The 144,179-nt window shown below is 47.2% G+C and overlaps 1 protein-coding gene and 1 non-coding gene across 2 annotated transcripts; both read left to right on the top strand.

The window, feature by feature from the left end:
* The first annotated feature begins 32,331 nt into the window (after positions 1-32,331).
* On the top strand, positions 32,332-32,484 carry LOC144771150 (5.8S ribosomal RNA). The gene has a single exon (XR_013599151.1). It is a non-coding gene; the product is annotated as a 5.8S ribosomal RNA (ribosomal RNA).
* A 6,972-nt stretch (positions 32,485-39,456) lies between these two features.
* Positions 39,457-131,208, top strand: LOC144769994 (E3 ubiquitin-protein ligase TRIM39-like). Its single transcript, XM_078654190.1, has 5 exons — positions 39,457-39,481; positions 40,216-40,311; positions 42,168-42,299; positions 43,479-43,622; positions 130,730-131,208. Exons 1-5 carry the CDS (start codon positions 39,457-39,459, stop codon positions 131,206-131,208), a joined length of 876 nt encoding a protein of 291 aa, XP_078510316.1.
* Positions 131,209-144,179: the final 12,971 nt, after the last annotated feature.

Below are 144,179 nucleotides of genomic sequence, written 5' to 3'. Positions count from 1 at the left end.
AAGATGGAAACTGTTATGAGGCAAGCTCTTTTTCTGATATAAGACTAACTAAAGGTCTGTTTGAAATTAAATTACAGAATTTCAGAGACAAAGGTCTGCTTACCTGGGAAGAATATCAATTTCTGAAATGTGACCATCCCAGAACTCCTATTCTATATCTACTCCCGAAAGTGCATAAAAATGCCACTGATCCACCAGGGAGACCTATAGTGTCGTCGATAGGTTCACTTCTTGAAAAAACCTCTCAATATATTGACCATTACTTACGACCTTTTGTAGTGGCTTTACCTACGTATCTAAAAGATACTACACATTTTCTGAAAAGTATAGAAGGTATTGTTTGGGAACCAACTTACATCTTGGTTACCCTTGATGTAAATAGCTTGTATACGTGCATCAAACACAGTCTAGGCCTACAAGCAGTGGGGCATTTTTTGAAATCTAGATCCAATGCGTTTTTGGAGCACTCAAAAATGTTGCTAGAGCTAATTGAATTTTGCCTACAGCACAATTTCTTCATTTTTGATGAGTTGGTATACCGGCAGTCACAGGGCACTGCAATGGGCACCTGCTTCGCCCCCACTTATGCCAACCTCTTCATGGGTTGGTGGGAGGAGCAGGTGTCCAGTGAGATCGCCGAATTTAACAACAAAGTTGTCCTGTGGCTGAGGTATATCGACGATATCTTTCTGATCTGGAACGGCAGAGAAGAATCAGTGAGAAGATTCGTGTGCCAGTTAAACACCAATGAAATGAATCTTAGATTCACTGAACATATACACAGATCAAAAATTGAGTTTCTAGACATAAATGTTGAAATTATAGGGACAGTGATGACGACTAGTCTCTATAGGAAAACCACAGCCGGCAACAGCCTATTAAATGCAAGGAGTGCACATCCCAGAAACCTTATTGACAGTATCCCCTATGGGGAACTGTTACGTGCCAAACGTAACTGCAGCACTAAGGAAGCATTTGAGACCGAACAAGAAATAATGATCAAATGCTTCAAAGAACGAGGGTACAACAATAAAACCATACATTGAGCTGTAAAAGAGAGTAAACACAAAAGAGAGGAAAGAACTTCTAGACATCAACAGAGTTAACAACACTGAATCCAACATTAGATTCATTACTACATTCTCAGGTCAAGCCATGGCACTGAAGAAGATTCTCAACAGACATTGGCACGTGTTACTAACGGACCAACATCTGAAACCACATCTAAACCACAACCCACAGGTTACGTTTAGAAAGAGTAAGTCTTTAAGAGACGAACTCAGCCCCAATTCCGTGACCAGCACAAACATACCCAATGATACACCGGGCTTCAGGTACAGTAGATAATGCAAAGCCCGCCGAAACAGTATTAACTGTAAAGAGGTGACGGTACCAGGTACGGGGAGAGTGTTCACTATACAAAAAACTGTAACATGCAACACCATGTACTGTGTATACTTGCTTATTTGCCCATGTAACAAATGGTATATAGGAAGTACCACTCTAAAAGCCAAAGCGAGAGTGTTACAACACCTTAGAGCTATTAAGAACCACAATGCTCAATATCCAGTGGCCAGACACTTTTTCAAGTATTATTTTCAAGATGGAAACCTTTTAAGAATGGTGGTACTTGACAAAGTGGACCTGGGGATACGTGGGGGAGACAGAACAACATACCTTCGAAAAATGGAATCTAAGTACATTATCGATTTCGAAACTACATTCCCTCAGGGTTTGAATAACCATGAGGAGCTTTCTGTTCATTTGGAGAGGTAAAAATGGGGAAGAAAATGGAGAAAATTTAATCAGCTTGTATATTGAACATTGTTGAATAATTGTAAAAAGAAGTAGTTGTTTAGCTTAGAGTCATCTTTTTAAACCTTTGCATATGTCTTTTAATTTCACAGAACTTAATTCGAGAATGTTGGACATTGGAACAATTATACACTGAAACGCCAGTTCAAGAAAATTCTGTGTGGCACAGAAGAGACTTTAATGATTTAATTCAAACATAATATGACAATAAACCAACCGTATGATGTAAGCAGCCAAGAACAAGGTATAGGTTATTACAGTTGAAACTTAAAAGTACAGGATATATATGTGGTTATCAAATCTAATTGTAACGTGATGCATATAAGGAATATGCCCACTTGGGCTCAATGCAAATTCAATGTCATTATGTATCATGTCATGCATATTGGTTAAGGGTTATCATGCTGCCCATTTTTACGCCCACTTGGGCAAAATTGTGGGCTTATATTTTTGACTTAACCACATGAAAGTTTTAGGATAACCAACTTACAACAACATGGACAGATATGATCTTAATAATGTCCTTGGCTGTAAAAATATCTTTGGTTAAACACAAACTATTTTAGTTAAAACTATCATAGCGGATTGTCAAATAGTAAACATGTAAAAGGTTGTGAACTGTGGCCACTATACAGTTTTACAAAAATCTTAATTTACAATCATAACTGGCATGACATGATTATTTTCCGTTCCAAGATGTCCGCTATACTTTCACTTATGGGTGTGCACAAAAAGTTCTATTTTTATGACCATTATTTGAGAATGTAAAAGGACTATGGTTTGGAGTTCACAACAAACGTGAACAAGCCGTGAGGTGAAACGCGTTGTTTGTTTTGCTGCCAAATAAATTTTCGAGCACAGCAACTCCTGGTGTGTCGTTTACGTGTTTTCCTGATGGGAGAATGTTTGGATAATTATATTGGGTTTCCGGGACCCTGAAAGCGACCCACTCGCGAGCAGGTACTGGCTTTCACCGGGAATCCGTGTTGTGCTGTTTACCTTGCTGGTCCGCTCCCCTGCTTCACTTCAAAGCCTAGAATACGTCTTTCATAAGCGGTAGTGAGAAATGATGAAACCGCGCTCTGCCACTGAGTAAAAAGAACCGGCAATTTTTCAACACTGAACAAAGACGGCAAAAGGCTTAAAAGAATTCTGGTCCTGTTAGTTCCGAACTGCCAAAAGACCCGACGCAGAAATACGGACAACGGTAGCGGTCTGCTAACACGTGAGTGTGCCGGTGGCATGCAAGTGAGCTGGATCGAGGTCCCGTAAACTCGCATTGCCCCTGGCTTCCAGGGCGTGGAGTGGTACTGCGACGGTGTTCCGAATAGTACGTGAGGGTACTGAAGGCGATCTGGCACAGGACACGACGAGCAGGGTAGAGACTGACTATTAAAAGGAGGAGGAGTCCTCCGAAGTCGGCAGGAGTTTTCTACAAATTTACGAGTGCGTTATAACAAAGAATGGCAGCAATGGACTCAAGACGCAAAGCGGCAGCGGACAAGCTGTTTTTCATGCAGAGTGGAAGGTCTAGCGATCCAAAAACCCAAGCAGCCAACATAAGTAAAGAAGTACAAATACAAACGCTTCTTTCAAAATTGGAAAAGCTAAATAGAAAAGAACTTGGCAAATGGTGGGAAGCAGAATCCCTGCAGAAATACATTGATGCAGGACGAGTGCCGCGAGGCCTGAGAAATTTTACTGTCCCCACATTTGAGGATCCAGACCCTGAAATGTTGGAAGAATGGTCCAATAACTCAGTGGCATGCTCAACAACAATGATGCGCATATTGGTTAAATATGCATTGAAAGATCGGAAGAAACTACTGGAACAAATTGAAGCATTAATTGCGGAAATAATTCCATTAATTGGGAAGGATGCCTTTGATGAGTTTGCTAAAAATTTGGAAATAAAAATGCATAAACTGGAGGAAGAAATAACAGCAAAAAAACAGCGAAAATTCCTGCGGGATTATAATGATTACCAGGCGGGCCGTACCCTAACCTTCCACCGAAAATATGACCATTTGTATGATAAATCAACCCTGGGAGTGAATAAATGTGCTTTGACAGTGGCACAAACAGAACCACAAGAGAGTGATATCTCAGATGGGAGCTTGCAAGATCTTACCACCACAGGATTCCACTAACGAATCACTACACAAAACTACCTAGCACATACAGGACAGGAGTGTCTATTATCTACATATGTGTCAGTATTGATAATATCAATAACCTTTTTTAGAAACTTCACCTTTCCATCATTGCTGATGCCCGGACATCATAATTAATATAGACCAAATATATGAAGTGTCCAACCCGCAATTATGGGAGTGTACATTAGTAACACGCAGGAGTCACGGGTTTTTATGAAAACATCTTGATTTATTTCTATTCTTTTTGTAGATGTAAATATAAATTCAGACCAGCCAACGCGTTTCGTCCTCAACGAACTTCCCAAGTGCTGAAAAGATTAAAACACATACAAAAAAACTTAACCTGGTTCTTGACCTTTTTCTGTCTCAGATCAACCTCCAAAATCCTGTGTTTCTTTCTCTTTGTTTCTGTGCTTCCAAAACAACTTGTGCTCCCATTCCTGGGGCTGCTTTAGTGATCCAGCTGCATGGTTCTGCACCTCGGTCTGCACCTCCAGCTTGTCGGGAATCCCTAGGATACAAATGTTAAATCACTGTACCTGGTTTTCTAGGCTCTCACAATGGTTGCGTCTTATTTTTGAAGTCTTACTTCTGTTTGACCTCTTTCAGTCTCGACCTCAAATGTTTGTGCCCAGCGCTTAGTTTGTAAAATCATAAGTGCCAGGGCTCTCATCAATGGCCTACTGCAGCTTGACCCACCCAGAGTCCCTGCCAGTTCAGAATCAACCCTTAAGTGTGTCTGTCTATGTGACTGTTGTTGGTATTTGTGTTGCCTCTAATGACGTTTGATACTATTTGTGACTGTACTCAACCCCCTTCTGCCCCATGTAGCTCCCATGCTACTCAAGAACCCTCGAAGTTCTTCCCTCTTCCAGTATGGCGTGGGTTGTTACTCATCTCTGTTACCTGGACCAACGCAAAGCATGGGTCCACTTATCTTCTCACTTCACCATCAAAGGAATAGCAGAAATAAACCCCGATTTCACATCAGTTCTACCTTCCCTGCTCATGACATCTCATTCATGACTTCACAGCTCGTGCAGGACCCCTGTCTTCTGGTCATATTCAAATCCCTCACCCTGACCTGTGCCCAGCTCGAGTGACACTAACATCTACTCCAGGCATAACGGACTAGTGTAGAGAACTGGTTTTAGGATGTGCTGATTTGGTTAAACTTTACAAGATCTTGCTACAAAAGTCACCCCGAACATCTCACTTGTACAAGGAGGCGGAAGACACTTTCATTTCATTAGAGACAATCTGTCTTCTCTCCAGTATTGCGACTGAAAGACTACCTCATATTTCTCACCCTCTTTTTTACACACAAAAAAATGGGGATGTCTTTAAGTAAACTATGACATGAAAAATGGGAGTGTGGTTCAAACACACGATGACAAGAAAAGCCCACTGCCTCTCATGATCTGCCCTGGGTCCCACAGCAGTGGCGCATGCACCGAGGGGTACCCACTGCACGGGAAACATCCTTTACGACGCATCTTTCACAACGCAGTGCCTTTACAACGCAGGTTTTACAACGAAAGTCATTACAACGAATTGAGCTGGGGGGCGCTGCAGGATAGGGAATAGTTTAATTTATTATCACAAAACCTTACCTACTATCCACGGGGACTGGAGTTGGAATAGTAAATTAAACTATTCCACTATCCAGCGCCCCCCAAAAGTTGTAACAACTTGCGTTGTAAAACCTGCGTTGTAAAGGCATGCGTAGTAAAAGCATGCGTTATGATGACATACATCCCACTGCACAAACGCCTGTTTGCTACTGCTGCTGCTGTGAGCGTCTGTGAGCGTCTTGCAGGACCTAGCTTGCCTCGTCCAGCTCTCTGATTCCGCCGCCACTCCCGTCTCAAGCCCAGAAAAACCCGCTGAAGCCTGCGTAGCCTGAATTCGCTGAGCTTCCTGGGGGCCGAGCAGCCCGGAGCTGCCGTGCAGCGTCCGGCAGCGTCCCAACCCAGTCCGGACGGATCTGACCTGACTGGACCGGACCTCCGCTTCTGGTTGGCCGGCTGACTGGCTGCTCCCCCCGCTCCCGCTCCCATCACAGAGCGGTGGCGGCCCGGCGCTACTAGTGCCGGCTGGTGTTCACCCGCCCCACCTGCTACTGCTTCTCATCATCTCATCACCCTTCATCGCTTCTCACCGCTTACAGTGCTTGACCCAGCTCCTGCCTCCACTCTCACCGTTCTCTCCGTTCTGTAGAGTGGAACTGAACATTTACCTAAGAGCATCCATTGCGAGCTTAGGAACAACGGAGCAAAGGCCTTGCGGGAGACCACCGGGCTGAGGCTGCAGCGAGGATACGGAGCAGGTGAGAGCACCGAGCAGTGGGGGCAGGTGAGAGCACCGAGCAGAGGGGGGCAGGTGAGAGCACCGAGCAGTGGGGGGCAGGTGAGAGCACCGAGCAGTGGGGGACAGGTGAGAGCACCGAGCAGTGGGGGGCAGGTGAGAGCACCGAGCAGTGGGGGGCAGGTGAGAGCACCGAGCAGTGGGGGGCAGGTGAGAGAACCGAGCAGTGGGGGGCAGGTGAGAGCACCGAGCAGTGGGGGGCAGGTGAGAGCACCGAGCAGTGGGGGGCAGGTGAGAGAACCGAGCAGTGGGGGGCAGGTGAGAGCACCGAGCAGTGGGGGGCTGGTGAGAGCACCGAGCAGTGGGGGGCTGGTGAGAGCACCGAGCAGTGGGGGGCAGGTGAGAGCACCTAGCAGTGGGGGGCAGGTGAGAGCACGAGCAGTGGGGGGGCAGGTGAGAGCACCGAGCAGTGGGGGGCAGGTGAGAGCACCGAGCAGTGGGGGGGCATGTGACACAGAGCTAGGTGCACTTGGCAGCTTCGACAGCTTTGACAGCAGGGGGTCGTGGGGGCTTGCCGTGATTTACCAAACTAACATCAACATCAGGCACCAGATCAAGACCGAGGCGAGCCCCTTCCCTGCGTAGCCCCGGGAGTCCTCCTGACAAGAATATTTGGATCCAAGCTTTGACCAAGGAGACTCAAGATGGGCTCAGCTTTCTCCCTGCCTCATCCCTGCTGCCTACAGAAGGCTTGTATCAAATGTGTTATTAAAATGATCAATCTAACTCGACATCAACAAGACTGAACCAAGTATCATCATAACAACGATGTAAAAGAGACCGAAAAGACACGTCGGGCAGATACCAAGGTCATTGGGGGATAACACCAGTAATCAACACCAGTAAAATAAACTAGTATAATGACGGGGCAAAAATGAGGTCTGGCAGAGTAAGAAAGACTCCCACTACCCTTAAGCCAAAGCAAAAAACTACAAAATCAATAAAGAGGAAAAAGTGTTTGACAATGGGAGCAAGGACGACGACCCCCCCTGGCTCTGAATCAGACTCCTAAAAAGTCAATGTGGGAAGCTTGAGGACAATAGCGATATATCATTGCTTGAAGAGATCTGCAGCCCCTCAATAACCCCCCCAACTGACAGTTTAGTACACAGCAGCCCTGACAGAACCCCCTACGATGCCTTTTTAAACCAGACCAGGACATCACCAAAGGATACACCTAAAGATACTAAGTTAAACCCAGCGGCCAACTTAACGCCGGGCCCGGGAACAAAAAATGTAATCACAATAGAGGGCTCCTTCCAACGGAAGACTCCACATTACTTCCAGCCCAAGATGTACACCAAATTTGCGTTTCTGAAAGATCCAGGCACCATAATATTCTCAAAACCTAGCGGTATTAAAGGATTGCAAACTCCTCTGAAACCAAGCAACTTCAATTTACTCCTCCAGTCCGACACAAAATTAAACTCAAAACAAACGGTAGTAAAAATCCATACAACGGACCCACAACAACAAGAAGAATCAAACGGAACAAGCAACAGTAACTTAATCAACAACAGACCTACTCAAGACCAAGAACCAAAGGACATACTTGAAGGGACAAGAGGCCTAGAAAATGTAGCGGAACCTGGCACCATTAATCATAAAGCAGCACTAGGGGATTCCGCTAAATATACTGATAATGTACAAATACAAAATTAAATACATTTATTCCCACAGGCGGGTGCAGGGCCCACCAGGCCCCCCTCCAATAAATCTGCTCAACTCTCCCTGATAACGGCTAGAAGGGACCCTGAGATAGTCACGCTAAAATCATGCCAGCAAGAATGGCCAGAAAAAGGCACAATTACTAAACGTAAACAGCACCTCTTAAAGACAGAGGAATCTTACCCTCTGGTTAACACTCAAAATTCGAATCAACAAGGACCGATTACCACGGCTGACTCAAGTGTCTACCAGGCGAGTCTAAATAACACAGCACACAGAGTAGAACAAAAATCCAAGGCACCCAGTGTGCAGATTACCAGGCCTCCCTTTAACACCGGCCAATTGCTCTGGAGAACGAAGCAATAATAATTGAAGAAAACACCCCGCGGGGGCATAATCAGGCGACCCCCACAAACACCCATCATAACTCCAACTGCAACATGTCCTTTCTAGCATCTCAAGAGTGGGAGGAACTAGTGGCTTCATATAGCAATGACTCAAAAAACACAACAAACAGAGTAAAGATAAAGATCCTAGTGACAAAAGCAAATCGATCAAAGACACATTTTGGGAAACAGTATTAAGCACGATGCGATACTCAACTGCAACACTACAATATCAATCCCATAGAATGGATTTACAACTGACAGTGCTTCAAACCTTAGCAGATTTCACTTCTGCAATTGATAGGAAGCTGGCGGACTTAAATGGATTGATAAAGAGAGGGCAAGGAACAGCCTTCAACAACAAATTATTTCAGCAAGAATGTACCTGCGGCCCAATTATAGACAAACTATCCTTGTTACCAACACTACTGGGCGATTTACTATCTATCGCAGGGATCACTGAAAGAATATCGACGGACAGAATATCGACAATCAAAAATATCGTTGAGAAAATATCGACAGTCAAAATATCGAGTTTCTATCTACAAACAGGTACGTACAAAAATATCGAGTTAAAAATATCGTTTACAAAAATATAGTTGTAAAAAATATCGTATTTACTAAAAACAGTGTTAAATTAAATTAATATTAATAATTAATTACTAAAATATACTTAAAATTACTTAAATTAACTTATAATAATTAAATAATTAATGAAAGTTAAATACATATTTTTTTATTTCATATTTATTAAACATATATATATAGTAATAAAATATAATAAAATAATACCCCAAAACTGAAAACTGACCCTGAACCCTAAAAATACCCCTTTACCCAAAAACTGAAAACTGACCCTGAACCCTAAAAATACCCCTTTACCCAAAAACTGAAAACTGACCCTGAACCCTAAAAATACCCCTTTACCCAAAAACTGAAAACTGACCCTGAACCCTAAAAATACCCCTTTGCCTAAAAACTGAAAACTGACCCTGAACCCTAAAAATACCCCTTTGCCCAAAAACTGAAAACTGACCCTAAACCCTAAAAATACCCCTTTGCCCAAAAACTGAAAACTGACCCTGAACCCTAAAAATACCCCTTTGTTCCTCAGTTTCATTACTAGAAGAAGGCACAAAAGACGAATCTACACAATTGCAAAAAACACTGCGAGGGGACTCACACTCCTTATCAAAAACCAAACAAATAGAGGCCAGTGATCCAGTAACGGAAATAAACGAACTCAGCAAACAACCAGAAATAATCCCAAAATCCACCAGTAAAACTCAGGAGCGTACATACTTCACAAAACCCCAAGGCAAGTCACCCCATGTCCGCAACCTACTATCGGAAGACGAGAGACTAATAATATCAGAGTCCACAAGCAGAGAGTTACATTACCCACTAACGAAAAACCCAAAGCTAAGCTAGAGACACTCAAGAAAAAACCTGGGCTCCCCAAGGCCAATTATCAACCATTGATGATACCATTGACAGTAAAACAAACGTCCCTGACATCTTTAGTTTACATCAGTTTACAACCGTTACTAGTCACTACCCTGAGCCCTCGACCCAGGAATCCACCCAAGAGGAGGAGTTTGACATGATCATCTTTGCCCCCTAATACAAGTCTCGAGGCTGTGCAGACATCTTAAACAGAGGGAACATGCTACGGCTTCTGCAAGCTATCCCAAAGTTAGCCAATATTCATACTTCCGATCTATTGTTTGTTGAGTTTCTAGCAAACAATGACCTGCCAAACTCCGAAGCCTCCAAAACTAGTTGGAAAACATCAGAGATAGCTCGTAGAATTATTCAAGAAGGCAAAACATTTCAAAGCTGGGGGATCACCCTAAAATCAATGTCTAAACCACTATACCCGGCTCCATTTCTAATCATAGACAGTCAAATCAGACTGTCGACTTCAGTCCTAAGGGGAGCAAGGGTCCGCTCCCCAACAGACGTCCAAAACCTTCCAAAGGAATCCTTGTCAACGAACAGAAGGCAAGGGCTACAACGTATAATTCTCTTAGCACAATCAAATGGACATAGGTCGCCCCCTCAATCAAACCTTCATTGGGGCCCCAATGAAGTTAAAATATGTACCTGGAACGTCAACGGCTTAAAATCCAACCTAAGCGACTATGACTTTTTGAATTACCTTAAAACTTTTGACCTCATTTTACTCCAGGAGACCTGGGAAGACAAACCCTTTGACTTACAAGGCTACAATTCCAGCTTCACTCTGGCCACTAAGGGATCCATTTTCGGACGCCGCTCTGGGGGTCTACTCCTCCTCCCTTCCATGGCAAAAATTGGAGAAATGCACCCCAAAAAAATGTACATCACCCCTCCAAATTGTATTCAGGCTTCAATAGTGAAGTTGATTCTTAACCAGACAACACAGAAAGTAATACTGATAAGCATCTACCTACACCCTAAGCACAAACTAAAAACCTCCAAGGGACTGATCAAGGAAGTCACAAGAGTAATGGAAGAAGAGGATACAGATAACGTTATCTTGGCTGGAGATTTTAATATGCACCTTTTAGGGAATAGCCAGGAAGACGACCTCACAAAAGACCTGACTGGTGCATGGAGAATTCCGAGTCACGGCCCCTCGGAGGAATCCAGATCAGCGAAGAGTTCAAACTACCTCCACTCAGAATTCGAGCATCTGAACTTGATGGCAGTAAACAGCCATTTTAAGGGGGACAATCCTCCAGTACATACATAACATTCAGCCAAAACATCTTCCTACCTTGATTTTACATTCACTACGTTATCCATGTTTGACAGGATAGCCTCATTCCAAATAGGCAACAACATACTTAGCGATCACATGCCACAAGAAATGAAACTTCCAGTGACCTCAACATTATCCTTGGAGGCCGACAAATTCATAATTTCGGTAGGAATAATAATAATAATAATAATAATCCACATTTGTAAAGCGCACAATCACCCGTAAGGGTCTCTAGGCGCTGGGGGCCGTCGGGAAGATTAAGCGAGCTATTGCCCAGAGTCAGATGGTGCTGGGCTAACCTGCCGCCGGAGCCGGGGATCGAACCCTGATCCCCAGATTCCAGCGTCAGTCGCCCTGGCCGCGGCGCCACACCTCTCCTGAGGAACAACAGACCTCAAATGTATGAGGTGCAAGTAAACAAATATAAAAACAGTAGCAGCTACAGCTAAAGAAGTTCTTAAGCAAGTATAGGATAACCTAAGTCAACCGTTGGAAAGTTGGGAATACTTAATCAGTTCCCTTGACGATAAATTTGCTACCAAAACAAGCCCAAAACGAAAGAACGGAAACGACCCACCGATGATGATAGTAAAGAGCCCAGACTGTAAGAAACTGAAACTAACAATAAATCAATTATTACGACAACTCAGGAGAACACTGGGAAATCAGAGCTTGCAGCAGTCTCTTCGTGATTCCAAGGCCCTTTTTAAGCGAAGAAGACGGATCAGGAAAATTACCACGAATAACACATTTTTGGCTAAACTTCTCTTTGACGCAAAACAGAAAAACAGTGCCAAATTTTGTCAATCCGTAAATAAATTACATCGGCCAAATCACCTTGGAATTAACTCTTACATCACTGAAGAGGCCTGGGTAGACTTCCTTTCTAACCATTCTAATGACACAGAACAAATAGCTAAACAACCTAAAGATCTGGGATCTGAGAGTTCCAGCAGGATTGCAAAGGAGCTAATACAACATTGCCCACCTTCATTTGAGGATAGAGAACGAACAGTGCCATCCAAATAACAACGGTTAACAACTCCAACTTCTGCACAAAATGATACACGGAGATTAGAGGAGGTGCACACACGCCAACTAACCCAACAGATAAAGAAACAAATAGCAAGGGGACGACTGGCTGGAGCCCCTGGCCCAATGGCATTCCACCAACACAGTTAAAAAAAGACCCAGACAACTGGAGCAACGCACTTGAACCTGTCTTTAAGTATGCAGATAGAAACTCCACAATTCCTGAGTCATGGAGAGGCTCAATTATAAACCCACTTTATAAACAAGGTGCGAGGTCGGAGCCGCAAAACTATCGCCTGATAACCCTGATTGACATCGAGGCTACATACTTTGCAGGGCTCCTCTTAAATGACCTAGCCACTTGGGCAGAAGAGAATCACATAATACCGCCAACACAAACAGGATTTCAGAAAGGGCAAGGTACAATAACCAGCATAATGACCCTGACCTTGCTCATGGACGCAGCTAAACAGGGAAAATACCCGCTTTTTCTTTGTTTCATAGACTTTGTTGCAGCATTCGATCACATCGACCGAACAAAACTTTGGCAAAAACTGGACGGCTGGGGGATCCCTTCAACTCTCTCTCACCAACTAAGGAACCTCCACACTAATACATTGGCCAGGATAAAGCTTGGTGAAGTCTGCATATATAGGTCTACATATATCAAAAAAATATCCTACAACTAAAGAGCTTAAACAAGGGGGCGTTCTAGCCCCTCTGCTGTTTAATCTTTTCCTAGCAGACCTTTCGGGGGAGCTGAACAGCTGTGCAGCCATGCACCAAAACTAGGGTATTCCACTCGGTCAAACCTGTTATACGCGGACGACGTAGTCCTGATAACTAGGACTCCAATTGAACTCCAGCATTTACTGAATGTAACCTATAGACTTTTGCAAAAAAACGCACAAAAAATAAACTTCAACAAAACAAAAATTATGGCAGTCAATTATCGCAAGAAGAAACACCTTAATTGGTTCCTCGACCCACATCCTTTGGCACAAGCAGTAAGCTACAAATACATAGGGGTAACTGGATCAAAATAATTAATCGAAACCGCAAGTAGAATCCTTGCGGAGAAAGGGGGTAATGACTTACCTTGCCATGAATCCCCTAAAGAAGCTTTTACTGGATCTGACGTTTGACCCTGTGCTAAGTGTTCTGCAAGCTAAACTCCAGCCAACAATAACCTATGGGAGCGAAGCACTGAAGGGAAAAGATGCAACAACCCTTGATAATATAATATCCAACTCATACCGAGCGATCTCTCAACTCCCCAGAATGGTCTCCCCAGCACAAATCCGACTGGAATTTGAGCTACAAAAACAATCTTTGGAACGCATTGGGTGCATATGTGAAATGTTGGCATAAGATCAAAGGCGACGAAAAAAGAACCCTGAACGACCATCTTTGGATGGAACTTTCTCACCCAGGAAAATCACCAATAAGTCTATACCTCCAGGAATCTATTATACACTTAGATCTAACAGACTTGTGGAACGTCCCGATGAACCATTTCATTAAAAAAAAGTAACAAAGGTATCCCGTTTATTATCTGCAATAGAGGATACAACACATGCAAAACACTTAAACCCCAGTTCTACTTGAAAATGGGAAAAAAAAATAATATCAAGGAAAAATTCCTAAAACTCAGGCTGGGTGTCGGGCCCTTTAATCAATTCATGCCACCTTGGGAGAGAAAGAGAGGAGTCCAGTCTTGTCGTTTATGCGGCAGCGGTGTTGAGGACGCAATTCACGTCATATACACCTGTAACATACTAAAAGATGTAAGGATCACCCTGTTAAAGCCAGCGTTCAAACAGTACGGAGTTAGATCGTGCAGACAAGCGGTAATGCTGTGTTTCATCCCTGAGTTGGTCCAGCTAAATTGCCGTCTAATTAAATACCTTGACATAGCTGCAAAAAGATTGAAACACTGGACCGAGTCGCCCAATGACTACTTACTACAAGAACTGACATAATCAGTACATGAACGGACACACTCAAAACAATGCACGTGCAGAATATTTTAATAATTTGTGCACTTTCTTTAACGTCTCGTAAAATTTTATTAAACATTATTGTTGCTGATAAAAAGTTGGGATTTTTTTTCAATAGTTTTATCAAAAATGTTAAGATTTTTTTTGTATGCAATGGTTTTACTAAATCAAGCATAATAAATAAACTTCCAAAACTTCACTGCACAAAATGCATCCTCACATCCATTTTTAGATGCAAGAGTGCATTTTGCGCTAAGAAAATTGCGCCAAATGCCCACTCTCCCCCTTAGTGGATTTCCGTGAAATTAAACTCCACCAATTCTGCCGACCCCTGATAAATGGTCTTCTCAAAGATTAGATCACAAAACACTTGAGATGCTGCTACGCCTTTATGTACTGAATCCGGCACAGTGGTAATGGTCCACAAACCACTATGAATGCACACGTGGCGGTCGCCGGACAGATCCTGGACCTTATATTGTCATGGACAGACCTAGGCCTTGGCAGACATGCCTGACACCAGGACAACATAAAATCCAGACCACAAGATACACAGAAAGGTGGGCACTGAGGCTGTGTGAAGCTCATGTCAGCCTCTTGTTGGCCTCATGTCAGCTGCCCTGGAGCCCGTGGGAGGCTCATGTCAGCCTCTTGTTGGCCTCATGTCAGCTGCCCTGGAGGCCATGTGAGGCTCATGTCAACCTCTGAGCCTCATGTCAGCCGCCCTGGAGCCCGTATGAGGCTCATGTCAGCCCCCATGGAGCCCGTATGAGGCTCATGTCAGCCTCTTGCTGGCCTCATGGCAGCCCCCGTGGAGCCCGTATGAGGCTCATGTCAGCCTCTGGGCCTCATGTCAGCCCCTCTGGAGCCCGTCGGAGGCTCATGTCAGTCTCATGTTGGCTACGTGCTGTTGTGAGCAGGGCTTCTCCATAACTAAAGCCACAGTCACAGATCCCCCTCGGTGAGATGTGCTGAAGCTGCTGGATGTTTCCAGTCTGATTGTCATCAGGAGATCTGTGGTGTTGATTCCTTTTCTGCTGAGCGGTCGCATATGCAGAAATAACATTGTGGCTCTTTATTGTTGTAGAAAACTATCTTTTTCATTCCATTAAGTGCAAACCCACCTCGCTAATTAGCACCTTGTATGCATGCATCTATGTATGCACGCATTTATAAATGTATGCAGGTGTGTATATATATATATATATATATTCACTGAAAAAACCTTAGGTTTCACACACGTTATAGTTAGGAATAAGCATTTAAAAAACCTTAGAAATTCACTGAAAAAACCATAAGTTTCACCCACGTTATAGTTAGCTGGACATTTCTCTCATACAAAACCATTGAAATTCCCCCGTTATAGATAGTTCAGCTAACTATAACTCGCGCACCCGCAATGCACTGCTGATGACATCACATATTACATCACTCACGACATGGTCAGTGACATCACTGATGACATCACTGATGACATCTCAAATGACATCACTGATGACATCACTGATGTCATCATCCAGTGAATGTGTGTCTTTCTGAAAAATAGATGTTTTTAATATATGTATATCTAAAGGTCGATGGAAGAATAAATGGGTAAATAAGTGTCTGGATGGATGTTTTTTTGTAAAAATGATTGCATAACTGACTTATTAAGTGTATCTTAGTGAATACATTGGTTAGTGAGTAATGTTTAAGTATGTAAATATCTGTATCAGTGTATCACTTTGTCTATAAGTGGCTGCATGGGTTGGTGACTAGCTTTATGAGTGTGTATATGGGTTATTAGTTTGTTTTTTGAGTATCAGTATGAGTGTCTGTATGGTTCGGTGAGAGATATTACTTAGCGTATAGATGCATCAATGAGTGACTCACTGTTTGTATGTGTTTTGAAAACAGCATGTGTGCAGCACTGTATGGGTGGATGAGTGTGTATATGGGTGTGTTAGTGAGTGAATGACTGTCTCAATAGTATCTTAATGAGTAACTACATATGTTTTAATCTAGTATATGTCAGTATTGATGTATATAAGTGATTATAAATGACAGTGACAGATTGGAAGAGTTCCTGTATAAATAAGTATGTGTTTCTATACCTGATTGTTTAAGAGAGTAAGTATGTGTACGTTTCTGTAGAAATAAGTGTAGTGGTGTGTGTAGACCTGTATATGCAAGTAAATGGATGTTTGATAGTTTATTTCCATGTGTGAGTATGTGTGTGAGTAACTCTATATACAAGTGTAGGTGTGTAATAGGATGTATACGTGTATGAGTACATATGATGAGTGAGTACATGTATGAGTGACTATAAACAACTACTGCTGAATGAGTGAATGTCTATGTAGATGCTGGAATTACTAAATAAGTTGTTATAACTGGTATTGGTATCTCCATTTTTTGAAAATGTTAGTTCCTATGTTTGAATGTGTGTATCAAAGGTAATATTAGGGTGAGAGGAGGTCTGCCACTCTTTCACAAGGATCATGTCATCAGTGATGTCATCAGTGATGTCATTTAAGATGTCATCAGTGATGTCATGAGTGATGTCACTGACCATGTCATGAGTGATGTAATATGTGATGTCATCAGCAGTGCATTGCGGGTGCGCGAGTTATAGTTAGCTGAACTAACTATAACGGGGGAATTTCAATGGTTTTGTATGAGAGAAATGTCCAGCTAACTATAACATGGGTGAAGCCAGATTTTTCCAGTGAATTTCTAAGGTATTTTAAATGCTTATTCCTAACTATAACGTGTGTGAAACCTATGGTTTTTTCAGTGAATTTCTAAGGTTTTTTAAATGCTTATTCCTAACTATAACGTGGTTGAAACCTATGTTTTTTTCAGTGAATTTCTAAGGTTTTTTAAATGCTTATTCCTAACTATAGCTTGCCTGAAACCTATGGTTTTTCAGTGTATATGTATATGCACTGCAAAACTAAACACCGACTTCCTTTACAAAGAAATGGAAAGTTTGCATCTCTACAACCTCTCTAATTTTTCACCTTAGTCATCTTCCACACAATCAACACAACAACCACAAATACACACACCTACTTGCTACCATTCTTGCCTGAGCTTATCAATTATTCTTCTTTAATTCAAATTCAAAGTGCAGGCCCTTTATTCAGCCTTCTTGGTAACTACTACCCTGAATAGCAGTGGGTAATTTGCACACTTCCGTCCTTTCCTGCGTCTTTTGTACCACACACTGCGGCACGTTTACAAACCCCTTGTGCCCCTTTTGCATCATTTTTCCCACGACCTTGTAAATCTGCCCAACTGTGTGTACTTTATGCACTAGCCTTCTTCCTTAGATATGGTACTAGTTTCTCTTGCTCCCACTGTGGAATCCAACACCCTATCTGTGTAATGACCTGGAAATCGAAAGATCCACTTCACTGACAATGCAGTGGGTAGTTACGTCTCTCCAGCCTTTCTTATTTTTCAAGTTTTTCATCTTCCACTCAATCTACACATCATCCACACATACACACATCTAATTGCTGCATTCCTTAGCTGTGATTATCAACTATTCTTCTATTTTATATTCAAATGAAAAGTGCAAGCCCTTTATCGAGCCTTTTTTGTTGTAACTACTGTTCCAGGAATTCTGCTCATACACAGAACTGTGCATAAAGACTTAGGACCTCAGTGAATTACGGTGTACCAAAGCCCACCTTACTACACAAACCCCCTACCAGACTAGCAATCAGTGACTCATTGGTTCTTTGCCTTAGAGCAGTGTTTCCCAAACTGTGGTCCGCGGACCCCCATGAGTCCCTGACACATTCCCAGGGGGTCCGCAGGCAGCAGTTTTAAAAGCACTGCAAAGTATCTTGTTTAATTAGCAGTTTTCAAAGAACAATAAAAGTGTCGAGATAACAACAGTGATTAATTTCCCTGCTGGAGAGACATGAGAGTTTTGTCCAGTGGCAGCTGTGACTGAACTAAAGTAACACAGAGGGTTAATATGCCTACTGCAAAGAACCATACATTTTAAAAAACAGTATTTGATATATATCGGTCAGTGGGTTAAAGCTTTTGGCCTATCCCTGCTGATGAGGGGTAATACCCCGAAACAAGTGTCCAGGGATGGCGAAGACAGCGAAGATAGCAGAAGATCGAAAGATGATGCATCGCGAACACTTTACTACATTGACCAGAGTCCTTAGGGGCGACACCGCCGGTGTGTGAGTAGTGTGCGACCCCACCCCCATTTGTAACTTTAAAGCTCCCTTGAGCAGCGGGCTGACGAGCCTGGGATCCCGCACCTACGTGCCTGAGTGGTACTATACATGGCAGATATTGGCAGCCATCGGCAACCCCAGTACACGGCCTATCCCTGCTGATGAGGGGTAATACCCCAAAACACGTGTCCAGGGATGGCGAAGACAGCGAAGATAGCAGAAGATCGAAAGATGATGCATCGCGAACACTTTACTACATTGACCAGAGTCCTTAGGGGCGACATTGCCGATGTGTGAGTAGTGTGCGACCCCAGCCCCATTTGTAACTTTAAAGCTCCCTTGAGCAGCGGGCTGACGAGCCTGGGATCCCGCACCTACGCGCCTGAGTGGTACTATACCTGGCAGATATTGGCAGCCATCGGAAACCCCAGTACATGGCCTATCCCTGCTGATGAGGGGTAATACCCCGAAACACGTGTCCAGGGATGGCGAAGACAGCGAAGATAGCAGAAGATCGAAAGATGATGCATCGCGAACACTTTACTACATTGACCAGAGTCCTTAGGGGCGACACCGCCGATGTGTGAGTAGTGTGCGAGCCCACCCCCATTTGTCACTTCTGTGCGGGTGTTTGCTACATGAAGGACAAATGTTTCTCTAGCAGATGTAAGAGCGACCTCTTTTTAAAATAATAGCACTCTTATACGGCTCATTTCACTGACTCTTCTTTCAAGGTCGGAATCGACAGCCAGATCGAAACATCCAGCTTCCCATGCAGAGGAGTAAACACACATTTTTTATAGCAAACCACACGCTCATTTACCGTAATCATGTAAGCATTGCCTGCTAACATTGCACAATAAGCCACACAGCTGAATCGGATCTCCAATAAGTGACCACTTCTAACTATTCTCATAGCTCGCCCTGTGCTCTCATTTGACAGTGAGAGAGTGATCGCACCATAGTTTCTACTGCTAATCATTCTCAGCATACGCTACGAATACGATAAAACTGCGATAATTTTAACACCGATCTTTGATAATATGCGAATTTCTCTGGCTTTGTATGGGTCAAATGTCCAACTAACTATAACGTTTGAGGCTCTAAGAAGTATCAGTAGCCACGGGCAGAGTGTACATCCTAGATCACATGTGATAAACAGTAAACAGCAATGTGTAGATTTATTTTGCTGTACGCTCTGTTGTCAGGCTTTACCAATATAGTAGTGTGTTATATGTGAGACTTTCAGATTCACATTTGACATGCATTGCTTGACTGTAATGAGTGTTATCACTGTGTATGACGTAGTCTCACTGCTGATCCTCCCTCCATCTGAGCACATTCATATGTGTACACTTTACGATAGCAACACTTTCAATAATACCGCACACCATTGACATGCATGTCTGCGCATATCCACAACATTGACAACGACATGTAATGTTCACCATTCAATCTTTTCAAACACCATCTCATTAACAATAGTTTCCGCCCTCCAGACACATGCTATACTAATCTAAATTGCACACTCTGCGAGGTCAAAACTACAACAAAAAAAACATAAATTAACTTCCTGGCCAAACAGGAACTGAACAAAGCCCAGGTCCCCGAAATAGTAATTCACAACCCTATGCTGGCCTGGCCTGGCATACGCAAGCCCAGCCCACTTTGCGTACGTATAAATAGGATAACGATGATGTCACATTTCCCAGTTCTTCTACACTACCTCAGGTGATACAGCCACATATCACAATGTGCAATAAAAAAATGGATCTATGAGGTGTACACCATCCCGGCAATCAACACGGGCTCTAAATTGTGAGCCCTACATCCCTTTCATCCATGAAAGGGATTCGTGAGGTGTACACTATCCTGAAATTAACACTCCATCTGAATTGTGAGCACTGCTGCCCGTAGTGCTTGCTAACGCAACAATGACAGCAGGTAAGCAGAGCGGCCTGGATGCACAAGGCCTCCAATTGAATGCTGTACGGCGGGACGGGTGGGGTGCATCACCCTGGCTGCGCAGGCGCGAACAAACAATGTTGCTGTGTGTAATGATGTGATCTCTGACCTCATTCCGTCTCATCTCTGTCTCATCTTAAATACCTGCTGGACCATTCTGTAGGCCTGAGCCAGCGGGCAGCGCTGCCCTACAGATACCTCTTGAGCGCTATGCTTCGGGAGGAGTGGGGTGCATCACCCTGAGTGTGCATGTGCGAATAAGCGATGTTGCCGTGCGTAATGATGTGATCTCTGACCTCACTCAGTCACATCTCTGTCTCATTTTAAAGACCTGCTGTTTCATACTGTAGTACTGAGCTTATGGGCAGCGCTGCCCTACAGACACCTGTTGAGCGCGATGCTGCGGGAGGGGTGGGGTGCATCACCCTGAGTGCGCACATGCGAAAAAGCGATGCTGCCGTGCGTAATGATGTGATCTCTGACCTCATTCAGTCACATCTGTCTTATTTGAAGGACCTGCCGGACCATACTGTAGGTCTGAGCCAGCGGGCAGAGCTACCCTACAAACATGTCCACGGAAAGAGAACCTGGATTCCCACTCTTAGTTTTTTCAATATACCACACTATATTCTTTTTGTGGTTGGGTTATTTTATTCAACCTCTTATTTTTCTCAATATTTATTCTGAATAGGAAATTTCTTCTATTCTCAGAAGTACATATGATTTACACCACAACTACACATTGAATACAACATATATACATAACTTTGGACTATATCAATTAAACCAAATGGACATACTTATATAAACAAAATTGCTCCAAAATTGCAACATACAATACAACGCACTGCATTTCATTTATGCGTGTATAGCCACGTTTCTTTTTCGATTCAAAGAAAATGCTGCTCAATACAATTCATCAACAAAGCAACAAAGCAGATAATTGCCTATTTATAAAATCAATTCATTCAATTAAGAATATGCCTTCAATTAAGAATATGCCAACGCGTTTCCAGCCACAATTAAATTCTTCGCGGGCTTTCATCAGGGCTTCTTATTATGGGCATAATGGGGCAATCTATAAAGTAAATAAATAAACACTAGTCAGCAATGGTGTCTCCACCAGCCTTCATCAGTTCCTAATGGCTACATGTCGTACCTTTTGGGCAATTTTTAAATGGAGAACGCGTAGTGACTTCAAAAACAAGGGAGGCGACCAAAGCGTAGTTAATCTGAAAGAAATATATATCTGCTTGAGTACTCGTCTCCTCTGCACCCAATTATATAGATCTATTGGCGAGCGTTTTATTAGAGCGTACCTTGCAGTAATTTGAATCAGGTTCTTCCACATGTGTGGTCTTACGGGGGACCGGTGACTGGGGGCAACTCTGTAGGAGAAAGAGTATGTATAATTGGAAGGATATTCCCTTCAACAGCCTATTTCTTCTCTCACATTGCATGGACTTATTTTGTAGCGGCATACTTGTATCTAATTATGAAGACACTTCGGACACGGCTTCACTCCTCTTCCGCCGTTCCTATTCTGTAAATGCCAACAGTCTTATTAGTGCCCAATCTATGTCCTGCACTATGAAAGATTTGTATTTATGCCAATTACGCGGTGTCTTCTCACCTCTTTACTTCTGAGTGCCCCAGGAGCCCGTCCCCGTGTTGTCTCAAGTAATTGAGGACCCGGCCGGATTCCTCTTCCGCCGTTCCAATCTCTTCACTGCGCTCTGTAAACACCGGAGATCAGTTTAGTCCCGGGTGCCCTGCCTTACATGCGAAAAAGAAATGTGGTTATACACGCATAAATGAAATACAGTGCGTTGTATTGTATGTTGCAATTTTGGAGCAATTTTGTTTGTTTATATAAGTATGTCCATTTCGTTTAATTGATTTAGTCCAAAGTTATGTATATATGTTGTATTCAATGTGTAGTTGTGGTGTAAATCATATGTACTTCTGAGAATAGAAGAGATTTCCTATTCAGAATAAATATTGAGAAAAATAAGAGGTTGAATAAAATAACCCAACCACAAAAAGAATATAGTGTGGTATATTGAAAAAACTGAGAGTTGAAATCCAGGTTCTCTTTCCGTGTATGTTGTATTATTGGCCCTACCTGGTTCCCGTCATTTTGCTTAACCCCTGGTTGATTAACCCTACAAACATATGGCGTCTGCTTTTAGGACACTGTAGTGAGCTGGTTACTAAGTGTACATGCACACAGGCTTCCACCACTGCATTACACGCGTACATTATGCCTCTAGCATGCGCTCTGTTCCTTTCTATATAAACATTTGTATAATGTATAATTATTTAACATTGTGAATTCTTGAGCACTCCATCTCCTCTTTGAACCACGATTACCACTAACAGTTGGTAGATCGTACTTCAAAAAAGAAGGATGCACTCAACTCTTATTTTCTATCAAGCTTAAAATAACCCTTCATTTTCCTCCAGACGTTTCCACCATTAAATTATTTCTCCCTTTTCAGACATTCCATTGATTGCCTCAAGAAGGGCGGAGCGGGAGCTGACCCCTCAATGATGCCCTGGGCATTCTGACACCTTCCATCGTGGTATCAAGACAATGTACCCCGGACTCGGAGCTTGCACCAACTCGTCGTGGGACACAGCGGTGGTGACAGGTGAGCAGTGAAGCCTCGGCGTGCAAGAACTACAATTGAGCACAGTACTGGGGAAGGGGCTGGGGTGCAGCACCCTGGGTGCACAGGTGCATGCAAGCGATTTTTCGTAGCTAATAATGTAGGACTATATTATCAAAGAACGGCGTGAACATTATCACCACTTTAGCGGCAGGAAACTACTGCTAAATAGGCTATAATGGGCTTGATAATATGCCCTTGTAAATTCTCATAGAAGCCCAGGTTCACACCAGAACCTGGGATTCTCTGGGAATTCACATGGGCATATTATCAACCCCTTATTGCTGCTTTAACAGCAGTTTCCTGCCGCTAAAGTGGCGATAATGTTATCGCCGTTCCTTGATAATATGGCCCATAATCTCTGGCCTCGTGTGTTTCATTTTAAGGACTTGCTGAACCACACTCTTTCTCGCGATTCCAGCATCCTAGACAAACAGGTGACGGGAGGGTAAACACTAAGGGCGGGGTGCAGTAGGCCGACGCTCTGTCTCCTCCTCCCTCTCTTTTTCTTACTCTCCCTCCCCTTCTCCCTTCCACCGACTACCCCTCTCTTCCATTCTCACTATTGTCCTTTCATTCAGACTTCCATTCTTTACCTCTTCCACATAACACACATACTTATGTTTCATTTTTGTCTTGCAGGTTTCCTACACTGCTTCCACTGGAGTCCAACCCACGCTCATTTTATTATACTGTTTCTTCTATTCAAGTTACATTTTTATTTATTTGTGTTTTAATAAAGGTTACTTTGTTTTCAAATAAATAACTGAGTGTGTAGGTCTTCTTTTTCTGACAACACTTGTCTAATATTTATTGTGAAAATCATTTGTTTATAAGAGATTTTAAGGAAGTTATCTAATATTAGAGTGCACCTACCAAACATAATCTAACTGACTATTAGACAAATGAAGCCTGGGTAATTGTACAACTGCAAGAGTTCTATGAGTGTATCACTTTATAACACCAGCAGTACTGCCCGTGTGATCAAATAAGGCACTGCCCAGGACCACCGAGGCTTCAGGGACTGCCGAGGCCCACCCTGCATATGTAAATAAAGCCCCGGAGTGTGGTGATCCCTGGACTTCAGTTGGCCTCGAACCCCCTGAACAATTAGTAAACAATACCCAGTGAGGTGGCGGTCCCCTAGGCTGCAAAACATCTGTGTGCCTTCTGCGCCTAATTTACATGTGACATTAAGATCCCCAGTCCTACAGAGACCCTGCAATATAATAATGGATTGGCCATGGAACATTACCCACCAGGGGACTCATTTAGAAGAACGGTGGGGACCCCGCTTTTTTTTGGTGCTTTTTTTCTCTCCATGTTTACCATCCGCATCCCCTCTATTAAAGCGATAAGAGGTTTTACTCTTCTCGCTTCAAGTAGTCAAACAAGTATTTGATATCACAGGGTGGAAGCCATGCACCAGCCCTCTAATAGCAAACACAAATGTTCCACAAATGCACACCCCAGGACAATGTATGACCTGCGCCTGACATGCCGCCCTCCCTCGGTCCATGATCCACTTGTTAGTATAAACGCATACTAACAATACTTACACACGTGTAGTACAGCGACCAGAATGTACAGAAGAAGCAGAGGAAGAGCAAAATATAAATCTTACCAGGAGTCGGATGACAGTTCAATGAGCCGATGACCCTGGCATGAGTAGAAACAGCAACACGATTAAAACAGGTCTTCAGCACAACCCAAGCAATTTTGAAATATTGCTGAGTGGTGCTTTCTTTTTAACTTCTCCGCTCGTCGCCAATTTTACGTAGTGAAGAGGCAGACAGCAGTGGATCCAGTAAGTAGATTTATTACAAGAAAACAAGACACCTGAAAAAAACACCAACAGGAGCAGACAGCAAGGCAACCGTCTTCTCCAGCACCGTGTACAATCTCTGCAAGGTTCCCCTCATGACAGCCCTACATTCTAACATTAAATACTTAGATTCTAGTAGAATTACATACTGACATTCTTCTATGACTTACATTGGAATGCTACACAGAGCACATGACATTACAGCAATGAACTCATGGCTTTATCCACGAGTCTTGAGACCGGTAGGGGTACGTTTTTTGCTTCTCACTCCCTATTTTGTATAAACGTAAACTAAAACTTCTTCCATAGGTATGCTACAGCGCCCAGAGCACATCACTTTAAAGCAATGAGCTCACAGTGTGGGCTCACGGTTTAATCCCTGAGTCTTCACACCAGTAGGGGTGAGTAGTTTGCTTCCCACTCCCTATAAATTATAATCGCATACTAACACTACTTACACACTTATACTACAGCGGCTAGTATCCTACAATGCCCAGAGCACATCACTTTACAGCAATCAGTTTGGTTTGATTCCCAAGTCTTCACACCGGTAGGCGTAAATACTTCGTTACCCGCTTCCGCTATACTATAAACACACAGTAGCGGTCAGTGGTTCTCTTCAACACTCCTTGTATGGTATAAACGCCTACTAACACTACTTGCACATGTATGCTGCAAACACCAGACCACATCACTTTGCAGCAATGACCTCACCGTTTAGAATCTCAGTTTCATACCCGAGTGTAGCACCATATCATATCATCATCATGTCACTGTGAGCAACACCGCACTTTCAGACCGGTAAGAGTGACTACTTCGCTTTGCACTCCCCCACAAAGCTTAAAGTGCTCCTACCCTCCATTCCTACTTTTTTCACCCTTTTTCCCCTTACTCGCCTCAAAGGAATCCCAAAATGGCGGCCAACACTTCCTAGTTGCAACACCATCACAGCCAATAAGCAGCAAGCTCGTGCTCGTAACGCCTCAGCCAATCAGATGGCAGAATTCCCAAATATCGATATCTGTAAATTTCGATATTTCTCAAAAACTACTGAATGAATTTACACCAAATAAACAAAAGCATGCTTTCTAGACCAAGACCCTTCTCCCTGCCAAATTTGGGGTAATTCCGTTCACCCGTTCGACCTGTAGCCTTGTCTAACGTTTCCTACGGAAATTAACACGGAGAAAACACGTTTTGGGACCCCCCTTTTTTCTTGGCCCCCTCTTGACGAATCACCCCCAAACTTTAAACATAGGAGCTGATATCAACGAAGAATTAGTTTTCAAATTTTCGCGAAGATTCTTTAACCGGCGCCAAAGTTATTGGGAATAGAATGTTGCCATTTTCCTATGGTAACCATGTTCTAACTATAACTACCTACTGACGACCGCCAGTAGGTAATATATATATATATATATATATATATTCACTGAAAAAACCATAGGTTTCAGGGGTGTTATAGTTATCTGGGCATTTCACTCATACAAAACCATTGAAATTCCTCCGTTATAGTTAGTTCTGCTAACTATTACTCGAGCACACGCAATCCACTGCTGATGATGTCACATATTACATCATTCATGACATGGTCAGTGACATCACTGATGACATCACTGATGACATCTCAATTGACATCACTGAGGACATCATCCAGTGAATGTGGTTTGGGTCAATATTTAAATATGTATTATATATATAGCAATGTGCATTGAAGAATGAGTGGAAGTATGGATCTCTAGATGGAGGATTTACTAGCAGTGTGATTGACTGTTTAAGTAACTAATTTAAAGTGTCTTACTAAATATGTGGGATAGTGATTAAACTGTGTGAATATCTGTATCACTCTGTCTCTTGTTGTGTAACCTACTGCATAGGTTGGTTAGTAGCTATGTGAAAGTCTATATTAGTTATTGATTAGTTAAGAGAGTATTTGTATGGGAGAGTGAATGTATGTGTGGTTGGGTGGGAGGTGTGTGACTGTCCAAAGATGTGTAAATAGTTGATTTAGTAGGTATATTAGGTTAAGACTGTATGTAGAAACAGTTCTTTGGGTGAGTGAATGTCTTTATGGGTGTAGTGATGAGTAAATATATTGCACAATGATACATGTCCAACAAAGTAGAAATTTAAAAGGCAGTGTATGTGACAGTTTTTGTATATAAATAAGTATACATAAGACTCAGTGATTGTACAAGTGACTGTATGGATAAGCATATACTTGTAATAGTGATTTTATAATACACTAAGTATGAATAAATGAAGTGGTGTTGGTATAAGTGTGTAGCTGAGTAAATGTAAGTATGATCAATGGTTTGCATAAGTGAGTAGGATGAATACGTTGGTGCATAATGTTGATGTAGGTGTATAAGTATATTTGATAGTGTTCTATTGATCTTTGTCAGCATGTATAAGTGAATCTATAGGTAAGTGTTTAGATGTCTGTGTAGATCTAGGAATCCCTGAATGGGTTTTTAGAAACTTGTATTGGTGTGTCAATGGTTTCAAATATGGTACTCCATATTTTATAATGAGTGTTGAAAGGTTATACTAGTGTATGATGAGGTGTATCAGATTTTCACATGGATGATGTCATCAGTGATGTCATTTGAGATGTCATCAATGATGTCCTCAGTGATGTCACTGACCATGTCATGAATGATGTAATATGTGACATCAGCAGCAGTGGATTGCAGGCGCACGAGTTACAGTTGGTAGACCTAACTATAACTGAGGAATTTCAATGGTTTTGTACGAGTGAAATGTCCAGCATAACTATGACACCCCTGAAACCTATGGTTGTGAATTTCCAAGGTTTTTTATTTTTTTATTTTTTTTAAATGTATTTTTATTAAAGTCCATGAGTACAAATACATTCATAAATTTAACAAATTAGATAACATAATTTCTTTCAAAGAACAAATAATTCACAGCGAAGACAGAAAGAAAAAACAATACAACATATCAAAATTACAAATCAACCCGACTGTCCATTGCCTATAATTACAAAAACTAATCGCAACTAATCTTGTTATAACTGCTTCTATCTGGAAAACAGAAATACAATCATTCTAACTAAGAGAGGGAGATATAATGAAAGCACAAGGTACTACTTTTATTCCTCCATGTAATTCATAACTGCCCCCCAAATCTGGCAATCTAGTTTCCTTTTTCGTCTGCCTTTCACGGCAGAAAGACTATATTCCAAATTAAAAGTTGACAGAAACCTTGCCCTCCATAACTCAAAGGACGGGTGGTCCTTTTGTAGCCACATTGATGCGATGCAGAGCCTTGCAAAGGCCATAACAAGAAAAATCAAATATACAGAATGTATGGGTAAAGTATCAGCTGTCGATCCCCTTTCAACCCCCAACAGAACCTGAGTGGCGGATAATTGTATTGGTACCCCCAAAATCTCAGCCAGAAATTTCTCTATATGTCCTGTAAACATGGCTAATGCGCAATACATGAATAAAATACATGCACAATATCAGCAGCTTCGGTCCCACAGCGAAAACACTTAGCCCCATTTACACAACCCCACGCAGACAATGTGGCTGGCGTGTAATATAAATAGGACGCTGTTTTAAAATGTTGGGCGTGCAAATTTGCTGACATGAATAATCGTCCAGCCAGCTCTAAGGAAGTCTCCAGTTGGATACCCTGACCGCCCAATCGGTTGTCCCATTTATGATTTTGAGCTTCCAAATCGTTATCTAATATATCCAACATTAAGGTATACAGTGTGCCAATCTGTGAGCCTTTCCTGACAGCCTCAACAAGAGGATTAGCTTCAATTCTCCATCAGGTTTTTGAAAAATAATCACGAATTTGTAAATATTTAAAGAAGTCAGCCCGCGGTAAACGGAATTGATCACTTAATTGGTCGAAAGATTTCATGTCATTCACCAGAAATAAATCACTAACTGTACATACCCCTTTGTCCCGCCATTTACACATCAACCGGTCCCAAAATACTGATAGAAAAAGGATAGTTGTTGTTAAAGGCGTATACCAAGATATCGTCTCCACCCCATACTTTTTTTAACCACTGTCCATACTTTGTAAGCAGCGATAATAACCTTGAACCGAGTGCGCTTGTAGTAACTCCTATCCACGTTAATAAACAATCGATTTTTGGCATCACAGCCTAGCCACATTTGATAAATGGAGGGGGATTCCACCCTGGTTGCTGATTCAGCACCAGTCAAAAGTATATTCATATGCTGCATCATACATGCGTAATAATACAACGTAAAATCTGGAACAGCCCAACCCCCCTGTTCCCTAGGTAGGACCATATACTGCATTGCTCTACGTGCTTTGCCCTTGGCCCATATAAATCTGGCACATATCGATTGCAACAAAGCAAGACTACTTCGCAGAGTCTCCAAAGGCACTGCCCTAAAAAAATATAATATTCTGGGCAAGATCAACATTTTAAGAACATTGCATCTTCCCACCATAGTCAGATGGAGGCACTCACAGCGATCCAGTTGTTTACGCGTCTCTGATACCAATCGCCCCCAATTGGGGGCGGTTGGTATCAGAGACGTGTCTAAGGTTTTTTAATGCTAGTTCATAACTATAACATGTCTGAAACCTATGTTTTTTTCAGTGAATTTCAAAGGTTTTTTAAATGCTAATTCCTAACTATAACATGTCTGAAGCCTATGTTTTTTTCCAGTGAATTTCAAAGTTTTTGTAAATGACAATTTTTAAATATATTAATTGTTATATATTTTTTTATACTGATTTACTACATTTTTTTAAACTATTTGTTTTTAGATATTTTAGTTTTTTAAATTACATTATAATTACATTATACATTACATTACAATATATACTTTCTCAGAATGAATTAATTGAGTTTAAATACTTTGCAAATAAGCAATAGACTTTTAAGTACAGTAGTTACAGTTGTTGCAATGGGCAACACAATTTCAAACACAATGCAACATTGAGCTCAATGTGAATTTCTAGTTAAATGCAATTAGTTACTTTATGGACTACTATTCTAACCACAGAACTGGATCCTAGATTCAGTCCTGGGACATCTCCTGTAAACAGTTGAGTAAAAGTGTTTTGGTTACAGTAGTGATTTTTAAGGAATATTATTGTATTTTAAAAGTTGACAGAAAATTTTCACATAGAATCACCAATGTTATCCTATGGAAGGAAATTCACTCAGCAGATAAGTAGTGTTATCGTTACTTTTTCTTATTCAGTGGTGGATCCTGGATCCAGCACTGGTGCATCTCCTAAAAACAGTTGAAAAAATGCTTTTAAGTCATACAGGTGATTTTTAAGGAATATTTGTTGTTTGTGAGAATCGACACATAGAACTTTTCTGGTGAAAACCAGATAATGGATTCCTATGGAAGGAAATTCAAGTTACTGGTAAGTACGGTTAGAATTACTTTTCAGGGAAAGTGCTGAGCTAAAAGATGCAGTACTGGGTTCTCTCCTGATAACAGGTGAGTAAATTGGAATTCATTGTTCGGATGATTTTAGGTGAATATTTTAAAGTTCCAAAACTCCACACTTAGAAGAATTTCCAAGTGAAACCAGTCAATTTTAGCCTATGGAAGAAAATTCAAGTTACTGGTAAGTATGGTTAGAATTACTTTTCAGGATCAGTACTGGGCTCAAAGATGCAGCACTGAGGTCTCTCCTGATAACAGGTGAGTAAATCGAAATTCGTAGTTCGGCTGATTTTACTTTGGTCCAGTATATATAGAGCCACTTTCCTATACCATCCCCTCCCTTCACCACTGTGCAAACACGCCCTCTAGCGCGTTTTAAGTTGGGGAAATCATTCCCCTTCACTCCTGAGGGTCCCTAGAGTCAAACTAGCCCACTAGGTACATCTAGTAAGCGCCACAGAGCTGCGTAGCAGAGAGATGTAAAAAGGGGCATGGCGTGCACCACCTCTCTCAAACGCAGCGCAGTGGCACTTCCTAGAAGCACCTGGTGGGCTACTGGGCCCCCATGGTCCCTCAGGATGGAAGGGGATTTTTTTCCCCAACTTAAAACGCGCCACAGGGGGTTTTTGCACACATCACCTCAGGCCCCGTCCCCTCCCTTCACCATATGTGTAAACATGCCCTGTGGCCGTTCTAAGTTGAGAGATTAAGTCTCCTTCAATCCTAAGGGCCCCTAAGGTCAAACTAGCCCACTAGGAATCTCCAATAAGCGCCATAGAGCTGCATTGCAGAGAGGTGTAAAAAGGGGTGTGGCCTCTGAACACCTGTCTGCAATGCAGCTCCCTGACGCATACTGGAGATACCTGTTGGGCTATTTGGCACTCAGGGACCCTCAGTTTTCACGTGGAGTTAATCCCCCACCTTAAAACGCACTACAGGGCGTGTTTGCACAGTGGTGAAGGGAGGGGGTGGGCCTGAGTTCACATGTGTGCATACACACCCTGTGGTGCGGTTTAAGTTGCTTTCCAATGGGGCAACCAGATGGCTGGGCTGTCCTGGAAGTCCCGACAAGGGCTTGTTTGCCTCCCCAATCCCAGCCAGGGCTCCAGGAGGTTGGACGCGTTTGCGCTTGGTCCCCTCAGTCTTGTGCTGCGCACGGGTTACCAGAAAAGGGGGTACCCTTCCTCCAGATTACGAGGCACAGGGTACGCCGGAAATTCTCACAGGCTGGGGGCTCTCATCCGGCAGCCAGATGGGCTAGGGTTGGGCAAAAACCTCCCCCCCTGTCCGGGCCTCCATCCTCTGGCCGGCCTAGTGGCAAAGTACCTGGGACAGGCTCCATCGGGCCCCGGGCAGGCCTCTCTTGGGCATCCAAACCCGAGAACCCTGTCCAGGTGCTCCCTACACTGGGCTCCATCCTCCACTCTGCCATGGGCCCAGGGTTTGTCGGGCGTTCCCCAGCTTGGCTTGGGTTCAGGAGCTTCGGCAGGGGCCCTTGGTGGCCCTGAGGTGGAGGGTACCCTCCCCACCCCGGGCTCCATCCTCAGGCCTACCCCGTGGCAAGGCGCTCGGGACGCGGGACTTGGGGAGGCCTCCTCTGCACATGCTGGCATGGGACCTCTGGCTGGGCCCCATCCCCCTGCTCCACCATGGTCCCAGGACGGGGGTCCGTCGGGCCCGGGCAGGCCTCCCTCCTGCTTTGCCCACCTATCAAGGTGCTTGGGGGATCCCCTGTGTGGAGGTTAATCATGGAACCCCATCCACAGCCCTGGGCCCAAAACCCAGCCAGGGTGTTCTAGCCCCTGGGCACAGATGCCCAAGCCCTCTGAAGGGCAGGTGAGAGCCCTCCTACGAAGGCTCAGGCAGGCCGATTGGCATCCTTTGGGCCTGGCTTTCTGGTTTGCCATTCCCCCTCGGCCATCTGGTCACGTGCAATGCTTTCCAATAGTGCGACCAGATGCACGGGCTGCCCTGAAAGTTCCGATGAGGGCACATTGGCCTCCCCAATCTCAGCCAGGGCTGAAACAGGGTGCCCGGGTCGTCTTGCCGCACGGACGGTGGTGAACGTTTTCAAAAAGTTGCCTGTGACTCTTGGCGGTGGATCACTCGGCTCGCACGTCAATGAAGAACGCAGCTAGCTGCGACAATTAGTATGAATTTCAGGACTCATTGATCATCGACACTTCAAACGCACCTTGCGGGCCGGGTTCCTCCTGGGGATATGCCTGTCTGAGGGCCATCGCAGGGTTAGCTGTGCTTCCCTTCATTCCACCACAAGGTCAGACCGGGGCTTGAGCTCCAGCCGGCAGTCCCTGGGGTGCGGGAGCCCCCCGGTCCTGCAAGCCATCCGAGGGTCCAGTTGATGGGAACGGGGGTCCATCGGGGACAGGGCAGGCTCACCCGACCTGACTAGGTTCAGAAGAAGGGACTGGGCCTGGGGGCGGGGGGTTGTGGCTGACTAAATCCCCTCCGCTGGTGGAGAGACGTTCTCTGCCCACCCCTTAAGTAGAAAAGACACACACAAGCGCACACATACATACACACATACGGTGCACAGTGACACCTGGATCTGCACCCCCATCATTCATCTCTCCTCACACACAGATTGCAGAATGCTGCCATCAGCACTTTCTAAGTGGAGTTTCCTGTATCTGTATCTGTTATATATATCCTCCCTAGCAGCTCAAGAGACGCAACTCATACCTGAATACCTCTCAATGCTTCATACTCCTCTGAGTATCCTGAGCATCAGTGAAGGCTCCGATGGCATCGAGGAGGGCTCAGAGAAGGAATCAGAGAATGAATCAGAGGATGAATCCAAACTCTTCTACGGGTAATTTTGATGTAGTCTCATAATACGGAGGGGATTAAACTTCATCTGAAGGCAATGGTTAGTGTTATACAGTCTGGACAGGGAGCTGAAGACCCCCCTCTTTTATCTAGTAGTGTACCTGATGCAGTGTGTCCGGAGTAAATGAATTATAGTCAGTGCAATGTCTGTGCAGGGCGAATGTAGGAATCAAACCTAATTGCAGCAAACACAATGCAGCAGTAAAAGTTACTGCTATGTTGCACAGGTGAGAAGGAATAAAGCAGTGCAGAGTTGTATCTGCTAAGACTGACCTGCTGCTGCGGTCGTGTCCTGCTCTGGTGATCTCATTACACTGCCTTGCACGATGCACCGATTCGCACTATGGTGCAGAGGTGGGTTTGTGCTGTATAGAGGATTTGTAGTGGAAGCAGACCCTTCCAGCGTGAAGTCCTATACTTAAACTCAGAAGGATCCCAAAAATTAGGACGCATGCTGAGCTCCGCAACACACATGCAATCTGTACGTTGGTAGTTGACATTTTGTGCAGGTTAATAATTCTATATTTGATATTTTAACCCCTTCGCTGCTAGGCCTTCCCTATCCTGAGCTAAGCCTTTTTTTGGCTATTTGGGGATGTTTACGCTTAGGCCTCTGTAACTTTTTGACCACATAAGGTATCCACGCCAAATTTGCGTCTTTTTTCCAACATCATTGGAATTCTAAAGGTACCCAGGGTTTGTGGATTCCACTGGAGAAGACCCAGAAATTAGCCAAAATACAGTGAAACTTTGTTTAGTTTTTGGGGAAAGATGGGGAAAAAGGGATAAAGATGAAAGTGTCTGTTTTTTTACCTGCAAATGGTATCAAAAAAGGGGTTGTGGTGCTGAAGTCACCATCCTCCCAGCTTTCAGGAAAAGCTGACTTTTATCAGACAACCACATTTTTTTAAGCAGTTTTGGCAATTTTCTGGGACATAGCCTATTTTTGCTATTTTTGTGCTTTCAACCTCTTTCCAGTTAATGGTAGAAATGGGTATTAAAGCAATAATTGATCCTGGAAAGCTATACATTTTAGAAAGGTAGCCAAAATTATGAATTCAGCAACGGGTCATTTGTGTAGATCCTTCTAGGTTTCTTTATAGAATCTAACTGTTGAATATAGGAAAAATTGAAAATTAGAAGAAAAAAACAGCCATTTGTGTCAACGTTTTCACCTGTAACTTCTTCTAATTATGACAGCTGTTTGAAAGCAATATATCGTTACATCCACTTGACCTTTCTGATTGAGGGGTTATATAGGACTTGTGGGTTCACCAAGAACCCGACGAACCCAGAGCCAATAATTGAGCAGCGTCTTGCAACTTTTTTTATTATGTACCGGGTATATAGCAATTAATTTGGGAAAATATATACATGGAAAAATTGGTATGGAAGACACCTATGTATTTCTGAAATTGGATCAAAATATAGAGTTTAGAAACAGTAGATATTTGCACATTTCCAAAATTGTGAGTACTCACACTAGCATGAGAATCATAGGTCATTTTTCAAAATGACTTCTTTTTTACACATTGTCTTTCATTTGGAAGCCAGAAATGCTTTGAAGGTCAATAGCTAATAACAGTTGCTCTACAATTCTGTGTTACCCTACGTCTCCCAATAAAAACGGTACCTCAATTGTGTGGGTCAGCCTAGTGCTCGCGACAGGAAATGGCTCAAAACCACCGTAGACACACCACATTTTCACAGTGTACACGGACCCTTTTTTTGCAAAGTGTCTAGCTGTAGATTTTGAACCCTAACTCTGCCAGCACCTAGGAAACCCTAGCAAACTATACATTTTTTAAAATTAGACACCCAGGGGAATCCAGGATAGGGTGACTTGACTGGCTCTCACTGGGTTCTGTTACCCAGAATCCCTTGTAATTCTTAGACTTTGTCAAAAGAAAAACACATTTTCCTCACATTTCTGTGAAAGAAAGTTCTGGAATCTGCGTGGATCCAGAGAATTCCCCTTTACGCCACTTTCCACAAAGTCTTCAGAGAAAAATGGTACCTCACTTGTGTGGGTAGGCCTAGTGCCCGTGACAGGAAAAAGCCCAAGACGTAACGTGGACACACCACATTTTCACAGTGAAAACTGACCCTCTTTTTGCAAAGTGCTTAGCTGTAGATTTTGAACCCTAGCTCTGCCGGCACCTAGGGAAAACTAGCAAACCTATACATTTTTTAAAACTAGACACCCAGGGGAATCCTGAATGGGGTGACTTGACTGGCTCTCACCATGTTTTGTTTCCCAGAATCCTTTGCAAACCTCAACATTTGTCAAAAAAACAAATTTTCCTCACATTTCTGTGGTGGAACATTCTGGAATCTGCGTGGATTCACAAAATTCCACCCACCCCAGATTCTCCAATGTCTTGCAAGAAAAACAGTACCTTACTTGTGTGGGTCGGCCTAGTGCCCGCAACAGGAAACGGCCCAAAACGCAACATGGACACACCACATTTTACAGTGAAAACTGACACTATTTTGCAAAGTGCCTAGCTGTAGATTTTGTACCCTAACTCTGGCGGCACAGAGGGAAACCTAGCAAACCTATACATTTTTAAAAACTATACACCCAGGGGAATCCAGGATGGGGTGACTTGTCTGGCTCTCACCAGGATTTGTTACCCAGAATCCCTTGCAAACCTCAACATTTCTGTGGTGAAAGGTCTGGAATCTGCCTGGATCCAAAAAATTCCAACCACCCCGCATTCCCCAAAGTCTTCTGAGAAAAATGGTCCCTCATTTGTGTGGGTTGGCCTAGTGCCCGTGACAGGAAGCGGCCCAAAACACACCAGGGACATACCACATCTTCACAGTGAAAACTGGCCTTTTTTTCAAAGAGCCTAGCTGCAGATTTTGAGCCCTAGCTCTGCCGGCACCTAGGGAAACCTAACAAACCTATACATTTTTTAAAACAAGACACCCAGGGGAATCCTGGAAGGGGTGACTTGTCTGGTACTCACCAGGTTCTGTGACACAGAATCCCATGCAAACCTCATAAATGTGTCCAAAAAACACAATTTCCGCACATTTCTGTGGTGATAAGTTCTGGAATCTGTGTGGATCCTCAAAAATCAACCCATCCCCAATTCCCCAAAGTCTTCAAATAAAAATGGTACCTCACGTGTGTGGGTGGGTTAAGTACACACAACAGGCAAGGGCCCAAAACCTATTGCGGCGAAAAAATTACCTATCACATTTGCATGGGGGGTCCCATGAGTTTATTGCCCTGGGCTCGGCGGCCATCTAGGGAAACCTACCAAACCCACACATGTCTTAAAACTAGACACCCAGGGGAGTTCACTAAGGTATGGTTTGCATGGACCCCCCAACATTTCCCTACCCAGAATCCCCTGCAAATCTCAAATTTTGTTGAAAAATCAATTTTTTCTCACATATCTGTGTGGGAAAGTTGTAGGATCACCGAGCTGACACAAATTTCCTACCACCCAGTGTTCCCCAAGTTCTCCCGATTACAATGGTACCTCACTTGTGAGGGGAGGCATTGTTGCTGCAACAGGAAAGGGCCCAAATTGTACTGTGGAGACTTCAAAATTACCTACAGCAAAACTACCTGCTTTTGGGGGGGTACCTGTTTTTTTGGTATCGGGCTCGCCGCCATATAAGGAAACCTACCAAACCCACACATTTCTGATAACTAGATTCCCTGGGGAGTCCAAAGAGGTATGGCTTGCGTGGGTCCCCCAAAGTTTCCATATCCAGAATCCCCTGCAAACCTCAAATTTAGCTGAAAAAAACACATTTTCCACATATTTCTGGGTGGAATTACCATGCTGGCACACATGTCCTACCCCACAGTGTTTCACTTAGTCTCCCAAGTAAAATGATACCTCACTTGTGTGGGTGGGGCAAGGACCTGTGACTCACCGCACAGAAATGTGAGGAAAATGTGTTGTTTTAACAAATTTTGAGGTTTGCAAGGGATTCTAGGTAACAGAACCTGGGGAGAGCCAGACAAGTCACCCCATCATGGATTCCCCTGGGTGTCTAGTTTGCAAAAATATATAGGTTTGCCAGGTTTCCTTTGGTGCCGGCAAAGCTAGGGTTCAAAATCTACAGCTAGGCACTTTGCAAAAACAGAGCCTGATTTCACTGTGAAAATGTTGTGTGTCCACGTTGCGTTTTGGGCCGTTTCCTATCACGGGCACTAAGCCGACCCACACAAGTGAGGTACCATTTTTCTAGGAAGACTTTGGCAACGTGGGTGGGTGGAATTTTGTAGATCCACGCAAATTCCATAACTTTTCATCACAGAAATGTGAGGAAAATGTGTTCTTTTTTTACAGAGTTTGAGGTTTGCAAGGGATTCTGGGTAACAGAGCCAAGTAAGAGCCACACAAGTCACCACATCTTGGATTCCCCTGGGTGTCTAGTTTTCAAAAATCTATAGGTTTGCTACGTTTCCTTGGGTACTTGCTGCGCTAGGACCTAAAATCCAGAGGTAGGCACATTTAGCAAAAAGTCTGTGCCTAGTGGGCTTTCTGCCGCCCTGGGGAGGGGGGAAATCGGGGGCTATTGCCCAATATGCCCCCAAGGGGGGTTAGAAAGATTAGCTATTTTGTTTGGGTGGGTGGGGGCATTGGGATTCCCATTCTGGGCAGCCCCCACCCCTACGTATAAAAAAAGCCAGCATAATTGCTGGTGCCACGTGGGCTCCCTGCCCCCCCGGGGGCAGATCAGGTGCTACTGCCCCCATCTCCCTACTGGGTGGGACATAAATACAGTGGCATCTTTTTTGGTGGGGTGGGGGCATTGGCATTCCCATTCTGGGCAGCCCCCACCCCTGAATTGTGAAAAACATTTACCCCTCGTGCCTAATGGGCTTTCTACCCACCCGATGGGTAAGATAAGGGGCTATTGCTCCCATCTGCCTCTCAGGGGGGTAGAAAGACTGTGGTCATTTTTGGAGGATAGGGGCTGCCCAGAATGTGCATGCCAATGCCCCCACCCCCCCCAAAAAACTAATTCCTGTGGCCTAGTGGGTTTTCTGCCCCCCCCGCCCCCGGGTGGCAGATCAAGGGCTACTGTCCCTTTCTCCCTTCTAGCCGCACGAGCACTGAAACATTCAGACTGAAACCAAATTTCAGGTTTTTTTTCCGTCTAATGAGACAGCGCGCCATGCGCACCTCGACATTAGACTGAAAACCTGCAAAGGGCCCCGTGAGGTTGGGGAATCTCTTCCCCACCTCCCAAGGCCCAAAACAAATGTTGGAAATCCGTCAGCTGTTTGCAGCAGAGGGATGTCGTCCCCCAACCTCATGACGGAATGGTTCCATCAAGAGCACAGGAGCACTGGTGCTCATGACGGAACCATTTCGTCATGAACACGAAGGGGTTAATACATATCCACCGACAATCAGTGATTAGTCTTGATGCACAATGAGACAGCAACTCATTCTTGGCACACACTGACCATCGGTGGCCAGCAATGGCACACACTGAGAGGCGATGGTGAATATTGGCACTCAGAGGAAACGGCCAGCATTGGTGCACACTTTGAGGGCCTGGTGTACACTGGCATAAACTGAGTGACGATGGCCAGTATTGGCACACACTGAGAGGCGATGGTCAGCATTAACGCACACTGAGAGGGCATGGTGTACAGCGGCATAAACTGAGTGACGATGGCCGGGATTGGCACACACTGAGAGGCGATGGTCAGCATTAACGCACACTGAGAGGGCACGGTGTACAGCGGCATAAACTGAGTGACGATGGCCCGGATTGGCACACACTGAGAGGCGATGGTCAGCATTAACGCACACTGAGAGGTCATGGTGTACAGCGGCATAAGCTGAGTGATGATGGCCAGGAATGACACACACTGAGAGGCGATGGTCAGCATTAACGCACACTGAGAGGCGATGGTCAGCATTAACGCACACTGAGAGGGCGTGGTGTACAGCGGCATAAACTGAGTGACGATGGCCCGGATTGGCACACACTGAGAGGCGATGGTCAGCATTAACGCACACTGAGAGGTCATGGTGTACAGCGGCATAAGCTGAGTGATGTTGGCCAGGATTGACACACACTGAGAGGCGATGGTCAGCATTAACGCACACTGAGAGGCGATGGTCAGCATTAACGCACACTGAGAGGGCGTGGTGTACAGCGGCATAAGCTGAGTGATGATGGCCAGGATTGGCACACACTGAGAGGCGATACTCAGGAGTGGTTCCCAGACATGCACACCGGCACAGATTGTCCAGCTTTGAGAAACACCAAATCTCTCTGGTCAGCCTTGACATGAACTGAGTGTCTGTGGTAACATTTCACACACATTGACAGACTTATATAGACTGTAAGTGGCAGCTGGATAAGCATCATGCAGTGCAGACAATACAGACCTGGTACATACAGGAAGTTTCAGTCCAGATGTGGAGCGCACTGAGGGTCACTAGCCAGTCTCTGCAGCCACACAGAGTCACTGACATGTCTTGCATCAAACTGAGACTTACTTCCAGCCTTGGCACACACACTGAGGGTCACTCTCCTTTCCTCACTGATTCTTGGCTGGAGCCAGAACACGCTGATCAGTCTTGGTGCACACTCAGATTCATTGTTTAATCTTGGCATATCCTGAGAGCCACTGGTCGATCTTGGCAAAGAAGTAGAGCCACTTACCATCTTGGCATACACTGAAACTCAGTGACCAGTCTTGGAAGACACAGAGACTCAGTGACTAGTCTTGGAAGACACAGAGACTCAGTGACTAGTCTTAAATCACACTGAGACTCAGTGACCAGTCTTGGCACACACTGAGACTCAGTGACTAGTCTTGGCAGTTGGCACACACCGAGACTCAGTAACCAGTCTTGGCACACATCGAGACACATTGACTAGTCTTGGCACACAGAGAGACTCAGTGACCAGTCTTCGCACACACAAAGACCCAGTGACCAGTTTTGGTACACACTAAGACTCAGTGACCAGTCTTGGCACACACTGATTGTCTTTGGAGTGACTTGGCACACATTAACTGAGGATATTACAGGCTGTTCTGTGATATTGTACTCCAGCTACAGGCAGGCGATCAACTCCCACATTTAAAGTTAAACACCGTATTCTGTGATTTCTTCTCCAGGTGGTGAGGAGATCCCTCGTCTAAGGAGACAGGCGATAACACTGGGAGTGATGATTGCCGTCAACGTATTCATAAACATCGTGCTCTACCGGCTGGGTAAGATGTGTGGAGTTGACTTTCAGACACCCTAAGAGCCCCTGTGGCAAATGAAAGGGCCTCTCTGCCTCAGACATGATTAGAAAAACTACAGATAAAAAGAAATAGAGGCTCCTGAATCTACATTGTAATCACAGAATTACAGTGAGGAGGTGGTCGTCGGCCACAGCAGTAATGTCTGATTCAAAGATTTGTCTTAAACATTGTTTAATATGTACATTCTGCTGGATGATGAAGATGGAGATGGAGATGATGCTGATGATGAATGATAATTAAGTGTTCCAAGTGCGGAGAGTTAGTAATGGACAATGATGATGATGATGATGATAATGATGATGGTGATGGTGATGATGATGATGATGATGATGATGATGATATTGATGGTGATTTTGATGATGATGATGATGATGTTGATGTTGATGGTGATGATGATGATGGTGATTATGATGATGATGATGATGATGAGGATGATAATGATGATGGAGAAGATATTGATGGTGATTATGATGATAATGATGGAGATGATGTTGATGATGATGATGGTGATTATGATGCTGATGATGATGCTGATGGAGATGATATTGAGGGTGATTAGGATGATGATGATGATGGTGATGGAGATGATGTTGATGATGATGATGATGGGGATTATGATGATGATGATGATGGAGATGATATTGAAGGTGATTATGATGATGGTTTATTATTATTATTATTATTATTATTATTATTATTAAGTGTTTTGATTGTTAAGAGTGATATAAGGCTCCTGAAGAGGGCGCCCCGGTTAGTGATGGCTGGTAATGCCTTAGAAAGTGTTACTGTGAGGAGCTGTCGCTGATGAAAGTGAAAGTGCTGTAAATACTGTGAGAAGTTTTCCTGGCATATGATGTCCACTATTCTAGTGGGCACATTGCACCAGTCCAATCGATCCTTTTTGATGGTAGGTTTAGACAACCTTCATAGAAAGCTATCCTGGTGGTAGCTTTGGAGAGCAGCCTTCAGGCTAAGTCTTGAAGGAATGTAAAGCAGCTCGTTTTAAAAGTCTATAATCTCTTGAATGATCAAATGAAAGCAGAACCACACCAGTTATATATAAAAAAAATATGTATTTATCGTAAGCACACCCCTCTAGTCTCTTTATGAGGATAGAGGCAAAAGTACAATACAAGAACTTAAATACCACAAAGTAAATTGCACAGTATACATTTTGCCCTAGGGGCCTCACAAACCATATACTAAGAAAGTGCTATAAAAACCACGTAGAGCATAGAGATGCAGAGTGAAGGGTCTGGTAATGAATAAGAAAGACTCAGTATTAATAGTGCATTGAAGGTAAACATGTCTAACCCCTGCCACAGCACTACTGGAGGGAGGAAAGGGCTGAAGCACTTCCTGTTTATTGTCAGTGAAGTTAATTAGGGCTCTGCAGTTGGGGCAGGAAAATAAATTCAACCCTTCCTTCCTCAGTTAATCTCTCCTGTTTATGTATGCTTTCTCTCTCCCTCCCTCTCTCTCCCTCTCTCTCGCTCTCCCTTCTCCCCCTTTTCTCTCTCTCTCTCCCTTCTCCCTCTCTCTCTCTCTCTCTCTCTCTCTCTCTCTCCCTCTCCTCTCTCCCTCTCCCCCTCTCTCTCTCTCTCCCTCTCTCTCCCTCCCTCTCTTTCTCTCTCCCCTCCTCTCTCTCCCTCTTCTTCTCTCTCTCTCCCTCTCTCTCTCTCTCCCTCTCTCTCTCTCCCTCTCTCTCTCCCTCTCTCTCTCCCTCTCTCTTCTCTCTCCCTCTCTCTCCCTCCTCTCTCTCTCTCTCTCTCTCTCCCTCTCCCTCTCTCTCTCCCCCCTCTCTCTTGCCCCCCCTGCAGTGGAGAGAGCAGTCTTCTACAGCCCCAGGGTGCAGAGCTGTGCTGGTCTCCAAGACGAGGCTGGAGGTGGTCAAGGGTCTTCCCAGAATCCTCAGCGCTCTCTTCTGAAAACCTCTCTCTGCCTCCATCCAGGTAAACACCCTTTCATCTCTTGTTTCTGCATGTTGTGGTGCATGCCATGTTCATGTGTGTTGGGGTTCAGCCATGTTGGTGACGTCACTCTGGGACAGTAGATGCTGAAAGTGAGGGCGGGGGCTGATGACGCAGGGATGACGCAGTCTGAGGTAGAAGTGGTAAATGCAGGCTTCTTACTACTACCGAGGGCAGCTCCATGGACATATCTGCCTCACACCAGTGGTGTAGCAAGGATGCCAAGAGCTCTGAAGCAGCTACAATTGCAGAGCAGAGGGCCCCTCACAGCCCTGGGCCCCTCACAGCCCTGGGCCCCTCACAGCTCTGGACCCCAGTGTCACTGCACCTGCTGCACGCTCTTTAGGTACGCCCCTGCCTCACACCTATCCCAGCTCAGACTCTCACATGTAAATATGTTCCTAACATGTCATGTTGTATGTCCTGGTCTGTTCAGCCCTCACAGTCCTTCCTCCCTGGTCTGTGGTACCTCCAGCACTGCTGATGCTCTTGTGTTATTGTGGACAGCACTTCTGTCCACAGCTGTGCAGAGACACAAACACACAGAGGGTTGTGTGTCAGTGCCATTGACAGAAATAACGCCTGGTTTTAATATAGTGTCTAAAATATCATTTACAAAAAGTGAATCTCTTTGAGTGTAGATTCTATGACTCTCATGTGTGATTCTTAAGGCACAATATCTTTGTCAGACAATATTTATTCCACAATATTCTGCTCCCAGACCCACAAGAGGAGTCACTCTCAGATCACAACAAACATTTCAACACTTTGTTGCATGAACCACTTCATCAGTTGATCCGGACTCCTCTCGTTATCTCTTTCTTTTCCTTTCCGACACTCATTCTCTCTCGCTTCCACTGTCTCTCTTCTTTTTTCCTTTATCTATTTCACTCTCTTTCTCTATTACTGTTTCGCTCCCTTTATTATTTCTTTCTCTGCTTATCTCCCTCCCCCTCTCTCTCTGTCTCTCTGCACCTCCCTCTCCCTCCCTCTCTCTGTCTCTCTGTATCTGTCTCTCCCTCCTCCCCTCTTCTACCTCTTTGCACCTGTCTCTCCCTCATCCCTTCCTCCCTCTCTTTGTACCTGTCTCTCCCTCCCCTTTCTCTGTCTCCCCCCCTAATCTCTGTCTCTTTGTACCTGTCTCTCCCTCCTCTGTACCAGTTTCCCAGTACAACCTTCATGACAGACAAGGACGTCTCCCTGGACAGAGCTGCCCCAGGGTGAGGAATGAGCCTGGAACAGAAGATTCCTCTCCATGGAGAGATTTACAGCCTCATCTGAGACAGACTCTGTGTCTCCACAAAGGTGAGAGAAATGTACCTTTTAACTTTCTACACACACATTTGTTTTTGAATAAATATACATGTTGTTCTGGATATTTACATGTTAAATACAAGACTGGATCAGAACACTATTTGTTTTGAATGTACTTTTTGCAGGTCACTGCCTTTCATACATTGAAACCACCTGTGCTCTTGGACAGCACTGAACATACACTCTGCATATACTTCAGGTTTACCATTGCTTGCCCTTTTTGTAAACACTGACATCCATCAGATGGACACAGGATAAACAAAATTAGAATAGAAGTAATATGGTAATTATCCGTCACTAGGTAAACTATGGAACGTACTATCACACTATAGTTAGGGTTGTCTGGCAAGCGAGCTAGAAGGAGTGTGGATGGAGGTGCGCTACTTACAATATTTTGAAAGAGTTTGATTATTTAAAATTGAAAGATATAACGATAACTTTGTAATTTCTAATTGTGCAATTTGATTCATTTTTATAGGAAAATAAAGATTCCCTAACTATAACTAAGCTTTAATGTTTTTTTGTTTTTTCTTTTAATTTCAATGATATTTTAACATTTTTAATAAAATGGGTTTCAAATCATAGAGAACAATCTCATCGAGAGGAGTGTTCTTATGTAAAGGGTTGTATCATACAGAGAAGGACTGTTACACAATGTAGTGTTATAGAGTGAAGTATCGTAGAGTGTAATACAGTAGAGTAGAGTGGGATAGCGTACAATGAATTAAAGTATGATAGAGTGGAGTGGTGCCTCGTACAGTTGAGTGGCTCGTATATACCAGTTCAGTGGCGTAGCGTATAGTCATATATTTTAGTGTCTTGTCATATAGTACAGTGGACTAGTGTGTCGTAAAGCGTTGGAAAGTCTCGTGAGGTGTTGTACAGTGGAATGTTGTGGGATAGAGTTGAGTATAGAGTTGCAAAGTTGACTTTATGTGGTTGAATTGGAGTACAGTGTCATAGGGCGGCATACATTGTAGTAGAGTTTTGTAGATTACAGATGAAAAGAGTGTAGGAGAGTGTGGTAGAGTTGAGCAATGTAGAGAGGCGCGTTGAACAGTGCTGTAGAGTACGTAGATTATAGTGAAGTGTAGTCAATTGGAGAACAGTGTCATGGGTGACATACAGCGTGGTAGAGTTTTGTAGATTACAAATGAAAAGAGTGAAGGAGAGAGCGGTAGAGTTCAGCAATGTAGAGAGAAGCGTTGAACAGTGGTGTAGAGTACATAGATTATAGTGAAGTGTATTCAATTGGAGTTGTGTAGGACAGACTGGATTAAAGTGTCAGAGTGTAGTGTTATGTTGTAGAGAGGTGTGGAGTGGAGTAAAGTGGCTGTCGTAGCTTAGCATGTAGTAAAGTCTCAGAGAGTAGGGTGGTATGGTATATGGTGGAGTGAACTGTCTTTTGTTACACTGTTTGAAACTGTCATACAGTGGAGTATAGTGTAGTGACATAGAATGTATTAGAATGTTGTGGAGTGGAGATGAGTAAAGTGTGCTGCAGTGTGGTAGAGGGGAATGGTATCAAGTGTAATAGAGTTGATTGTCATAGAGCTTTCTAGAGTGGAGTGGTGTAGAGCAGAGCGGTGGAACACTGTAGAATAGTGTGGAGAAGTATGTGGTAGATTTGAGTGGAGTAAAGTGAGGAGGAGTGACACAGAGAGAGAGTTGTGTAGAGTGTAGTAGAGTATAGTAAAGTGCTGTTTAGCAGCATAAAGTAAACTAGAGTGATGTCCACTTACATAGAGTAGAGTAAAGTGTTGTAGAGTGGAGTGCTATAGAGTGGATTAATGTTTGGTACAGTGGAGGGGCACAGACTTTCGTTGAGTGTCATAGAGTGTGGTAGAGTGGAGTAGATTTGAGCAGTGTGGAGTGGAGTTGGGTGAAGTGGAGTGGCATAGACTGGAATAGCAGACAGTGGAGTACAAAGGAGTGGGATACAGTGAAATAGCATTGATTTCAGTACGCTACATTAGAGTGACGTACAATGGAGTGGCACAGTTTGGAGTGGGGTAGAGTGAAATAGCATACAGTCAAATGACATAGAGTATTTGTGGCGTACAATGGAATAGCATATAATGGAGTATTGTAGAGTGGTGTACATTGAAATGGCTCAGTGTGGAGTAGCGCACCGTAGAGTGGAAAACAATGTAATAGAGAACTGTGGAGTGTCGTACAGTGTTGTAGCATACAGTGGAATAGATTTCAATGTAGTGGTGTACACTGTAGTGGCATAGAGTGGAATACCGTATACTAGGGTGCCACAGTAGGGTGGCATACAGTGTAGTGAAATAGAGTCGAGAGGCATGCAATGGAGTGTGGTCGAGTTGAATACCATGTAGTCGACTGGCGTAGAGTTTAGTTGCATACAGTGTGATAGTGTAGAGTTGAGTGGTGTAGAGCAGTGTTTCCCAAACTGTGGCCCGCGAACCCCCAGGGGTCCGTGAGACATTCCCAGGGGGTCCGCAGGACTCGAGTGCCTGTCTTTGTTGTGAAAAATGAAACGCCCATGCGTCCTCACAGCACACAAGAGCTGTGAATGTTGGCGCAGGGGCGACGAGACCACAACAATACAATCGGGAGGCGGGGCAGCGAATGGGCAGTCAGGGGGGCGGGGCCACACGGGGAACTGCGGCTGGGTAAACTTGTGGAACAGAAGGCAAAAGGGGCAAACAAACAAGGAAAAAACGAGTGGCACAGAAGGCAGAAGGGCACAAAAAACAAATGGCACAGAGGGCAGAAGGGCACATAAAACGAGGGAAAAACGAGTGAAACAGAGGGCAGAAAGGCACAAAAAATAAGTGCAACAGAGGGCAGAAAGGGCGGGCATCTGTGATGGCCGCGTGAGCACAGCGCTCTCCGGACCCCCGCCACTCCCGGCATGATATCCTGAACATATCCTGAATAATTACAAGGATTCTTGTAGAGGAACCTGGGCTGATCTTGATACTGTTTTTGGATTTCGAATTGGACCAGGGGCACCGAAGCTACGTCGACTCGAACTTTCGGGGCCCGCCCTGGTGGTGCGCCCGGGACTTGGTGAGGCTCTGTTGCCGTGTCTGAGTTGAACAACAGCGGCAGGGGGATTCGACTTGTGGGTCCTCCTCTTAACTTTCGGTTTCGATTTGACTCGGACTACGTTCTCCAGCGGAGGTGTCTGGCCGGTGTTGAGATCAGCGGCGCGAGGTCGCAGTTGCACCTTCTGTCTGCTTTGTGTCCTTTCAGGCCGCTTCACACCTCGGTGTGCCCTCGTGGCTGACTTTTGGCTCCGGCACCTTATCTTCCTGCGGCCATTTTCACCAGGTCACGTGGGTCCCTCGGGGACGGATTCTCCACTATGACTGGCAGAGGGGACCAAGAGAGGCGAAAGACCAAGACGCCCCTTCGCGGGGGCCAGGTCCAGTCTAATATCATGGACCGGTACACTCAATCGAAGGGGTCCCCGGGAGCTGCCTTGCCTGGCCCGAGTGCTGTGGGGCACCCTTTGGAGGCTTCGGCGGAGCCGTCCCTGCAAGACATTATGGGCGCCATCTCTGGCATAAGAGAGACCATCGGCCAACAGCATGAGGCTCTGGCCCACAAGATCGATACTGTGGCTATTGACGTGAACTTGATCAGGGCCGACCTCTCTAAAACTAATGAGAACGTGAAATCGTTGGACCTCAAGTCATCTAGCCTCACGGCCGACGTCTCTGAAATACAGACGAAGATTGGCAACCTTAGAAAGGCAAATGATTTCATGACTCAGCGCTTGGAGGATTTTGAGAACAGAGCACGGCGCTGCAACGTGCGTGTGGTTGGTGTTCCGGAAAATCCGGACCCACATTCTGTTGATCTCCTGGTTGAGGACTTGACACAAAACTACCTTTCTCCATCTGGATTGAGCAAATTCTTTGCGGTGGAGCGTGCCCATCGCGTTCCGGGCGGCCAGGGCAAACCGGGCGCCCCGCCGAGGCCCATTGTTGCAAAACTTTTTCACTATAGGGACCGAGACGCTATCCTGCAGGCCTCGCGAGTTAAGGGCCCGGTGGCCTTCGAAAATGCCACGGTGAACTTTTATCCTGATTTCTCCCAGCTTGTGCAGAGACAGCGAGTGGGCTTCCGTGGAGTCAAGAAGCGTCTTTGGGACTTGGGACTGCGCTATGCCATGCTTTTTCCTACCAGGCTGCGAGTTGAGTACCGTGAACGGACCCTTTTCTTTGATCGGCCTGATTCGGTGAACGACTGGTTGGACTCTTTGCCGGACCGGCCTACTTTGACTGAGCCCACCGAGCACCCGGGTGGTGCTGAGGGTGGTGTAGAGAGTTGAACTTACTGTCTGCGCCCCTGTCTCCATGTAATGTGTTTCTTCCTGGGTTCTATACTTGAGTGCCTTTATTTTCTGTGTCTTCTCTTTTTCTTTATCTCTATCGGGGTGGCGGGTGGGACTGGGGCCTTTTCCTCCTCCGGGGTCTTTTTGTAGAACGGGGGTTTTTGGGCGACAGGCACACTGCATGTTGGGGTGGCTTTTTTGCTTATTGCAGGGGTGCAGGGTGGGGGGTGTTTTCTTGGATTTTGGGGGGTGGATTGGTGGGGTGTTTGAGGTTCGTGTTTTGTTTTTTCAAGGCGATTCTATCTTGATAATGGAATTTTCAGTGTCATGCTCATTTGGGGATGGTTCCTGCATCACTTTGTGGGATGGGGGGTAGCGGGTTGAAGTTTGTTTCATGGAATGTCAATGGTCTAGGGGATCGTATAAAGCGGGGGGTGGTGTTGCGATGCCTGCGACGTTTGTCTCCCGATGTTGTCTTTCTGCAGGAGACACATCTAGTGGGTAATACTTGTCATGCAATGAATAGGTGGGGCTATTGTCTTGTTGCGCATTCAGGATTTACTACGGGTTCCAGGGGGGTGGGCATCCTTCTCCGGACTTCCCTTCCCCTTGCTATAGATGAGTAATCCTCGATGATCGGGGGCGTTACGCCGTCCTCGTGGGACGATATGAGGGCCGAACCCTTTCTCTGTTCACCGTCTATGTGCCCCCCGGCCTACAATCCTCTACCTTCTCCGATTTGGGCCGAGTGCTGTTGGGACTCCCTGATGGTGCTCTTTTCATGGCTGGTGATTTTAACGCTGTTCTCTCCGGCCTGAATGATCGTTACCCCCCTAGGGATACTCCTTCGGCCCAATTGTGGCTGGGTGGCTTTTTGGATACTTTTGGTTTGGTGGACTGTTGGAGACTTATGCACCCCACTCAGCTTCAATACACCTTTCATTCTGGAGCCCATGGGAGTTTGTCTAGACTGGATTACTTCCTCATGCCAGCTGCACAATCCTCGGCTGTCCGGGAGATTAGACACCTTCCCCGGGGCATCTCGGACCATTCTCCGCTCTGGCTTTGTTTTGATGTGGGGGTGGAGGCGGCGGGCCGGGTGGCCCCTATCAACCCTTGGTACCTGACCTCCCCTGTGACCCGTGGTCTATTGATTAAGTCCCTGGACAACTACTTCCTAGATAACGAGGGGTCTGTCTCCTCTGCGGTGTCCCTTTGGGAGGATTTTAAGACAGTGATTCGTGGGCAGGCCCTGTCTCTTATTGCTGAAACCAAAAAGGCGAGGAATCAGGAGGTGGTGGGTCTTGAAATGGAAATACTTGAGCTGGAAGCTGACTTGGAATCGAGTGTTACTCATGACAAGCTCCATGCCCTGGGTCTGAAACAATTTGCCTATAAGTCTCTGGTCACAGATGCGGCTAAAATGATGTTTCGAGAGCAACAGGGTCGTCTGTATGATGTTGGGGACAAAGCGGGTACATTGCTTGCCTGGTTGGATAAGAAGGAGAGGGCGAACCGAGTCGTGCCTGTGATTCGGACTTTGAATGGTGTGAATGTGACTGACCCAGTTGAAATAGTTGATTGCTTTGCTGATTATTTTCGTGCGGTTTACTCCCCAGTGTCGAAGCGGGATACAGACGACTCTCGCCTCTTGTGCGCGACATAGCTTTGCCCTGCCTCTCTGACTTGGAGCGGGTCTCTATGGAGGCCCCGCTCTCTACGGACGAAATAGCGACTGCGATTCGCTCTCTCCGTTCGGGCAAGGCTTTGGGCCCGAACGGTTTGCCAATCGAATTATACAAACTGTGTCCTGATAAGATTGTGCCCTATCTTCGAACAATGTTTTCGGAGTCCCGTGAACGGGGTGCTCTTCCTTATGACCAACGCCTAGCTACGATTGTTGTAATTCCTAAGGACGGTAAGCCTTTGTTCGTCGTATAGACCCATCTCCCTGTTAAATGTTGAGCCCAAGGTTCTTGCCAAGGTCTTGGCTACTCGCCTCCTAACGGTCATTAGTGACTTGGTTCATCCGGATCAGTCCGGTTTTATCCCGCACCGTAACACGGCTCTGAATCTGCGTCGCCTCCACGGAGCCATCGCGAGGGCGGGGCTTCTGGCGGAGCCGGCCATTTTGGCTTCGTTGGACGCCTCGATGGCCTTTGATACGATAGAGTGGCCCTACCTTTGGGCGGCTCTTGAGAAGTTTGGTTTTGGCCCGGGGTTTATTGGATGGGTGAAGCTGCTGTACACCGACCCCCTGGCGCAGGTTGTGGTTAACGGCCGAGTTTCGGTTCCCTTTTCCCTTGGTAGGGGTACCAGACAGGGCTGCCCCTTGTCTCCACTGCTGCTTCTATCAAGGGTATACGTTGGTCCCCGGATCTTGAGGACCGTGTTTCGCTTTACGCGGACGACATTCTTCTTTATCTTACTTCCCCGCGTAAATCTTTAAATGTTTTATTTGATGTTCTCACCTCGTTTGGCAAAAATTCTGGTTTGGTTATTAACTGGGCTAAATCCTGTGTCTATGTTCTTTCGGGTGATCTGCCCCCATTGCCGAACAGAGTTCCTATCCAGATTGTTCAGTCCGGGTTCAAATATATGGGGATTTTTATTACGCTGGATTCGTCTCTCCGGTTTGAACGTAATCTCCTTCCCCCACTTCTTAGACTGAGGTTGGACGTGGCCCGTTGGCGTAGATTACCGTTGTCGCCGCTGGGCAGGGCCGCCCTTTTCAAAATGATGTCCCTACCGCGATTCCTTTATGCACTCCAAAATTCTTATGATCTTATCCCTGCTACCTATTTCCGAGAGGTTGAAAGTCTGCAAAGGCAACTGATTTGGGACGGGCGTCCACGTCTCGCCCTTGCGAAGCTCACCATCCCTTGGTATGACGGGGGCATAGCACTTCCTGATATCAGGAGATATTACTGGGCTACCCAACTGTCTGCCATTACCCATTCAATGTATTCCCCGGGTCGGAACCCGGCCTTTGACATGGATAGACTCCAGCTGCCGGGTGGGGACTTTAATAGAGCGCTTTATTCTAGGTCGGCTGGGCGCCATCTTACGGGCCCTACCAGGATCGCTGTTAGTGTATGGCACGCTGCGAATGTAAGCCTGGGGTGGGACGACCGAGTGACGCTTGCTACTCCGCTCTTTGCATCTGAGCGTCTGGGATGTCTCTGGACGACGAAGGGGTTTGACCGCTGGGATACGATTGGTATTTGTAGAGTGGGTGATGTATGTGTGAATGGAGCGGTGAAGTCCTTCGAGACCCTTCGGAATGAATATGAACTGAGAGATAGGGAATTTTTTAGATATTTGCAGGTCCGTCATGCTCTCGCTTCTGTTCTGACTTCTGGTGCCGCTCTTCCCAAATCCTCCCCCCTCGAGGATCGTATCCTGGAGGGCCATCTCCCCGATAGCACTATCTCCTTGATTTATAAGAAGCTGATTCACAATCGCGCCGACTTGCTTGTTCGACTCAGGGAGGCTTGGGTCGGCGACGGGCTGGAATTGGATGACGAAGATTGGCAGTCGGCGCTGTCTTCTCCAAAAGAGGTCGCCATTCCTGCCCGCCTCCATCTAGTTCAGCTTAAGATCCTCCACCGGGTGTACGTCACTAGTCCTCGTTTGGTTGTGATGGGTTTTTCCCCGGATGGCCTGTGCAAGCGTGGGTGTGGGATGAGTGCTACGTTTCTTCATATTATTTGGGAGTGTCCGAGGGTGGCTGCCTACTGGACGGAGGTGCTTGCGGTGATGACTGATGTGACTGGAATTGCTCTGGCGCCAGAGGCCCGGAGATGCCTGTTGAATGTGTGGGAACCCACCGACTACTCGGTGGCCCAGACCAGATGGGCGACCCTGGGATATATGATTGCGAAGCGAGACATAGCGCAACTTTGGGGCTCACACAGGCCCCCCCAGTGTCTCTGTGTGGGAAGACAACATGGACTGGTCTATGTTCCGCGAGAAGACTGTTTACACAGCCTGGGGCAGGCCTAGGGCATGGATGAAGATCTGGAGTCGGTGGAACGCCCATCGCGGTGATATTTGCGCTCCTCCCTTGGTTGAAACCCCTGATGTTATCCTGTCTCCCTAGGCCGACGTTCCTGAACTTTCGTATACTGTCCCTTGATTTGATTGACCTCCCCGCTGTCCCCCCCTGCCTTGCCTTATCCTGTTGATTGTGACTTTGGATTCCTGATTAGTGGGGTTCCCCTCCCCCTCCTGGGCTGACTCCGTTTATTATGCATTCGCCTTTTAGATGTTTGTTTGTTTTTGTGTGTATAAAACAGAAAATTGTCTTCTCCTGTTCTATAGTGTGGGCGACATCCTGTATCCGGTTTGTGCCCGCCCGCCAGAAAGGCTCTCATTGTTTTTATTACACTGTGCTTTGCTTTTAGCGGCCAGCCCGTGCGGTTGTAGGCCCATCTCTGTAAATTTGATTTTGTTGCTCAATAAAAGTTTTTAAACAAAAAAAAAACAAAAAAAAAAAAACAGAGGGCAGAAAGGCACAGAAAACGAGTGGAACAGAGGGCAGAAAGGCACAAAAAATGAGTGGTGGAACAGAGGGCAGAAGGCACAAAAAAATGAGGGATAAACGAGTGGAACAGAGGGCAGAAAGGCACAAAAAACAAGTGGAATAGTGGTCAGAAAGGCACAAAAAACGAGGGAAAAAGGAGTGGAACAGAGGGCAGAAAGGCACAAAAAATGAGTGGAACAGAGGGCAGAAAGGCACAGAAAACTAGTGGAACAGAGGCAGAAAGGCACAAAAAACGAGTGGTGTAACAGAGGGCAGAAGGCACAAAAAAATGAGGGAAAAACGAGTGGAACAGAGGGCAGAAAGGCACAAAAAACGAGGGAAAAAGGAGTGAAACAGAGGGCAGAAAGGCACACAAAATGAGGCACAGAGGGCAGAAAGGCACAAAAAACGAGGGAAAAATGAGTAGAACAGAGGGCAGAAAGGCACAATAAAAAGGAGTGGAAGAGAGGGCAGAAAGGCACAAAAATCGAGTGAAACAGAGGGCAGAAAGGCACAAAAAACGAGGGAAAAAGGAGTGGAACAGAGGGCAGAAAGGCACAAAAAACAAGTGGAATAGAGGTCAGAAAGGCACAAAAAACAAGGGAAAAAGGAGTGGAACAGAGGGCAGAAAGGCACAAAAAATGAGTGGAACAGAGGGCGGAAAGGCACAGAAAACGAGTGGAACAGAGGGCAGAAAGGCACAAAAAACGAGTAGTGGAACAGAGGGCAGAAGGCACAAAAAAATGAGGGAAAAACGAGTGCAACAGAGGGCAGAAAGGCACAAAAAATGAGTGGAATAGAGGGCAGAAAGGCACAAAAAACGAGGGAAAAAGGAGTGGAACAGAGGGTAGAAAGGCACAAAAAATGAGGCACAGAGGGCAGAAAGGCACAAAAAACGAGGGAAAAATTAGTAGAACAGAAGGCAAAAGGGGCACAAAAACGAGGGAAAAACGAGTGGCAAAGAGGGCAGACGGGCACAAAAAACGAGTGGCACAGAGGCAAAATACAGAATACAGAGATATAGGGGCAGATAAGAACAGAAGGCAGAATGGGCAAAGAGGCATGGGGCACGGACCACGTACAGGCAGCGGGGGAAGACAGACAACAGCAATCACAGACACAACAATGAAAGTACAGGCAATAGAATAAAAGCAATAAAGCGTTGAAAGGAACATGTGTATAGGTTACCGTTACTTGGCAGGCAGGTAAAAATAGATGCAGCCAGGATCAGCTGTAGGATTTTCGTGCTGCTGTTTGATTGCTCACTTTCCACAAGCCCTTGGGTGAAATATGTGTGCTGTCAAGCTTTCATATTCAGACATATCAAGCTCTTATTCTGTGTAGCCTTTGCAGTTTGTTGTTGGTAAGGGACGGGGCAGTGGGCTTCCTAACAGGAGAGGGTCATGTCAGGTGCCACGCGATGCCTCTCTGGAATATGCCTTAACTGCATTGCTCACCCCTTGGTGGTAAAATGCTGTTCTGCTGTCTGTGACGAAAGATTATGTCTAACAGGGGTTTATGGTAATTGGCATAGCATTGTTCCATGATCGTGGAGAAGTGTGGCTCACTGGTTAGAGCGGCAGACCCTGATGCAGCAATCTGACCCGGGACCAGGGTTCAATTTCCGTCGCGGCAGGGTCTTGGGCTCAATGTCCGCGGACCTGATAATTCTCGCCGCGGTGCCTAACCTAACCATGGGTCCCACTCTGCAACTCTGGGTAATAGCTTGCTTAATCTCCACACCGGCCCTAATCGCTAAGGATGCCTGGCTTCACCTTGGGGTGCCCAGGAGTGGGCGCCTCACAGGAACAGGCCAGAATGAGTTCCTCAGCGGTACAGCGCGGGGACACACTGGCTAGTGTAACCAGGCGCTTTATAAGCTCATGATTATTATTATTATTATGATCTCGCTGAAACAATATGCCTCCTGTGCAGATACCTTCCTGCCATCTCTTGCACTTCCGTGATGAACTCCTAATATAGACCTTGAATTTGCTCTCTAGACTGGACTCATTGCTTTGTGCACTATCTTGTTAGAATGCTCACAATATTCATTGCTCCTTGGGGCATGTCTTTATTATAAAATGCTTCATAATTGTATAATATTTTAGACCTTCTTAATCTCTGAATAGGTAAAAGTGCTACTAATTCACAAACATTCAACCTGTTGCTGTAAGGAAGGGTCACCACTCCAAGGCTCTGGAATGAGAATGTAGAGGTGCTGCTATGGCTGAGAGCAGGAGACTTGTACCACTAAATAATACACTGCTGTATGCATACATGTCCATGCCAATAGACCCGATTCAGGCTGTCTCCCTCTTGAAATTGCCTCTGCTTAAAAAGGCGTTTTTAAAAAGAAATTTAAATTTTACTAATTGCTTGGGGGTCCCCGGCTTCCAGAAGTGATTCAGTGGAGGTCCTCAGGAGTCAAAAGTTTGGGAACCACTGGTGTAGTGAGTACAACGGCATAGAGTGGAATGGCATAGAGCGGAGTATAGTGAAGTGGCATAGAGCGGAATAGCTTACAGTGTAGTACGGTACAGTGTGGTGGCATACAAGGAATGGTGTACAGCCTAGTGGTATACAGTGAAGTGGGGTTGAGTGCAGTGGCATACAGTGTAGTAGTAGCGTACAGGGGAGTGGCGTACAATGGAATAGCATAGAATGGAGTGGTTTAGCGTGGAGTTATATAAAATGGATTGCTGTAGTGTGTAGTAACTTTCAGTGTAGTGGAATGCAGTGGAATAGTGTACAATGGAGTATTGTGGAGTGGAGTGGTATATAGTGGAATATCATTCAGCGTTTCTAGCGTACAGTGGAGTAGTATACTCTGGAATCGCATATAGTCGAGTAGCAGACAGCGGAATGGCATGTAGTGGAGTAGACCGGAGGAGCGTACAGTAGAATGGGGTAGAGCGGAATACCATACAGTAGAGTGGTGTATTGTGGTGTTGCACACACTGAAATAGGCTAGAGAGGTGTGGTGTACAGTGGAGTCGTGTAGAGAGTAATAGTGTAGAGTGGACTACAGTGGAGTGTTGTGGAGTGAAATAGCATAGAGTGGAGTACCATACAGTACCACACAGTGGATTTGTATACAGTGCCATAGCGTACAGTGTAGAGTGGACTAGAGTACAGTGGAATAGTGTACAGTGGAGTGCCGTAGACTGGAGTGTCATATAATGCAGTGTGGTACAGTGGTGTGGTGTACAGTGGAGTTACATACAGTGTAATAGGGTTAGAGTGGAGTGGCGTAGCGTTCAGTGTCGTACAGTGGAACAGCGTGGAGTGTAATAGCGTACACAGAAGTGGCATACAGTGCAGTGGCGTGGACTGGGGTGGCGTAGAGTGGAGTGGAGTAGAGCGAATAGTATACAGTGGAGTGGTGTATAATGCAATAGTGTATAATGGAGTGGCATACACTAGAGTGGTGTAGAGTGGAGTATGGTACAGTGGCGTATCATGCAGTAGAATAGCATACAGTGTTGTGGTATACAGTGGTGTGGAGTAGAGAGGAATAGCGTACAAAGCAGTAGCTTACAGTGGAGTGGTGTATAGTGGAGACACGAAGCCTGTGTCGGTGGAAAGTGGAGAGTGGTAGAGTGGAATACTGTATAGTAGAGTAGTGTAGAGTTGAGTTGCATACAGTCTATTAGCGTAGACTGGAGTGTGGAGCGTGTACTGGTGTACAGTGGCATACTGTAGAGTAGAGTAGAGTGGAATAGCATCAAATGTATTAGCATAGAGTGAAGTGGGGCACAGTGGAGTGGCGTAGACTGGAGTGGCACACAGTGGATTACCATACAATTGAGTGACATACAGTCGAAAGACATCCAATGGGATAGCATATAATCTAGCGACATAGAGGAGTGGCGTACAGTGGAGAGGCATACAGTGGATGATCGTACAGAGTGTAGCAGATTAAAGTGGAGTATAGGTGACCCTGTAAAAAAGACATACACTAAACAAAAGAACACTCAACATAAAGCACACACTCTAGCGCAGCCGCGTTCCGGGGAGCAAGCTGATTCCTGTTGCTGTGAGTATTCACTGCTAAAAGGAAGGCAACGTTTTGGAAGGTTCTAAACTTTAAGTACCAATAATGGCTGTACTGTACATTACTTACAGGATTTGGGCTAGAGCATCAACCACCGGTGTTCAGAGGCTCATGAGGCATTGTCCTGAAAATTCTTAAGTATGCCTTCATCATTTACATTACTAACCATTGTCTCTCCACATTTAGAGCTAAGTCCTAGAGGCACATAGGGTCTATAACCTCTAGAGTGTGTGCTTTATGTTGAGTGTTCGTTTGTTTAGTGTATGTCTTTTTTACAGGGTCACCTATACAAGTAGAATGACAGGAACTGTCAATTGACCCCCACTGTATATTTATATACAATTATTTTTTACAGGTCACTGTACCACGTATAACTATAAGGAGTGGAGTACTACATTGCAGTCCTTCTTCTCTTTGTTTTTTCCTTTTTCCTATACAGGTTTTTTGCATATTGGCAGACAACTTTATTGAGATCTGTAGGCACATTATAGTTCTACTTCTCCACTCTATGTAAATACACTATTTTTTACCTAGAAAAACGTGAGTAAGGTGGGGTGTGGTGCACCCCGTCCTGAAGAAGGAGTTGATCTCCGAAACATGTCGACACACCCAAGAGGTGATGTGTTTAATATCACTTAAAAACACCTCGTCCTGCACCCTTTTTAATAGTACCAGCTCGGGGGCTCATTAAAATTATTTTTGACATACCCTATGAGCCAGGCATCTTTTTAAACTTTCACTCACTTGTGTCACTCCACCACATACTCACTAACCCTCACACGCACCACGCATAGTCTTCTTTATCAGTGCTCCCACGTAGTCGTCGGTCGTAGCACGCCGCATCCCGTAGAGGGGTGCGAAGACCCCAATGATGAAGCATGACACCAAGGGTCCTTTTGGTGTGTGAGGGGTATTTTAAAAACACTTTGTGCTCCTCACCACAGTAGGGAGCACTACTGATCTGGTGGATTCTTGTTGTTTATTTACATTGCCCGGGAGAAGGAATCCACCATCCAAACTTCTCTCTCTCCCTCCTTTTGTTAATTATAATACATGTAAATAATACCACTGATGTCATTAATAATGAGATCATTTACTCATTCTCACACTGTGCTCCAGGCTTTCAAAAGGCAGGGGTCATAAAAAGCAGAACTGAAGGGGTTCATTTTGTCATCAAAATTATGGTTGATGTTCTAGAAGGCTAAAACATGGTCATAAATACCTTCCTCGTCCATTTCAATAAAACTTCTGACACCTAGACACAAGCAGCAGCCGGCCAGTTCACTCCCTCATGATCAGCTGCAGATTTACCACTGTGTTCTATTGAGCAACTAGAGTGTTAACATTCTGTAAAAACACACACAAAAGGACAGTGGACCAAGAAAAGGAACCAGTCAGGCACCAATCCAATACAATCACCAATTAAACGTTTTCAAATGCAAAAGTCAGTTCTTATGTGCAGAATCTCCAAAAGTGCCCCCTGTCCAAGAGCACTACCCTGTCCCTAGGGGCAACCAAAGTAAAAACAAAATTAGAGATGCACCACTTTGTAGCAATATTCAAAATAGTCCTTTGAAAAATAATTCTCTAAGGATCCATAAAGTCATTGTACACTGATCAAGTTTTTTTTTTCCTTTATTTAGTTCTTTCTTTAAAAGACAGACAGCCAACGCGTTTCGTCCTAAAAAAAAGGGCTTCTTCAGGGCAATGTAGGAATTATGTAGAAGATTTTGGCCTAATAACCCGGGCAAAATGTTATATTGCGACTGGGGTGGAATTCTGACCCTTGCGTTCCGCTCATCCGTCTGAGCCGGTGCGTAGTCCAATCAAAGAGACAAGTGCTAAAAGGATAGATATATTCTTCTATTTTCTTGAGATCACTAAGTTTTGTAGCCAGGAGTGTGGCTTGTGTGGTATGATAGCCACAGCAATTCAGTACCGCAATGCAATTCTTATCCCCTCAGCCATATTGGAAGTGTGGCCAATGGCTTTGTTATAGTGTGGCTGTAGCCAATGCCTTTGTTATCGGTCCCTGCTGGGCGGCAGGGGAACGCCATTTGCTATGTGGCGTCGTACTATCCGTCAGAAGAAAACAACTCGCGTTGAGCACTGGAAGTCCGTCAGTGGAGTTCAGGCTGAAGATGCCTGTGCTTATTTAACGAGCCCACAGAGTTGGCGTTCAATTAATTCAGACCGCGAAAGTCAGTCCATGAGAGGAGGGGCGGGCAGAAGCTCCATCAGAAGATTGAGCTTGCCACTAGAAGTGGGCGCAACTCGAGTAAATCAGTGTAGAGTAATGATATGGAATTACTGTAGAATTCAGCGAGATTACGATTGAATTAAGCGGTGTTGGAAATGGGATCCCTGGCTGGCCAGGGCTTTCGCCAAAGTCAGTCAGAGACCACCACTCCCAAGTCAGGGCAAGGGAGTTACACGCCAAGATAACCCCTGCTCACCCTCTAGGTAACGTGGCGCGAGCAGCAAGGCTAAACTTGGAGGCGATGTAAGTTAAGTATTTGCGCACGCACCCCAGCAACAACACCCAAAGGCCCACCACTAAGGAAACTCCACACAAGGTTATATAAAAATAGCCTTTGTATTATAATAAACATACATTAGATAAGACACACGTATTGTTACACTGTGCCAACAGGCACGGGCGGAATTTACAAGGGATATTGAACAGGACAGGGCCACCTGGACCACTGTCAGGGGTATGCACTTTTAGAAGTAACACTTTTAGAAATAGTACTTTAGAAGGTAAAATCACTGTAGCACATAATATAAAAATAGAGCACGCAACCAGTAATCACTGGTAACCAGGACCTCACTAGCACCACCTGCGCTAGGAGGACAACAACCACCTAAGTATTACAATACCTGTAGGGGTGTAAGAACATAACACATGATGCAATGCATAACATTCAGTCAGAGGTGTAAGGGAGGAAAACACATGATGCATCAACAATACATTCAGAGGTGCAGAAAATGAACAATTGCCAAACTCACAAAAGTCACCACCTGTGACTGTCCCAGGCCTCATTAGGGCTAGGACGCCCTGTGTCCCAAAGTCAGGGGGCCTAAACGTGGCAGTTGCCCACAAAGTGCTGGGCAACAGGTGCAGGAAAGTTAGGGCAACGTTGGAGCCTCGTGGGCTCAAGAACCACCTGTGAGCCTCCCAGGCTCTACTCTCCAGAACAACTGTGCCCCTGAGCCTCTCTAGGCTCGCAAAACAATTATGCTGGCACTATAGAGCTTCAGCGCTCTAAAACAATGAAAATGCCCCAGAGCCTCTCAGGGCTCTACATTAATGAACTGGCACTCGAGCCTCTCTCAGGGCTCTCTAACAAATGTGGGCGATGAGCTTCTCGAGCCTCCTCTGGGCTCGCAAAACTACTGGGGGCGTGGAGCCTCTCGGGGCTCAAAAACGGGAATGCACTGAGCCTCTCATGCTCGTAGATACAAATCGCCCTCAGGAGCCTCGGGGCTCCAAACAAGAATGCGGCTTTCTGGGCCGGTGGGGCCCCTCACGGGGGACCCTCGAACACGTGGGGCCTTCGTTTGGAGTCCCCCCCTCTGGGGGACTCGAGAAGCCGGGAATGCCCCCTTGAAGCCCTCGTGGCTTCACTCTAGAAATGAGCGCGAGGTCACGCTACCGGGAAGGGGGGGCGGACACCGACAATGTGTCCCGGCGCCCCTCCCTGTCCTCTTCGTCACTCACCGGCTGTCTGGGGCTGCGGCCGCTCCTCTTCTCTCGTCCCAGGGCTCTCCCTTCGATCGGGAGCCTCGGGCAGGACACGCCGGCTGCTTCTCTTCTTGCTGCTCGGCTGCGGGGGCGGGACTTCCAGGTCACCCTCCCTCGGGCCGCGCAGCGATTGGCCGGGCACACGAGCACTTCCGGGTCGCCGCAGGCAGCGCGGCGGCTCGCTTCAGACAGGCAGGCGGGGTCCCATTATCCGAGGAGTGGGCTCCCTCGTGATAAATTAAAATCCCAAGACGGGGCAATGCCGGGTGGGCACCGACCTCCAAAAGGGCAATAATCCGAGGTGGGCACTCGGACATCAAACGGTGGACACCACCAAATCAGCAGCTGCCAGGTGGGCACCGGCTGGGCTCTCAAAGCGCTAACAGCGCTAACAACGAAGGCAAGGCGCTCCCAAGCGCCACAGGACAAGATACAGCGCTCTCAGCGCTAGGAGCCAAATAAAGCGCTCTCAAGCGCTAGCCAAGGGATTCCAGCGCTCCCCGGCGCTGAAGGGCAGAGAGCAGCGCTCTCAGTGCTGTAGGCACAGCACAAGCTCCAGCAGGGGCTGGAGGCAGACAGGGGGCAAGGCTGGGCCAGAGCCAGCACACTGGGTCTCCAGGCAGGGAGACAGTCCAAGTGGCGGTCCTCCTGGCCCCAGCAGCAGCAACAGCCCCCTCTGGCAGGATCAGAAGAGAGAACACCTCTGTGGGGACACAGCCACATTTTTATACACCACATTCCTTTGTCTCAGGGTGCAGGGTGGGGGCAGAACCAGTCGCAGCTGGTCTTGGAGCACCCTTGATGGCCCAACCACCCCTTTCATTCACTGGGGAGGCTAGGGTCGTTAGACACACCACAGGGGGGCGGAGCCAGCATTGTGTGGGGAAAAACCCAGCCCATCCAGGACACAGGTACACTCCTCCCACACATCACTCATGCTAATCTCACACTCACCACCGGGCAGACCCATCCAGACTTCCTGGAGCCTGGCATGGCAGCCAGCTCCAGCCAATCACGCTCCAGCACCCTCACTGCACACACACATCAATGTCCAGAAGTAGCACTTCCCTTCTAGACACATACAAGCCGCACATACCATCGTGCAGCATTCATTCTCCCGAGTTCACACATACTAAACTCGAGCCTGCACTCCCCACACATCAGGAACTAACATGGACACACACATTCCCCATGCATTCCTATGGGAGGGCAGGCCAGCCATGCTACACGCACGCACTTCACTCTGGGACACAGGGAAAAAGTGCGCAGAGACCCAAAAATCACTAACACAGGGTCACAAATAAAAGCAAAAAAGTTTAGGGGTGAACCTGCCCTAAGGGCCAAGTCCAACAAGCGGGCAGAGTAATTTTGCGTTTAGTGCCATTTCCAAACACAAAAATTCTGTTTTGCGTCCAAAATGGACGTGAGGATGCATTTTGTGCTAATAAATTGCGTTCTGTGCAACAGAGCACAAATACCAAGTCTGAGCATCACTTGCGCTCTCTAAATGCGCTCTCCCAGTAGAATTTTTTCCCCAACATTACTCTTAATTACCCGAGCAGAAGTAATTGTGTAATTATCAGTAATTTTGTGCCAAAGAGCAATGCAGAATTACCCAAAATACTCTGGAGTAATAGAAATGCTGCCCAGGTATCCTGTTAACATTTAATTTTTCTACATATTTATTGTATTTTATTCACGGATTTTTTTCTCCTTTCCCCGTGCCCCTTCCTTCCCTTTCTATATTTTTCTCCCCTTTTCTCTCTACAACAAAGTATAACATGCTCTTATTCTTTCCCGATTACAATCATTTGCTATTTATACCATATTTATGGTTGGATAATGTCTTCATATTTGGATATTTTTAATAGTTTATTTCGCATTTTCTATCTACATTTATTATTCAGAATTTTTTTAATACTTTTTCAACAAAACATATTTATTGTAAAAATAAAATCCACTTTACAGAGATTTTAGTGAGGTACAGCACCCCCGTTGACACCTGGGCTCCATTGATTGACACGATAGCCATTAGTTAAACAAGACTTAAACATGTGAACTACAGAACACATATTTTTGTTTTTTTTGGAGAGTTATATATAGCGCGAACTAGACCCGAACAGAATCAGGTATCAGAGCGCTTTACATATTTTCCAGTTACGTTACATGAGGACACACTTTCATTTTAGGCACGGGGAGATTAAGTGACTTGCCCACAATCACAGGAGGTTTTTGGCGTCGTTACCGAGACTCGAACCCAGATCCCCAGGTCCGAGGTCGAGTGCCTTAGCCGTTAGGCCAACTCCTCTCCCCAACATACACATGAATGTGTATCTGCTGCAGACTCTTAACCCACTGAGCTATCTCTAGCTGAGGCGTTCACCTCCATCTTGAATGGAAGACAAACCAGGACAAGAGTTTCAGGGCACATCAGCACATGTGTTGAAGGACTGTGAAGGTTCTGGAGAGAGGGGCGAATCAGCACCTTGGTTGGAGGGCTCATCAGCACCTTGGGGGGAGGGCTCATCAGCACCTTGGGGGGAGGGCTCACCAGCACCTCGTGGGAGGGCTCATCAGCACCTTGGTGGGAGGGCTCACCAGCACCTCGGGGGAGGGCTCATCAGCACCTTGGGGGGAGGGCTCATCAGCACCTTGGGGGGAGGGCTCACCAGCACCTCGGGGGAGGGCTCATCAGCACCTTGGTGGGAGGGCTCACCAGCACCTCGGGGGAGGGCTCATCAGCACCTTGGGGGGAGGGCTCATCAGCACCTTGGGGGGAGGGCTCATCAGCACCTTGGGGGGAGGGCTCATCTGCACCTTGAGGGGAGGGCTCATCAGCACCTTGGGGGGGAGGGCTCATCAGCACCTTGGGGGGAGGGCTCACCAGCACCTCGGGGGAGGGCTCATCAGCACCTTGGTGGGAGGGCTCATCAGCACCTTGGGGGGAGGGCTCATCAGCACCTTGGGGGGAGGGCTCATCTGCTCCTTGAGGGGAGGGCTCATCAGCACCTTGGGGGGGAGGGCTCATCAGCACCTTGGGGGGAGGGCTCATCAGCACCTTGGGGGGAGGGCTCATCAGCACCTTGGGGGGAGGGCTCATCTGCTCCTTGAGGGGAGGGCTCATCAGCACCTTGGGGGGGAGGGCTCATCAGCACCTTGGGGGGAGGGCTCATCAGCACCTTGGGGGGAGGGCTCATCTGCACCTTGAGGGGAGGGCTCATCAGCACCTTGGGGGGAGGGCTCATCAGCACCTTGGGGGAGGTCTCATCAGCACCTTGGGGGAGGGCTCATCAGCACCTTGGGGGAGGGCTCATCAGCACCTTTTGGGAGGGCTCATCAGCACCTTGGGGGGCTCCTCAGCACCTTGGAGGGAGGGCTCATCAGCACCTTGGTTTGAGGGCTCATCAGCACCTTGGTGGGAGGTCTCATCAGCACCTCGGGGGAGGGCTCATCAGCACCTTGGAGGGAGGGCTCATCAGCACCTTGGAGGGAGGGCTCACCAGCACCTTGGAGGGAGGGCTCATCAGCACCTTGGTGGGAGGTCTCATCAGCACCTCGGGGGAGGGCTCATCAGCACCTTGGGGGTGGTCTCATCAGCACCTTCGGGGAGGGCTCATCAGCACCTTTTGGGAGGGCTCATCAGCACCTTGGGGGGGCTCCTCAGCACCTTGGAGGGAGGGCTCATCAGCACCTTGGTGGGAGGGCTCATCAGCACCTTGGGAGCAGAGCTCATCAGCACCGTGGTGGGAGGGCTCATCAGCACCTTGGGGGGGGGGGCTCATGAGCACCTTGGGGGGAGGACTCACCAGCACCTTGAGGTGAGGGCTCATCAGCACCTTGGGGGAGGGTTCATCAGCACCTTGGGGGAGGGCTCATCAGCACCTTGGGGGGAGGGCTCATCAGCACCTTGGTGGGACGGCTCATCAGCACCTTGGGAGGAGGGCTCATCAGCACCGTGGTGGGAGGGCTCATCAGCACCTTGGGGAGGGCTCATCAGCACCTTGGGGGGGGGGCTCATGAGCACCTTGGGGGGAGGACTCACCAGCACCTTGAGGGGAGGGCTCATCAGCACCTCGAGGGGAGGGCTCATCAGCACCTCGTGGGGAGGGCTCATCAGCACCTCGAGGGGAGGGCTCATCAGCACCTTGGGGGGAGGGCTCATCAACACCTTGAGGGGAGGGCTCATCAGCACCTTGGAGGAGGGGGGCTCATCAGCACCTTGTGGGGAGGGCTCATCAGCACCTTGGGGGAGGGGGGCTCATCAGCACCTTGGGGGGAGGGCTCATCAGCACCTTGGGGGAGGGCTCATCAGCACCTTGAGATTAAGCATGGGCGGATCTAGCGGATCTCGCGTACGCGAATTTGCGGATTTACGGATTCGCAATCCGCAAAAATACGCGAACTCTCGCGGATTTGCGGATTTTCCCGTTTTTTGTGTTGGCGAGCGTTCGCGAGGATTTGTGGACAATTTCACAATTGCGAACTTACTTTTCGGCTCGCAACGGCCGCGACTATGTTGTTTCTACGTCTGGTTTATCATCACAGGTTCACAGCACCCTCTGTTTCACCACTGCCACCCTCTGGGACACCCATGCCACCCTCTGGTACATCCTCACTGCCACCCATTAGGTTTGTTTATCACTGTAGATTATGGGGGTTGAAAAAAGCAAGCACACCTGCCCTTCTTCAACTGCCATCAATTAATTTGTGGGTCATTAATGTGTCAGTAATTTTGAAACTTCCAGTCTGGCTGGCACCTGCTTCCTTCCTTATCTGTAATTTGCTTTCTGTTGCAGTGCAATTTTTTTTCACAGGACCTTTATGGTCTACTTGTAGCTATTCTATGAGCCTGCTGTTTGGGTCATAGCAGGGTCATAGAATAGTTGCAAATAGGCAACTGAACTCTGGAGGGGCCCCTCAGGAAGCACTAGAGTGAATGTTACTAATGTTAAGTTTGAACTTTTGCACCTGCTCATTGCTTTCAGTTTAGCAAAAATGATTTTTTCTGCAATTTCGCGCGATTTTTGGGGCGCGAATCCGTGCGAGATCGATTTCGGAAGCCGCGAATGCTTGCGAATACACTAATTTTTTTTTTGCGGCGTGTATGTTCGCGTGATTTTGTGCGTGTTCGCAAGGCGCTTGTAGCTATACGTTTGCCAAGTTACCCTAGCGGTCGTACACGGGCGCGGCCATCTTGTTTGCGTGACGTAATTCCGTTTCCGGCCGCTATGTGTAATCTCGCAAAGTGTGCTGCTCGCTATTACAATTTCGCGCGTGCTCACGAGGAAAATCTCGCGCGAACTTACCCACGCGGTCGTGAACGGGCGCGGCCATCTTGTTTCTCATTCATTGCTATGGTTCTGGGCATGCTTTCTGTATCCTCTCTGAATCTCTGCCATCCTTTGCTTGTTTGAAGTTTATTTGATCTATTTTACTTATTATCTATCCCTCTATTTTTCTAGCTCTATATTTTTGTGTTTTCTGCTACTTTTAGTTACTTTTAAACTACTTTTTTAACTCTTTTCTTTTCTTCTTCACTATTCTATTTCTTCTTTATCATTTAACTTTATTTCTGCCCAGACCATGGTAAAGGGAGCCGGGAAGCACCCTGAGAAGGGGAAGGGTCCCGCACCCCGTGCCCGGCTCCCGTGCGGGCGTTTGAGGGGGGAGCAAGTGGTGCCACGGGAGATCTTTAGCGCGGAGGAGGTGGGCGCACTAATCTTCTACGTCCAGCGCCGCCTCCCCAAGACCATCCTGGGAGGCGGCAAGATCGCAACCAGCTATGGCATGCGGGAGCGCCGGAAGCGGTGGGAGAAGGTGTGCCGGGCCATGTTTAAGCTCTATGGGGTCCGGCGCACCTATAACCAGGCCACCCACCGCTGGACAGATGTCATGGACCGGGAACGGGACTTGCTGGACGCGCTCGGCGTAGAGGTCCCCGGGCTTTGTGAGTAGTAGTAGCCATTCATCACTACTCTGTTTTATCCGGCTCTGTTATTTGCAAATCTTTGTTCTTTACCAAGAGCAATAATGCGCCGATTACATTGTAGGTAAATTATATTTCAAAATCTTCTATGCATTTCAGGTGCACTGCTCTCCTTCTCAGTAGCCTTGCTTGCTACTATGCTTATTTGTTTTGTAAATTGTGTTCATTTCATTGGCCTGAGAAATTATGTATGAGTGTAGTGTAAAGATAAGAACTGCGTAATGCTAGACACTAAGGGTCATATTTTCAATTACCGGCGCATCCCTGCAAAGTAGCAGGGATGCGGCAGTAATTGTGTGCCATGCCACCACCACCCATTGGCCCAAAACGTCACAGAAGCCTTACGCATCTGTGCCGTAAAGGCAGCGCATTGCTGGAGTTGCGTGCCAACGATGGCGCAGCTCCAGCAATGCTCTGGGGTACCCTATCTCCCCAATGCTGCATCAAGCCGTACGTCGGCTTCAAGCGCGCAGGGTTTGAGTCATGCATCATTGTCCTAAAAGTGACTGATTGACATCTTGTAGATTTCCCTCAGACACTTTTAGGATTCGTTCCTGCGCAGGAACGCCCTCCCTTGCGCCGGAACGCCCCCTGATGGCGCAGGGCTTTACAACGTGATGCATCTCCCATATGTGTTTTTTTTTAATATATACGCCGCACCAACACCATGGCGAGTCTTTTGTTCTGCCGCTGCGTCACAAAAGTCACGCAACAATGGAGGAAAATGAGCCGCAAGGGACTTCTAAATCAGCCCCAACAGACTGAAGTCCAGTCCTTCCTTTAGACACATGGCTATAAGAAGAAATAGTGGTGGTGGTGGGTGGATTGATAGTTTGAGTATTCACTGATCTGCAAGCAGGATGGACTTTGTCTGTCACTTCGCGTGCTGCGGACTGCTGCCTGCCAGGCCTAGGCAAACCTTTTTAGTAGTCTGTTTATTGAGTTAGGATATATGACGTTAAAACGCATACTTTTACAACGCATACCGTTACAACGGGACTTTTACAACGCAAATACTATTACAACGCATGTATTTACAACGCTTTTTTTTACAACGCAGGTACCTTTACAACGCATACCATTACAACGTAAGTATTGGTAAGTATATATATATTTTTTAATTGTATATTATTTAAAATTAATATAATTTAATGTAATTGTATTTAATTTAATTTAATTTCATTTCATTTAATTTCATTTAATTAATTTAATTTAAATTTAATTTTATTTTATTTTTACCCTGTACCCCTGTACCCCAAAAACCCAAAACTGACCCTGAACCCAAAAAATACCCCTTTACCCAAAAACTGAAAACTGACCCTAAACCCTAAAAATACCCCTTTACCCAAAAACTGAAAACTGACCCTGAACCCTAAAAATACCCCTTTACCCAAAAACTGAAAACTGACCCTGAACCCTAAAAATACCCCTTTACCCAAAAACCCAAAACTGACCCTGAACCCTAAAAATACCCCTTTACCCAAAAACTGAAAACTGACCCTAAACCCTAAAAATACCCCTTTACCCAAAAACTGAAAACTGACCCTGAACCCTAAAAATACCCCTTTACCCAAAAACTGAAAACTGACCCTGAACCCTAAAAATACCCCTTTACCCAAAAACCCAAAACTGACCCTGAACCCTAAAAATACCCCTTTACCCAAAAACTGAAAACTGACCCTGAACCCTAAAAATACCCCTTTACCCAAAAACTGAAAACTGACCCTGAACCCTAAAAATACCCCTTTACCCAAAAACTTAAAACTGACCCTGAACCCTAAAAATACCCCTTTACCCAAAAACTGAAAACTGACCCTGAACCCTAAAAATACCCCTTTACCCAAAAACTGAAAACTGACCCTGAACGCTAAAAATACCCCTTTACCCAAAAACCCAAAACTGACCCTGAACCCTAAAAATACCCCTTTAAAAAAAACCTAACATATAACATTTTAAATATAATAATATACTTACCAATACTTACGTTGTAATGGTATGCGTTGTAAAAGTACCTGCGTTGTAAAAACATGCGTTGTATATAAATGCGTTGTAATGGTATTTGCGTTGTAAAAGTTCCGTTGTAATGGTAGTGCGTTGTAAAAAATGCGTTGTAATGGGTGTATACCATTGAGTTACATAGGAACTTTCTAAGTCAACGGTCCGCAAATCAGGCAATACGAATAACGTAGTATACCACATGAGATGGATCCAGTGGAATAGTTGTCTATCTATTTGCTATTTCTCCAAAATATTTTGTTATTGTTCTTTTGAAATGTTTGATTTGGTTGACAAATCTCATCCATGTTTTCTGGTCTTTATTTCTTTCATGTTGTACATCAGCTCCCCCCAAGGGCAAGAGGACACAGGAGGAGGAGGAGGGTGCTGTTCAGGAGGATGCAGGCCAGGATTGGGCAAGCGAGGGCTCCTTTGCTGGCCCCAGTAAGTTTTAATTTTAATAAAGAGTACCTATTTTTTCCTAGCGTTCCTCATTCGATTTTTTCTAAATCGTCTTTGATCTTCTTGTAGACTGGATCTAAATTCTTATCCTGCCTCGAATATGACTCCCTGTGGTATTACTAGATTATTCTTATTAGTCTGTCTGTGTAGCTAACTAAGATTGGACATTTGGCAATTCCATTGGACTCCCATTCTAGTCAGCAATAGCTCTATGCACTGAGTGCAGTCCTCTGGGATTGTCCATAATGTCTTTTCAAGTCTTCTAAATGTTTATGCTTTGACAATTGCCAACAATAAAAAGGTGAATGACCACCAAGAAATAATAAGATACTACTTTACTTTTGGTTTGGATAGGAGGACAATCCATTCTACTACTGTTGCAGGGACAAATCTGCACAAACCGAACTATGAACACTAAATAGTGCATTGTTTATCAATTATAATAGGCGCAGGTAGACTTTCTTTCCACATACCTCAGTGATATCAGACTTTGAAGAACCCCCAATCTCCTTACTGACTAGATAGTGTGGCAGAGTCATTTAGCTCCCGAAGTCACCGATGATTGATCCCCAATGATCATTAGATTATCCTACGCAGGACAAGAGTACGGAGTCACAGTCAAGAAGTGTCAGAGGCACTCATGCTTGCAAAAATTCCAAAACCTTTAGCTCATCCACTCTAGTCTGGAGGACAAAAAACCACAGAGTCTATTTAAGTTTAAAAGCTTTATTACAACTAAACACATTTATTAAAATCAACTTTGTCATAAAAGTAAACGTTTAACTGAAAATGGAAAAGTGCTTAGTGCTAACGATTAATTGGACACATTTCTTGTGGTCGAGCTGAGCTCTCACCTGGTTTGAACTTGAGCTTGACCCTGATCGTGTTCTTAGAAGTCAAGCTTCTGTTAGGAGAAAAAGTGTTGTGTGTTAAAAATAAAAAGCAAGCATTCAACAGTTGTGCCAAAAAGTGCAGCAAGACAACAGCCTTCCCTGGAAAAAGGGACATTTTTACTGTAGAGTATACAGTTATAAATTATTACATTGTATTTCTTTTTTTTTTTATTTCTTTATTCCTCCTAGACCAAATATTATATAGTAGTGAGTGGTGTATTTCTAACATTCTTAAATGTACTTTGTAGGTGGAACATCTGGTGGCGGGGCCAGCGCGGAGGTGGTGGTGTTGGGCGAGGAGGACTCTGGGGAGGATGCGGTGCTAGTGCTGGCGGACGTCCTGTGAGGGTTCGCACGGTGGTGGCGGGAACAGGTAAGCTATATATTCCTTACTTATTGAGATTGAAGACTGCATAGTGTGCTTTCTGCACGGGTGTATTACAAATCAACCAGGTAGTAGCCTCCTCGAAATGTACTTCGACTTAACTGTGAAGTTTTTGGTGAGAAGAATCCTAATAAGATCTTAGATGAACGTGATGGATGGGATGAACGAAAAGCGAAAGAATGGTTAAGTAAGTGGGACGCGAAATTTTATGATGGCTGGCAAAGAAGAATGATATGTGTTTGCTTGGCCCCCGAGGTGGCTGGGAAGGAAAGAATATGCTATGGTGCATGGCTGGGTCAATGATGAAGCAAGGATGGGTGGAAGGACAGCAGCCTGGGTGGGTGAAACAGAAACTGTATGTGTGCGTATACTTTGAATGAATGGATGCCTGGAGCATGGTATTATCTGACTCTTAGATAGCACATGTGTATCTAGAGAGAGTAGATGGTCGCTGGATGAACTAAGCGTTACCTTGAAGAGCATGTAACACCGCACCCGCACGTCCGTTCCAGTGTAGGGAAGGCAAGGAAAAGAAATTGTAAATTTGTCCAATACTACCATGAATAGTAGCAGTACTTTGTATTGCAACTGCAAGCACAGCATATATCCGGTTATTACGGTGGACACTCCGTACCTCTCTTAATAACTTTAGTTTAGTTGTAGTACGTCATTCATGTGTGGGTGTATCACTGTTCACTCAATATTAAGCAAAGCACCTAAAGTCATCCCATATGTCATCAAATACGTCCCATGTGAAGTGATAGATAATCAAATTATTTAGCTTCTTCATTTTCCTTTTCTAGTACTCATTTGCACTGTAGGGTGAAAGGTAAATTAATTAAGCAGTAGCCCTTGTAACAGAGTATTCTCAGTGCCACCCGTAATAGAAAAGTAATAGCTTCACCACCTGCATGTACTGGACCGGTACAGTAACGCAAGTCTGTCTCACTCATCATGGTGTGCAACTGTTTTTCTCGGGTGCAAGTTCACTGTGCTGCCATTCTGCCGGCTTGCATAAGATAACGTACCAATTTTCCTAAACAAGAGAGAAGAAGAAGAATAAGACTGGTGTACTGTCATAGTCGACTGTAATGGAAGTCCATAGTGGTCATAGAATTTGTTCATTAAACTACCACTAATGTTAGAGCAAGGATGCAGAAGTGGGAGGTTAGATAGATACTGTCCTCAATAGTTATGTACTGTGCTTTCAATTTGCTACTTGTACTGTGACCCAACTTTCGGCTCAATCACTTTGTGTTATTAATGCTAAGGAGCATTGGTTACAGACTATGTCTTTCTTTCTTCATATAGTTGCTCCTTCCAAATCGACATCACGGAGGGAGCAGGCTCGAATGGCCCGGCAACGGAGGCTGGATGCCACTGTCGCCGAATATCGGCGGCTGGTGGCCCTGGAGGAGGAGGAGGACACGCAGTCGACCGGTGCAACCACAACATCCTCGACTGGGACAGCTGCATCCTCCTCCGTGACCCCACGGGCCGCCAGCATGCGCAGTGCTCCAGCGGTACGGAGCCGGGCTAACAAAGCCAACCGCCACCGCCAAGCAGCAAAAAGACCAGGTGCCCCCCACAGGAGCTGCAAGGCACGCCAACGCCGCCTAGGAGTCCGAATGTCCTACCTGGAGCAGGAGGTCCATAACTATTAGAACTTGGTGGAGGGCCTCCGCTTCGAGCTTGCCACCCTCCGCAAGGAGTATGATGCCCATGCCGCAAAATGCACCAGCACCCTCCAGTAGTGGAGTGTCCCTTGCCCTTTTTTTAGAGACTTTTGGGGGGTGGGATTTGGGAGTTGGGTTCTTTTTGGGACTTTTCAAAGACAATCGTTGGGGTTAGGGAGGGTCTTGAGGGAGATTATTTTGTTAGGGCTACATAAATATACTTTTTTAAACTTTATCTGACCATACCTGTTTTTTACTGCTTTTCAGTCTGGTGGGTGGGGGACGGGGGTGTAACAGTAAGTTTGTTTTCCTGAAGAGTCGTAGGACTTTAGTAGTACTACCGTCAATCTCTCGTCTAGTCCTAATACTCCATTATACTACCTCCCACCAAACGCTTATCTTACCTGTAATTTGTGTTAGAAATGAAATTAGGGCTAGGCCCAGGGCTGGCTCCACGTGAAATGGGGATTAACGTTGGCAATCCTGGGCGGGTGAAATTTCCTCATTGCGGTGGTACTAGTGGTGTGACACAGTGGCAGTTGGATGCCTATGGAAAAAAAGAAAACGAAACCTGGTTTGTCCTTACTGTAGCATTACAACGGTTACGGTACGATCGAGAATATAGCAGGTGACAGAAGTACACTAGAACAGTGCCACAATGTAGCCTAACAAATGGTAAAGTATTTGCTTGCAAGTGTAACTAGTACTTGCGTTGAATTTATTTGACATTGGCTCCTACTACTAGAAGAAATAGTACTGAAGCTGAGTAAGTCTAGAAGATATCCTCGTATTCCTTCACCAGCCTGTTGCTATGACCTTATCCTCCCCAGCAAGTGTGTGGAATTATTGATGTCATTTTAGTCAGACATCAAGCAAAACAGCACAGCCCGGGGGAAGAGGGTTAGGGTTTGGAAAATGGATGGGAATGGGGGTTTCTTTTTGGGTAGGTTTTGTTGAGAGAAGAAAAAAAAAAGCACAGCCTGGACAAACAATAATTGAAGATAAAGAAATCTTTGGGTACAAACTAAAGCTAACCACATGCAGTCACACTCATAGAAGAAAACAATGGATACTGTATCTGTATTCTGTATGTTGTTGGAGTTGTCCTGTTGAATTTGGTAAGTAAGTTGCATGCAGCAAACAATTCCTCTTATTAGCGGCACTCCTCCATTCCAGCTGACGCTTCGTCAAGTCAAGTCAAGTCAAAAAGTTTTTATTTGCTTTGGTACTCAGCTGAGGACCACAAATTTAAAAACAGTTTACAAAAACAAGCAAAAAGAAGCATACTCATTAATATAACACTAAAAAAGATTTTAAAAATTTACAGAAATTATAACAAACCCATTCGTCAGTCGGCTGTTTACATAATAATAATAGGTTGTTGACTGAAGTAATGTTGCGTTTCTGATATATCGGTTCAAGATATCTTATCCGCGCTTTAACTACACTTGCGTGAGGACAGACAAATAAAATATGCACAATATCTTGATCACCACCTAAACAGAGGTTACAAGTAAGGGAGTCTCCTGATGACCATTTAGATGTGTAAGCGGAAATAGGTAAAATGCCTAAGCGCAACATAGTTATAGATCTTCTTGCTCCGTGTGTAAGGCAAAGCCCCAAATATGGCCGTAATTGCTTATATTCCAGCGACTCTATGTAGGTTTTATATGTAGGTAACTTACTACAATGCATAAAGTCGAGATCGTAACTTAATCTTGGAGTAAAGCATTTCAGAAAAAGTTTTAACTGGGATTTTGTCCAGGATAATAGAATATCTTTGGTTAGGTTCGCTATTTTAAATGCTTCAGACATATTCTTGGAGAAATTTAGTTGTCGAGAATCTGTTTTAAATGTCTCAGTCTTTAACAAGAATCTCAGTGTTCCTTCCTTCGCATGCAAGATATTGTAGGCCCATCGAATGACATTCGCCACAGCTGTGGCATATGAGCTTGTCAATGCAAATTCCAGCCTGAGGGCCTGTACAGGTGTTGATGTAGAAACCTTTAGTATTCTTTTCAAGATCTTTCCTTCGGTATTGTCCATGAAAGACCATTGTTTTGTTGGTAAATGTTCAGTTGCATAAGACAAAACCGAGGGTATTTTTACTTTGTACACTTTGAGCAATGAGGAGAAGTGCCTATTTCCTGTGGCAGTATAAATTCTGGAGAGTGCCTCGTCATGGATCTCGGATTTTTTCTTTAGATTGCTTATTTGTTTGGAATTTTGTAAGTTCTTCGTAAAAATCCTCCCGAGGTAAGTATATTCATCTACTTCCTCTACTCTTATCCCATCAAGGTTCCAGCGATATTTGGCACTTTTTTTTCGGCCAGAGAACGCTACTACTTTTGTTTTCGTTAAGTTCGGGATTAAAAAATGATCCTTCGAGTAAACATTTAAGGAATCCAGTAAGTTTTGGAGACCAAAGGGTGTGAGGTCTAACATAACTATATCATCTGCGTATAATAACGCGTGTATGCTCTGAGAAGCAACCTTTGGAGGCAAGCTAGAGCATTGTTGTAAGTGAGATGGAAGGTCGCTCGATAATAGTGAGAATAGAATTGGTGCAAGAAGGCATCCTTGCTTAAGACCATTCAGAGTATTAATTGGATTCGTCAGACCTTTTTCACTTCCCATTTGTACCTGGGACCAGGTGTTCGTATGTAATTTGATTATAATTTGCAATAGATTTTCAGAGATCCCCAGTCTTCTCAATTTTTTCCATAATGTTAGTCTATCCACGCGATCAAACGCGGTGGAATAGTCTATAAATGCAGCATACACTGGTTGTGATTTCCGCCCAATGTATTTGTCAAGAATAGTCTGGAGAATTGAGATATTGTCTGTTACTGAATGATTAGGACGAAAACCGGCTTGATACATTGGTATTATTCCCTGCGAAAAGCACCAGTCTTTTAATCTATCCAGTACCTCCGCAGCGAAGATTTTGCCTGTAGTGCCAATTAGTGCAATTTGGCGGTAATTACTAGCAACATTTTGCTTCCCTTTTTTGTATATGGGTATTATAGTACTTCCCTGCCATGATTTTGGTATTCTCCTGGTACAGAAAATAAAATTAAAAAGTGGTGATAACAATTGACTCCATTCCTTAGGGTTTGACTGCAGGACTTTGATCGGAATCAGATCAGGGCCAGACGCAGAAGTGTTCCTGGCTTTTCTAATGTGCTTTTCAATAGAAAATACTGTACTTTTTCTATTGATGTTAAATTGTTTTCCGAGCGGATATCAGCAGCATTACTATCGATTTCAGTTGGGTTTGCTTTATATAGGTCAATTAGATAGGTTTCCCATTCCTGCGGTGGTACTGGTATGGCATATAATTCCTTTTTAGATCCAGTAATTTTGGCTATCAAAGACCAATATTTTCTTTGGTTGTATTGTTTTGCTGCCTCGTGAATATCCACCCAATTTTTGTCTTGTAGCCTTCTTTTTTTACTATTCTTATCTCTTCTAAGTTGGTTTTTTAATTTATTTATCTCTTGCTGTGTGGCAGGTGAGTAATTTAAAAATTGCCCTCGTATAAGTTTGTTGAGTTTCCTCCTGTTTGTATTTTCGTTGGAGGTATTGTAAGTTTTATTTTTACGTGGTGTTTCCCTGTCGAGGAGAGATCTTTTGAGATTTGTCATGATACATTCAAAATGTATTATTTGGTCTTCCGAATGTATTTTGGTTAAAATTTGATTTTGTAAAATCTTTCCATTTATGTAGTCAACGGTCCCTAAATTCCAGAAGATTCGCCTCTGCTTATTATTGATTTCGATATTCCCATTAAGGTACATAATTGGGTTCAACGACGAGGATTTTAGCGACCATCCAGTGTTTAGGCATAAGAGTGCGTGGTCGCTGTCTTCTGTAAAATTAATTTTCAAGTAATGGAATGTGTCCACTATCTCTATATTGCATATTAGATAGTCAATGATTGAGGGGGAACCGTTTCCACGCCTTGTAAAAGATGCCGGTCTATCACCCTCTACACAACCATTCAAAATTGACCCATTTATGTTTGGGAGTGAAGCTAATAACATTTTCCCTCTTTTGTCGGAAACTTTTCCTTTTGGAAATATTGGAGTAGGTAGATCTATTCTTTCGTCTTCATATGTTTTTGCCCATTTACCAATTTCAACATTAGAGATTTTCCCATTCACATCGCCCACGATTAGATACGGGGTGTTTGCTCGCTCTTCAATTATCTTAGACATTGAATCTATGGTCTCTACGAAGATGGTATCCTGAGAGATGCCTGGAGGAATGTACATGTTGAAAAACAAAACGGCCTTTTTTTGGTCAGTGATATTTGTTTTTAGTGTGAGCTTGATGCACTGAAAATTGTCAGATTTAGAATCAACTATTTCTTGTGACCATTGATGATCCTCGCTTAAGAGAATAGCTAGACCACCCTTTGCGTGACCTCTGCTTGTTGCTATAGCCGGAATATTATAGACATAGTAACCCTTCTGTTTGAATGCTTTTATCGCCCATGTTTCCTGTATGGCTAAAATATCAGGGTTATCTTTTAGTGCTATGTTCATTTTATTGGTGGATTTTCCGGCTATATTCCACGAGGTGATCTTTAAACTGCTGTTAAACATTGCATTGCGGTCGATGTACTTGTTTGTTGCTATTTAAGGCCTCAGATACCCAAGCCCAAGATTCTGTTGTTTTCCTGAGTTCTTTTTCTTCACGATATTGGCTCCATACATTCCTTTGACCATTATTGACCTGGATTTTCAAGGTATCCTTCCTAGAGCTGATTCGCCCCAGATCAGCATGGTCAGAGATGTTTGTAGACCAATTATTTGTTAGGGTATTCATGGTAATATTTTGAGGGCCAGTCGATTTATTTGTGCAGTACTTTGATGGAAATATTTCTATGACGTCATAACCATATTTGTGTAATATTTCTTTTTCCCTTATGATGATACCAGGAACAACAGATGACCAAAAGGCTACTTCCGCAATTTTTCGATTATCTTTTATGGGAAATGTTACTAGATCTATTTCTTTGCTGGTGATGGATTGAAGCGTATAGATTTGCTGCAGCAAATTGATTAGCCTCCCTCGGTTTAACGGTAGATCATCAGTTGGGAAAAGTTCTTCAAACTGGAGATGTTTGGTCATAGATTGGTCGCCGCCAAGAGATAACATCTTATTAGACCCACTATCTTTATTTATTCGATCAGTACTATTTTTTGTTCTGGAAGGTGTATATTCAGGAGCTTTATGATTCAATTGTTTCATGGGTAATTTATTTATGATTTCATTTCGTTCCTCTACCGGAAATTGTTTGATTTCTGCTTTGTCCACAAGACCATCCTCATTAGTGTGATTAATGATGATTTCGTTTTTGAATCTGATCTTTCTGTGTCTCCTTTTATTGATTCTTCTTAGTGGTTTCCTATTCCTGATTTTTCCTTTTGATCCTTTGTTACATTTCGTTTGGGAGAACTTTTCATCTCCAGCTTCATCTAATACAGGTACAGAAGTAGTTTTTTCATCTCCTTCATCCGTATCTTTTGTCGTATTGTTCTTCTTTACTACTGAGAATATCGGATACTCTTTCGTTGTCGATAAAGGCTCCTCTCTAAATAATTTCTTTAAGGAATATATTCGGACCTCCTTGGGGTTTTTCTTGGCCCTACTTTTAGATTGATGTACTGTTTCGTGATCAGATGTTGTTTGAGTGCTGTTGTCGCATTTATTTAGGCATTCAGGAGTCGAAATTTTGGTTAAGAGGGAGGATTTAGGAAGGTCCTTTCTTTCTTCCTGAGTCTGTGTATTGTTTATTAATTCAGTATGTTCTTTTTTCCTCTTTTCTTCTACCAAAAATTTCAGTATGCCAATTTGAACATCCAAAGTTTGATCCGAATTTTCTAAAATATTACCTAAAAAGGAGAGGACAGATTCAAGAATTTCCTGTAGAGTATAAAGAGCCTTTGAAATAGGTGTCACTGTATTAGTAGAGATCGTATTATTTGGAAGAAATGTATCCAGTGATGTATCCTGATCAATTTTGAAATCAAAGAGTTGTTCATGAGAATCAGTTTCTAAATTGTCTTGATTTAGTTGTATGTCAGAAGTATTTTCCATCGGTTTTATACCGTTTAGACAGAGATCCTCAATGTCCGAGAGGTGGGTCATTTGTTTTATCGGTGTGATAGTATTTAAATTTGAAGAATCAAGGGGGCGCTAGAGGGCGCGCTTGCGGAATGGCTGCCTAGACCAGCAGCTCCCGCTCCTTGGACACTAATCCTGCCTTAATCCTACGCCACGGGGTGCCGTGTTGCCTCCAGGAGACCGGATTCTGCATCCAGAAGGTGCTCCCTACACTCGTCCCAAGTCTGACGTGGCTGCGATCCTCAGGGCCGGAGATACGGGCTCCCGAAAACTGCCCGACACCTGCCCTGGAGCTACATGAGGAGGGCGCTCGGCCGCCACAGCTACGCGACCCCGGGGCCTGCCACGAGGCGCCCAGGCCGCACTGAGACCTCGCCTGCCTAATCCCTCTGAGCCGGCGTGCGGTGAGAGCTGAGCAGGTAGGCGACTGCTGCAAACTCGCGTTGGGTCTCCTCCCAGACGACGCCTCACCGGTGCAGAGGGAGAACTGCTCCTGCCGGGACGCCTGCTACCACGGCCCTGCCAGATCGCCGTGCCTGTCCTCCATAGCGCCGCAAGCCTGGATTTGCGCGGCGCTGTCCACCAGAATCATCGACCGGGGGCCGGGGCTGCCCCATCTGTGCGGAATCCCCCTGTCGCTTCCCGCTCTGCTTGCCTGCACGGCGCTGCGCGACCTTCGAGCGCTGGAAGCGCTGGAGGCTGCACTCGGGGTGACTGGCTGCCATACCTCAAAGGCGCTGCCCGGTGAGTTGCGTTACACCCGATGGTGTCTAGTGGGGCACGCTTCCCTGGATTTGACCCTGCAACCCGTCGAGGTGCCTCGGCCTTCACATTACCTGGATACTGCGTGGCAGGTTCCTGAGGCTGCGGCTGAGTGCCCAAGACAGAACGGGCGGCCGCTGTCATCGTGCATTCGGTGGACACGTGGCGCTACTGGTGGCACCGTCCATATTGCGTGACACTGCAGCGCTCCGAGCCTGAGGCCCTTCTGACCTGCAACTGGCTGCTTATCACCCGCATTGCTCTTTCAACCTTCCCTATTCTGTTTGAACTCTCACTTGCCTCTGGTCACTACCATGGGACGACCTGACACTCGCCAGCCTAAGCTGAGCTTCGATAACTCTCGCAAGGGCACTACATCGACACAGATGAACCCGGGGCCCAGCGTGCCGCCTCCACAACCTGCCCCACCTATTGCCCCTGCTGCGGACATTACCAACCTGCTACAGGAAATGCGTCAAGGATTCGCTACCGTGGTGGAGAAGGTGGACGGCGTCACAGCCCGACTGGACGCCTTGGTCCATAAAGTGGACCGCCATGAGGAACGCCTCACAACTGCGGAACAAAGAATCTCCGACAACACTGACGCCGCCGCGTCCCACGCGACACAGTTGGCGAGAATGGATAACCTCCTCCGCATCATTGCGGCAAAGAATGAGGACTTGGAAGCACGAAGCCGCCGGAACAACATTCGCATTACTAACGTGCCGGAGTCCACTGCCACGGGCAGGATGGAGCTCTATGTGGAGAAATTACTCAAGGGCTCAATCGGAGAGGAAGCTTTCTCATCCCAGTTTATAGTGGAGAGGGCCCATCGCTCCCTGGCGCCTGTGCCCCAGCCTGGCCTACCACCGAGACCTATAATTGCTCGTCTTCTGAATTATCGTGATCGCGACACGGCCCTCCGAGCAGCCCGGACACAAAGATCACTGAGGTTTGAGGGCATCACATTCTCCATCTATCCTGATTTCACGCCGATGGTTCAGGATGAGCGGCGCAAATTCCTTCCAGTGAAGAAGAAACTGCGGGAGGCTCAAATAGACTATGCACTCTTGTACCCGGCGAAGCTGAGAGTTACTCACCAGGGCAAGCAACGCTTTTTCACCAACCCGCAGAAAGCCGAGGATTTCCTTAAGTCGATCCGGAGAGCACGCAGGGACGACCATGCACCTGTGGACGAACTAGAGAACATTGATCTACCTCCAGAGCACCATGAGGACTAATGGCCTTTACATACTTCGACCTACGACTGCAACGTATCTAATCGCTGGCTGGCGCTGATTCACCATTTGGGAGATGGAGAGATACATGAGCGGCGATCTTTCTGGACATTGCACCCCAGTGGTAACGTATACCAAGGACCACTCTCTCGGCCCTAGACTCCACCGAGGGCGGTACAGATTGGAGCTATGGGCCGGATAGTGGCAGCGCGCACTTTCAGATGTACCCCTGTCGGGTATTCCCCGCTGACTTATTGTTTGTTTGGCTGTTTGCCTCTCTGAAGTTGGGGGGGAGGGGGAAGAGGGGGGGTCGTTTTTGGGGGTTTCATGGCTGCTGGCATGTTTGGGATGCTGGGGTGGGTGGGGGGAGGTTGGATTGCGTGAGGTTACCATTGCATGGACTGTGCATATATTTCCTAGCCTGGTGTGTGACTTGGCTCTTCGGGTGCGGGTGTGGATTCATGGTTTGGCCCACTTGGGCACCTTCTTCTTTACTGTCGCTATGCCCATGGCCGCTGTGAACTCGACTGCGCGACTGACATGTCTTTCATGGAATGTTCGGGGGTTGAACGATGCTAGGAAATGCAGGAATGTTATTGCCTACTTAAATAGACATCATATACAAGTTGCTATGCTGCAAGAGACACACATGCCCATACGCAGAAACACCCCATTTGGACTGAAATGGGCAGGGACCCGCGCATTTTCCTCCTATTCGTCATATGCAAGGGGTGTGGCGATACTTGTTGCCCGTGGCGTGCCTTTCCACCGCTTTGGGGAGGAGGTGGACAGGGAGGGGCGGTATGTTTTGCTGTGGGGTAGGGTGGGACGTGACACCTATCTATTTGTCTCAATGTATGCACCGAATATTGACTCACCTGTCTTTTTTTCCACACTGTGGGGTAAAATTGTTTCAATCGGAGCACGACATGTCATCTGGGGTGGTGATTTTAATCTGGCGCTGGCGCCCTCCCTGGACAGAGCGGATGGTGTTAGTTCCTACAAGCCCAGAGCCAGGGAGGTTTTGGAGGGAGTGGTGGAGGAAGGTGGTCTGTTCGATGCCTGGTGACAACTACATCCCCACGGACGGGAGGGCACGCACTTCACACCTCACACCGGGACATGGGCGCGCTTGGATTACTTTTTGGTAACTCGAGACATCACTAAGGAACTATTGGGAGTTGACCATTTGCCCAGAACCTATTCAGATCACAGCCCTGTTAGACTGCAATTCCGGACTCCTGGATGGGACAGTCCAAGACCACAGTGGAGGCTAGGCCCCGATATGCTTCTTGACGAGCTTTTTCGCACAGAGCTGGGTGAGGAGATTAGGGATTTCTTCCCTAGGAACAGGGGCTCAGTGGAGTCAGTGGAACACATATGGGAGGCTTTCAAGGTCACTATAAGGGGTTTCTGCATTTCCAAAAGCCATGGGGTCCTGCGAGATATTCTACGTACCATCACCACACTAGAGGGAGAGCTGCGTACACTAGAGATCCAAATGGCGGCGGGGGATGACCCACACCTACAGATAGCCTTTAGAGACACACTGTCCAAATATGAGGAAGAGGCTGCCAGGGAGGCGAAATACCGGGGCAAACACTGGGTGGCCCGGAGATACTGTGAAGGGGATAGGCCTGGTAAAGTGCTGGCCTCACTCACGCGTACACCACGAGAACACAACACCATATTAGAGCTCACTGATGAGACTGGCGCTGTCACTAGAGAATCGGATGCGATACTCACTGCCTTCACGACGCACTACTCGACACTATACACATCCAAGGCGGAGGCGGATGCTCCATACGCTGACTATTTGAACGAAGTAGCGCTCTGCTGGCTCAGCGATGGCGATAGGGAGTTCCTTGCAGCGCCTTTCGAGCTCGATGAGGTTCGCAAGGCCATTATGTCCCTCCAAAATGGAAAGGCCCCGGGGCTCGATGGCATCCCAGCCGAATTCTACAAAGCTTATATTGATATCATGGCACCCGTGCTTAGCGAAGTCTTCACCGAATCATTAGCTGATGGGGTATTACCCCGCTCTATGCGCGAGGTGGTTACCACCTCTCTCCTGAAACCTGGTAAGGAGCCCACCTCCTGTGACTCTTACCGTCCACTCTCCCTTCTAAACTGTGATGTGAAGATCCTCGCCAAGGTTCTTGCCACGAGACTCTCACTGCTCATGACTAGAGTTGTCCTGCCCGACCAATCTGGCTTCGTGGCGGGTAGGTCTACTTCCCATAATCTCCGCACCCTTTTCTCCCTGCTTCGCTCGGTCCATCCTGATGTCCCCGTGGCGGCTGTTTTCCTGGACGCTACCAAGGCGTTCGACTCTGTCGAATGGCCCTACCTCTTCTCGGTCCTGGCCCGCATGGGTTTCCCTAAACTGTTCTTAGCCTGGGTGCGCCTCCTATACACGGATCCCACGGCGAGAGTACTGATCAATGGGAAACTGTCGCCACCCATCAACCTTACGAGAGGCACCCGCCAGGGCTGCCCGCTCTCGCCTCTATTATTCGCTATTGTGGTTGAACCACTAGCGTGCCGCCTGCGCCAGTTACACAGAGCGGGAGCGGTACAATGCTTGCAGCGGCAAATCGATGTGTCCCTCTATGCGGATGACATCACACTATACATCAAATTCCCGGATCTACACCTTAACCCCCTACTTCGTGAGTTCGTCCTTTTTGGAGGAATGTCCGGTGTTCACATCAACTGGTCTAAATCGCAATTTTTTCCCCTCACTGATGCGATACGCGACTTCCCACTAGATTACCCGTTGGTGTGGTGCCGAGATGATCTTCGCTACTTGGGGATCCGTGTGGCGCGAGATAAGGATGAGACGCTCCGCTCCAATTATGGAGTAGCCATAACCAAACTGGCTGCCTCCGTCGATAGGTGGATCACGTTGCCTCTCTCCATGGCTGGCAGGGCCTCCCTCATAAAAATGGTAATATTGCCCCGTTTCCTGTACTTTTTCCTCAATATCCCCTACTACCCTGTTGCCTTCTTTTTCAAGACACTCCGCGCGGAACAGCGCAGACTCTTTTGGGGTGGCAAATCCCCCCGATTAAAATGGTCCACATTGACCCTTCCCTATGACCAAGGCGGCTTCGACATCCCTGATTTCGAAGCATACTACCTGTGCGCACAAGCGCATTTTGCCTACCACTGGATGGCTCCTACTCCCTTCATGCCACACATAGCGGTGGAAGACTGGATAGCACACCCACTTCCGTTGAACGGCCTGATACACTCTCCTGAGACTTCCATCACTACTTCGAATACCTCGGTCTCCTGCACACTAGATGCGTGGCGACGCATCGCTCGGCGGCTGCACTGCACACTGCCCTACTCCCCTAGACTTCCTCTTGCCTATCACCCGCAGCTTGCCTTGTTATCGGAACTGGGGTTCCGGCAGCTCTGTGACAAGCTCCATATCACCTGCTGGGGAGATCTGTTTCACAACGGACTTTTCAAATCGGCGGAACTTTTTTTCAAAACGCAAGCACACACGCCCCTTGAACTCTTTTACTATATTCGACTGCGCGCTGGGATGCGAGACATCCTTCCCGATTACCCTGCTGAACCTGCGACCTTGCCACCGCTACACTACCTTTTGGAGTCACAGGATGGGACCCATTTGGTCTCTGGGCTCTACTGCCAATATCGCGGAGCTGCTCCTTTACCGATCTCTGCTGCCCGATCGCACTGGTCAGCGGAACTCGACACTGATGTCTCGGACGACCAATGGAAGTACTGCTGTACATTGACTTCCCGCATTTCTGCCAGCTGCAGGTTGAAAATTATACATTATAAATTCCTGCAGAGGATTTATTACACACCGGTCCGGAAATACAGGTTCGGGCTGGCCGATAGTGACCGCTGTGAACGATGTAGAGCCGAACATGCTGACTTTCTCCACTTGGCATGGTCCTGCCCCCAGGTTGCTGACTACTGGCGACAGGTCATCGAGGCTGTTGCGGAGATGGTGGATGAGGAGATTCCTGTGGACCCTCTGGTAGCCATCCTTGGATATACCAAGCACTTATCTAAGGGATGCAGAAAATTCACCGACATAGCATTCCTCTTGGCCAAGCGACGTGTTGCTTGCCGTTGGAGCAGAGGCAGAGCGCCCAAGTTCAAAGACTGGCTAACTGACTTAACATATTGCCAAGACCAACATACCACTTTTTCTGAATTATTGTCTCTCACAAGTAGACCTAGGAACATTTGGGATCCACTAGTACACTACTTGCTTAAACGCTCAGACGATGATGCACAATCGGGCGATGAGCCTACCACTTCCCAATCACAATAACCTTTTTTACTACATTTTGATTCGTGACCATGGAAGAAGCGTGCTGCCTTCCTCCACTTGACGGGCCTCTCTGCCCCTGCTGTCTCCTCGTAGAGCGAATGGCCCCTGCCTAAACAGTGCTGCCCCCTCGCCCCTTCCTGTGCCTATGCTCCCTCCCTGCCATGTAGACGAAGGGCCCCCCCCCCCTCTGGGGAGAACTATCCTGCATACTCCGTAGATTCTGGCACTGTCACCCCCACGAACTGCCAATATACTAGGATTTTGAGCCCGGGACAGTCACCTCCCCACACGACAGCACCTGGCAGAGCCGCCACGCTACACCACTACCATACATTATCATCGCACAGTCATGCACTACCGCTTAGTTGTAACCTCGTTGGGATGTTCTTTTGGTTCTTATTTTCCATACTACAAAAAAGTAGTGAGACTCTTCTCTCGCTCACAAAAAAAAAAAACCTGTTCGACTGCTGCTCATCCTTACTTGGCCTGCTTCACCGGACGCTGCTGAGACGCTATATATCTCTGTAATGTGCCGCCGGGCCCCCGGGATGCCGGCTACAAGGCTGTGTATTGTTACTCCTCTATTGCTGCCGGCCTCCGGGTTGTGGGCGCCTCAAGCTGTGTATCCTACTGTACTTTCCTCAATAAAGCAGATTTGAACACCCCAAAAAAAATACAAAAAAAATTTGAAGAATCAAGAGTCGATGTTTGAGACTCCTGTGTTGAACGTAGGATCGGAGGTTGGGAATAAGAACCTAGGTCACTTGAATTTGAGGTAGTCTGTGGATCTAAAAGAGGTAACTCAGAAGCCTCTTTGGGTGATGTTTTTTCCAATGTTGCGGGCAATTCATGAGCTAGTGAGTGAGATTGATTTTTTGGAGATAGAGCTAAAAAGTAATTACTGATAGCAGGGGTACCAGTTAACTGACCTTGTTTTACAGCTTTTACGGAGCATTTTCTTACAGCTTCCTCAGTACCCATTCTCTTCATAAAAATGGTACGAGATCTTAGTTTTTTGTATGCCATAAAAAATGTATCAATTGAATAAAAAGAAGTATTTAATGATAGTTGCCGTTATGATGTAAGATGAGAAATTAAGCAGTATAGGTGGTCGGCAGGCTGACGCTTCGTCCATCAATGTTGGTGACCACTGACAGGAGACACCCTGTCCACTGCCTGCCTGGCGGATGTTGACTGAAACCCGGCCTGTAATTATTGAACGGAAAACAGGAAGTGCTATTACAATACCACTGATAAATAAATATAAGGTATGTACGCTGTGTGGTGCAAAAAGTCACACTTTGATTTACCAAATAGACAGTACAATATTTTTGAAATTGCGTACTCTGTCTGAGTCACCTTTTTAAGGATAAATAAGTATGGCCAAAATATTATAGCGGATCTTTCCCTTCAAGATAGGTGTACTGTAAACTGTGTTTTAGAACAAAATTTGACCTTCCCAGCAATGCTCCCACCAAGACCCTTACTAAAGCCAGTCGCAAAAATGTAGAAGACCCCCAATCAGATCTCCAAAAACGATGCCTAGCAGAAAAATGGTGACAAAACGTACTTTGAAAGTAACAGTAGGCCCAAATACACCCTTACCGACCGTGAATTGTATTCAAACCACTTGCAAGCAAGCAAATGTATCCATAGCCAGCATCGCTCCAAGAGTGCTCTAAAACCCCAGAACTGCGTTGCAATAGAACACCCCGAAACACATGCAATCCTGCTGCTAGGGCTAACCCTAACGAACCCTAAGTTACAAAAAGTGCCAAAAGGTTTTTCCTTATGGATTTTGTCCAAAGCACTTCTATCCGGTATTAAACCTTCCCAGGAATGCCCCAAGACCCGCCAACCCACCCGCAAAAAAGCACGCGACAACACCCCCAAACAGCAAAAAAGCTAAATCTCATACCGCTCACTGACCTGCTTTCTGTGTCCAACTGAGGAACTGCTTTTTTATCCATCTCCCAACCCGCATTCCCTGAGGCGGAGGTCGGCTGGTGGGAGCGCGACTGCAATCGGCAGTTCTTCACCTCGCTCTCAGCGCGACCCGCCCAGGTTGCAGTGCGTTGCTTGTGCCCTGGAAAAGCCTACCGGGGGACTGCGAGGCCCAGAAACCACCGCTCCTTGCAGCCGGCGCCTCTTCCCCCGGCGGCCACGCCCACTGAACTGAGCGCTGTTTAAAAACCTTTCGCGCCACCCGCTGCGCGGGTGCCGCTCACTGACCTGCTTTCTGTGTCCAACTGAGGAACTGCTTTTTTATCCATCTCCTAACCCGCATTCCCTGAGGCGGAGGTCGGCTGGTGGGAGCGCGACTGCAATCGGCAGTTCTTCACCTCGCTCTCAGCGCGACCCGCCCAGGTTGCAGTGCGTTGCTTGTGCCCTGGAAAAGCCTACCGGGGGACTGCGAGGCCCAGAAACCACCGCTCCTTGCAGCCGGCGCCTCTTCCCCCGGCGGCCACGCCCACTGAACTGAGCGCTGTTTAAAAACCTTTCGCGCCACCCGCTGCGCGGGTGCCGCTCACTGACCTGCTTTCTGTGTCCAACTGAGGAACTGCTTTTTTATCCATCTCCCAACCCGCATTCCCTGAGGCGGAGGTCGGCTGGTGGGAGCGCGACTGCAATCGGCAGTTCTTCACCTCGCTCTCAGCGCGACCCGCCCAGGTTGCAGTGCGTTGCTTGTGCCCTGGAAAAGCCTACCGGGGGACTGCGAGGCCCAGAAACCACCGCTCCTTGCAGCCGGCGCCTCTTCCCCCGGCGGCCACGCCCACTGAACTGAGCGCTGTTTAAAAACCTTTCGCGCCACCCGCTGCGCGGGTGCCGCTCACTGACCTGCTTTCTGTGTCCAACTGAGGAACTGCTTTTTTATCCATCTCCCAACCCGCATTCCCTGAGGCGGAGGTCGGCTGGTGGGAGCGCGACTGCAATCGGCAGTTCTTCACCTCGCTCTCAGCGCGACCCGCCCAGGTTGCAGTGCGTTGCTTGTGCCCTGGAAAAGCCTACCGGGGGACTGCGAGGCCCAGAAACCACCGCTCCTTGCAGCCGGCGCCTCTTCCCCCGGCGGCCACGCCCCCCCTCTTCCCTATATTTTTACGCAGCCTCTAACGCGCAGCGGGTCGCGCCGCGGGTCGCAGCCCGGGGCGAAGACCCGGGCAAAGACCGGGCCGTTTTAGGCCGTTAGAGGCCGGTAGAGACTGGACTGGGCCACCCCCTTGATATTTATATTTTAATTTGACCCTTTCCCATTGTACTATTTTACGCATCCCCTGTGATTCACAACTCAACAGTAAGAGTAATGGTTCTCACGAGAGGGAATAAAACTAAAGCCCTCACTGCAGCGGGCAAAATGCTCGGCCCCATGGACGATTTTCTAGCGAAGGCCAACACACTTATCGACGAAAGCATATCAATAATTGAAGAAAGGGTCTCCCTAGATTTAGCATTCGCAAAAAGATCCTCACTAGGCACCTTGGCGGAAGCCAGATCTCCAATATTAGTAGCCTCAAATGCTGACTTGGTGCCGATTAGGGAGAGACGCAGCCTACCAAATACCGTAGATCTGTCAGTCTCTCAAATAGCGGATTCTCAACTTAGCTATGACCTAGAGAAAACCCCAGAACTGTTTCCAACAACATCTGTGCAAATTTCCTCACTAGAAAAAAGAATAGAAAGGGGCAGGAGGGAGGGAGCAATTAGCAAAAATAGGGCACCCGGAAATCCAAATACAACAGTAAACCCGAGAATGTCACCAATCATTCCAATAATCCAAAACGATAGGGTGCCACATATTGAGATTGTAGCATTAGTCCATCAGGTAGAGAAGGAACCATCTTGTCCGACAATCCTGGACCCTCAACCTACTAATCAAATCGAAGCAGATTTGAACTTGGTTGAGACCCAGGAATTAACTCTTCCTAGCATAGCTAATGTAGTTAAACACGCCTTACTACCCTTAGAACACCGGTTAGCAGCCATAGAATTGCAAATTTCCAAACTATTAAAAAATCAACAGCAGTCCCTTCCGTCATGTCCTCAAAAACTGGCTGGTAATAATAGTGAAAAACCAATCAACACTAATGTACCTAATGTCAATCCATCTATGTTCAATCCACAACAAAAGACCCTCCGAATAACCACCCCTAACCTGCCCATAAATAAAAACACCACTAATTTGACCAAAATTACAAAACCAGCGCCAGCCCAAAGTTCCACTAGTGGCCTACAACAAACAAATACCTCGACCGCCCCAGCTGTGGCCGCGACCACCGATTTGACTCAGAAGGCACCTACCAGTATAGTCAATAAAACCCCAGTGACAAACTCCAATAAAACAGCAACGGAACCCCTACCCCCTCCACCCGTACCGCCAAAAACACCTGTGGATAGGTCCAAAAGGAATACTGCGAGGAATCCTGGTCCTCCAAGACTCCCAGCAGAGTTCCCTCCTGAGGCCTCACCCTACGTGGTGGTCATGGCTGGAGTTCCTGAATTAACAGATCTTTCCTCAGAACCGGTCTGGTCCTTAAAAAATAAGGCCCAGCATTGGCTCCAGACCAACCGCCCAATTCCATCTTCTTGGCGCGGACGAATTAGATCTGTAGCCAGGGTACCGTGGGTGGGTAATACTAGAAAAACAATTCCTGGGGACTGCATAACAGTCACTTTCGAGGATCCTCGAATAGCGGACTATGTCTGTGCCTGGGAAGACATTACCCCAAATGGAGGAATCAAGATCAAATCACTCTCCTTCTTTTATCCCTTTAGGCAAGTGGACGGATATATACAGGAGCAGGAACCTCCTTGGTCCGTCCCTTTCCCTAGGCAGAACGACCAATCAAACATTCGATATCAAGGTCCTCCCAATCTTTATGAGCCAGATTATTCTTGGCACACAGTGAGACATCGCCATCAGGGAGGAAGGTGGGATGACAGAAGACCCTATACGCAATGGCCCCCACATAGAGAACAATCACGATGGGACCCATGGATTAACATCCCGCTAAACAATAGGTATAGTGGCCTAGAATTGGTCGATTGACCATTATCAGAAATTTCTTCTACTAATACCCAACTATCTTCCTCGCCACAGCCTGCTATCACTTCACAAGCTGTTGGTAATAAAGATTCCATAACCCTAGAAGCAGATTCTGGCGATGATTCCCTACATATTAGGGTATCCTATTGGAACATTGCGGGCCTACGAAATAAAATCAACGATGGCTCAGCGCAGGAATTTCTAACCCCAAATCAAATAATTTGTCTCCAGGAGACATGGTCTGTAGAAGAATTACATCTACAAGGCTACAAAACCTATAACGTCCCTGCATCAACCAGTACTATGGGTAGACCAAAAGGTGGTCTCGTCACCTACATTTCAAATTCCCTACCTCTTAACAAGGTGGCCACACTCTCCCAGGACCCCAATCATCAAATCTTAGCACTAACCCTTCCCAATAAGGACACAATCATTCTGGTTAATATATATAACAATTTGTCCGATGAAAACTTTATAATTCTTCTTACCACTCTAACTGACAAATTGAAACAAATTCATTACCGGAGCCCTGCAAATAAGGCAACCAATATAATTTGGGGAGGTGATTTTAATCTCCACCCCTGCACAGTTCCTAATCTGGTGTGTTGTGGGATAGTGGACGAACTTAACGTCCCATTATCCCACTTCGTTCACACCAAACTAGGAAACATAATCAATACCGCCCTATCAGATTTGGATCTTCAGATTGCCAATCACTCAAAAGCAGACCCGAACGAATTTCTTCCGACTTATGTGGGTAGAGGACACAAGACCACAGTAGATTTTATATTCCTTTCCCAAAACCTAATGATGAAGCTGAAGGAATTTGAGGTCACAGTTACCCCCCTCAGCGACCATGCAGCCATAATAATAACACTATCCGTGCCGGCTAATGCCTCCCATAAATTGGAGATGGCGATCACCCTTAAGCAGAATAGGATCCAGGTTGGTAAACATAATGGACTGACCATTAAATGGGCCAAAATCAACCCAGTAGATATAATGAAAAAATTAATAACTCGGTCCTATCCTAATATAGTGAAATGCCTGGATCTTACAATTAGCCATAAGGAAGTCCTTAGAAATTTTAACTTAATATTAGATGTCATAAAGGACTTACTTACTTCAAAACCTAAGTCAAATTGTGATAACAAACCAAAGTGGTTCAATCATAATTGCACAGTGGCTCTATCTAAGCTAAAATCTGCGCTTAAAAATAACCCACGTGATGTGGCCCAGATCCAGCTCCTGAGGCGCCAATATATAGGGGAAAGAAAGACGAGAATGGCCCAACTTAAACAAAAATTATGGGACGATCTCCATCAAGGCGCAGTTTCAAAAAACAGCGACCTGTTCTGGCGTACAGTCAGATCCCCGTACCTTACAGAAAAGGATACCCCGAAAATAGAGGTCGCAATCGATGAAAATACATGGGTCTCTCACTTTGGGGAAATTTTTAAAAATACCCTTCCAACAGAATCCCTATCCCCTAATGTGAACTATCCCATTCTGGTTCCCTTTGACATTCCAGACCTCATAGATGCTCTGCAGAGTAGCAAAGCAGGTAAGGCACCAGGTCCCGATGGGGTCCCGGTGGACCTTTTCAAAAGCAACCAAGATCTATGGGCTCCCATTTTAACTAGAGTATGTATAGCAGCAGCGAGTGAGGGAATTCTAACCTCCTGGACAAAGTCAATAATGGTCCCCATTTTTAAAAAGGGGGACCGGCAAGATGTAAAATGCTACCGGCCCATTTCACTGCTGGACTCGCTCGGCAAGGTAGTGGGGAGAGTGATACTCGAGCGTCTCCAGCAGTGGACTGAGGACAGGGGCATAATTTCGGATATCCAATTTGGCTTCCGAGAAGGCTTTGGGACTCTGGAACAGGTCCTCAACCTCACCCTAATAATGGGGAAATACACACAGGCCATTCCTACCAAAATATATATGGCCTTTGTAGACCTTTCCGCAGCTTTCGACTGTGTCTCACACACAAAGCTGTGGAAGGTCTTAGTCCAATTAGGGGTAGATCCCCCCCTGTTAGATTTCCTCAGAGAGCTCTACACCGGGGCCACAGCCAGAGTTCGCTTTGGCGTTAATGGTGAGCTGACGTCCCCGTTTAGTGTAGAGCGTGGGGTCAGGCAGGGGTGTGTCCTGGCCCCCTTCCTCTTCTCTCTCTACACTAATGGACTAGAGGGGGAGATGTTGAGGGGGGCCCAGGACCTCCCACGCATAAATCACCGCCTGGTCCCCGCCCTGCTCTACGCGGACGACGCGGTTATTTTAGCACGAACCCCCAGAGAACTCCAGAAAGCAGTGAGCAGATACACGTCCTTTATGGGCAACTTAGATTTAAAGGTGAACGTGAAAAAAACATTCGTCATGACAGCTGGCAGAGGTCGAAAACGAACACACCCTATCCTGCTGAACAACCAAAAGCTAGAACTAACCCCCCACTATCCCTACTTGGGGGTCATGATAGATGACCAACTTAGTTGGAAGCAAGCAATCAACACTAGGGCACTCTTATTTAGGAGATCAATTGCCGCATTAATATCTTTCTCCCAGAGATTAGGCAAAAGACCAACAGGAGAACTCCTCAAGATATACAAGGCCAAATGCCAGGCAATTGCAACATATGGTGCAGGAGTCTGGGGGTATACAGACACCAGCTCTATCCAGAAGGTGGAAAACACCTTCCTAAGATTTTTGTTAGCTACCCCCAAAGGCACCTCAATTTACGCAATGCACCTAGAATTAGCCATTCCTTACCTGGAGGATCTAATCAAAATAGAACCCCTGATGCTGTGGCGCCGCATCTGGTTGTCAAATAAAAATGCCTTGTCACAAGCTATCATCGCAGACTCAATGAGTCTGGATAACTCTCTGAAAATAAAGTGGCTCTTATATGTCAGGAATTTTTTCAATGATTTAGGCCTTGAGAATTATTATCTTGATCCGGCTTCCATCACGGACATCTCAAAAAAAGATTTGAAACAGAAAGCACTAAGTCACCTCGAACTGTTAAGACTTGCATCCAACTCTTCGAAAACGGCAGTGATCCATGCAAACATGATCCAAGTATCCTTTGTCATTCACCCGTATCTTGAACTACAGTTAACAACTTACGAGAGAATGTTAATTACGAGATTCAGGCTGAACATCTTTTTTAGAATGGTCACCTTTCCGACACAAAACTGTTGGGACGCTATATTACCGCCTTGTTCCTGTGACGGCATATCAGCCCAGTCGAACTTGCATGTGATCCTGCTTTGTAAATACCATCAAGCCCATAGAAAGATCTGGCTCTTACCGATACTCAAATCTTGGGGACTGAGACAGTGTCGACCTGCTCTTTTAAGACTACAAATGTTAGAAACAGTGAATGTCTGTTATTTTGTCAGCAGCTTCCTAAAGTGTATCGTGAAACATAGAAAAAACCTCTGGAAAAAAGAAAAAAAAACATGTCATATCTATCGCAACCGGCACCTTGCACACTTTGAATAATTTTCTCTCTTTTAATATGAAATGAATTTTTAACTGAATTGTCTGTAATTTGTGTATTTTTATGAATGCACGTTATTCTGTGTTCTTTTATGGTTTTTCCATTGTGAATAAGCCGAATAAAGATTATATATATATATATATAAATCTCATACTTACAATATCTCTCGGCCTTCGGTCCAAACGCGCTGTGCAGCTAGGTCATCATCATAACTCCTGTTTTCCACCACGGATTTCCTGAAAAGCAAATGCAATCAAGATTAGACTGTCGCAGCAGTGCTTCGACAGAGACCCCGCAACCCACCCACAAACAGCAGGAAGCCCCCCAAAACCCTACATTGAGCAAGATGTCAGAAGAAAGAGCAAAAAAAAGGCTTTTCCTTATGGATTTTGTCCAAAACACTTCTATCCGGTATTAGACCTTCCCAGGAATGCCCCAAGACCCGCCAACCCACCCGCAAAAAAGCACGCGACAACACCCCCAAACAGCAAAAAAGCTAAATCTCATACTTACAATATCTCTCGGCCTTCGGTCCAAACGCGCTGTGCAGCTAGGTCATCATCATAACTCCTGTTTTCCACCACGGATTTCCTGAAAAGCAAATGCAATCAAGATTAGACTGTCGCAGCAGTGCTTCGACAGAGACCCCGCAACCCACCCACAAACAGCAGGAAGCCCCCCAAAACGCTACATTGAGCAAGATGTCAGAAGAAAGAGCAAAAAAAAGGCTTTTCCTTATGGATTTTGTCCAAAACACTTCTATCCGGTATTAGACCTTCCCAGGAATGCCCCAAGACCCGCCAACCCACCCGCAAAAAAGCACGCGACAACACCCCCAAACAGCAAAAAAGCTAAATCTCATACTTACATTATCTCTCGGCCTTCGGTCCAAACGCGCTGTGCAGCTAGGACATCATCATAACTCCTGTTTTCCACCACGGATTTCCTGAAAAGCAAATGCAATCAAGATTAGACTGTTGCAGCAGTGCTTCGACAGAGACCCCGCAACCCACCCACAAACAGCAGGAAGCCCCCCAAAACGCTACATTGAGCAAGATGTCAGAAGAAAGAGCAAAAAAAAGGCTTTTCCTTATGGATTTTGTCCAAAACACTTCTATCCGGTATTAGACCTTCCCAGGAATGCCCCAAGACCCGCCAACCCACCCGCAAAAAAGCACGCGACAACACCCCCAAACAGCAAAAAAGCTAAATCTCATACTTACAATATCTCTCGGCCTTCGGTCCAAACGCGCTGTGCAGCTAGGTCATCATCATAACTCCTGTTTTCCACCACGGATTTCCTGAAAAGCAAATGCAATCAAAATTAGACTGTCGCAGCAGTGCTTCGACAGAGACCCCGCAACCCACCCACAAACAGCAGGAAGCCCCCCAAAACGCTACATTGAGCAAGATGTCAGAAGAAAGAGCAAAAAAAAGGCTTTTCCTTATGGATTTTGTCCAAAACACTTCTATCCGGTATTAGACCTTCCCAGGAATGCCCCAAGACCCGCCAACCCACCCGCAAAAAAGCACGCGACAACACCCCCAAACAGCAAAAAAGCTAAATCTCATACTTACAATATCTCTCGGCCTTCGGTCCAAACGCGCTGTGCAGCTAGGTCATCATCATAACTCCTGTTTTCCACCACGGATTTCCTGAAAAGCAAATGCAATCAAGATTAGACTGTCGCAGCAGTGCTCCCAGACCCCAAAACTCACCCACAAACACCCGGAATCCCGCCAAAGAGCACCTCAAAGGCAAGCAAGTCAGCAAAAACGGCAAGAAATTTCCACCTCATATTTGGTCCAAAACACTTTTATCCATTATTAGAGCTTCACAGCAATGGGCCCAGAGCCGTCAACTCACCCGCAAAGAAGTAGAACACCCCCACAAGTGCTGAGTCTTTCTTCATTGGGCGTAATCCAGCACTCTGCTTTGAGGGAAATCGGAGTCTGGAGGAGGAGGATAGAGGAGCATGTTCTTCAGAACTTGTGAACCTGAGGAATGTAGACTGCGGCACCTTCAAATCAATAAGCAAACAAGTGAAGACAGTTCTGCTGATGGTCTTGTTTTTGGGATTAGGTGATTAAAGTTTGAATTAAATTAACTGTGCAAAACAAAGAAAGACAGACACACAGGAATAAAAGTGAATAAGGACGAAAAAGAAAGTTATTGATTCATTGTCTCATTTTCAGGGCTCGGTGTCAGGGAATAAGAAGAAGATTTCGTCATCATACTCTGCGAATTCAGGCAGGATGAGGTCAGTGCCACCGAACAGAGAACAAATCCCCTCATCTACGTTGCCGTCCTCCTCGTCTTCATGCGGCGTGCTTTCTCGTACTTTGTAATCTGGTGGTATGAGGTGCTGATTCATCTTGATCATTATCAGTCGCTCCACATTTTTGGGCGAGAGGCGGCTCCGTTTGGGAGTTACAATGCCACCAGCAGCACTGAAAACACGTTCAGAAGACACACTTGCGAGTGGGCAAGACAAATAGTTTATAGCCAGGTTGGAGAGCTGTGGCCACAATTGTTTTTTGCCATGCCAATACTGCAATGGCTCATCATTAAGAAAGACCTCTGTTGAGTCATTCAGATAGTCCTGCACCATCGACTCAAGGTCATCAACGGTTCCTCCACTTTGCTTACTTTTTGCTGTGCCTGTGACATTTTTTCGAGAACCATACCCAAGCAAAGTTAGCCAATCCTCTACAGCAGCCACTGTTACTGTTGTGTGTGGTGCAGATGATCCAGTTGCCGGTGTCTTTAACGGCTGAGAGGTCACTTGTGCCACAGCCACAGGTGCAGAAGTGGATTCTTGTGACTGGGGATGGCCTGCTGATGCTGATGCTGATGTACTGCCTTCTCCTTCAATAACCTGCCGTTCTTTTTCAAACCTCTTGGCTGACCAGGCTAGCCAATGTTTGTACTTTTGAACATCTTCATCAGCAAAAGGAAAGAATGCTTGGCCTGCCAGCGCCTTTTTGTAGCGTGGATCCAGAATAGTAGCACAAATGTAATGCTGTTCTGACTTGATCTTTTGAAGACGTTCATCACCACGTAGGCGCTCTAATAATTTCTCATACAAAATAAAAGGGTCTTTTTTTTTTACATCTTTTTCAAACTCAGAAGACACCGCCATCAGTTGGTGCTCCAGCATGCACAACAATGGGATAGCTTTTCCCAAATTACAGTCCTCCTGGCTGACTGCACGCGTGAAGAACTCAAAAGGACGAAGCATGTCTGTCAGGCTTTTAACTATGTCCCATTGCGCCGCACCCATCCGCAGGTCCTCCTTCTGAGTTGTACCCTCTGTTAAGAAATAGTGATCGAGTACCGTATACTGCTCATACAGACGCTCAAGCATGTAGAAGGTTGAGTTCCAACGTGTTGCCACCTCCTGGATGAGTGCTTTCACTGGCATTCGACGTTGAAGTAGCAGCCTCCTCAGATGCTTCCGGGCCTTAAAAGAATGGCTGAAATGGTTGCACATTTTGCGGCAGGTGGCCATTACCGCGAACGCTGCACTGTCTCTATCACTCAAGAATTTTTGAACTACCAGGTTGATACAGTGCGCCAAACACGGCACTCTGAAATAGCCACCCAGCGCCATGGCCTTAACTACATTGGCGCCATTATCCGTGGAAACATAACCAATCTGGCGTTTTTTTGGGGATAGTATTTTCAAGACCTTTTTGTTAAACTCGTCCAAAATGTTTTGGGATGTGTGACTTTTCTCCAAGCCAAACATGGCTAGTGTTGCATGTTTCCGAGCAGCTTTAAAGACTTGGTCCTGGTCAACACCTGCGTTTAGCTTTGCTTTAACACCTGAAAAAGAGACCCAGTGTGCAGTGATGCACATGTAATCAGCGCCTGCGCCACTGGTCCACATGTCTGTTGTCAGATGTATTGTGTGAACAGCACTCTTCTGCAAAGCTGCCCCAATCGCCTCCAGCACATCTTCATGTAGTGCTGGAACCGCAACTCTGGCAAAATAGAACCGGCTAGGAACCTTCCATTTAGGGCAGAGCGTTGCCACTAATTCTAGAAAACCTACCGCTTCTACAAAAGAAAAAGGGAGAAGGTCCAGAGCTAGCATTTTAGCCAGCTTAGTGTTATACAGACGCGTCAGTGGGTGGTTGCAATCATATGGCGCGTCTGAAGAAAACATGGTTCTAATGTTGCCCTGGACCAAGCATTTACGGGATGATAATGACTTCATTGACCCAATTTTGCTCGCTGGTGAACTTTTGCGCGTTGGTGTCTCACTCGCTCCAACACTCTTAGTGTGCCTCACATTGGGTGTGCTGCTGACAGGGGTACTGGGTGTAAGTGAAGTGTTTGACACGTCTTCTTCCTCCTCGTCATCATCAGGTGAAACATCAACGTTTTCTTGACTTCCAATTCGGGCTTCCTTGATCGCCTTTAGGTGCGCAAACCATTGGACAGTGTGCTGTCTCCTAAGATGACCTCTCTGGCCTCCGGTACCATAGTTGGTACCCAACTTACCACGACTAACTGCAAGCTTATAAAGGGTACAAACGGCGAACTTTGGCCTTTTTTGGCAAACAGTAAAGAAGTCCCAAACTGGGGACTTGAAGTGTCTGTGGGGGCCGGAGTAGAAGGCGATACTGGTGGTGGGCATGCTGCTAATGCCAGATGAAGTGGAGGATCTGGATTGCCCAACTTTTGTACGTTGTGCACTTTCACCACCACTAATTAAGGTCGAGGTGGATGGAGGTCCCTTCTTGCCAGAAAGAAATATGGAAGTGGTACGAGTTGGTGTACTACTTAACTCCAATGATTGTGGTGGTGTTTCCACTGCCTCCTCGTCGACAACATCATCATCATCAGGCTCAGCAGCTTCTCGGGCTAGGGTCAAAATGTCTGTTTGCTGCATGCCCGCTGGGGCTGCAGTGACCTTTATGATGACTGGGTCGTCGTTGTCAGAGTCTTCTTCAGCAGCAGTATCCGCCACTTCTTGTTGAGCCTCATCATCACACTCCATAAGTCTGAGACTTTGGACGAGCTTCCTTTTACGCTTAACTACCTTTGTCAGATCATGGTGTGCCTCACTCTCAGACGGCAGTGGTGCTGGTTCCCAATTTTGATCCGTATCATCAGAAGGAGGTGTGCTTGAAGAAGATGTAGACACCACCCTTGATCTCTTCCTTGCTAGGGGTGTGGAAGACAATGAATGATCATCAGGAGGAGTGTCTTCCTCAAATGATACCTCGCCTTGATTGTCGATTTCCTGATGTGCCCCTACTTCGGGAGGAACAACTATTGTGGGCACTTGTGACCCTCATGCACCTCTGCTTGCGCATCTCCTTGCGCTGCCTCTCCTTCCACATGTACTTGGGCTTGTACTTGCACATGTGATTGTTGTTGCGGCTGTGGTTGTTCAACACTCATCAGATGAGCTACAACAACCTGTGGTGATTGAGGGACATTGCTGCTACTTTCTTGCGATGAGCCAACATCACTGGTCGATGGTGATTGAAGAACTATACTGGCTGCCTCTGCAGCACTCAAGGGCTTGGACTTAAGTTGGCGTGGTGGTGGTGGTGGCACTGAGCCCAATGGAGCGGGGGTGCTGCTGCCAGCTTGGTCCCCACCAGATCCCGCTGCTGCTGCAGGCATACTTTTTTTTTACTCCCAAAAAAAGGGGCGGGCGGCACACCAGTCTCCTTGGTAACTTGCTTCTTCTGCTCCTTACTGGCACCTTTCTTGCTAGAGGAGCTACGGGTAACTTTTTTGGGGACCATCTTCTTCAGAGCAGGTCAGAACAGCAGGCAGCAGTTGCACGAGTTGCAGAGTTGTCTGTGTCCAGACGTGACGTCGCGTGACGTTATGCTGCACACACACACCGCTGCAGGACTTCTTCCTGGCACTGGTGGTTCTCTTGAGTCTTGTGCACCTAAAAGCAATGGAAGACAGAGGAACATCAGTTCAGTTATACACCCCAAAAAATCGACAAAACACAGAAAAATCAGCACAATCCCATGCCATCCATGATGTTTACATTGAAGACACCCCACAGAAAGACTAGGGCCATGCAAGTATGCAACACTCACTACCCCTGGGCATAATGGATGAAAAGTAGGCAAAATAAGTGCAGGCCTCAGACACTGCCTCTCTTCAAAATGGCATCTTACACCCCAAGCCAGTCCACATCAACAGTACACCCCCAAAAAACAGAAAAACAGCCAAAAATCACCACAATCCAATGCCATCCAGGATGTTTACATTAAAGAGAGTGAGACCACACTACAGGCACACTCAGTCCATGCACCACTACCCCTGGGCAAAAGGCCACACCAGCAGCCCCCAAAAACCGACAAAAACAACAAAAAACAGCACAATCCCAGCCCATCCATGGCCTCAATGGTGTTTAAATTCAATAGGACACCCCACAGAAAGACTAGGCCCATGCAACACTCACCACCCCTGGGCAAAGGGCCCCACCAGCAGCCCCAAAAAAACGACAAAAAACAATAAAATCAGCACAATCCCAGCCCATCCATGGCCTCAATGGTGTTGAAATTCAAGAAGACACCCCTCAGAAACACTAGGCCCATGCAACACTCACTACCCCTGGGCATAATGGATGAAAGGTAGGCAAAATAAGTGCAGGCCTCAGACACTGCCTCTCTTCAAAATGGCCCCTTGCACCCCAAGCACATGTTGCCTGTACCAGCCAGCACTCAAGATGGCCACCACCACCACCCACATGGCCAGTCCACATCAACAGTACACCCCAAAAAAACAGAAAAACAGCCAAAAATCAGTAAATCACCACAATCCAATGCCATCCAGGATGTTTACATTAAAGAGAGTGAGACCCCACAGGCACACTCAGTCCATGCATCACTACCCCTTGGCAAAAGGCCACACTAGCAGCCCCAATAAAACGACAAAAAACACAAAAATCAGCACAATCCCAGCCCATCCATGGCCTCAATGGTGTTTAAATTCAAGAAGACACCCCACAGAAAGACTAGGCCCATGCAACACTCACTACCCCTGGGCATAATGGATGAAAAGTAGGCAAAATAAGTGCAAGCCTCAGACACTGCCTCTCTTCAAAATGGCCCCTTACACCCCAAGCCAGTCCACATCAACAGTACACCCCAAAAAAACAGAAAAACAGCCAAAAATCACCACAATCCAATGCCATCCAGGATGTTTACATTAAAGAGAGTGAGACCACACTACAGGCACACTCAGTCCATGCACCACTACCCCTGGGCAAAAGGCCACACCAGCAGCCCCCAAAAAAAGACAAAAGCAACAAAAAACAGCACAATCCCAGCCCATCCATGGCCTCAATGGTGTTTAAATTCAAGAGGACACCCCACAGAAAGACTAGGCCCATGCAACACTCACCACCCCTAGGCAAAGGGCCCCACCAGCAGCCCAAAAAAAACGACAAAAAACAATAAAATCAGCACAATCCCAGCCCATCCATGGCCTCAATGGTGTTTAAATTCAAGAAGACACCCCTCAGAAACACTAGGCCCATGCAACACTCACTACCCCTGGGCATAATGGATGAAAAGTAGTCAAAATAAGTGCAGGCCTCAGACACTGCCTCTCTTCAAAATGGCCCCTTACACCCCAAGCACATGTTGCCTGTACCAGCCAGCACTCAAGATGGCCACCACCACCACCCACATGGCCAGTCCACATCAACAGTACACCCCCAAAAAACAGAAAACCAGCCAGAAATCACCACAATCCAATGCCAGCCATGATGTTTACATTAAAGAGAGTGAGACCACACCACAGGCACACTCAGTCCATGCACCACCACCCCTGGGCAAAAGGCCACACCAGCAGCCCCAAAAAAACGACAAAAAACAATAAAATAAGCACAATCCCAGCCCATCCATGGCCTCAATGATGTTTAAATTCAAGAAAACACCCCACAGAAAGACTAGGCCCATGCAACACTCACCACCCCTGGGCAAAGGGCCCCACCAGCAGCCCCAAAAAAACGACAAAAATCAGCACAATCCCAGCCCATCCATGGCCTCAATGGTGTTTAAATTCAACAAAACAGTTGTATCATGCACCCATAACCAACCCTGGTCCTACTGGATACTGTGGCTACCCACAATATAATTTATTTAATGTTCTGAAAAAGTTCCAAAATTGTAGTTGCAGCAACTGTAATGCCCCAAACAAACTTACTTGTGAAAGTTGATTTCTAATCCAAAAGTGATCCAAAGAAAGTCAAAAAGGCCTCAAATCCAAATATCCAGCAGCAACCACAAAAAGTAATCCTTCCAGCTCCAGATCCAAATGAAAGTGACCAGGAGATGGACAAAGCACTGGGAGGAGCCTGCTGGACAGGAACAGGAAGTTGGAGACTGTGGGGCACTTCCTTCCCTCCCCCCCCAAAAATGGACTCCTTGCAAAAAAAAAGGCCATGCAAATGTCAACCTGAGGAGTGATTCTGATAAAAATCATCATTTTCTGAAGGTTTATCCTGTTTGCTGGTGGATTTCTTGTGCAGAATTGCAAAATCTCTATTTCGCGAGTGCGAGATTGTTCCTTTCCGCCGCAACTACGTGTTCGCAATTGCGAACTCTCGCGAGGTGTGCTGTGCAAGGTGGCAAGCCGCGATTACGTATTCGCGGGCGCCAAACTCCCGCGGGATCACGCAGCAAGATCCAAAATGGCGCGGCACTCGCAAAATATGATCGAGAAAAACAACTCGGCAAACACTTAATGACGGAAAGTGAACCCCGTGCACCACGCCGCGCGCCGCAACCAAGCAAAAAATCCGCCGCGAGCGGATTCACGGATTTTCGACAAATTCGCGAGAGTTTGCGGATTGCGAATTTGCCGAAAATCCGAAAAATCCGCGAGCGGAGCGGATTTTACGCCCATGCTTACTTGAGATGGGCTCATTAGCACCTTGGGGGGGGGGCTCATCAGCACCTTGGGGTGAGGGCTCATCAGCACCTTCGTTGGAGGGCTCATCAGCACCTTGGGGGAGGGCTCATCAGCAACAGGGGGGAGGGCTCATCAGCACCTTGGTGGGAGGACTCAGCAGCACCGCGGGGTGGGACTCATCAGCACCCTGGGGGAGGGCTCATCAGCACCGCGGGGTGGGACTCATCAGCACCCTGGGGGAGGGCACATCAGCACCTTGGTGGGAGGGCTCATCAGCACCTCGGGGGAGGGCTCATCAGCACCTTGGGGGAGAGCTCATCAGCACCTCGTGGGAGGGCTCATCAGCACCTTGGTGGGAGGGCTCATCAGCACCTTGGTGGGAGGGCTCATCGGCACCTCGGGGGAGGGCTCATCAGCACCTTGGTTGGAGGGCTCATCAGCACCTTGGTTGGAGGGATCATCAGCACCTTGAGGGTAGGGCTCATCAGCACCTCGGGGGAGGGCTCATCAGCACCTTGGTGGGTGGGCTCATCAGCACCTTGGGGGGAGGGCTCATCTGCACCTTGAGGGGGGGCTCATCAGCACCTTGGGGGGAGGGCTCATCAGCACATGGGGGGAGGGCTCATCAGCACCTTGGGGGGAGGGCTCATAAGCACCTTGGGGGAGGGTTCATCAGCACCTTGGGGGAGGGCTCACCAGCACCTTGGGGGGAGGGCTCATCAGAACCTTGGGGGGAGGACTCATCTGCACCTTGAGAGAGGGGTCATCAGCACCTTGGGGGAGGGCTCATCAGCACCTTGGGGGAGGGCTCATCAGCACCAGGGGGGGAGAGCTCATCAGCACCTCGGGGGAGAGCTCATCAACACCTTGGTGGGAGGGATCATCAGCACCTTGGGAAAGGGATCATCAGCACTATGGGGGGAGGGCTCAATAGCACCTTGGGGGGAGGGCTCATCAGCACCTTGGGGGGAGGGGGGCTCATCAGCACCTTGGGAGAGGGCTCATCAGCCCCTTGGGGGGAGGGCTCATCAGCACCTTGGGGGGAGGGCTCATCAGCACCTTGGAGGGAGGGCTCATCAGCACCTTGGGGGAGGGCTCACCAGCACCTTGAGGGAGGGCTCATCAGTACCTTGGGGGAGGGTTCATCAGCACCTTGGGGGAGGGCTCAACAACCCCTTGGGGGAGGGCTCATCAGCACCTTGGGGGGAGGGATCATCAGCACCTGGAAAGAAGGAAACACCAGCATGTGAGATGGAGGGGACATAACTCCTTGGGGCTGCAGGACTCATCAATAACATGATGGGGGGCACATGAACCTCAGAGTAAGAGGCATGCCTCCCCTGGAGGGCACATCAGTGGATGGAGTGGAGAGTGATTAAGAGCCAGGGTCAGGGGTTAACCCAACACTTCAAGAGGCACATCAGTACTGGAGGTTGGAGGGTACATCCAGCCCTGGAATGAGGGGTGCATAAACACAAGAGTATGGGTCACCACGCTCCTACGGGGAGGGCACATCAGTACATGGCATGGAGAGTGGACAGCATTAAAAAAACATGGGACAAGGGAACATCAGTCATTGTGGTGGAGGGAGCATCAGCACCCGAGTGGAGAAAGCAACAGCACCTTAGGTGGAGGGAGCATCAACACCAGGGGTGGAAGAAGCATCAGCACCTGGAGTGGAGCGAGGAACAGGGATGGAGGGAACATCAGCCATTGGGATGGAGGGAATGTTGGAGTTGGCCCTTCTGGCAGGTTCACCCTTAAACTTTTTGCTTTTCAATTATGACCTGGTGATAGTGATTTTTGGTTTCTGCGCACTTTACCACTTTGTCCCAGGGCATGTGGTAAGATAGGCCTGCCCTCCCATAGGAATGCATGGGGAACGTATGTGTCCATGTTAGTTCCTGATGTGTGGGGAGTGCAGGCTCGAGTCTGGTATGTGCGGACTCATGTGATTAAATGCTGCATGATGATGTGTGCGGCGTGAATGTGTCTAGTGTGGAAGTGCCACTTCTAGAAGTTGGCATGTTTGTGTAATTTGTGTGAATTGGCTGTCTGGCTTGTGATTGGCTTGAGCTGGCTGGTGTGCCAGGCTCCATGAGTCAGGATGGGTCTGCCCCGGTGGTGAATGGGAGATCTGCATGTTAATGTGAGGGAGGGGTGCACCTGGGACCAGAATAGGGCTGGGCTTTCCCCCACACAATGCTGGCTCCGCCCCCTGTGGTGCGACTGATGACCCTACCCATCCTGTGAATAGACAGAGGTGCTCAGGAACCAGTTGTATCTGGTTCGCCCCTTGCCTGCACCCTTGTAGACAAAGGATTTCTATGTATAAAAAGGGGCTGTGTCCCATTGAAAAATGTTCTTCCTGATCCTACCTTGAGGGGGGCCTGCTGCTGCTGGGCGCCAGGAGGACCGCCACTGGGGACTGCCTCCCTGCCTGGAGGGCCCTGTGAGCTGGCCCCTTTATTTATTTATTGAATTATTTATTTATTTATTTATGCGATCTTATATAGCGCGAACTTTACCCGAAGGTGTCAGAGCGCTTTACATAGGACCCAGTTTCAACCATAAGGACTGATGGTTACATTCGGAAAAACAGATTTGCACATTTTTGACTTACCTAAGAACCAGTTGAAAACATACGGACTTAGGATTACATGCGTTACAAAAAAAGGTACAAACAGAAAAAATTGCAAATGTACAAGAGATAGAGTCACACAAGGTGGAGATACAAATGGATAAACTCTAGGCATATACTAGAGATATCTCTATCTACTTAGGGAGGGGATACACATGGATATACTCTAAGAGTCACAGAGGAATGGTAGAGAGCACAGCGTACTCCTGCATAAACTAGTGATTAGAGTTATCTCTATATACATAGGAAGGGATAAGACCGGATATACTCTAATGGACACATAGGAATGGTAGAGAGTACAAAGGTCTACTGCATACACTAGTGATTAGAGTTATCTCTATATACATAGGGAGGGGATAAGACTGGATATACTAAAGAGTCACATAGGCAAGGTATATGGTGCAAGGTCTAAAGCAAATACCATTGATTAGAGTTATTACAATAAGTCAAAGAGCAGAGTTCCATAAGTGTGGATGCAGTCACAGAACAAAGGGAGGGTGGGAGGGATGCAAGGGTATGGAGAGAAGGGGAAGCGGAAAAGGGAGGGAACATTTGAGGATCATCCACGGGGAAAAGGGTTGATGGATGAGGGAATGGGAGGAGGGCTAGAGTCCATCGAAACTGTCCGAAAACAGCAGCAAAGTGATGGTCAGGACAAAGCAAAAGGTCAAGAAGTCCAGGAGTGAAGGTGGGAGATGGAGCTGGAGGCCAGCCGCAGGCGCGACACCATCTTGGAGAGCTTGCAGTCAGCCGTCTCAGTGGGGGAGAGAGTGCGCCAGGTGGTGAAGGCCATGTTGACGCTGTTGGTGCGGTCACACGTTGGCCATGGGGCGCTGCACGGCTGCCGGTGGGTTGTGTGTGGATTCACCCGCAAGCAGTGTGGAGTCCATTCAGAACACTGGTGCCCTGTGGGGGGAGGGGGAGGGTGAGTGGTCTGGAGATCCGGCCCGTGTTGCAGGGCCCCAGGGCATTCCGGCACTGGCAGTGGCCCCAAACTGGCAGCAGGTCGGGAGGCAGGTCAAAAATCCAAGAGAGGGCCGGATTAGCAGGAGGCCGGGGAGAAGTTGGGGCGAGCCAGTGGAAGCGGAGATCGCCATCCAAAAGTCGCCTCCGGCCGCCATCTTAGAGTCAGGCAGGCGCTGGAACGATTCCCTCGGTGGGGGTCTCCACCGAAGTGAAGGTAGAGGAAATTATGCCAGCTGCTGCGGCAAGAGTCTCGACCAGCCGGGGTAGCGCAGGACGCAATCCTACCTCCCAGCGGCGGCCGCAGTCAGCGGAGTCCACGGCGCAGTGCCGCCCACCATCTTGAGCGCCTCCGCCCTCTCCTCCTTCACCTCGGGAGATCGAGCCTGTCTGCCAACCTCGGAGCGATCGCTTCTGCTCCGCACCTGCCCCACTCGCTCCGCTTCGTGCTGGAAAAAAGAGCGGTCAAAATGAAGGGCTGCATCTGCCCAGGGCCGGGTCAGAGCATCTCGTGGACCGGGAGCCGAGACGATCAGCGTCCGCTCGGCTCCCGGCTCCGCCCACAGCAATGGGCCCAGCCTTTGCCCCCCACCTCCAAAAAGAACTTTCCTGGACTTTTGGATTCCTGCCTGCCAGCCCCGGGGAAGCGCTGCCCCCCCCTGCTGAAAATAGTGCATTTACGCCACTGGAGCGGTGATCCCTGCCCTAAGGGATCCCCCAGTCTGGGGATCCTCCTACTTGGCTGTGGGACGAGCGGGTGCCCACCCCGCGTTGTGCTGCTTTTCTGCGGCTGCCCACGCCGAATTTATGCCGATTTTTGTCCTGGTTGGCCCCCTGGCAGTTGCCCACTCTGCCAGGGACTTTATATTTAATTATTGAGGGAGCTACCCCTCGTTCTGTCCCCCGAGATCACTGCCGAAGCACCGGGGCTGAGAGCAAGCCGAGGGAGCAGCCGCTGACGTCACCCTGGGAGCCGCGATGTCATAGGTGAAAGCTGCAGGAGGCTCGCTGGGCGACCCGTGCTGTGATTGGCCCCCAAGCAGGAAGCAGACGGGAGCCTACCCCGCGCTCCTGCGCCGGAGAAGGAAAGCCGACGTCTACCCCCCCCCCCCCGGGGCTCCCAAGACCGAGGAAGAGCCCGGAGAGCGAAGGAGGATTGCGGGGAGAGAGAGCCCCGAGGAGCGGGAGCTCTCGTGAAGAAGCTGGTGAGTAGAAGCCGGCTGGGGGGAGGAAGAGGGAGGTCGCACACCCCGCCGGTGCCTCTCCCCCGAGCGGCCCCATTTGGCAGCGGGCCGCTCCAACGTTATTTTTGGGGCATTTCTCCAGAGCCCACGAGGCTCCATGGATGGGCCCAATTTCATTACGAGCCCTGAGAGCACTCCGGGGGCATTGTTTATTTAGAGAGCCTGTCGGGCTCAACCGAGTGAGGGGGCATATTTGATTCAGAGCCCTAAGGGCTCCACCCAGGCGTAGTTTGTTCTCAAGTCCCCCGAGAGAGACTCCAACGTTGTCGGGGGTATTACAGAGGGTAGAGCGGCCCCAGTTGGCAGCGGGCCGCTCCCCAGTGTGGGGCACATTATTACAGAGCCCCAAGGCTCCTGAAGCCCCAGTTATTGATTTAGAGCCCACTAGGCTCCAGGGGGCATTTTCTTTCTCGAGCCTGCCAGGCTCACACGTGTTGTGGGCCCCCCTTGTCTCTTCAGGAAGTCCAGAGGAGATCCACAGCGGCCCAGCACTTAGTGGTCAGCTGTTTCGTTTAGGCCTGATCTCTTTGCGCAGTCTTCTTTTGCTGCCTGCGCAGCCTGCCCTGACTTTGCTGGACACAGGGCGTTTCAGCCCCTGAGAGGCCAGTTGGCCTGGGGACAATTTATGTGTTTATGCCCTATGTGATCTTTTGTGCAATTGTGATACCTGCCTAATGTCATTGCTGCATCATGTGTAATGTCTTTGTGCCTATACCTGTGAATGTATTGTGATGCTTAGGAGGTTGTTTGCCTAGTATAGTGATACTAGTGAGCGCATGGTTCCCTGCGTGATATTTTCCTAAGGTGGTTAGGGTTGCGTAGGTGGTACTTACCTCTTACCAGTGGTTAGTAGTTGTGTGCTCTATTTTCTATTTTGGTGCTACAGTTAATAATAATAATAATAATAAGGCATTTGTAAAGCGCATGGCTGCACAACTGTGTATCCCCGCGCTGACTGCTAACAAAAACTCCCAAACAGCCCATCGGAAAAGAAGTGCAGAGAGGAATTATTGGGGAAAGAGATAGGTTTTTAATTTAGCTCTGAAAAGAGTTTCTGAAGGCTCCATTCTCAAATGAACAGGGAGTTATATGTTCTATGTGCTAATTACTATTCCTACAAGTGCTAATTCTACCAAGTGCTTATTCCTGACAGTGGTCCATGTGGCCCTGTCCTGTGTACATAATCTCTTGTAAATATTTCCCGTGCCAGTTGGCACAATGTACATCTTGTGATTATGATTCTGATATGTTTTGATAATACAAAGGCTTTTTTTGATATAACCTTGTGTGGAGTTCCTTTTGTGGGGGGCCTTGGATGTTGTCGCGGTGGGTGCGTGTGCAAATGCTTTACACCTTGCCTCCAGGATAAGCCTGACTGCTCGTGCCAAGCTACCAAGGGGGTGAGCAGGGGTTATCTTGGAGGGTGACTTCCTTGCCCTGACCTAGAATGGTGGTTTCTGCCTGGCTTTGGCGCAAGCCTTAGCCAACCGGAAATCGCCATTTCTAACATTGTTGGTCAGCGGTGGGAAAAGGACTTGCGTTTGCGCTGTACCGCAGCAGCAACTGGCTGCACCACAAAACTCAGCAATTTAGATAATCACATTTTGGGGATTATTGTTTTTTTTTTTAAAGTTCCATTATTTCTTCTCCTAAGAGTGTCATTTTCAGATTGTGTACTCTTGCTTCAGCTCAGACAGTTAAGTCCCCTGTGTTGCTCGTGTCTGTGAGCATCCTACCAAGATGGAATCTTCTTTTAACTTCTGTGGTCTGTTTAGATACAGTATGTATGAGTTGGTACAGTTTTGTGAGGAGAGAGACATCACAGTGAATGAGTCAGACACCCAGTCCAAGCTTAGGGATAACCTAATCCAATGCCAGAAGGATGACTGGAAATGTGAGCGAAGTGAGAATGAAAGGGCCCGGGCCTCACGCCGGGAGGGTGGTGGGTCTGAGGCGAGCCCCGAAGAGTCTGAAGAGGAGGAAGAGGATGACAGTGCATGGGCGCCAGCAGATAGTGAAGACCCCATAGATTGGGGTCTTCACTATCTGCTGGAGTCCCTTGCTGAATCCAGTGTAGGGGCAGCGCCCCATCCCTTTCCCTTTCCCTGTCCCCAGAGGAGTGGGAAGATACAAGGAAAGAGAGGGAGCACCAGCTGGCTTTGGAACAGCTCAGGTTAGAGCATGCCAAGGAGATGGCACAGCTGGATGTTAAGAAGCAACAGCTAGAGACTGAGAGGGTCTTAGCGCAGGAGAGGATAGAGGAGGCTGAGAGGGCCTTCGCCAGAGAGAAATGAGCTCTGGAGGGTAGACTGTCCCCTGCACGCAGTTATAATTTTCTGGATTCCCCAGGTAGGGTTGAGTCCAGTGGTGGCGGCTATATAGAGCCCAGTGCAGGAAGTCCCATTCCCAGTTCCCAGAGTATGGTACCTGTTTCCCAAGAGGAGTTAAGGTTGAAATTCAGGGGCAGTAGGAAACTGTCTCACCAGAATTGGGGGGAGTTTATGGATGACTGTTCAGATGCACTGTGTGTTTGGCTGGCGACTAACCCGGACCAGAAGGTGTGGGGAGTAATGAATATGTTTCTTAAAGAGCAGTTGCTCAGTATTTGTTGTCCAGGGTTGAGCCAACACCTGTTGAGGTTCGAATACATTTGTCCATGGGACCTTGCAGATGAAGCAGACCGCTGGGAAAGGACCAGAGTTTCTGCAGAGTCATTGGGGAGTGATCCGAAAGTAGTGGTTCAGGTATCTTCCAGCCCAGTGTGGTGGAAGAGGCTCAGTGTAGCCCAGCTATGTCTCAGTATAGTGAGGGGGGTGTAGGGGCTTACAGCCTGTCTCAGTGGAGCAGGAGTGAGTGGGTGGCTAAGAGTCCCCAGATGCCCAAAGCCCTATCTCAGAACCTGGGTGGTTTCTTGAGGGAACACCAGGTTGGGGACCTAGGCTGTCCTGTTAGGCCATTTGAGGAAGATCACCTAGTGTCTAGGGAACCCGGAGCATCGGTAAATAGAGGTCCAGGGGTTCCAGTGTCCGGCACTGCTACTCCCGTTGGGAGGGCAAAGGAGTCCGAAGTGAGGAGTGATTGGGGGATGAGTTCCCCAGTAGAAGCACCAGAGGACCAGGGACTAGCCAGTTGGGCTAGATTCCCTTGGGGGGACCGGGGTGACACCACTTCTGTTCTGGGGGATCTTCGCGACTGTCAGGTGGACAGGGGACAGGAGATCTACACCACACAGACAGTCACACAACACATGAGTCATGTCTTAGCCTCAGGGGGATGGTGTGTAAATACCCAGAAGTCCTGGAGTGGCAGGCAGTTATTCCTCCAAAGGTTTTAGACCAGAGGTTGGAAGGCCAAGTTCAGGATCCGCCCGACCTGAAGGGTAGGACGTCTGTAACCAGCGTCCTGACCGATTCATCTTCCAGGGGTACCACTCCAGTTGGGAGGGTGCACAACTATGGAAGGGGGTGCAGAGGGTGGGAGAGCCCGCCTCTGACCCCGGTGCAACCTGAGGGGTTAAACCTTAGGTTGGGTGAATGGTGCTCTAAGGCTACCCCTCGCAAGAGGTGGAGGAACCCTAGAAGGAGAGGAAGGGGGAGGAGAGCCTCCCCTGTGACTCCTGGTCCGCCTGAGGGCGTAGACCCTAGGCTGGAGAACCAGTGGCAGTCTAGTCCTGTCCTACAGACAGGAGAAGTGGAGAATGGCTACTATGTACCAGGGGTTCCTACCCCCCACTCTGTGAATAGGCAAGGTCCGGTGGCACCTGGGTGGCCCAGGTCCTGGTCCTGGCAGCGGACAGCTTGGGAGTACCAGTGGGGTAGCCCAGTTGTTCCAGACAGTGTTTTTAGAAGGAACCCCATGGGTTCACCGTGGCGTAGAACAGGAGGGTGTCCCTGTAGTTGCGGGCCCGCGTCTGTGTTCTATCGAACCAAGCAGGGAAGCCCATCACGGTGGTGATTGGTCTACCCTGTGTTTTGGCTGGAAGGGGGTTGTATTGGACTTGGCCCTTCTGGCAGGTTCACCCCTGAACTTTTTGCTTTTAAATTGTGACCTGGTGTTAGTGATTTTTGGTTTCTGTGCACTTTACCACTGTGTCCCAGGGTAAACTGCGTGAGCGTGGTGCGATAGGCCTGCCCTCCCATAGGAATGCATGGGGAATGTATGTGTCCATGTTAGTTCCTGATGTGTGGGGAGTGCAGGCTCGAGTCTGGTATGTGCTGTCTCGTGTGATTAAATGCTGCACGATGATGTGTGCGGCGTGAATGTGTCTAGTGTGGAAGTGCCACTTTTAGAAGTTGGCATGTTTGTGTAATTTATGTGAATTGGCTGTCTGGTTTATGATTGGCTGGAGCTGGCTGGTGTGCCAGGCTCCAGGAGTCAGGATGGGTCTGCCCCGGTGGTGAATGGGAGATCTGCATGAGTGATGTGAGGGAGGGGTGCACCTGGGACCTGATTAGGGCTGGGCTTTCCCCCACACAATGCTGGCTCCACCCCCTGTGGTGCGGCTGATGACCCTACCCATCCTTTGAATAGGAAGAGGGGCTGAGCAAAACAAAGTGCTCAGGAACCAGTTGTATCTGGTTCGCCCCTTGCCTGCACCCTTGTAGACAAAGGATTTCTATGTATAAAAAGGGGCTGTGTCCCCTTGAAAAATGTTCTTCCTGATCCTACCTTGAGGTGGGCCTGCTGTTGCTGGCCGCCAGGAGGACCGCCACTGGGGATTGCCTCCCTGCCTGGAGGGCCCTATGAGCTGGCCCCTGGGCCCAGCCTTTGCCCCCCACCTCATACAAGAACTTTCCTGGACTTTTGGATTCCTGCCTGCCAGACCCTGGGAAGCGCTGGCCTCCCCCTGCTGAAAATAGCGCATTTGCACCTGGGACCTGAATAGGGCTGGGCTTTCCCCACACAATGCTGGCTCTGCCCCCTGTGGTGCGACTGATGTCCCTAGCCTGACTAGTGAATGGTGAGAGGGGCTGAGCATACCAGAGTGCTCCAAAACCAGCTGCACATGGTTTTCCCCCGACCCTGCACCTAAGGACAAAGGGTTTCTGTGTATAAAAAGGGTCTGTGACCCCTTATCAAAGGTTCTCTTGCCTGATCCTAATTGGAGGGGGGCCTGCTGCTGCTGGGCACCAGGAGGACCGCCACCGGGGACTACCTCCCTGCCTGGAGGGCCCTGTGAGCTGGCCCCTGGGCCCAGCCTTTGCCCCCCCACCTCCTGAAGGACCTTGGACTGGTGACTTTGTTTCCTAAAAGCCCTGGAAGTGCTTTATCCTCCCTAAAGCAAAGCCCCTTACTTTCCAGGAGGAGCACTGGATTTGTCAGCCTTGCAGCGCTGGGCTGCCGCGTGTGGAGAGATTCCCCCGATCTAGGAATTCCCCCCCTCTCTCGTGCTTACTAGAGCCGCGGGTGCCCACCCCGCATTTCCTGCCGCATTTGGGGGAATTCGATTATCACCCCGCGATTTTGCTGGTTTATTTGCCTAGCAGGTGCCCACCACGCCAGGGACCTGGTGCCCGTGTGTTTTTTTATATATCTATCCCTAGCGGGTGCCCACCCCACCAGGGACTCCGTATTTTACCGGGTGCCCAGCCCGGATTGCCACCGACGAACAAAACATCCCTACGGGCCGCCGCTCTGCCCACGGCGACCCGGAAGTGCCCCAACCCGGAAGCAGCGGGCCGGCCAATCCCAGCACGGCCTGTCCAGAAGAACCGCGGCGCGAGGAGAAGAGGGGGCTGAAGGCGCAGGTGGGGCTCCGGTGCTGGAAGAGAGCCCCGCGCTGCCAAAAGAAGAAGCCCGCAGCCGGCGCCTCCCACAGGGCTCCCAGGAGTGAGGGAGAGCCCCATGGTGACCAGCCAAGAAGGAATCCCCGAGGCAGGGCTCCCGCAACCGCGGTGCGAGCCCTGCTGTCCGGCCGTGAGGAGGCGCCAAAGGAGTCCCGGTGAGTGGGGCTCCGGTTTTGCAGTGCGGAGGGCATTTGTGATTTTTAGCCCTGAGAGGCTCCTGGGCATTCTGGTATTTTGAGTCCCCCAAGCCGGACTCCCACGATTCCAGGGGCCTTTGTCTTCTTCTGGGGAAGTTGTCCAGAGCCCAGGAGAGGCTCCTGGGCATTTGCTGATCTAGAGTCCTCCGAGTGGGACTCCAACCACCCCGGGGGCATTTCGGGAGGTGGAGCGGCCCCGGCTGGCAGCGGGCCGCTCCCTCCACCGTGGGCAGCATTTCTTCTGAGCCCACGAGAGGCTCCAAAGAGGCATTTGTGTATTTAGAGCCTGCGGGCTCCAATGCTGATTTGGGGCATTTTATTGGTCAGAGCCTGTGAGGCTCCCCCGGGCATTTCTTTATTCAGAGCCGGAGAGGCTCCCACGTGGTTTTGGGCCCCATTGGTTGTTTCTAGAGCCCAAGAGAGAGCCAGGAGGCACGCTGGTGCCAGGCTCAGTCCTACAGCTGTCCAGCACTTAGTGGGCATCTGCTCCGTTTAGGAACCTCTTGCGCACTCTGCTTTGGATGCCTGCGCAGCCCTGCCCTGACTCTGCTGGTCACAGGGCGTTTCAGCCCCTGAGAGGCCAGTTGGCCTGGGGACAATTTATGTGGTTATGCCCTATGTGATATTTTGCGCAAATATGATACCTGCCTAATGTCATTTCTGCATCATGTGTAATGTCTTTATGCCTATACCTCTGAATGTAGTGTGATGCTTAGGAGGTTGTTTTTCCTAGTATAGTGATGCTTGTGAGTTCATGATTCCCTGCGTGATATTTTCCTAAGGTGGTTAGGGTTGCGTAGGTGGTACTTACCTCTTACCAGTGGTTACTGGTTGTGTGCTACATTTTCTATTTTTGTGCTACAGTAATTATTGTTCTCTGTTCTAAGCGCTATTCCTACAAGTATTCTAGTTCTAAAAGTGCCTATTCCTGACAGTGGCCCACGTGGCCCTGTCCCATGTTCATAATCCCCTGTAAATTCTGCCCGTGCCTATGGCACATTGTAAAGTATGTATTTATTATCTAATGTGTTTGTTATAATACAGAGGCTATTTTTATATTTAACCTTGTGTGGAGTTTCCTTTGTGGTGGGCCTTGGGTGTTGTTGCTGGTGGGTGTGCGCGCAAACGCTTTACACCTTGCCTCCGAGATAAGCCTTACTGCTCGTGCCAAGCTACCAAGAGGGTGAGCAGGGGTTATCTTGGAGGGTGACTTCCTTGCCCTGACCTAGAATGGTGGTTTCTGCCTGGCTTTGGTGCAAGCCTTAGCCAACCGGAAATCGCCATTTCTAACAGGGACCATCGGCACCTAGGGTGGAGAGAGCATCAGCACCTGGGGTGTAGGGTACATCAGCACCCCAGGTGGAGGGAGCATCAGCACATGGGGGGAAAGGACCATCAGCACCTGGGGTGGAGGGAGCCTCAGCACCTTAGGTGGAGGGAGCATCAGCACCTGGGGTGGAGGGAGCATCAGCACCTGGGGTGGAGGGAGCATCAACACCTGGGGTGGAGGGAGCATCAGCACATGGGGTGAAGGGAGCATCAGCACCTGGGGTGGAGGGAGCATCAGCACCTGGGGAAGAGGGAGCATCAGCACCTGGGGTGGAGGGAGTATCAGAACCAGGGGTGGAGGGAGCATCAGCACCAGGGGTGGAGGGAGCATCAGCACCCAGGTTGAAGGGAGCATCAGCACCCGGGGTGGAGGGAGCATCAGCACCTTAGGTGGCGCGAGCATCAGCACCTTAGGTGGAGGGAGCATCAGCACCTGAAGTAGAAGGAGCATCAGCACCTGGGGTGGAGGGAGCATCAGAACATTAGGTGGAGGGACCATCAGCACCAGTGATGGAGGGAGTATCAGCCTCTGGGGTGGAGGAAGCATCAGCATATTCAGAGGGTGGCCATCTTTACCTGGAGGTGAGGGCTCATCCACTCCTTGGCTGGAGGGCACAGTAGCAGCTGTGGTGGAGAGCATATCAGCTTCATCAGTGTCGGGCGTACCCAGAACCAGGGTGATGAGCGATTGAGGGCCAGGGTTGGAAGTCATCATACCACCTAGAGTAGAAAGGGCAACAACATGTCTGAAGCAGGGAACATCAGCATATCGTCAGCCCTGAGGGTGGAGGGCACATCAATGCCAGGGTCTGCGGGTCATCTGCACCTTTTAGAGCTGACATCAAGACCTGGGATGGAGGGAACATTAGCACCTGGACTGGAGCGTACATGATTACCAGTGATGGAGGGTGAACCAGTGGACGGGTTGGAGCACTGGGCGTGGAGGTCACATCAGTGCATGAGTGTGACTGTGGGCTGGACTGTGACTTGTCTGAGATCACACAGTGTGTCATTAACTCTCTCTCTCCTCTCTCTGCAGTGCTGGGGTCTGTGGTGGGACAGTGACTTGTCTGAGGTCACACAGTGTGTCATTAACCCTCTCTCCTCTCTCTGCAGCGCTGGGGTCTCTGGGTGGGACTGTGACTTGTCTGAGATCACACAGTGTGTCATTAACTCTCTCCTCTCTGCAGTGCTGGGGTCTCAGGGTGGGACAGTGACTTGTCTGAGGTCACACAGTGTGTCATTAACTCTCTCTCCTCTCTCTGCAGTGCTGGGGTCTCATGGTGCGACAGTGACTTGTCTGAGGTCACACAGTGTATCATTAACTCTCTCTCCTCTCTCTGCAGTGCTGGGGTCTCTGGGTGGGATAGTGACTTGTCTGAGGTCACACAGTGTGTCATTAACTCTCTCTCCTCTCTCCGCAGTGCTGGGGTCTCTGGGTGGGACAGTGACTTGTCTGAGGTCACACAGTGTGTCATTAACTCTCTCCTCTCTCTGCAGTGCTGGGGTCTCTGGGAGGGGCAGTGACTTGTCTGAGATCACACAGTGTGTCATTAACTCTCTCTCCTCTCTCTGCAGTGCTGGGGTCTCTGGGTGGGACAGTGACTTGTCTGATGTCACACAGTGTGTCATTAACTCTCTCTCCTCTCTCCGCAGTGCTGGGGTCTCTGGGTGGGACAGTGGCTTGTCTGAGGTCACACAGTGTGTCATTAACTCTCTCTCGCTGCAGTGCTGGGGTCTCTGGGTGGGACAGTGACTTGTCTGAGGTCACACAGTGTGTCATTAACTCTCTCCTCTCTGCAGTGCTGGGGTCTCCGGGAGAGACAGTGACTTGTCTGAGGTCACACAGTGTGTCATTAACTCTCTCCTCTCTCTGCAGTGCTGGGGTCTCTGGGTGGGACAGTGACTTGTCTGAGGTCACACAGTGTGTCATTAACTCTCTCCTCTCTCTGCAGTGCTGGGGTCTCTGGGTGGGACAGTGACTTGTCTGATGTCACACAGTGTGTCATTAACTCTCTCTCCTCTCTCCGCAGTGCTGGGGTCTCTGGGTGGGACAGTGGCTTGTCTGAGGTCACACAGTGTGTCATTAACTCTCTCTCGCTGCAGTGCTGGGGTCTCTGGGTGGGACAGTGACTTGTCTGAGGTCACACAGTGTGTCATTAACTCTCTCCTCTCTGCAGTGCTGGGGTCTCCGGGAGAGACAGTGACTTGTCTGAGCTCACACAGTGTGTCATTAACTCTCTCCTCTCTCTGCAGTGCTGGGGTCTCTGGGTGGGACAGTGACTTGTCTGAGGTCACACAGTGTGTCATTAACTCTCTCTCCTCTCTCTGCAGTGCTGGGGTCTCTGGGTGGGACAGTGACTTGTCTGAGGTCACACAGAGTGTCATTCACTCTCTCTCCTCTCTCTGCAATGCTGGGGTCTCTGGGTGGGACAGTGACATGTCTGAGGTCACACAGTGTGTCATTAACTCTCTCCTCTCTCTGCAGTGATGTGGTTTCTGGGTGGAACAGTGACTTGTCTGAGGTCACACTGTGTGTCATTAACTCTCTCTCCTCTCTCTGCAGTGCTGAGGTCTCTGGGTGGGACAGTGACTTGTCTGAGGTCACACAGTGTGTCATTAACTCTCTCTCTCTCTCTCTCTCTGCAGTGCTGGGGTCTCTGGGTGGGACAGTGACTTGTCTGAGGTCACACAGTGTGTCATTAACTCTCTCTCTCTCTCTCTCTCTGCAGTGCTGGGGTCTCTGGGTGGGACAGTGACTTGTCTGAGGTCACACAGTGTGTCATTAACTCTCTCTCCTCTCTCTGCAGTGCTGGGGTCTCTGGGTGGGACAGTGACTTGTCTGAGGTCACACCGTGTGTCATTAACTCTCTCTCCTCTCTCTGCAGTGCTGGGGTCTCTGGGTGGGACAGTGACTTGTCTGAGGTCACACAGTGTGTCATTCACTCTCTCTCCTCTCTCTGCAATGCTGGAGTCTCTGTGTGGGACAGTGACTTGTCTGAGGTCACACAGTGTGTCATTAACTCTCTCCTCTCTCTGCAGTGCAGGGGTCTCTGGGTGAGACAGTGACTTGTCTGAGGTCACACAGTGTGTCATTAACTCTCTCCTCTCTTCAGTGCTGGGATCTCTGGGTGGGACAGTGACTTGTCTGAGGTCACACAGTGTGTCATTAACTCTCTCCTCTCTCTGCAGCGTGGGGTCTCTGGTGGGACAGTGACTTGTCTGAGGTCACACAGTGTGTCATTAACTCTCTTCTCTCTCTGCAGTGCTGGGGTCTCTGGGTGGGACAGTGACTTGTCTGAGGTCACAGAGTGCGTCATCAACTCTCTCTCCTGGAATACAGGATGATCTTGGGGAAAGCGCCCCTCGTTTTTGTCACTTGGATTATGGCAACAGCTTAAATAGATTATTAATAATAAATAATCTAATATTATTAAACCCTTTTGAACATTTAACTGATCAGTTAGAACGTAACTTTTTAAATCATTTTTCTTCCTCAACTCTTGACTATGTGTTGGTCTCTGACCCTATGAAAGACCTTTTTTTCACTTTAAGATTGTGTTTTACTCATTCAGTGACCACGCTGAAATAACCTTTTCTATGCAATCTGCAAAGAAAGTTGATTTTTTTAAATTGTACACAGAGAGATTTTTGACCAACTTAGTGTCCAACTGTTTTGGAGAGATAATGCTTTGTCTAGATCCAGTTTTACACGATAGCAGGATTTCGGATTTTGAGTTAATTTTAAATGATATTAAAAAGAATTTACCCGTGCTATCCGCAATGGCCGGCGCAAAAAATTTAGTTGGTTTGATGCTGACTGTGATAAAACATTAAAAAGTTTACATAAAGCATTGAAGTCTAAGCCCCGAAATACAATATTAGTTAAAGACTTGTGGCAATCTTATAAGAAAGCAAGAACCACCAGGCTTAAGATCTTAAAGGAAGAATGGTGGGAAAATCTGCAGAAGGCTGCAATATTGAAATGCTCGCAAGCATTTTGGTCTTTTATCAACGCTCCGTTTCTAAAAGATGAGGAGGCTAGTGGAGAAGCGTGGCTCAGTGGTTAGAGGCGGCAGACCCGAAAGCTGAGATCGACCGTGGACCAGGGTTCGATTCCCCGCCTCGGCGGGTCTCGGGCTCAAAATTCCACGGACTCGACAATTCTCGCTCCGGTGCCTACTCGAATCACGGGGTCACACTCTGCAACTCTGGGCAATAGCTTGCTTAATCTCCACGACGGCCCCTCGCAGCGGGATGCCTGGCTTTCACCTTGTGGACACCCTGCCGGGGTTTCTCACAGGGGAATACCAGGACGGGTTCCCTAAGCAAGCGCCAGGATGCCCTTTGGGTGACAGGTTTGCGCTATATAAGTACACCTACATTTACATTTACATTTACATGACCACAGATAACAACGTTGACCAGGAAGATTTGGTAACACATTTTGAAGGTCTTTTCGGAGCGGGAGAAAAGATAACTTTACAACTCATCTCCCAAAATGTTGAAAGAGCTGAGGTTGCTGCTAACTTTACTCTTGCAGAAACCAAATATGCTTTAACACAATGTAAACGAGCAAAGGCACCGGGACGGATGGAGTCCCTATTGACTTGTTCTTAGATAACCAAGATCTTTGGGCTCCACTTTTAACGAATGTTGTAAATAAAATTGCCCAAACAGCTGCACCACCATCGTGGAAGACAATGTAATTGTCCCAATATATAACAAGCATTGGCATAGCCAATAGGTCTCTCCTTCTCCTTTGGGACCTTATAAGTGTTTAGCCATGCAACACTTGATGTTGTTGCATCAAGGATATCGTGCTGGATAACTAAACGCTTATAAGGTCCCAAAGGCAAGACCTATTGGATATGCCAATGCTTGTTTCTCTTCTGCTCTCTCACACATCGCTTTCACTGTGATGTCCTCTCTCCCTTCTGGCTCACCCACCTGCCTGTCTCCATGTCTAGAATACTGAGTGGGCTGAGACTGATGCTGTCTCAGAGTATTAAATGGAACAGAGTATGTACCAGTGCCTGAGAACGTTCAATGTGGCGGAGTACGTAAGAGTTCCTTGAAGTATTCAATGGGCCGACTATGTAATGGTGCCTAGTATGTACTGGTGCAGGAGAATATTTAAAGGGGCAGAGTGTGTACCAGTGCCTAGGAGTATTCACGGAGGAGAAATATGAACCCGATGCCCCTAGGTACTCAATGGGTAGGAGTATGTGCCAAGACTCGGAGTATTTAGTAGGTTGAAACCTGCCTGAGTTTATCAATGGGGAGAACTACCCAGCAATGTCAGAGAGTATTCAATGGGCAGAAGTATGTAACAGTGGCCGAGAGTATTCAATGGAGAGCAGCATGCACCGGTGCCTTCGAGTAGTTAATGTGTTAGAGTATGCACCTCAGAGTATGCAATAGGGCAGATTATGCAACAGTGTCAGAGTACTCAAAGGACTGCAATATGAATGCATGGAGCAGAGTATGTTACAGCACCTGTGAGTACTCAATAACAAGAAGTATTACCCATTCCTGAAAAATGTAGTGGAGTATGCATCAGTGCCTGGCATATTCAATAGGCACACTGGTACCCCTTGGTGTTCAAGGGGGTAAGTATGTGGCAGTATTTGGGAGTACTAAAAGGGCTGGAGTGTGTACCTGTGGGCGAGAGTATTTAACGGGGTTTAGTCTGTAGCAGTCTTGGGGTTGTGGCTGGGGGGGTATACTCGTCCAAGACAACTGAAAAGACACAAAAACTGATGTTTATGGGCTTCATGGAGGTCTGGGGGCAGCTGCTCATTTTACCCTGTAAGTGGGGGCACGGACGGGGCAATGAGAGCACCAGTCGTGAGTCCATGAGGGAGGGACACCTGCCCTCGCGGAGGTGGGGAGAATATGCATGTCCGAACCTTGGAGATACACACCGCATTGGGTGACGGCAGCGGGGTGACTGTCTGCAGGGAACGGGCCAGCCATTGCCGAAAAACAGCCTCAAAAGCAGCCCCACCAGGGTATTTACCTTGGCAACTCTTGCCTAACTTGTGATGCAAATTAAGTAATTTGTTCTGAATTGAGAAGACTGAGGAAGCCACCAGGTGTTTACTGCAAATTGTATTTACTGTTTGTGGCGCACAAAATCGTGGCAGCTTCTGGCCGCTCGATAGCGGGAGGGATGGGGCGGGCTAAGAGAAGCCACATGGTGACAAACGAGATATAGTGTATACGTTTACTCCTCACACTCGTGGGTCAGTGGGCACTCTGAGCTCCTTGAAGTACTGTAAACATGCTGAAATAAACAAACGCCGCATGGCCGTGAAAGCGAAAGTGATCGCGATTGCGCTGAAAGCGAAAGTGATCGCGATAACGCGCTCTGTGCTCAGCACGCGAGGGATGCACTTGCAGCAGCGTTGATTGCAGAGGCGGAGCGAGGCCCGCGCTTTGCGCGTAACCGAAAGCTGGTGGCCGGATACCGGCTTTGGAAGCATTTCCAAAAGCCACTGACTAAATGTCTCGCAGAGCAGCGCATGCGCTGACTCAGCGAGACCTAAAAAGGAAAATAGGTCGATTTGGAAAAACTACAGTCCTATCTCTCTGATAGATTCTACTGCAAAGCTAATGGGCCGACGGATTTTAAATAGACTAGAGGATTGGGCCTTGGAAAAAAATATTATTATCCCATGCCAGTTTGGTTTTACAAAAGGGAAAGGCACCGTGGATCAGTGTCTGAACCTATGTCTAATTATAGCAAAATACACAGCTGCAAAAAAGGTCGTCTCCATCTAGCCTTCATGGATCTGTCCGCAGCCTTTAACTGTGCGGCACAGCCTAGACTGCGGCAGATCATGGAGGCAACGGGGAGCGACTTGAATATTATCAATATCATCCGTGACCTGTACTCAGGTGCCTCAGCTTGTGTTCGCTATGGAAGGGGTGGTGAATGCACTAGATCTTTTAAACTTGCAGGAGGTGTGAGGCAGGGCTGTGTTCTGGCCCCTTTTTATTTGCACTCTATACCAACGGTGTGGAATCTGCATGGTTAGATTCCACCCCGAATGTCCCTTATATCAATTCAGCCCAGGTCCCAATTCTATTATATGCGGACGATGCTGTGCTTCTAGCTCTTACTAATAATGCACTGCGCCGCCTAGTCCTGGAATATACAACATTTATGAATAACCTTGATATGAAAGTTAATTTTTCAACGTCTTTTATTCTATTAGCAGGTACTAAGCAGCTAAATCTTCCGCAAATTATTACTGAAGTGGGAAAATTGGGAGCTGTTGACTGTTTTAACTACTTAGGGATAATGTTTGACCCTCAAGCTAATTGGCAAAATATGATTACTAATAGAGGGTCACAGATGGAAAATAATATTGGGGCATTAACCAAATTTATTTAAAAAACTGGCTGAAAACCTATAGATGTAATAAAAACAGTGTATCAAGCTAAGACCATCTCTGCTGTCACCTATGGAGCAGCTGTCTGGGGAATGAGATATTTCTCAAAACTACAGATTCTTGAAGATAACTTCTTAAAAGGGGTCCTTTCTTTACCAAAGTCATGTGCAAACTATAAGTGCCACATGGAATTGGGAGCACCCTATATTATAGATAAAATTGCAGTGGCCCCTATTCTCATGTGGCACTAATTATGGCGAAAGGAGACCCTTGCCTTAACCAGAGAGATTATGAAGGATGTTTTGAAACTAGATGGGGTAGGTAATATTACTTGGTTAACTTATGTTGAAACCACATTGAAGGCAGTTGGGCTACATCGTCTTTTTTGGATCCAACTAATTGCTGTTCCATCTCTAAAAATGATCTAAAAGCGCGATTACTTCCTAGCAGGCAGATAAGAAGGGAAATTAAAAACATCAATTTGTCGACAGTAAAACATACTTGGCTTCTCCGAGTATAACGCAAATGGACAAAAATACAATATACCTTTCCTTCGTCACTAATTTACAGCACAGGTACATTCTGGTGAGATTTCTATTAAACTATATTCCGCTAATGTTAGGCTTCCCCGTAATGTTTATGTTGTCTCTGACCTTCCATTTTGTCCCTGTGATCAGCTGTTGGACTTGGCCCTCTCTGCAGGGTCATCCCTGAACTTTTTTGCCTTCCTCCTATATTCTCTCTGACCTGTTTTTGTTGGTTTAATGACTCTGGGCACTTTACGACTGCTGATCAGTGCTAAAGTGCATATGCTCCCCCTATTAATGTAATGAGTTTCCTTTTAAATAATTTTACTGTACTGTAATGCTTTTTAAGATATGTGTATATATCGAAATAAAGCTTCTACTACTACCTATTAAAAATGTACACATTGATAGGATTCCATGATTGGCTTATTTGGTTTACTGTCAGACCCCAGTAAAGTGCACCAGGAGTCCCAGGGCTTGTAAATCCAAACGCTGCTAGTGGGCCTGCAGCGCTGGTTGCGCCACCCACAGAAGCGGCCCTGTAAAATGTGTCTAAGGTCTGCCATTGCAGAACCTGCGTGCAGTCTGGTACTGTCATGCTAGTTGGGCAAGTGCACCCACTTGCCTGTCCCTAAACCGTTCCTTAACTTCATATTAGTCACCCCTATGGTAGGCCCAAGGGCAGGGTGCATTGTAAGCCTAAGGTAGGACAAGCCCTGATGTGTGTGGCTTGTCCTAATAGTGTTTAATAATAATATATAATATATAATAATAACTGTTCTCATAGGCCAGAATGGGCTGCTGGAATTGTTACACTCTATAATCCCAACAGACTCAGAGAACATGGTGGAGAGTCAAGTTTCGTATGCCTGAACTCAGATAATAAAATACACCTTTTCGTAAAATGTATAATATAATATCCTGTGTTTGCAAATACTACTTTTAGAAAGTTAGTATTTGCTTGCATAACCATTTCAGCCCGCCTCTGCTAGGATATGTATCCGTTGTCTGGTTTCTGTGAGTGACAGGGCTGGGGAATTCCAGGAGACAGGCTGGGGCTGCCAGGTGGTGAATAGAGAGATTACACCAGGATGGGAGGGAGGAGTGCCCCTTGACTCTGAATAGGGCTGTGTGTTGCCACCTCAATGCTGGCTCCACCCCCTGGGGAGCGTCTGATGTCTCTGCCCTGCTCACTGAAAGAAGAAGCCAGAGTCACCAAAACAAAGTACTCAGGAACTGGACTGGATTAGGCAAAGGCCCCCCTGGCCTGAAAGAACAAAGGATTTGATTTTGGGTATAAGAGTAGGAGCCCTGCGCCTAAGAAATCAGATCCTGTTTGACCACGAAGAACCTCAGCCCGACTAGAAGGACCTGGAGAAGCTGAAGGGGGAAGACTGTCCCTGACCTGGGGGACTGGCCTGCAGTGGGTGCCTTGCGGAGAAAGGAGAGGAATAGACTGAGAAAGACTTTGCAGAACTTGTGCTTTAAACAATCTCCAAAGGCTTGGAACTGAGCTTGTCCCCTGAACAGAGTCCCAGGATCATTGGACTCTCCCCTGCCTTCTCTGACGAGTTGCTGGATTTCTGCCTGATCTCCTGTGCCTCTGGGGCCAGAAGGGAGGGGTGCAACGTTCCAGTTGGGTAGCAGTGTTTCTGCCCGAGGTCTGTCACCAGAGGAGTTGGCAGACAGGAGGGAGACCAGGATACATGAAATGGAGATGGCCAAACTCAATGTACAACTGGAACCAGAAGCTAGGAAATTAGCCCTAGAAGAAAAGAAAAGGCAGTTTGAGCATGACTTGAAAATGAGGAAGCTTGATTTGGAGCTCGAGAGGCTTGAGGCCATGAGTGTTTCAGCCCAGCAACAAGAAATGTGTGTCACTCAGAGATTGAGCTTTGCTGAGTTGGAGGTGGAGTCCAGCTCAGAATGTGGCAGCAACATTCAGTTATCTAGTGCTGGGAGAGTAGTACACATACCCAGAGATGAGGCACCTGACTTGGAGGGGGTTAACATACACCAGGAGGATCAAGGACATGAGGTAGCTCCAGTAGTGCGCAGTGTCCTTGAGGGGAATAGGGTAGCTGGCGTAAGGGTTCATGGTCCTAGTAGTGGGAGGGTCAGTCTACTGACTCTAGATGAGAGGTACAGGGAGAGGGTATCCCCCAAAGTTGAAATCCTGGACTGTGAATATGGAGACCGCCCAGAAGAGTGTGGGTTGTATGGCAGAGACAATCAGATAGTGTCTTGCCAATCTCAAGCGAGTGGTGTGAGTACGTGTGCGAGGCACTGGATGGTGAGGTGAAGGATAGTTTGGTTAACCCTTGTAGGGGGCTGTGTGATCCAATTCTGGGAGAGCATATTTTAAGTCCCTGTTTTCCAGAGCTATGCCAACACCTGTTTGAGAGAGGGTTCTCTGACCCCGGGGAGCTCACATTGGAGGCTGACCTTTTGGTGGATTCCAGAGGGTCTGAAGAAGCATTGGGGAGTGATTCCAACAAGAGTGGCTCAGGTAACTTCCAGTCCTGTGGGATGGAAGAGGTTCAGTGTAGCCAGGCTAGGTCTCAGTGTAGTGGGAGGGTTGTAGGGGCTCACGTACTGTCTCAGAGGAGGAGAAGTGAGTGTGAGGTCTGTCCCAAGGTACCCAAAACCCAGCCTCAGGGCCTGGATGGTTTCTTAAGGGAACATCAGGTCAGGGACCTAGGCTGTACTTGTAGGCCATTTGAGGAGGATCTCCCAATATCTAGAGAACGTGGAGACTCTGTAAACAGAGCTCCAGTAGTTCTGGTGTCTGGCAGTACCGCTCCCGTTGGGAGGATGCATAGGTCCAGGTGGAGGGGTGAGAGGGGGAAAGAGTCCCCAGTGGAAGAACCAGTGGGTCAAAGGTCAGCCAGAAGGGCTGTGTCCCTAGGGAATGACCATGGTGACACCGCTTCTGTCCTTCGCGCACTGTCAGATAGACAGAGGACGGGAGATCTGTGCCAGGCAGACTGTCACACAACACAGGAGTTATGTGTTACCCTCAGGGGAGGCATGCGTGCTCCCAAGGAAGTCCTGGTGCACCAGGCAAGTGTTCAACTGCAGGGTTGGGTCCCTGAGTTGGAAAGCCAGGTGCAGGGGTTACCTGATCCAGAGGGAGAGACCACTGTGTTAGACCTGGCACCTTGGCGTGAGTCTCCCTTCCACTTTTCTCTGATGTGCCTCGTGTGTTTTGATGGTGTTAGCTGCTCAGGGCACTGTGCCACTGTCAATCAGGGCCACAGTGCAAGTGCTCCCTATGAAAAGTGTATACATTGATTGGTGTCCATGATTGACTTATTTAGTTTACTGTCAGTCCCCAGTAAAGTGCACGAGGAGTGCCAGGGCTTGTAAATACAAATGCTGCTGGTGGGCTTGCAGCACTGGTTGTGCCACCCACAGAAGCGGCTAGTAAAATGTGTCTAGGGTCTGCCATTGCAGAACCTGCGTGCAGTCTGGTACTGTCATGATGACTGCGCAAGTGTACCTACTTGCCAGTCCCTAAATCTTCCCTTAACTTCATATTAGTCACCCCTATGGTAGGCCCAAGGGCAGGGTGCATTGTAAGCATAAGGTAAGACAAGCCCTGATGTGTGTGGCATGTCCTAATAGTGAATTACAGCCAATTTCGTTTTTCACTATTGTAAGGCTACCTACTGTCCATTGGCCAGAATGGGCTGCTGGAATTATTACACACTATAATCTTAGCAGGCTCAGGGAACATGGTAGAAAGTCAATTTAGTATGCCTGAACTCAGAATAATAAAATATTTATTTTAGTAAAGTTTATTTTAATATCCTGTGTTTGCAAATGCTACTTTTAGAAAGTTAGCATTTGCTTGCCTAACCATGTCAGCCCGCCTCTGCTCTCATGTGTATCTGCTGCCTGGGTTCTGTGAGTGACAGGGCTAGGGATGACAGGTGGTGAATGGAGGGATTACACCAGGATGGGTGGGGGAGTGCCCCTTGACTCTGAATAGGGCTGTGCTCTGCCACCACAATGCTGGCTCTGCCCCCTCGGGAGCGACTGATGACTCTGCCCTGCACCTGGTCCAGGAAGAGGGAAGACTGTCAACAGAGTGCTCCTGGCTGTACTTGTCATCAAAATGATGGCTCCACCTTCTGCAGAGCGTCTGATGTCCCTGCCCTGCACACTGAAAGGAGAAACCAGAGTCTGCAAAACAAAGTGCTCAGAGACTGACTAGATTAGGCAAAGGCCCCCCTGGCCTGCAAGAATAAAAGAAATGGCATATAAAAGTAGAAGCCCTGCTCCTAAGGAATCAGATCCTGTTATTGCCAAGAAGAAACTCTGCCTGAAGAGAAGGACCTGGGAAAGCTGCATGGAGGACTACTGTCTCTAATCCTGAGAGACTGGCCTGTGGTGGGTGCCTTGCTGCAAGAAGGAGAGAGGAAGAAAAGACTAAGAGACTTTTATAATTCAACTTGTGCATCCTGACAATCTCCAAGGGCTTGCTTGTGAACTTGCCGCCTGAACTGCGCCACAGGAACATTGGGCGCTAACCCCCCTTCAGGAAGTGCTGCTGTTGTGTGGTCAGACCCTACAGCGCTAATCCAGGGAAGCGGAGTGTGTGAGGAATCCTCCCCGCACATTCTAGGAAGCAGTGCACCCCCGTCCCCTGAGTAACGCGACCTCTGCTTGGCCGCGTCGCAGGAACAAAGTAAAGCCCAGCCGCACTGGGCCGAGCATCGTGATCTGTGAGCACCCCCGAGCCTACGTTCTGCAAAGTGAAGAGGACCCGTCCGGTCCGAGCACCGCAAGCTTCTGGCCCCCGAGCCGCAGCCCGTAAAGTAAAGACGGACCCCCGCCCTGCCTCTGTTCTCCCGCCGTGATCGCATTGAGGAGAGCGCCCCGCTGCTGTGAAGTGCACAGATACGGAGCATCCAGCGAGAGAGTACGTCCCATTTCCTACAACCCGTACTCCCGCCTGCACCACCTGCAGCCGCTCCCCCTCCTGGGTAGAAGCGCACGCTGCGGATACGTCTGCCTCCCACAACGCACCGTTAACCTAGGAGCACCGCACCTGCACCAGCCTCGAGTGGTAGCTCACATCGCCCTCAGGAAGACATCGCGACGTGGGAGGATTGACCCCCGCATCCGTCCGTCTCGAATTCCCCACAAAGAAAAAGGTACTGTGTGCGTGTTAAGTGCGCCGTGCGCTGGAAACGGAGTCCATGAGGCCCGCACCCATTTGTGACCGATGTTGCCTCAATCCTGTCTCACGGCCGCAGTACGAGCCGCACAGTTACCCGACGCTCCGTACGCCTCGTTCCCTCATCAGCGCTGTACGTGTGATATGCGAGACGAGTGAGGGTTAGCGTGGCCCTTCTGCTTTTGCCTATACGAGACGTACCGAAGCGCTACACAGTGCACCAGCATTGACGAACAGAGTCAGAACGCTGAATACTTTGCCTAGATTATTGTGGGGCCAAGATTAAGCGTTAAAGGATCGTTTTAGACCCAGTGACACTATTTTAAAGACTGAACATTGGATATTAAGAACTGTGGCATTTCTACAAGTAACTGGAATCGTATTAAGTCGATAAAGCATGTATTTAAGCCTGCTTGAAAGTTTCTATATAAAAGAGTATATTTTTACAAAACAATCAGGCTATCAGCCTTCATCAGCCTGGATAGCTTGACTCCGGTGGTGTGGAGAGCCTGGGACTCACGTCTGAGCATACCCCGCACACTCGGGGTGAAAATTGCAATTGCAAAACTGTCCATCAAGTGTGTTTTTTGCAATTTTCACCCCAAGTGTGCTGGGTATGCTCAGACGTGAGTCCCAGGCTCTCCACACCACTGGAGTCAAGCTATCCAGGCTGATGAAGGCTGACAGCCAGAAACCGGTCCTTGGATGCTTGATTCCAGTCTGGGAAAGACATGGCTTGGTAGTTCGGACTGGACTGTTACCATGAGGCACAGGGTCAGAGCTGATTTGCATATAGCAAGTGTCTAACCCAGGGTGCTGTAGAGTGCAAAAAAACGATGGATTTAGGCCCAGATCTCTGTACTGGGGTGAATGTATGACATTGTTCTACATTCTGTACATCAACTGTGTTTTTTGCAATTTTCCCCCCAAGTGTGCTGGGTATGCTCAGACGTGAGTCCCAGGCTCTCCACACCACTGGAGTCAAGCTATCCAGGCTGATGAAGGCTGATAGCCAGAAACCGGTCCTTGGATGCTTGATTCCGGTCTGGGAAAGACATGGCTTGGTAGTTCGGACTGGACTGTTCCCATGAGGCACAGGGTCAGAGATGATTTGCATATAGCCAGTGTCTAACCCAGGGTGGTGTGGAGTGCAAAAAAACGATGGATTCAGGCCCAGATCTCTGTACTGGGGTGAATGTATGACATTGTTCTACATTCTGTCCAACAACTGTGTTTTTTGCAATTTTCACCCGAGTGTGCTGGGTATGCTCAGACGTGAGTCCCAGGCTCTCCACACCACTGGAGTCAAGCTATCCAGGCTGATGAAGGCTGATAGCCAGAAACCGGTCCTTGGATGCTTGATTCCGGTCTGGGAAAGACATGGCTTGGTAGTTCGGACTGGACTGTTCCCATGAGGCACAGGGTCAGAGCTGATTTGCATATAGCCAGTGTCTAACCCAGGGTGGTGTGGAGTGCAAAAAAACGATGGATTTAGGCCCAGATCCTTGTAATGGGGTGAATGTAAGACATTGTTCTACATTCTGTCCATCAACTGTGTTTTTTGCACTGAAAGAAGAAGCCAGAGTCACCAAAACAAAGTACTCAGGAACTGGACTGGATTAGGCAAAGGCCCCCCTGGCCTGAAAGAACAAAGGATTTGATTTTGGGTATAAGAGTAGGAGCCCTGCGCCTAAGAAATCAGATCCTGTTTGACCATGAAGAACCTCTGCCCGACTAGAAGGACCTGGAGAAGCTGAAGGGGGAAGACTGTCCCTGACCTGGGGGGCTGGCCTGCAGTGGGTGCCTTGCTGAAGAAAGGAGAGGAATAGGCTGAGAAAGACTTGGCAGAACTTGTGCTTTAAACAATCTCCAAGGGCTTGGAACTGAGCTTGTCCTCTGAACAGAGTCCCAGGATCATTGGACTCTCCCCTGCCTTCCCTGATGAGTTGCTGGATTTCTGCCTGATCTCCTGTGCCGCTGGGGCCACGATGTGAAGTGCGCCTCGCTTCCCCCGCTGTGCAGCCTGTGCCTGGCGCCCCGCCACGAGTGATGCCGCTCATACCTGAGCCGTGTCCTCCATGTCCCGCTGGGCCGCCCGCACCCTGCCTCCCTCTCCTCCCTGAGCCGCACTGCTCTCTTCGCCGCCCCAGCCGCTGGGAATTGGACTGGAGTACTGTGCGAGGCAAGGAAAGGCCCGTACGCCTGGAGCGTACCCGCCGCCTCTCTCCTCGCTCCGGAATCCCGAGATCCCATCGCACCCAGGCACCGGCGGCCTGTATGGGACCGGCCCGTACGTCCCATACAGGCCGCCTCGTGCAACATTGCTCGCATCCCACCAGCAACCCTAACGGAAGGTATGGCGCCTACGCTGTACAAAGCAGCACTGCCTCCCCAACGCCTTGTCCACTTTGGTGCAGGACTTCAACACCAACGAGCCGTGACTCGCACCTCACAAAGTGGACTTTGCCGCGCGGACGCCAAGGGCTTCACCGCACCGCCCGTGCCGGATTCCACCAACAGAAAGGTACTGTGTTCGATTTGCCCTTGCAGCTGGAACACGGGCCGTACAGAAGCGTCTGCTTCACGCCCGTGACTCTGCAGCTCAATTTCCCATCGCAGGGCCAAACACATTGCTGTGAATCGCACAGACTGTTTTAAAATGTGCACCGTCCCCAGAAATCTTACCTAGAAAGAAATGTGGCCTATTTTTAAGCGTGATTGGTTCTTGTACTAAGTCTTCTTGAATGCATATAAAATATCTATTTTTACATAAAAACCTAGACTGGTGTCCATTTGTGGTGTTGTCATTTAGTTACTGTGTGTGCACACAAATGCTTAACCTCTGATGCCCTGAGATAAGCCTTGTCTGCTTGCGCCACACTACCTAAAGGGTGCGCAGGGGTTATTTTAGAGGGTGATCCCCTTATCCTGACTAGAGGAGAGGGTCCCTGCTTGTCACAAGTAATTACCTGTGCCAACCAGAGACCCCCAAATCTAACATCAGTGATCAGTACAGAATGATTTACACTTTTTGTTTTTCTGTAAATTTTATTCTGATGAAAGGAAATGATTTATTATTCCCATTATGCGTAAAATGAACTTCAAACAGTGTTGTGTTGCCATTTATTACCTGCAACTATTACCTGACCCTTTCATCTGTTTCTCTTTGGCGCCCTTTCTGTTATCTGCCTTAAAAAAGAGACGTTCAATCTGCTAAAATTATATTCCTAATAATGAATCAATTTTATTGTATTGTGTAAATAACTATGAATTTAGATTTTAATGTAATAATTTTTATATTTTTTATACTTTATTGTAATGCTGTGAAATGCTGTGAAATGTTTTTAACTGTTTTTTATGCCTACATTGTGTTGGCAAAATAAAGTTGTTCTGACTGAACTCTCTCTCCTCTCTCTGCAGTGCTGGGGTCTCTGGGTGGGACAGTGACTTGTCTGAGGTCACACAGTGTGTCATTAACTCTCTCTCCTCTCTCTGCAGCGCTGGGGTCTCTGGTGGGGCAGTGACTTGTCTGAGGTCACACAGTGTGTCATTAACTCTCTCTCCTCTCTCTGTAGTGCTGGGGTCTCTGGTGGGACAGTGACTTGTCTGAGGTCACACAGTGTGTCATTAACTCTCTCTCCTCTCTCTGCAGTGCTGGGGTCTCTGGTGGGACAGTGACTTGTCTGAGGTCACACAGTGTGTCATTAACTCTCTCTCCTCTCTCTGCAGCGCTGGGGTCTCTGGTGGGGCAGTGACTTGTCTGAGGTCACACAGTGTGTCATTAACTCTCTCTCCTCTCTCTGCAGTGCTGGGGTCTCTGGTGGGACAGTGACTTGTCTGAGGTCACACAGTGTGTCATTAACTCTCTCTCCTCTCTCTGCAGCGCTGGTGACTCTGGATCCAGACACGGCTAATGAAGATGTGATTCTGTCAGAGGACGGGAGACGCGTGACACGGACAGACCCTCGCCGGACACTTCATACCTCTGTGCGGGGGCGGGAGGGGTTCACCTCCGGGAGGCATTACTGGGAGGTGCAGGTGCTGCAGGAGTGGGAGGCAGTGGGGGTCGCGGGAGAGGCTCTGAGAGGGGGGGCAGATACCGTAGAGCTCCCTGAATGTAGGGGCTGGGGTGTGCCTGGGACGGATGGTGCTCGGCGCTGGAGTCTCGTCTTCTCCCCCTCCCGTGTATACCCCCGTCTGCCCCCCCTGAAGCTGGGGTTGTACCTGGACTATGAGGGGGGGCGGGTTTCTTTGTACAATGCAGACACCTTGAAGCATCTCTGCACGTTCAAACACACCTTCACTGGGGGGCTGCACCCCTACTTCATCCTCGGGGCTCAGACAGAGCTGCGCCTGGTATAACAGAGCCAGGGCCGGACTGGGAACCGAAACCGGCCCTGGCAAAGTGCTCGGCCGGCCCCCCCTCCCCCCGAGGGCGGGTTGGGGGGTGCGACCACGCTCTTTGCTAGGGCCGGTTTTTGGCCGATTTTGTTACAGTGCCGTTTTTGCAGCTATGCTGCAAAAAACGACCCTGTAACAAAACCGGCCCCCTGGGGCCCAAAACCGGCCCCCACCCTCGCGGCCGACCGGGGGATTGTCCGGTGCCTGCAACGGCCAGTCCGGGCCTGAACAGAGCCCCCCTCAGACCCCCCCCGCCTCAGTGACAGGACAGAGACAGACAGACAGGAGCCCTCTTTGATTTCCTGCTTCTCCTGGTATTAACCCCCCTTAACTGGGGGCTGCCCCCCTATTTCTTCTTTACTGCCCCGGACAGACCGCCCTTGGGGGTCCACACCTACTTTTCCCTGTGGGGTGTAGTGCTGCCCTGTTATTCCTCAATACCCTGCGGACATACGAGGGAGGGGGGAGTGGAAGACGTCCCCCAGGGAGGGAGAGCAGATGATGTCCCTGGGGAGGGAGGGGGAGAGATGGCCCTGTGGGAGGGGGGAGAGAGATGTCCTCGAGGAGGGAGGGGGAGCAGGAGGTGTTCTGTGGGAGGGGGGGCGATAGATGGCCCCCAGGGAGGGGGTAGTGGGAGATGTGTCTGGGGAGGTGGGAGAGGGAGATGACCCCGAGGGAGGGAGAGCAGATGATGTCCCCGGGGAGGGAGGGGGTAGGTAAGTCTCCATAGGAGGCGGTAGCGGGAGATGCCCCTGAGGAGGGAGGGGAAGCAGTTGATGTCTCCCAGGAAGTGAGGAGCCGGAGATGTCCGAGAGAGATGGGAGAGCAGAAGATGTCCTCAAGCGAAGGGTGTGCGGGAGATGCCCCTGAGGGAGGGAGGGAGGGAGGGAGGAGTGGGAGATGCTGCTGAAAGAGGGCGGAATGGGAGATGCCCCTGAGGGAGGGAAGGGGAGCGAGAGATGTCCCAAAGGGAGGGGGGAGTAGGAGAAGTCCTGAGAGTGGGGGAGTTGTCCTGGGGATGAAGGGGTGAAGGTGAGATGTCCCGGAGGCAGGGGGAGCTGTAGAAGTTCCAGAGGGAGGGGGAAGTGGGTGATGTGTCCCCGAGGGAGGTGGGAACAGGAGAGGTCCCAGAGAGCGGGAGGAGTTGGAGATGTCCCCCAGGAAGGGGGGAGCAAGAGACCTCCCTGAGAGAGGGGGGAGCAGGAGATGTTTCAGGGGGAGTGGGAGCAGAGATGTCCCCAAAGAGGGAGCGTGGATAGGGAGATGTCCCTGAGGTTGGGGGAGCAGGAGATGTCCCTGGGGGGGTGGGAATGGGAGATGTCTCAGAGGGAGGGGGAGGGGGGAGAGGGAGATATCTCAGAGGGAGAGGGCAGGGGGGAGAGGGAGATGTCCCGGGGGCGTCAGTCCATGAAGCTGAATTATTCTTTGAATTCTCTGTGTCGTCTCTTTATTGCCGCCTCACGTGCATTCTACAGGTGGAAGCTGCAGCCCCAGCCCCCCATACCAGGCTGCACCCCCTTACTGCAGCATCAGGGAGACCCCGAGCTGTTCTTGGCATGGAGGGGGGATGGCGGACTGGGTTTACTTGGGCAGGGGTCATGCTGGATGGGTTGTGGCGCAGCTCGGCTACGTCACGTGACCTGCGGCTTGGAAAGTTAACCCTTTCTTCTCTGTGGGAGCTGTAAAGTGCTGGCATGAGGGGTGAATGGAGTGGGGCGTTGTGGGAAATCCAGCACAGAAGTGTCAGAATACAAATAAATCTGATGCCTCATCTAAGTATATGTGTGTGTGTGTCTTTAGCGCCAAGAGGCCACGGATACTGTTGTGGGTTTCATCAATAATGCAGGCTCAGCACAAGCCCAAGTATTGAGTCTTGCTGATATGTTGCTTAGCGCTGTGTTGCTGCGCCTCACCTGTGTTACTAGCCTGGTGAGGACTTACTGCAAAAATGCAATTTGCGATTGAATAAATTAATTAACAAATGGCTAAGTGCTATTTTTCAGTGCTTTACCTATATTATATGATGGTTTAGTCATGCAGGACTAACCCCTTGTGTCCTAGGAGCATATAGTAAATGTATTTTGATGATAATGCATTTTTTGCAGAAAAACATAACATAATGGGTGCATGGACTGGAGTCACAGATATGTATGTGCTAATCAATTGGGGGGGGAGAAGGAAAGTACTGATCCCTCAGTTTCCTTGGGTAATTACAATTAATCAAGAGGGAGGGATCACTTGTCCTGCGTGAACCAGGGTATGCAGGAGATCGAACAACGGTGTCTCCAAAATTAAACCCTCATGCACGTGTAGGGTAGCGTGGTAAGCGGTATATCTTGATTCTCCGCTCTTCTGACACGTGTGTGCATAATCATCGGGTTTTTCGGTATGCAGCCTCCACCAGGAGGATCTTACCCTCGGTAAAAACAGTAGTGACCCAGTGATGTGGAGGGAGTGTAGGACAATAAAAATCCCCCGGAGACCCAGTAAACGGACTTTTATTAAATCTGGGTTCGGGTGGATCCCATTAGGGGAATGCTCCAATCATGTGCACTCTGTTGAAAAAGTTAAGTTTTCAGGACGCACTAGCATTCAAAATGATTTAAAATGGCCAACATGTTTCAGCCCTCTATGCCGTAAATCGGACTTTAGGGCTTTCTTCAGGACCCGTGGTGAAAGGTTATAGTGATGCTAAACTATTAAATTTATAGCAAGCAGGTGTGTAGAAAAAGGGAAATTTTCAACCTGTTTCTTGGTTCTCGAGGTCACGATGTACCTATAGTTCAGACATAATGATAAAAGACATACACAGACATACACAAATACACAAAAAAGGGTAAGGGAGACACATAATGTAGTGAATTCACTACTAGTCAATGCAGATTGTTGCAACTTAAAATAGCAATACTTCGTAACCCCCAGTAATTGGCAGTGTCAACTCTCTCTTTCTCCAACAGGCTAATGCATGCAAAAAGTGGTTCATAGACAATAAATCATAGTCATATGCCAATCTTTAGGGTCTAGGAAACCCCACCACTTAGAAGACTATCGTGATAAGTCACAAGTGGTAATTGTTTGTCATGTGGCATGCAGTCAATACTCATTCATAAGTGCAATTTCTAGTATCTTTAGCATGAAATGGATTGCCCCGCGTAGTGAAAATCTTTCATACCGCCGTGCTCTGTGCGTCAAATTTATACCTGGAATAGACAATAGTTACACCTCCTTTCGTTGTAACCGGGGCATATATACTTATATGCAAACGCTATGCCAGTAAAATAATACCTGTCCACTAGGACGACTATGGTGAAGAATCGAGATATGTGGCCATTGTAGTTCAAACATCACATGCAGGATACCTCATTCGTAAAAGAAATCTCTAATACATTACTATGTTGGGGCTAATAATGGTTGCTTAACGTGGTGAGGAAAACAATCATGCCGATGTGCTCTGTGCGCCCTACGCGCCAAAATCATACCTGAGATATATATTAGTTACACCTCCTTCGGGTGTGGCAAGGGCTTCGAGGGGGCTAAACAGAAGGAATAACGCACTGTTAGCGTGAGGCCTGGCTCAGTATACTTGCGGTTTTGGTTGCTGAAGGGTCTCGTGGAGATACCTAACGCTCCTGTCCTCGCGCTTCGCGTTGCGCTTCTGCTGCCTCTTGCGACCCGGAAGTAACAGTGATGAGCTTCCGGGTCGGTATTTCTGGTATTTTCATGAAAATAGAAAGGGGACTTCGTCGTCCTGCGTGTTTTCAATGTTGTGACTCTAAGAATCTTGTTCTTCATCCCGCTTTGTTTTAAAGCAAAATTATTGGTCCAAAAAAAGGGATATTGTGAAAAATCTTTGAAATATCAATACAAAACAAGGAATTTTTGAAAAGGCTAAGTAATTTAGAATTTGCAAAATTACTGGTCCAAAAAAGGGATATTGTGAAAAATCTTTGAAATATCAATACAAAAAAAGGAATTTTTGAAAAGGCTAAGTAATTTAGAATTTATATCTTTCAAATCGGGGTACTCAGTTTTTGGTGAAGTAGGTAGTGAAAGGGTACAGAATTCATCTTAGATGTTCCTCAAAAAACAGTCTACGTTATTCGTATTAGAGATATGGTTAATAGTGTTCTGAGTGGCGCTCGTCTTGGGGTCACGCTTCTTATTTCAAAACTTGGAAAATGAAAAAATGAAGTGAATGAAAACTGCGAAATGAACCAAATCTTGGTGATCAGTTGTACAGTTTTTGACAGATTAGTGAATTTTTATGGCAAGCAATTTGTTAGCATAAGGTGCACAAATCATTTCTGGTATTTTTACGCAGAGCAGGTTTGGGGTTGTCTCTCATTCCGAATGTGCTCACATTTGGTACATAGTTCATCTCTGATGTTTTTTCTCAGTACGGCCTGGCGGTATCTTACATTATGGAATATGCCTCATGGTAGGCAGTCTTATTTTAACACACTCAGCCACGGGATATTATCATTGAGCCCCCTGATATCAGTCCCCAGACGGTGGACCCAACGTTGCTCTTTTTCAAAGAGGATTCTTTCTGCGTTGCTGTCCTTAGTATCCAGTGTTTCTAGGATGACCCAACTGAGGTCGTCCACTGTATGGTTTTTTTCCAAAAAATGACTAGCCATCTTGGTTGTGGTTTTTTTGCATTTGACATTGCTTTTGTGCTCAACGATCCTTTGTTTGGCTTTTCTGCAAGTCATGCCAAAATAGTGCAGTTGGCAAGGGCAGGTGATCATGTAAATTACATGGCTCGTATTGCAGTTTGTGTGTCTGAGCATTCTCCATTTAAGATTTGGAAGTAGTTGTAACTCCTTTGTTGGTTGGGTCAATTTACACACTGAACAAGAACCGCAGGGATAATGTCCAATAATGGGGGGGTTTCCCCACAAGTTGGATTGTTGTCCTCGTTTTGTTACAGGTGGTCTCGTGTGCACCAGGATGTCTTTTAGGTTCCTACAACGCCTGTTGGCGAATCTCGGTTTTGGCCAAGAAAGAGCGCCAGAGGTGAGGATCCTCCAATTCTTATTCACAATTTTCTTGACTTTGTCAGTTACTGGACTGTAGGTCGTGACACAGGTAGTGAGATCTTCAGGTTCTGTTTTTGGGAAGGTCTCTAGGAGGCCTTCTCTGTTCTGGTGCTGGGCTCTTTTTTTGCATTTATTTACCACTCGTCTTGGGTAGTCTCGATGTTGGAGTTTGGTGCAAAGATCTTGTGCTTGCGCCCGATATTCAGTGTTCTTGCTGCAGTTCCTCCGCAATCTAAGGAACTGGCTGTAGGGAAGATTTTCCCTCAGAGGGCGTGGATGAAAGCTCTTGAAGGAGAGGAGACTATTCTTTGCTGTTTGTTTGAAAAAGGTGCGTGTTTGTAGATGCCCGTCTTCTGCATATATTGTAATGTCCAGGAAGTCAAGGCTTTTTCTATCTGCACTGTAAGTGAACTTCAGACAGTTGTCTTTTGTGTTCAACCATTCGTGGAAGTCTTTTAGATCCTCCTCACTGCCTGCCCAGATTAGCAGGATGTCGTCAATATACCGCTTCCAAAGCAGTATATGACGGATATAAGGGTTTGTTTCTGTGTGTATATGAATGCCCTCAAAGGTGCTTACATATAACCCGGCCACGCTCGGGGCAAAGGTACTGCCCATCGATGTCCCATGGCGTTGTAGGTATAGTGTCTCTTTGTATAGAAAGTGATTCTCTGTCAACGCCATGCGGCAACATTCCAAGACGAAGTGTCTAGGGGTTTTGTATATCCAGTCCTTCTCAAAGAGAATTTGTTCAAGCATATCTAAAGTCTCTCGTTGTGGTAGACTTGTGTAGAGACTTTCCACATCAAGTCCTACAAGCATCATGGTGTCTGGTGAATATTCTACATCTTTGAGTAGGTTCAGAAGGTGTCGCGTATCTTTTAAGTAGGTGGGTGTACTCTGGACAATTGGTTTGAGATAATGATCAGCAAACTGTGAGAGAGGCTCTAGAACTGACCCAATGCCTGACACTATAGGTCGTCCCGGAGGTGGCAATCGGGCCTTGTGAATTTTTGGCAATGAGTAGAAGTAAGGAATTTTAGGGTTTTTTGCTACTAGAAATTCAGCTTCTTTTTTGGAAAGCCAGTCATGAGCTTCTGCTTCTTCGATCATCATTTGTATTTCTCTCTGTAGTCTCGGAGTGGGATCGATGGATAGTTTTTTGTAGAATTTTTCATCTGAGAGGAGATCAAGACACTGCTTGTCATAACCTTCTGCAGACAAGAGGACTACCCCTCCTCCTTTATCGGCTGGTTTTATAATGATTTGGCCGTCGTTCTTTAATTCGTCCAACGCTGTCTGTTCAGCTCTCGTTATATTGTGAAACGGTTTCCGTTGGTCGGATGATAAATCATCTACTTCTCTCATGATGGCCTGCTCAAAGGTTGCGATTTCAATCGGAACTTGAGAGGGTAAAGGGCAGAAAGTGGACTTGTTCCTCAATGAGGTATCTCCCTCGGGGACGTACTTAGGTTGATCCTTAAAAAAGGCTTTTAGTTTTAAGGTTCGGCAGAATTCTGCCAGTTCGCATTTTATTTTGAAGACGTCTGTTTTTGGGGTAGGGACGAATCCCAGACCTTTATTAAGGACATCCTCCTGTTCTTTGGTTAAGACCTTGTCGGTCAGATTTACGATGAGGGAACAGTGTTGGCTTTTGTCACACTCCTCGTTTGGACCTGTCGGGTCTGGTCCGACCAGGTTACACCTCGGTTCTTTCCTCGTTGTTGTGGTTGGCCCCTCCCTAAAAAAGGAACCCTGGGTGGGAAATTTTGTCCTTGTTCGATCTCCTGCATACCCTGGTTCACGCAGGACAAGTGATCCCTCCCTCTTGATTAATTGTCACAGATATGTAGCCTGTTGCTGCAGAGATGGTGGGCGATGACAGACATGATCAAGCCCCACAGACATTTAGTATAATAATTGTGATGCCCTTGTTTGGACAAAGATAGTGTCTGATGATACTTATGTGCAGGTCCCCTCCGAGATTGTGTCTGATTATGATAATAGCCAGGGCCCCACAATGATAGTGTGTGAGGATAGTGATGTTCAAGTCCTCGCAAGGATAGTTTGTGATTGCGGTGATGTGTTAGTCCCCGCAGAGATAGTGTGTGATTATGGTGATGTTCAAGTCCCCACAGAGAGGCTGCCCACAAATATTAAGAGATAAGGAAATTACACCCAGGAAAAATATTTACATAATAGATACAATGGGGTTACATAAGAAAGACAGAGGTAGATTGTCAGGTTCCATTTTCATCAAATTCACAACTAGGCGTTGTCTGCAAAAAAGTATGTTTATCATCTTAATACAAGTCAGATTTAAATAAATGCTGTAGCTTAGAATATAGTATAATACCACAATGGTCAAGTAGTACACAATAACTGGTAGGTTAGGTAGGTTGACCCTCCTTGTAGGTCGCTCCCCCTCCTCGCAGCTATGTCTGTGTGCCCCTGCTACCGCTGCCACTGCCGCTGGTAGGTGTCCTCCGTCCTTTTTGCTTTCTGTGCCACTATCTCCTCCTCTTGTGCCTCGTTTTCTGCTCTGTGCCAATCGTCTCCCCCCCTTGTGCCCCATCTTGTATGAGAAAAGAGACTGATCAATAAATACCATCTTTTATTGAACACGCCCGTCTCTTCCTTTTCTCTACAATCTGGTGAGACTAAGAATGCACGTACTGACTGAGTAAAATAAGTTGTCTTTTGTTTTCTCACGACTCTAGAGATACACTCTTGATTAGGGGAGAGCAAAGTTGTCATGTTCTATGGTTGTCAGAAACTAAATCCCTTCTTGTCTATCCAGGGAGGTTCAACTCCTCCTTGCCTATTCGAGAAAGTTTCTAGTGAACTCTGAGCTAGCTGGCAAACCCAAAACTTTAAGTCTAATATCGACAATAGAAGACCTAGTTAACGTCTGGTCTAGGCCTATACTATTGAAGGTATTATTCCAATGCGCAGAGCCTATTGGGATAATAGGAACTACACTACATGGCGCCCAACTCGTTTGGAAAGGCGATAAAACTAACGCAAGACATTAGAGTAACTCAGTCGTGCTTTTTCACTCAGACCCCTTTTTCCCATAATACTCCAAAGACGTCTGGAGTGGGTGAAAGGTAATATCCGCCAAACCTCGCAGGAGGAAACTCCTATGTATGGTTCTTGGTTTAGTCAACGTTGAAGGATACACTGTTCCAAAATATTGTGCATCTAATCTTTGTTTCCATAAGAAACCTGATCTGCAAACAAACGGAATAACCTTCTGGACAGTACAATGTCAGACAGTGAAGGAGAAAGAGAGGCAGCTAGAATAGCAGCTGAACTCGTAGCAGCTGATAATGCTATGCAAGAAACAGACCCGAATATAATACTCATCGCGGTCAACATAAGAAAATCTATAACTTTAAAACTTATAGAAAATGGACTGACACCTAGAGGTGGCACAGTCATATTCGTAATAGAGGCACACGAATATCGGCAGACAGAGGTGTTCTATTCATGGATACACTTTCCAGCAGCAAACGCTGTAACAAAGGTCTTCCACTATTACAAAACAGAGGAACCTCCTAATGAGTACACTCCTTTCGAGGAGGTGGAAGTACCACTTAAATTTCAAGAGCACCTGCTCTTGTTTAATGGCACCCTAAAACATAATAATCACATCACCAGGCTCGGTCCATTAGGTAGACCAGGAGCAACGTGGCCGGTCCTAGCCGGATACACACCACATCCAGACATCGATGGGATGTCTGGAGCAAACCTTTTAATACAACTAAAACAATTAATAAAAGTACATAGACAATTAGTCCAATATGTAATGCGGACTTCAACAATCCAACCAGCAATTAAAATTCCACAGCTGACCCCTCATCAGGGGAACACAAATAAAATTACACCACAGAACATACAATCCTGCCTGGGTAAAGTACCAGCTAAACGGGAACAAATACCATTCTGGTTAGCACAAAAAATCACCCAAATAGAGGCGGTGTTTCCAGACACCACCCCGTTAGAAAAACACAGGATTCTGACTATCTGTCTTCCAATGGGAATCGCACCACACGTGGAGGACTGTGACACTTGGGGTACAGTCTTTGCTTCCATTTACACAAAAACGCATGGTGTTCCATCCATCTCGGTAATACCAGATGTGCTAAAACAAATTCAAGATGAATACGGTCCAGAACCCGCTTTAACTCTTGGTATGAAATTACTGAAAGACTTCAAGCAGGTCTCGGCTATATTACTAGCCAACATAAAGGGAGAAGCAGCAAACGTGGCGATCCGCCAGAGGTTAAAAGAAACAGATATAGCAGACCAACCAGCTGAAATTGCCAGAATCATAGAAAAATCCTATGAGGAACTAGGTAGAGATAGTTTAGGTGGAATACCAGTAAAACCCCGACTGATTGAAAGTCCTGAAAAAGTATTTTTTAATAATAATTTAACATCACAAAAAAAGAGCTGGGATGGAAACAAACAATCCAATCCTAAAGAAAAGAAATTCCAGTCCAGAGGAAGGTCTCCTCGGTGGAGAGAAAAATCTCCAAACCAAGGACACAGGTCTCCCCAAAGTGAGCCCTCTGGGAAAAAATACAACCTTAGAAATAGGGATAATATAAAGAAACCTGATAGATATCAAGAAATTGATACACGCCCCTCTCAATCTTTTCAGACTTCCTCGCAGAAATCGGAAAGAAGAGGACGATCAGAACAAAGAGAAGAGCACGTCAAGTCCAAAGACAAGGAACCTGCTCATCTAAAAAAGAAATTACAATTTCCAAAAAAGAAGGTAGCCAGTATTAAAGTAGTTAACAATGCCGAGAATACTGAGGACACAACTGAAAAACGGAGAATGGGCTCAGACAATGCTAGACAGCGCAGCAGAAGTGAGCATAGCTCGCAAAGTCCTTATGAATCATCTGGAGACAGTGGACACGAATGAATACCTTCAAGTGGAAACTGCAGACACCAGAGTTAGCAAACCTCACAAAATATATGAAATAACTTTACGTATAGAAGGGGATAAGACTAGAAAAATAAGGGGACTATTTTGGGATAATCTCTCCAAGGGCTATGACATCCTTCTAGCTGAAAAAGACTGGCCACCAGAGTTTGTCAGGGACTGCCCTCATGGCGAAGAAATAATTATGCCTGCCTTCTCAAATCATATCCCAATTCATAAAAAATATACACTTGCAAGAAAGTGGGCAGTAGCTCAAGCTCCTGCTTTATATAAAAATCATGTAGGATGGGATGAGGACTCTCCTCCTCACAAAATCCAGTTAAAATCACAACCTACTGCACAAAGACAGTACCCAATTGAGCAAGAAGCTAAAAAACAGGTAAAAGAAATCCTAGATCAACTAGAATACCAGGGGGTGATTGAAACTTGCACCTCACAAATGAACAACCCTTTGTTTCCGGTCTCCAAACCAGACAATTCATATCGTCTAGTTTTGGATTACCGACACCTTAACTCATGTTGCAATTCTTTTGCAGTGCAAAACTCGCATAGTGTTGCACTAATGAATAACATAGTGCGCAAAAAATACAAAACAACATTAGACCTCTCTAATGGATTCTTTTGTCAAAATATAGCACCAGAGAGCAGATATTTGTCCGCGTTCTCAATAAATGGCGCTCAAAAACAATTCTGTCGGTTACCCCAGGGGTTCAAGAACAGCCCAGGATTATTCTCAGCGAGAGTAACAGAGTTACTACAAACCTATGATGACGAAGCATTATCTTATGTCGACGACATATACCTAACAGATGATGACTTGGATACTCACTTGAAGAGAGTGAACACCATAATACTTGGGTTCGCAGCAGAGGGTTACAAATTCAACTTTAAAAAATCCAGAATTGCCCATCTAACAGTCCTGTTCTTAGGATATGAATTATCAAGTGAAGGCAAAAGCCTGGCTGACAATTTCCTAGAGAAATGTGCCGTACTCCAAGCACCTAGAACACTAAAAAACCTACAGTCAATTCTAGGCTTCCTAAATTTCGGAAGAACATACATTGCAAATTACGCAGAAAGGGTCAAACCCCTTTATGATCTAATAAAACCAGATTTTAAAAGAACCAATTGGACTCAAATACACACAGAAATTTTTAGATCCTTACAAACAGACATGTTAATTAAAACAAAATTAGAAACACGTGATAACACACGCAATCTTGTGATTCGAGTCATCCCAGGAAGATGCGGATTCACATACCTGACCTCTAATGAGGGAGAAAAGGTACCAATTGCATTCAAATCACACTTGTACACAGAAGCTGAAAAGAAGTTCAGCATTAAAGAAAACATTGTTCATGCAGTTCAAACCGCAATAGCTAGAGAAAAAGATAAAGCTGACGGTAGACGTATCACAGTCAGAACAGCAGAATCAGCCTTTGAGGCATTAACAACACCGTGTAATTTACCAACAACAGCATTGAATCCGGAATGGATACAATGGGTGAATTCCATTACAATGGACAAAGTAAACTACTACTTTGATCCAGAACTAGAGGAACTAAAAAATCTAGAATATGAAAGAACATTCCCTCTGCCAATCGACATTCTGCCCTTACGACAATACGCTTGTGTAATCTATACAGACGGACATGCTCAACCCTCCGTTTGGGGAGAACAAGCATACAACCCCACATGTGAGATTACAAAAGAAGTGTGGCGCGGAGGTAAACTAAGACCTCTATTAACAAAAACACACTCAGTAGAAACTAATTCAGAACAACAGACTGAAATAATAGCATTGAAAATGGCGCTAGATAATGCGGATCGCGAATTCCCGACACTTATAGTGTCCGATTCATATTACTGCGTCAAATCATATAACAACGATTTGCAGAAATGGATTCAAAACGGTTACAAAGATGACACAGGTGCAACAATAAAGCATAAAATGCTTTGGGAACAAATAGTTCTGTTACAAAAAGAACTACCAAAGACTCACGTGACACACTCACTGAGTCATCAGCGTGATGGCGTTCACGTTGCAGGGAATTCATTGGCTGAGACAGCCACAGCGGTATCAACTAAATCGGCTTCCGTAGCTAGAAAAAAGCGTACAGTGAAATACATTGACGGTGAAACAGTGCTGGCGGTGAAAACGTCATCAAAAGGCGACTGCTCAGCGCTACCGATCAACTATCCACTCAATTATACATACATAATCGATGCAAACTCCGTCCCTTTTGCTCGAATCCCTGGAGTGGGGGATAGAGTAATTCCAAACAAGGACAGGAGAACGTTGTTAATAGCAGACGCACATATGGGCACACCTCAAACTAAAAGATTCTCTGGAAGAATTACAATCAATGTACTGGTGGCCAGGCATGAGCCTGCAGCATCACATTTTTGTAAAAAAATGCCCGGACTGCAACAGAGATTGCAGTGGCGAGAGAAACGGTATACTACCGTGGCGTTTCACTCCAGAAAGGATCAACAGTAAAAAGCAAAGCGTCCGATTAACATATACAGGCTAGTTTCCACTTATAATGTAGATCCCCAGCACTCGGCTGACGTCTGGACTGTTATACAAAGATTTGCGAGTCTAAATGGCATATACGCTAGGAGCATGCTACGTTTGACCAATGTTTTCACTTTAGCCCTCAAGCTTGTGGGGAAGCACGGCCAAATGAGCATAGCGATGCAGGATTCTTCTCACTTCCTTCCTGAGGGATACGGGATGGTGTAAAGAAAAAACCAAGGCATAAAGCTATCTATAACAGAAAGGATATTAGGTTCGGGAGCTGGGTGGGTCAAACATCTAATAAGTGTCCAACGTAGTCTAAATAACCTGCCAAGAAATTCTCTGAGGGGATTCAGTCCGTACGAATTATTGTTTGGAACTAGGATGTTAGTCTTAGATCTTGACAGTC

The sequence above is a fragment of the Lissotriton helveticus genome, chromosome 7 (genome assembly GCF_964261635.1).
Source record: "Lissotriton helveticus chromosome 7, aLisHel1.1, whole genome shotgun sequence".
NCBI lineage: Eukaryota > Metazoa > Chordata > Amphibia > Caudata > Salamandridae > Lissotriton > Lissotriton helveticus.
The sequence above is the reverse complement of the archived record's forward strand: the minus strand, read 5'-3'. Positions and strand labels throughout refer to the sequence as shown.

What these genes read in the sequence shown, in the direction of transcription:
- LOC144769994 (XM_078654190.1), top strand. Translation starts at nt 39,457, where the DNA reads ATGCAGTGCAGACAATACAGACCTG. An exon ending in CATCGTGCTCTACCGGCTGG is followed by an intron (nt 40,312 to 42,167) that starts GTAAGATGTGTG and finishes CCCCCCCTGCAG; the next exon opens with TGGAGAGAGCAGTCTTCTAC. An exon ending in GACTCTGTGTCTCCACAAAG is followed by an intron (nt 43,623 to 130,729) that starts GTGAGAGAAATG and finishes CTCTCTCTGCAG; the next exon opens with CGCTGGTGACTCTGGATCCA.